The sequence below is a fragment of the Pinus tabuliformis genome, chromosome J, assembly GCF_031772625.1.
Source record: "Pinus tabuliformis cultivar Carrire ecotype Pingquan chromosome J, CPIR1, whole genome shotgun sequence".
NCBI lineage: Eukaryota > Viridiplantae > Streptophyta > Pinopsida > Pinales > Pinaceae > Pinus > Pinus tabuliformis.
Genome location: NC_142295.1, coordinates 1,309,134,192 through 1,309,278,370, shown reverse-complemented (window position 1 = coordinate 1,309,278,370; position 144,179 = coordinate 1,309,134,192).

The window sequence follows — 144,179 nt, the reverse complement described above, 5'->3', positions numbered from 1 at the left end:
TTCATCCTTCAGCATTACAACAACCATGGCAAGAGTTGGCAGTCATCATCCAAAGATATATCACTTGCGATGACTAGCATGACGTGGTAAAGCCTCGACAACTGAAACTCCTAGCCATTTTAAAGCAAAAAATTTCACTTAATTTATCATTTTATTTAAATTCCTTGTTACACGATGTTTCTTGACGGGTAAGGACAGCCACGTACCCACATAGTGCAGTCAACCATCATGGGGTCATTAAGTTAATCATCACAAATACATTGGCAGAGCAAAAATTAACATGGGACTGTATCATAAATCTTTCCTTAGCTCCGTCCCCAGAAAATGAGGAAACAGAGTAGCAAGGGCCAATAACCCTAGGCCCAAAGAAAATATTAAAACAAAAGAGCCCCACTACACCCCTAGAATCAAGTAAGAATAGGGGCTTGGGGAGAGTAAAAGCCCAAAGACGCATTCGAATCCAAGCAGAAGAAGTTGAACCATCTCGTACACCTCCTCTTAGTCCTCAAGACCCTCCTTTGCAAGACTATGAGGAGGAAGTGGTAAGGGTTTTCAGAAGCATTGAAATGTTTACTGAGGGCAGGGAACAATCATGGAAAACTGAAAGACAAAACTATACCCTTGACAATTCTGGCAATGAATGAACCCAACCATGCACTGATGCCATGGAGGAGTAGAGAGAGTTAATTCCTGATATGGAAACACCCCTTGAAGCTGAGGACCATGAAGAAATCCTAATAGAAAGAAACCCTGAAGGTGAAAACTTGGAGGATACCAATCAACCAAGTGATATTCTGTTTTAAAGGTCCCCCGAGGACGAGGCCTACCAAGAAGAATACCACGAGAATGATGAATTTAATGCAGACCCAGATGGGAGCCCTACAGTAGAAGAGCCCTACAAAGCTAAACTTAAAAAGGTGCTCAGAAAATACGTTGGATTTGAGCCTCAATTATTCATATATTTACTGTGGAGATGAAACAATATGCACACAAAGACTCGAAGCTAGCTTCCAACCAAAAAGAGAAGATACCAAAATGCGAGATATTGTTTATTCGGTGAGTACCGCCATTAAATGATTGGTGCCATCTATGGGAGTATAACCATTTATCTGCTGGGGCATAAAGGAAAAAAATGCCGAGAATGGTGGAAAAATAATTTGCAGCCTGACATCAAGCAATTGTGATGACTTATCAGAAGTGGATGGGGAAAATCCCTAAGTATCACTTAATGTCGGGTGTAGGGTTAAGATATATTAATGAGGCAGACATTATCACTGGTAGTTGGAGAATGTATGGAGTGCAGGTCTGGCAAGGGTAACATAAATGTCAGCATTGGTATTTCTTAAGTGAAAAGAGAGTAACCACAATGAAATTACCAACGTTAATATTGCAGAAACAAAGCAGAGGGGTAGAGAGGTAGACAGAGAATTTATAGACCTATCAGAACGGTGTATTTTCTGAACAAAGGGATGAAGCAGATTTTAGAACATTAGATCATGTGCATAGTGAGGAGGAGCGATTTACATGCCAAGCTGAGAATGACATCAAAATTATAGATGTTAGAACTAACCTGCACAAAAAGGTCATAAAACAAGTGGCTTAAATATGAGCAGGGAAGGATATCACCCGCTCTGATACCATGTCATATATGCATGGAATGTGAACAGAATCTAAATGATAAATATGAGTGTGTATCTATTATTGACAAGGATATGCAATTATAGTACATTTGTCTCACCGTTGGGTTCCACATCCCAAGGTCTCTTAGACTCTCATGGTCGTTCACTTTCTACACCAACCCATAGAGGATTAGGTGTCCAACACTTTTGAACCATAATGCAATCATAATGATTAGGACAAGTATGTAGGATGAAATGAAGTGAAATGCAATGAAGTGATATGGATGTGATAATAAATGGATTTCCCTTCCCGCCAACCAAAGTTGTTTACTATTTTTTTTTTTAATGAGAAAGGAAATATGGTGAAGTATTTTCCAAAAATTATAATTTTAGTATTCAAGGAATTCTATGATTAAAAGCTGGAAAATAATATACCTTTACTTACCTAGGAAATGGACAAACTATGCATATGTAGAGAAGTTGTAACTGCTTCTGGATCATGGAATAGAATGTAGAATTTCATCTGCTTCTTGGTTCAATAAATGGTGGATGAGCTGGTGAAAGAGGACTCTTTGTTGCTACTACCAAATCTATTGTATTTTCTACAAAATGATGAAATGATATAGTCTTCACCTACTATAAAACTTGATCGTACAATTCTAGTAATGTGACTAAATGTGTTGTTTTCGAGCATCAAGAGAATTCATTAGATTACCAGCCATTGATAAATGTCATTAACCCATGCGATGGAAAGTCGCCATTAATTTCAACAAGTGCCAAGGTATCTAAGTACGTCTTGTAAAGTGCGAATAAATGAGTTGATGTGGAGCCACTTGCAAGATCTAACAATCAAGGGACATTGATGTATTCCCATGAATATCAACGAGAGAACTTGTCCTTGATGCATACAAGCCTCAAGGTACTAATAATGACTCTAGACCTGAACCTAGATAATGTGTTGATGTCGACAGGCCAAGAATTGTTAGAAGGGAGGCATTATGAACCCCCCATCATCTAACACAAGTATGAAATGATGATTTTGGAAGGATGATGAATGAAATTTTTTGCATTGGATCAAGGTTTATTTAATGGAAAGTAAGATGAGAAGAGGGAAAACAAGCGAACAGAAAGCAAAAGGAAAAATCAACATGTAAGCGAGTTGAATGTCTCTATGAATGGAAATTATGAAAAATGTGAATGGAAAATGTGAAGGAGAGATGCAACTATATGCATGGAAAATGGTGATGACGATGCTTAGCGAGAATGCTTCAATATCTTGTGAGTTTGGAGAGGAAAAATGATGGAATTTATGTATAGTAGAAATGTATTTAATTCGTTCATGTTTCTTGAAATTGGCCGTAGAAAACCAATCATGCATAATTGGCTTCCTTCAATTTTCCAATTGCCCTGGAACCATAAAATAAACATGGCACTATCATTGCAATAAAATTTCAATGTGTTTAAAGAGAAGTGATCAATTTATTTTTGATACATATGAAAAAATTGCATAATTAACAGGTTCATGACGTGTCTTTGCTTAAAATTATCATGGTTAATCCAATTTCACAATTACGATAATAAGTCTGATTCCTTAAAAGCAATTTCCTCAGTTTATGTTCGAATCATAGCATTTCATAAAGAAAAAGAAATATTATTTTCAAATGCTTAATGATTCCTGCAAAAAAATCATTGAGAAAAAATTCATCAATCGATCCTCTAGATAAAGCACCTTCATAGTTCTTCTTGTTTCCTACATCATGCTTGAAAACATAATCATTAGACAAATATAATGAAAAATATTGAGCATGATTTTGACAATGTAAAAATTCAACCTTAACAAAATTCATTTTGTGATTAAGTTTAGTTAAGGTGAGCTATTGTGCTTTTATTCAATTGTTTTTGTGTCGTTTTATGATTTTTAATTTTAATTTTTATTGTTATTGTTATTTTTTTTTCTTGCTTCGATAGGTGTGTAAGTGCATCTCAAAAGTTCCTTTTTTTACTTTGCTCCAATTATGAATTGAATTTGACAAAAAAAGTGAAATTAGAACATCCTTTCATGGCAGTTTTCTTGAAAAACAAGAAATTAATGAAATATTTACAAAACTAAAAAAAAACATATATAGACATTATACATATAAAACATATGTATAAACTAAAATACATATAAAAATAAATTTAACAAAAATCATAAAAAAAATATGACATAAATGTACAAATGTTATAAAAAAAGCTTTATTAAAAGAATATATATATATATATATTATTCAAAACATATACATGGACTTTAAAAACAAAACATAACAAATACTATACATATAAAAAATATGTATAAAAAATAACACATAACCTATTTACAGTATTAAAAGATTAAACACAAAACATCATTCTATTAACAAAAATGTAACAAATCATAACATAAAAACACAAAGTAGTAAAACATAACAAAAAAATGACATAATAAATAAAAAACGAAATTTCCATGTAACTCGTTAATATTCTTAACAGATCAACGCTTCAACCTAATTGATCTTGAAATTCCTTCTTCGCCACTGTTGTGCGAATAGTCACTTGGAATGCCGCTTAGATTCTCATCTGATATAAAATTCCTGCAAAGAGAATGCTTGAAATGTTGTTGATCTCATATATCTGTGATATGGGTATAATTATACATAAAACTCCAGAGTCTGAAGACACTATTAGGAAAATTCCTGGCAGATGCAACCTCTAGGACCTTAACATGTATCATTTTAACATTGATTACCTTGAACTAAGCCATCTTGTTTTATGTGGGTTGTTATTTAAAATAAATTTCTCATCTAAGTACAAATATTCCCCCCCCAGGACCACACTAGCAACCTTATTGCTTTCAAAATATCATCAACGACTGATAATATTCAAAGTATTTTAAAATCATGGTGATTGAAGTGAGTCTACTAGCCAAAGCCATAGCCAAATGAAAATGAACTGCCACAATTGAATACAAAATAGGAGTGCAGCCTACAGTTGACAATTTTAATAATATTCTAATATATAGTTGCTTTCTGACATAACAATTCAACATAAGACGTTTTTGAAACTCGAGAGTAGTCCACCGTCAATATTAATGCCGGGCTAAAGATTTTCAGATTGTAGAATGCAACTTTGCAATGGCTACATCCAACATTTTTATTTCTTTCACAACCTAACATGGCCCTGATTTAAACATCTCTTTATTTTACCTTTAATCTCCACCTGCAAACTCTTAAATGTTGCAGACCATAGTAAATGATAAGCGACTCTCAATTTGATCACTAGGCTAGGATGCTTGCCGAGAGAAAATACCACGACATTTCACATAAAATCTCTGGTTAGAGCAGACACCACAACACTTCACATAAAATCTTCATGGCAGATCTACATCCTATAGATCAAGAAGATCAAATCATGGCCATAGGAAGAGATGGTAGTTTAGGCCAAGTAAGATAAAAAAAAGGAAAAATTTTCCTACCAAGCAATCCTACAGCTAAGTAAAAGCGTAGAATAGGGAAACCTTGTTGATGGATCCAGCGTTGACGTGGCATTTTATCTCAGTACATATTGGTGATAGATTACCAAGATTATCATATTGTGATGGGTCTCATGTGGGTGACATGGATCAAATCAAGCTGTGCACCAAATATGCAGCCTATTCAACCAAGATTTTTTATTTTTATATTTTTTATTATGATGTATTTTTGAATTTGGATTCCAAGCTAACGCAATTTTTTTATTTATTTTTTATACGTTGCATGAGAGCCTAAATTGTCAATTTCTCAATTCTCTTAAAACAAGAATTGATAATTTTTATTAAAAAATTACATTTCCCTTATTCAAAAACATGATTTTTTTTTAATTGAAAATCTAAGGTGACTTTTTTATTATTATTTAAAATCAAAACATGATTTTTATTGAAAATATTTTTGTGTGGTTAGTGAATATGTAAGAAAATAAATAAAAATCTAAATATTTTAGAGTCTAAAAGCTTAAAAAAAAATCAATAAATCTTGATTTTATTTTTCCTAATTTATCTACTTAAAAGAAATTTTATTTTTAATTTTCTTAAGTATATGAATGTTTCCAATGGAGCCATTTATGGATTAAACTTTCTAAAATGTTCATATCCAAATTTGTGAAATGTACCTGATTGTGTATGAGGACATGAGAAATCATTTTGAGCTTTATATTTTCCACAAAGAGCTCTCGAACAATGGATGAATGTTGTGGTGCAATCGCATTTGGACGCCATTCCTCAATGTAGTCCTTATGCTCCAAAGAATGTTCAATCTGCATTCTAGATCCTTTGTCCATAAATGGTTAGTATTGAAATTTTTTATATTTTGTATGGAAATGATATGCATGTACATGCTTTAATCATGCATCTAATTTTTTTTTGAAAAATGAACTTTAGACTGAAAGGCAGTTCCTATGCACACTTTTATGCTGACGACTCCAAAATGTTGAGGCAAATTAATTACCAATCATTTAATTTTCAACCCAGGGGTTTCATAAAACATGCAAAGCATGCGTGCGTTCTATATGCTAGAAATTATCTTTCAATTTAGGTGAATCTAACTACGAAACCAAATAACCACAAACCAAATTCACCTACTCTAATTCAAAAGAAATTATAGTACAAAACACAAAATTGAAATCTTAATATTTCAATCTTGGAGGAATTGAAAAGCACACCACTATTTTAGAAATGAAATTGCATGAAATGAAATCTACTTTAAGGGATCATGTGTGCATTATCAAATCAGGATCCTATGAAATGAATAATCAAAATCACGTGACATGAAATGAAAGCAAAAACAATCATTCTTAACTTCTCACACAGGAAAAGATATGAAAGTAAGTAAAAACACTCACTCTTAACCTCTAGATAGGAAAGAAAATAAAAACAATCCCTCTTAACCTCTAGATAGGAAAGTAAACAAAAACAACCACTCTTAACCTCTCACACAGGAAAAGATATGAAAGAAACAAAAATAATCACTCTTAACCTCTCACACAAGAAAATATATGAAAGAAATAAATCTTGATCAATGAAAGGAATAAATCTTAATCTATGAAAAATAATAAATCTCATCCATTATAGGTGGCCAATCCAAAAGTATGAGGCTTGGCAAGTGTTGAGGCTTCCAGTGCAAGAATTACCAATCAAGGTGAGCATCACTCATGAGCATGGCGATAAATCTAAATCCCATTCAAAACAGAAGAAATCTTAACTTTCCACCTGACTATCTCCAAATTTACACATGCCATTGAAAGGAGAAGGCTCTCCTATTTATAGAAAGACATAAGAACCTATCTCATTAATGGAGGTCCATTATTCTCTCCCTAGATCTCAAGAAAATATCATGGAGTTACAACTCAAATAGTTAATGATGAGACACATATCCTCTTTGACCTTTATCTAAATCTTCTTCCATATCTTGAAGGTAATTCGAATTTGAGCATTGGAGGCCACATAAGGGTGCCTTGGAAGCTTCCAAATTACCTACACGTGTCATGAAATCCATGCCAATTTTAAGTATTAACAAGAATATGTCATTTTTCTAAGTTTTAACCATTTAATTCACTATAATACTAGAAACCATTAAATTTTGGAAAACACAAATGGAACCCATATAATTATGAAAATGGAGGCTAATGAAACATTATATGGCTATGGAGTTATGATGGTCAGTGAAATGGTGGCAATAAAGGTGAAAGTGGATGATATTTTGAAGGCATTTTGGAGACTTTACAAGTGGTTTTTCATATTCCACTAATGACACTTGGAACTTCTCTTACAACATGTTTACAATAATACCATTTCCACATATACACATGTGGGAAAAAAATAACCTTGAGTCAGCTTGAGAAGACAAACTCGGTAAGCTCCTCGCGGTGATCTTTGATGATGAACTAATACCAAACTTGGTATTGTGCTATTATGTCCCTGTGTTGTTTGATGACATATTTGTCGAAGTGGACACTTGCCTCCATGGCTTTTGGGCATATGGTTCTGACACCTCTATCTCGCTCATCTTGAAAAATGTGCAGCATTATCTTGAGCATGGTTGGACTCCTGATGTACTTTTGCAATTTCTCATCGCCAAGCTCCAAGTCATCATTGGTGGCTATGCACATCAACTTATCTATGTACTCGTCGACATCCAGCATGACTTAGATCTTCCTAATGGCTTGGGTGAGGGTTTCGATGGAAGGGATCTTGTGCATTTGCACTATGACATCCAAACTTTTGAATAGCCATGCTTAGGAAGCCTCAATGATAGTGATGAGTGGAGGGAGTTGCCCATAGTTTTGGATGAACATCTGAATCCATGCTTTTCCTAGCTTAGCCTCTGGCTTCATCCTCTTGTGCAAGAAAAGCAAGGTTCCCTTCTACCTCATTGTCCATTCTTGCATGTCAAAAATAACAGTGTGAATGTCATTGAATGTTTGGGCCATCTGCATGCACTGCTGCTAAAAACCATATAAATGGATGACCACTTTATGCACAGTGACAAATATTTTATACATTTTCTGCATGGTGTCCTCTAAAGTTGATATCTCTGTTACTATTTCTTTCTTCACCTCTGTCATGGCAAATCCGACAGAGTGCTTTGTTCTCTACCTAGACTCTTGCAAGTCCTTCACCATTAGATCATTATCTATTATCAATAATTTTACCCTTCAACTCATGGCTTCTACATAATCCTTGAAAGCCTTAGCAATGGAAATTAGATGTCTTCTAACATTTGGTAAAATCACCCTTTCTTCTATGTTAGCAAGTGATGTATGACCATTTGGGAGTTTCTTTCTTCATGCATGTACGATCCTTTGATGTGCCCCGTAAAATGCTAGATTGTGAACATCTATCTTGATATCAACATCAAGGAGAAAAAATTCTCCATTCTCGCTCAGGACTGGTTGTTATTGTGGAGATGATAGATACTGTGGTGCAACCTCGGATGCCTTCAGCATGATATCAATGTTTTGGTCTTGTAGCTTTATTTCATCTGCATGTTTGTTTCCAAGACCAATTACTCAACCTAATAAGAAAGTTCATGAACCTACACCTGCTCACCCTATTCCTCAAATGTTGGCTACACTATTGTTTCAGCCTATATCTATGCATTTTTCTCTATCAGTGCACCTTTCCCTTCTTCCAATTCCTATTTCTGCCTTTCTTCCCTTTCTCTCCTCCTGAGCTCCTTTTCTACTTTTATCTTCTTCTCATCTCCTACAATTTCCTCTTACTTCTTCCAATCTTTTCTTCTCCCTCTTCCTCTATGCTACTCTCATTTTGCACTCACACCTCTTTTCAACTATCTCCAAAGCTACTCTCTCAGCAAGTGGATCTTCTTTGAAGTTGTAGCTTTGCTCAGCCTTTATGCTCTCGACAATCTTCTTGTTTCCTTTATCTTGCACTGGTTTGCTGCTCGTTGTTGTTGTTGTTGTTTCTTTCTGTGGTGCTGCTACCTGCAATGTTTCTTTCCACTCTACTTCCATGATGATTGGTTCATTGAGCCTGGCGAAATTGTAGCAATACCTCCAAGGATCTTCCTCTGGCCAATCACATGCCCTATGGACTGATGGGAAGTACACCTTCATGCAGTGGTTCTTACATCTGTAATGAGAATCATATGGATTGAAACTCTTGGTGCCAAATCTAAACTTCTTCAAGTCCTTGGTCTTGACATTTACATCTTCCAAGGTACGAATATCATACAACCTAATCCGCAAAGGAAGAGTAGACTAGGGTTCCTTTTTCCTCTTGTTTAGCATTATTGATAACCCTGTGGAGATGTGGTATGCAACATATTGCATGACTTCCTTATCCGTGGCAAACCTTGGTAGCTCACATAGAGGCTTCTCGATGCCAAACACCCTAATGAAGGTGCCACCACGTGAGGCATACCAATCTGCAGTGTTGAAAAATACCTACATCGCTTGCAGGGACATGCAAGCTAGGTCATGTTCAAATATCATCTTGTACAACATGGTGATGAAGGGGTAAGATAGCCTCATAATGAGTTCTCTATAGCTTCACTTAGAGAGCAACTTGCAATAAACATTCACATATTCTTGTGATCGTGCCCATTTCCAACCCATGCCGGGGAATTCTTGTTGAGCACAGATTTCATCAAGAAGGTATCCGGACATATGGAATCTTGCTTGTCCATCCTTAGGTGTATTCCAAGAACTTTAAATATGCACTTTAGCTAAAGAGCCAACATGTCTGACTAATTCAAAGGCCTTCCTTCATTTTCCAGCTAATCTAACATACCAACCCAACTCTGCAGGAGGGTCTTCCTGATATCTTGTCCATACAAGCGACACACGAATATGACCAAGAGATGTTAAGCCTTCTTCAGTGACTTTGTCTTGCAGACCCAGTTGAGTGTTGTCCTGAACTTCAATGAATCCTTTACCAAACGATTCATGATACCTCTAGAGTTTACATTGTTGTTGGGAGTGAAGAATAGGGCATCCATGTAGTTCACGAGCTGTGACAAGTGATACATATGATGATAGTTTTCTGACCTGAAGGTTGCAAGTTGTGTCCCAATGGTGTTGCTCAATTTCATCATCTGGGGATCAGTATGTGAGACAACCCAATGAATGATATCCACACACGAGAAGTCGGGGTACGTACATGCAACCCTATACAAGCCTATCTTGTGAATTTTGACATAGACTTGTCGATCTTCCAGGTCTTCCCTTAAAGAACCTACAAATATGTCCTATATTTATTTCCATGTGATCTTCACCTCCTTCTCTATGAACAACTATGTGTCTACATAGGTGGGAGAGTTTATTAACACCTGTTCAACCACATCTCCAGTGCTACTCTCTGTGTTGTCCTTTGATCCAGATCTCTTGAAAACCATGATGCGTATATTTTTCAGAGACTTCTCAACAACTGATGTACCTAGAGATATAGAAAACACTTATGGCAAGAAAATGCCACTCTAAAAAACACAATGCACTTCAAGGATCAAACATCTAACAAATCGAGTGACTGTTGGGCAAGATTGCATAGTAGTGACTCTCAAGACTTGGAGACTATGAGTTGGAGCTATGCATTGCATAGTCTCAATTTCCAGTGAGCCCTATTGCTAGCTGGAACATTGCAGAGTGCAATCAAGCTTGGAATGGAACTGGGGAATGCACAGCTATGTCTAGCTTGACTACTACATGGGAGTACGCATTGCAGAATCCCAGTCGGCAAGACTAGGCACTGTCTCCTAGAACTGCGCAGGGCACAATTGGAGGCTAGTGATATTCAACCTCCATGCAATTCCTTGAGATAATCTAGAGCCTTGACTTCAAGAATGCAGAGAGCATGTCGGGAAAATCAAGATATAAGCTAAGGAAGATCAGATCTTCCCAAGGGAAAGTTGAAAACATGTAGATTTGAATGCATGAACAAGGGATGGTGTAGACAGGAGTGAAAAATCATGCATGCAATCAAAACCAATGCAAGAATCATTTAAAGAGATGAACAATAATGTTGGTGGAAAGGGTCGCTGCAACGACGACCGTTATTGCAAAAACAATGTTATGCATGCAACACTTAAGAAAGACAATGGAAAAATTGAAACAAAACTTCTACAAGTTAAAAAAACTAAAACAACAGTGGTCATTCAATAAAACATGGAAAACAACACTCACACAAGCCTAAGAAATAAAAGCGATAGAAAAAGTAGCAAAAGACTTGAAAAGAAAAATTTACGTGGAAAAGTTGTGTCGATTATGCCGATGGTTCCTAGATGCCTTGGGAATTCCAAAACTCCAAGATTGAATGTGTAGAAGGATATTTGGTGCATCCATTAGATAGGTTAGATAGATTTATGGTTTATGATGCCCATGCCACAAATCTAGGAAAAATAGACAAGTGGAAGGATGTTTCTAAAAGCAACTTTGGTGTAATTTCCAGTGCTAAAAATAGATCCCTATTCTTTAGTGATGTTTTTTTCTTTTTCTTTTCACTTCTTCGAGAAAGGCTTCCATGCATGCATGGAGGAATGAAATAGTTTTGGTTGGAACCAGGAAACTTGCTTTTACATGCATCAGACAACAACACGAGGAATGCTCCAACGTAATTCTAGGGCTTAGTGGCTTTGGATGGCTTCATGCTCTGCACAATTTCCCAACTAAAGGTAAGTTTCCAACTAGGCTTGTACAATTCCTGATCCAAATCCTAGTGCATGTATGTTCTCCATAATTTCTCTAAGAAAGGTTGTTTGCAGGATTGCTCTATGCATTTATGGAGAGAAGGGATGACTTCTAGGCTACTCTGAGTGATTCCTAAGAGCAAGGATAGTTTCCCTCTAGGGTTGCACAGCTTTCGAAGATAGCACAAGAACCAGATGTCAACCGAGTCACAGGGTAAGCTTGTGGTTGGTTAGCAAACAAGTTAGCTAGAACAAGCTGAAAAGTGAAAGATAACTTGAAATAGAAACTCAAGTACATGAGCAGTGCAAGACATGCTACTAATATTTTGAGGAGGGAGGCTCCAAAAGAAAGTGAAGGAAAAATTTTGGAGGGTGGTTGCAGCCAATACAAGATAAAATTTATATGGTTGGTACATGCTACACCCACAGAATCTAATTCACATCCACAAGGAACAAAGTATCAACATAGCCCAAAATGTACAACCCCCTTTTCAACATATCATAGCAACAAGGCATTCATCTACCTCAAGTTTACCGCTTATCCTAGGAGATAACACATTTTGAATAGAGGGGAAATATGACTGATTCAATGAGTTTATTACATAGAACCTTAAATATCGATATTACTACACTAAAAATAGTTTGTGGTCATCTCCTTGTCATTGAGCAAGAGAAATACAGAGCAAGACAACATGCCTAGTTCTTGAAAATTGAGACAGAACCAAGGGAAAAGATCGTTGAGGTAGATGAGAAGATGGAAGTCTAAATTCGATTCACAGTGTGCAAAAGAGGAAATATATTCCATTCATAGAAAAAAGGAATCCTCAATAACATTGGTAGAGCGATCAAAACTACTATGTGCGTTGTCCACAATATACAACTTCTTATCTCATGGAACAACATTAAGATTATTGCCTCATCAGCTCAAATGGAAGCTTGGTTACAATTATCCACGTGGACGTTGGTGTCCATCCACCTATTCCACCTAGAAATACAGTTAGTTTCATATGTTTCCTTGTTTATTTGAGCATTTACTATTTTTAACAGTCTTTCAGGTCCTCAAATTTCAGATCAATTTTGACCCCTTAAACGACATTTTTTTGAGGTTCATAGTAGGCCCGTTTCTATAGGTAAGGTCTTGTTTTAAATATTATATTAATTAGAGAGACCTTTCCAACAAGCTATGGTACGTTCCAAGTGATGATAATATGATCAAGTTACAACCCTTGGAAGTTGGCTACCCAACTAACCCCAATTAGACCCGCAAACTCTTTCCATTACATCTCCTGGGGTTAGCATTTTGGTTGTTTAGGGTTTACCATTGTTGATCAATAATAACTAGGCCATTGAGCCTCATTGTAACACAGCTCAGAGGCATGTAGCCACCACATCTCTTTTGAGAGATAAGCTACCATCGGTTGAGCTATTTTATTTCCATTTTGTTTGTAAGCATATTTCATTGTTTTGCTATTAATGAAATGAAGTTTTATTTCTACTCCATCTCTTTATTTATGGTTCTATATGTAATTTTCTCATCCCCTTTTGAGTTTGGATCAGTGGTATGAGAGAGATATGCTATTTCTCTATTTTTCTTTGCATGTCCCCAACGAGGTAAGGTTATAAGGAGTTAGGGCTTGAACTAGTTGAACCTTTGCAAGACCATCCTCGTAAACTCCAATGACCTACAATGGTGGAAGAAAATAAATAAGAATGGATAAGATATCCTTTCATAATATTATTCGAGGAAGCTCTCGAGCAACAAAGGAACGTGATGATGGATAACTTTGCTAAAATCCTCTCACAGGTACCCACAGGTGACACATCCTCATCCAACAACCACTCTACAACCACAATCCTTTTAAGATAGAATTTATATTTGTGTTGATCAGGAAAAATGTCCTCCATCAAAATTACAGGAAACCACCCAGTAAGGAACCTAATGAAGCTCCTTTTCCATTGAATATGGTGGTTTCGACTAGTTATGGGTCCAGTTACAGTGTCATATAAGACTAACCTAAACCTAGTTTAATGGTAATATAACCTAAACTAAGAGTTAATATATGCACATCATAGTATGTTACATTTTGTTTATATCGATCTTTAAAGATGTAAAGTAAAGGAATAGATCAACACAAAGGTTTGAATGAATTAAAGGTTGATCAAACCAGAATCTAATGATCTATTTTCCTCCTTAAGAGAGTACTTAAGGAAAAACTAATATGAATATGTAAAACTAATCTAAAACATGTAATCCTATCTCGAACTAGAGTGGGATAGCCCTCTCCTAATCCAAGAGCAAGTTAACTAAAAAGGGGGAAAGACTTGTTTATGAACGATTTCATAATTAATATTCGATTATGAATTCCAATAGAGTTTTTAAACTCATAAAAAGTTAAAACAACTATGTAAATGAATGTAGTTTAATAAATCAATATTAAGTTAATTCCATCAGAAGCCTTAATTAATGTTAAACATAACTTGTTATAAAATTTGTATTAATCAAAAGAACTAGTTCATTTCAATTAACACAAATAAAAGAAAAATACACTTTTAAATTAATAATAAATGTTAACATTCACCACAAGTATAATCTAATGAAATAAGTATGATTTCAATCTCATTCTTCCCCTTGCATATAGCTCCTACAAGACTTCACCAACATATCACAATATGATTGAACAATAGTGTTAGAGATCAAAGAATCATACTACTCAGAATTTAGATCAAAACCAATTATAAAACTTTGACAAAAATATAAAAATTCAACATTCTAGTGGCAGTTCATAAGAATGAAAATTCATTAAACAGTTCCAAACTTACATTACAAATGCACAGTCTTGGAGCAGCTCTGAACCATAATATAATTGCATGCAATAATGCAAAGAAATTATAACAGATTCAAAAACCCTCTTTTAATTTGTACAATAACTCTCTATGTGCTAAACAATAGAGCATATGCACAAATTAAATCATAGAAGAGAACTCATGTGGTGGATCATGACCTCCACCTCTTTGCATCAAATTGAGGGGTATTTCTACCCTATTTACAAAGCTAACAACCCCCCTTATGTCTCTCAACAACCGAATCTGAAGTTTTTCTTCAACAAGAGGAAACAAATTGTTTTAGTTGAATACAAGCCAAATTTGGGAAATCATTACACCAGTCAAAACAACTGACTTAGGTTTTGGTTAAATGATCCATTAGCCATTATTGGTCATGGCCTATTATGGAGTTCGTTACAACAGTCAAGTTAACTTCACACAATATTTTTCACATGGAAAGGGGCCTTTAGAAGCATGGACCGAGCACGACATTATGTCCTTTTACACAAAATACATAGTAGATGATAGCTTTATTCTTAATATAACAAAAACATAGATTAAACTATAAAAATGAATTAAACTATAATTATGCCAATAGACCCTTTTAAAATAGTTAAGTGGATTTTACTTATATGTGGAAAGAGTTGATTAGTATTGGAGGTAAGCCCATTAGAACTTTTAAAATGAGATAAAACGAAATAGTTATGATATTGGGCAGCTCCAATATGGACTAGATGCGATATCTCTATAGACCATAATTAATACCATATAAGGTATGACATATTGGATCTTGGTAGATATAGGAGGTATTGTATTGGATATTTGATATCAGGAGCTAAAAACAGTTACAATTGATAGGAAGTTTTGATATGGAAGTTCTGATATGGATAGGATGGGTTTATTAGAGAATCGAAGGATTGGGAATATCAAAGATCAAAGACATGGGGATATCGGAATATTGGTGGATCTCATATATCGAAGCATGGGTGAAAATAGATATTGGAGGATGAGAGGATTAGGATATTAGAATATTGGCAGAGTGCCATATCGAAATAACGGAGACTAGAGGGATATGATTATCGTAGGTTGGAGGGATGTGGATAGCTGAGTATCAACGAAAAACCATATCAGAATTATGGATATGTGTCTTGAAAGGAAATCTATGATATGCATTACCTCAAATATGCGGGAGTGGAAACAATGATGTGGAATGTGGGTCCTTTACTTTGACAGTTGATTATCATATGTTCTATGGCCTAGCCACTTTATAATATACGTTTATTGAAAGGAGACACATTAATATGATGGATCAGACTTTGGGTATCGAAGATTTCCAGGATTCTTCTGATATGAAAGTCGCAAGGCCCAAAATATCTGATATATATTTAATCAATTTGCCACATTTTTTAATGATTAAGGCTTAAATCCTATGCACACATCTTGATCTCGAGGGATATTTTACTCATTAATCTAATTAATTAATATGTTTAAACTAAAAACTTATTTACAAATTTTATTAACAAACAAACTTAATCAAACTTAGGAAAAATATAAAAATAAAACTATTGTAAATAAAAATAGAGTTGTTCCTGAAATGAAGAAATCACACTCAAAGCCTACATGAAATGAAAAAAGGGGTCCCCATGTCTATTACGATAGAAGAAAATGGGGGTGTTTTTTTTTCACTACAACAATGGTGACACATAGGGGAGAAGAATTTATCTTTGTTGCAAATATAGAAAACCTAGTTTAAAAATGAAGGAATTATAATTAGACAATTTCAAATGCTCAAATTTATATATCCTAACCATTTTGTCCTTATTAGATGGTTTCAAATAAATAGATATACCATTATTGTCCATGAACTTGTAAAAAATTACCCCATGAATTCAATATTTTAGTAAAATTATATGTATAACAATCATCTTAGTTGGGCATCGTTTTTCGAGTAAATAAGCTAATCAAGAAAACGTAGTATTAATTTAACCTCCATACCATAGGCATGACCACAATTACCAGCAAGCATCTATAGCCTCGACATGATGCATTTTTACCCTTTTAAGTGCCAATGTCTCGTCTATTAGGAACAAATGCATAGTTGCAAAATATCACCTTCAAAGTATTTGAATGCCAACTAAACGTCACTATCTTGGCTTGGTAACTAGCTAGAAACAATTCCATTCATGATATCTAGCATGATGAACAAGCCGAATCGTGATGAAACCTCTTGTCTCTTAATCTTGTGACCAAAATCCATTAGCTTGGCTTGGTGGCCAATAATGGTAATGTCACAATGATAGAACTTATGATCATGGTATGTCGGCTTGTAATGAGACCTCCTATCCTTCAATTGACCCTTTTTATTAAATTTTAAGTATGGTTAATGTTAATCTCATAGAGATTACTTAATAGATGAGGTGGCATACTATTCCTTAAGAGAAAGGGATGGAATTAAAGGGTTTATGCTGACTACTATTCAATTGACTAAACTTGTTTGCGAAAACAACTCATGACCTTAAGTAACTACTGCTAAATGTGTTTTACATTATTTAAAGATAGTGGTTGAAGATAGTTCAGTAAAATGTAACATAAATATCTAGACTCAAAGACAAGAAAATCAGGGACTTTACTGGTTAGGAAATATGAAAATGAACATAAACAAAATCATCTTCATTAAAGTGATTCTTAGAGATTAGGTTCTGTTAATATAAATTAGAGCATAAAAATGACTCACCCAATGATTACGCAAGGCTGAAAGAGAAAAAATTACTCCATTTTATTGTGAAATAAAATGAAAATACAATCGAGCTAAGCCTGAAATGATTATCCAATAAAAAATAAGACAATCAAGAGAATGAACATTGAGATACATCTTACAAGATAATATAGAGAATTAACAAAAAATGGGATTATGTTAATTTTATCTTGTAGGATGATTTGTTAATTTAACACCCTCCTCCCACATCTACCCAAGTAATTAGCCAACCATGGTAAACATGCGATGGGAGGCTACTATGATTGAATTCGACCTCCTACGTGACCTTAAGGAAGTGGAATCGATGGAAACATCACATATAGTCATCTAACATCAATGTTGGGACCCACAAAAACAGATCCAATGCTTGAGACAGCTTGCCCTTGGGTCTTAATATAATTTTGACCATCTAAGGCCCTAGTCACTCTCATGATATAGGCTTGACAAAATCCAGAAACACAAAGTCATTCTCAGAGGCTTAGGCTCCAATGTCAAGGGACACATTTTCCCAATTTTGTGCCACTAACCTAGGCATTTAAGCCACTTTTTTTAGTCCCAAAGCCCTTGTCGCTGCCTAGAATTGAGTGACAGCTTAAGATGAGTAAAAGAATAGGAAAATAATGATGTAAAATAAATCATTTGAACAAGACCTTAACCAGACCCCTACTAGCCATTACAGGCATTTCATCAAACATATCATCGAAATGTAACCTACATGTGTAAACAATAGAATTAAGTGTAGGAATCTTGTACTTATAAGAGAATCACTATGAACCATTTTTATCTGATGTCATTTGCTACATTATCATCTATCTAGCCATATATACATTACCATTCATTTACAAGTAAAAATATCTAGAGATCCATACATAGCTGCTATCATAAAACATACAAATAACAATCATAATGGGGACAGAAATATCATAAACATATCAACCATAAAATCCACATATACATCAGTACATTTACACATGAAAATCAAGGCAATGAATTTCTCGTTAATGAATGCAATAAACCAACCAAACATGGGACTGCCTTGTTCCACCATAAGAAAATAAGAGAACACACATTAAACAAAACCACCGAGAAACATTTTATTGAAATAGAGAATAATTGTAAAGGCCAAATTGTTGTGGACAATATGTCCTTTTACAAAATGCGACTTGTTACATATAGTCTTTTTTTATTTATAATACCACAGGTAAGTTCCATGGGTGGGTAGATGACATGGGTGATTGAATACCATGGGTGGAACTCACTTACAATACCATGGGTAAATACTATAGGTGAATGAACACCACGGGTGGATAAATATCATGGGTGGATGCCACTTACAATATGATGGGTATGTTTTGTGACTGGATAAATACCACGGGTCGATGAATACCATGGTTGGATGCCAATTTCCATTCACATCATGAATGTGGGACTCATAGAACACACCAAAAACACAAAATAAGCATGGATTCCATCGGAGTTCTCTACTTACACCATGAGTAATTTGAGTTCCTCCTAGTCTCTTAGACTTTACCATAATACACAGTCTGATCCAGGAATCACTAGGCCCTACATCGAGACACACTGTCTAGGATTTACCATACATTCCATTTCGGGACTACTAGGTCGAACAGAGAGAGATCCACTTCTTGACTTTACCATATATCCCTCCATTCACCATTAAGGATTCCTAGGCCCACCGAGGCACACAATCATACCTTTCCTGCAACCCACAATCTAGTTCAAGGGTTACTAGGCCAGTGACTTTACCGTGGCGAACAGTCCAGTTCAGGGACCACTAGGCCATGTATTTATCAGTTCAAACATACATCGCACTCAGCTTCAAATCCATTCGACCATCCCACATTAAGTGAATATGAGAAACCCATCTCATCAAATCTATCAGGATATGGAAAGGCTAGGTTGAAGAACACTATCACACTTGGAAAAAGCCATGTCGTGTTAGAATACAAGCACATGAAATCCCATGCATGCCAAATATAGCAAGGAAAATACACATGTAGGTCAATACCTGCAATGAATCTTGTTGTACATGATTAATATTTCCTTTCCCTACTTGATCTTTGCTTCCTCTTAGCTTATTTTCCTTTCTTGCTCCAATACCAAAGTGCTCCAAGAAACTCCAAGTGTCCAAGACTGTGAGAGGGAGATAATAATGGGAGATTTCAAAAAATCAATTGAAGAAAGGTTACCAACTAATCCTAATAATTCCTTTTATGAATGAGATCTCTATTTTCTTCATTTTCCATTATTTTCCTCCTCACGTGCAACTCGTGACCTTTCACCTCCCTTTTCTCCCAATTTCCATTATTTTCATAAACAATTGTGCCAAAAATTCCATTTTTCCTTTCCAAATCCTTTTCCATTTCATTTTCCAATTTCCTTCACCATAAACACCAAATGAACACCCCCTAGAATGCCTTTCCCAACATTCATCTTGGAATTAGTGTCCCAACAACCGTGTTTATTGTTTTTAACTTTTATTACATGGAATTTTCACCAGGGATGTTACAAAACTGCCCCCCCCCTTAGGGATACCATCCTCTATGTTCAATCACACATTTACCTAAGAAACCTGCTGAAAGAAGACATACTTCTCATGGAGATTTATAAAATAGCTTAATTCAATATTTACAATGAAGGACCTGCTTGAAAGAAAAATATCAGGACAACATACCACATACTAGAGCTTTAAAACATAGCTCATTACACTATTTACAATGATCATCCTGCTAAGTTTCAACCCACATGACATCATAACATTGTGATAACATAGCCACATGACAGCATAGTGACATGACAACATAATCATAATGACACGATATCCATATTTCTTAGTGGAGCTTTATAACATAGCTCACAAAGGTATTTACGTCCATATACATATGTGCATATAACAATATCACCAAAATATATACCAAAAACATATACCAAAACATATACGAGAACATCATATCAAAACATATACCAAAACACCATATCAAAGCATATACCAGAACAAAATATCAATGCATATACCAAAACACCATATCAAAGCTACTTTCCCTCAAATGGCAAACAAGGAAGGATACATAGCTCACATCTAATCCTCCATCTCCCGGGTAGCTTAATTGGGCCCAAAGTGCTTCCATTCAACATTAACTTGCTCAATTGCTTGGTTCCAGAGCATGAGAATAGTTTTCTACAATATACATTGAGGTTTGGGCTGGAATTCTCCATTTGGTTTGACCTGCAATACATACCAGTTAATCACATGATCAACATCCTTAACATACTTCTTAAGCAAAGATACATGGAAATTTCTACAATATACATTGAGGCTCTAGATGGAATTCTCCATCTAGTTCCACCTGTAATACAGATGAGTCAATCACATGATCAACATGCTTAACATACTTCTTAAGAAAAGATACATGGAAAACATCATGGACTTGCACTGTTGGAAGAATTTCAAGTCGATAGGCTGTTTGCCCAATCTTCTCACTGATATTCAAGGGTCCACAAAATCATGATGACATCTTGCTACAAGATCCAACCCGCAAGGATCGATTCTTTGGCTTGATGTGCAAGTACACCTATTTCCCAACTTGAAATGCTTTGAACAACCTATTCCTATCTGCATAACTCTTTTGCCTATCTTGTGCTACCTTTAGATTCTTCTTGATCACATGCATTTCCTATTCCATGTCTCCCAACATATCCAATCCAATCAATACCCTACTAACCAGATCACTCCAACTTATAGGAGTGTTACAACTCTGCCAATACAATTCCTTAAAAGGACTCATCCTTAATGGCTCTTGATAACCGTAATTGTATGTGAACTCTACCAAAGGAATATATTCTTCCCACTCCTGCTACTGATGCATCACATACATTCTCAACATGTCCTCCAATATCCTATTGACCCTCTCTATCTATCCATCGTTGTGCAGATGATAAGTTGTATTGAAGGCCAACTTTGTGTTGAAACCTGCAAATAACTCCTTCCAGAATTTGGAAGTGAACTTCACATCCCTGTCTGACACAATATTATTTGGGACACCATGCAACCTCACCATGCCTCTGATGAATACTTATGCCACATCACTAGCTAAGAATTTAGACATCACTGGAATGAAGTGTACAACCTTCATTAAGATTTCCAGAATAACCATCATGTAATCATGTTGTCTCACTGTCTTAGGGAACCTTATAATGAAGTCCATGGAAATGACCTCCCATTTCCAATCTGGAATTGCGATCGGATGTAGAAGTCCATCTGGATGTTTGCACTTTGCCTTCACTCGCTAACAATCAAAACATCTTGCCACAACTCTACTACCTCCCTCTTCAGATTCAGTGAATAACAATATCTCTTTACTGTTGTCAGTGTCTTATGATAACCCAGGTGACCTGAATAAGGTTTCACATGAAACTCTCTCAATATCACCTTCTTAAGCTAGCTGCAATCTGGCACATATATCCTTTCTCTAAATCTAACCAATGGATCCATAGTAAAACAATAATCCATACCCTGTGTACCTACACCTATACCAATACATTTACCTATGCCTATACTTATATTGCCATTGATACCTTTACCACTACCTTTACCTGTACTTGCACCTATACCTATACCTGTACTTGTACTATCACTTGTACTTGTACTAGAATCTTGTTGCAACCCGTGAACAATCTCCATATACCTAACATCATGCTGACGTGCTTGCAAGACCCTATCCTATAGATCTATCCCATAGGAGCTCATAGCTGCCAAGTGGTTTACTTATATCAGTTAGTTGAGAGCATATGCCACCTTCTTCTCTTTACCTTTTAATGTACCTGATCTCTAAATCAAAATCGATAGTCGTGACCAACCATCTAGTCTACCTATCATTTAGATTCATTTGCTCAAACAATACCTCAAACCAATATGATCACTCATCAGTAAAAACCTGCTGCCAAGAAGATAGTGCCTCCACATCTTCAATTCCTTTATGATCACTGGTAACTCCAAATCATGTGTCAGGTATTTCTTGTTGAAGAATCTAGGGAAATTCATGGTTTAGTGATTCTTCTTAAACTTATTGATAACATTTGTGTTTTCTTTCTCTATTTATTTTCATTATGTTAGTGTGCTCTTCAAACAATTATAAAAATAGAAGATCAATAGTAGAGTAAGAACATAGTATGCTAGCTCTAAGACACAGAAAAACCTCTCCTCTTGAGTGTAAAACCATTGAATCTCTTCTCATATATGTTTAGTGGATGAATACCAAGACCCTTGACAAAACATTGACTAAATATTACCTCCAATATGTTTGTCACTATCCCTTGCACTATTCAGTCTTCGTTCCATAGTCTCTTGTCTTTATCACACTGCACTCATTAGATTTTGGCCTCCTTATACATTCCCCTTCTTATCGTAGTCCACTACTTCTCAGCTACCATAGTACTTCACTTTATCTTGAATGACACAGTATTTGAAATAGTGTGTTGAGCTCTTCGCTATACTAGCAATGATAGGACAATCTTATGCCATGAGAATATAGATCATTTGAGCTTCATCGAGAGACAAAATCCATTGAGAGATAGCTTATGTTCTGGGCTTCACTGATGGATGAATTCATAGAGGGATAAATGACTTCTTTTAGATATATATGGTGTTATGAGATTCACCGAGAGATAGACTAGTATATGAGCTCCACCATGAGGGAGGTATGTCATTCTGCTTCACTATGGATTTCTTCTTCACTTATTTATTTAGAGATGATCTGAAGTTCTGTCTTTGTGATGCCACTTCATGTGTTATATATAATGGTCAGTGTTGACATACATTAGGCTAACTTGTGAGCCATAGGATAGGCTAACTTATCAAGGAGATCATTGTCTTCATTTATCCAACTTCCAATCGATAGTGACACTTGTTTATTGAAGCGTAGATCTTTGAAAACATGACCTCAATAACACTTATGTTAAGAGAAAAATTCCTTAGAAAGACATTAAGATGTGTTTAACCTATTTTAAACACTGTTAGGTCCCTATACTACTAGTGTAACACCTTATTTTTATTAGTAAAATCCCCTTATTATATTATTCTACCCATGTAGTCCCCATATTGTTACTATTGTTCCCCATAGAAGCTCACTATTGTTATTATTGTGCCCTTACATTATTATTGTTATGCCAGCTCTGATTATATTATGACCCCTCAAACTCCTATATATATAAAGGAAGTCTTTTCATTTGTATCATCCAAGAACTTTCCATTTTTCTAATGTAAATAGGTTTCCCCCTTGAAGAGGCTTATTTCTAAGGCCTTCATCTATCTTTTCTATCTTTTTGTGAGCTGGTTTCATAACATTTGGTATCAGAGCTTTGGATTCCAGGGTTTCGCTACTCCCAATAGGTCATCTTGGCATTTTTGCTATACCTTTTTCTGAGACGTTTTAGAAGTGAAAAAACACCCCTTTTGAGATAAAAATTCGTTGAACCTTGAGTCCGAATTTTAGAGCTTGTCTCGCTATATTTTCGAAGATATGATATGAGGAAGTTAGGGTTTTTGCAAGCTCCAGAATTTAAGCTAAAACAGTTCATAGGGAGATTTTCACTATAACACTTTCACTATGAAGTTTCAGAAGCTAAAACAAAAGCCCATTTGAGAAGAAACTGGTCTGAACCTTGGCTCCAAATTTCAAATCCTATGTCACTATATTTTCAGAGATATAGTCTAAGGAAGTTAGGGTTTTGGCAAACCCCGAATTACATTCCAAACAAGTCATCATGGGAAAATATTCATAACTGTCTCTCTGAGCATTAGATTGAAATTTTGTAGGAAGTTTCGAAAAGAGGACTTCCTATAGTTTTACGTATATTAGTTTCAGGTACTAAGGTTGAAATAGTGAGACGTGGTACGTCGTACATTTTTTCTCTACTGAAATGGTCTATAATCAGGTCACCATGGGAGATTTGGAATAACTCTTCCTTGGATAATCAAATTCTGATCACACTTATGGGGTTAGAAAGAGAACTCAGAGAGCTACCACAAGAATAAATTTTAGAACTTGGAGATCTGCAATTATAGAGTTACAATCGTTTCAAGATCGGGCTCCTAAAATCAAGAAAAATAAAGATGAGGAAGTTTGATGGCAAGGATTTGGTAAATTGGATACTACAGATGGAGAAACATTTTGATTTACATGGTGTGCCACTGTTACGAAAGGTTTGTATTGCATCTTCATATTTAGAAGAAGATCAATTTTTATGGTATAAAGGGCTTTTTTCTCCTAAACCACTTGTTACGTGGTCAATTTTCACGGAGGAAATTATAGCACATTATGAGGATACAAAGAGCAACACCTTCTTTATAGCGACACCACAACAATTGGAAGAAAAAATAGAAAAAGAACTTTGTTACGAAGTGGAAAGAAAAATTATGGAAACAAGGAAGTCTACCCCTCACAACTATAAAGATGGAAGTGTTGTTTCTCCTAGCCTTCCACAACCTACAAGGGTTACACAACAACAATTGGTAGAAAAAAGAGAAAAAGGGCTTTGTTAAAATTGTGTTAAAAAATACATTAAAGGTCATAAGTGTGCTTAGAAGAAATTATTTTACATTGATTGTGGAGAGGAGGAAGAAAAGGATTAAGAAACTTCAAAAGAAGAGTATATACACCAACAACCAACCCCGGAGAAAGAAGAAATAAATCCAACCACATCTTGTAAAGCATTGGAAATAATTAGTACTCCTCAAACTCTTAAGATAGAAGGACATCTCAAGAAGCAAAAAGTTCAAGAAGTGAAAGACCACATCAAGAAAGAAGAAATGAATCTGACCATATCTTGTAATGCAATGGTCGAAATTACCACTCCTCAGACTATCGAGATAGAAGGACATATCAAGAAGAAAAATGTTCAAGAAGTGAAAGATCACATCGAGCATCAAGAAATGAATTTGATGATATCTTGTAAAGCATTGGAAGAAATTACCACTCCTCAAACTCTCAAGATAGAAGGACATATCAAGAAGAAAAAGGTTCAAGAAGTGAAATATCGCATCGAGCATCAACAACAAGTTCTCCAACTTTTAGAGGATAACGCTGCTTTGGTGCATAATCAAATGAAACAACAGGTAGATCAACATCGCAGTGAAAAAAGTTTTGATCTAGGTGATTGGGTATTTTTACGGCTACATCTCAAGCAAGCTATTTATGAGAAGGAAATGTTGGCAATACTACATGCACTTAATAAATGGCAACCTTACCCAATGGGAAGACACTTGAAGGTAAAAATGGATCATGATAGTCTTAAATACTTTTTAGAACAAATATTATCTTTAGAAGAATAGAAAAAATGGGTCACAAATATGCTGGGTTATGACTTTGACATCACCTATAGAAAAGGGAAGAAAATTTTTGTTGCAGATGCAATCTCAAGAAAGGATGAGGATGTGGAAGCATTGTTTTGTGTTATTTCTATTATCCAACAAGATTGGATAAATGAAGTAAGGGATGAATGGAAGAAGGACAAAGAAGTGTGGCCACTCATTCAAAAGTTGTAGAATATCCCATTTCAAAAATATTGCTAGAACTTGAAGAGGAAGGAAAAATCATATTAGAGCCTGAAGCAGTCACAGAAACAAGAACCTGATAGCTATGAAATCAATCAATTTTAGAGTATCTCATCAACTGGAAGAGCTTACTAGCTAAATATTCCACACGGGAGGACAAGAATTTTATACAAGAGCATCAAGAACTACTCAAGCATTGAGGACAACACTTTTTGAAGGAGAGGGGAATATTAGGTCCCTATACTACTAGTGCAACCCCTTATTGTTATCAGTACAACCCCCTTATTATATTGTTGTGCCCTTGTAGTCCCCATATTCTTACTATTGTGCCCCATAGAAGCCCACTATTGTTTTTATTGTGACCTTACATTATTATTGTCATGTCAGATCTGATTATATTATGACCCCTTATACTCCTATATATAGAAGGGAAGTCTTTTCATTTGTTTCATCAAAGAAATTTTCATTTGTGTAATGTAAAGGAGGTTTCCCCCTCGAAGAGGCTTATCTCTAAGGTGTTCATCTGTCTCTTCTGTCTTTTTGTGAGCTGGTTCCATAACAAACACATCTTGCTCACGAAACCCATGATGCAAGGAATAATGATAATTGTTTCTTTTCTCTACATAATATTATATTTACAAGTCATAATGAAAACTGAACCTAGTTACATTTTCTTCAACACAACCTCTTAACTAGGGAGGTATTCATTAAATGGTACATGGCTATTCTCAACACTAAATAGATCTCATAAGAAGAGTCGGACTAGTAATCCATCTGTATAGCATCATTATAATCGACATCGTCACATAGCAAGGCCTTGACTAACAACTCTATCTCTCAATATATCAGAGAATAATTTTGGCGAGACCAATGATTTGTAGACACCGTAGTCATTGTCTCTCAAGGAACATACCCACCTCGATGTTCATTGAGTATGACCTTCTAGGAATATTCTTGTCTTATGTTCCCAGTCCTCAAATAAAACTGGTCCTCTTGCCTGCCTTTATATTGGATGCCCTACACATCCTCAAAGAGTATCAGATGCCAAATTATTACTCAATCTCCCATTATTTATTCCCAATCGAAGACAAAAATGTTGTGTCTACCATATGTCTTCATTTCCATTCATGGCCTGTACCTAGACTTACAACTATTAGTCCTAGTCTAGTGGATGCCACATGAAATAGAAAAACACAACTGTCACTCCTTTGTAGTTGTGGGTGATCTAATCCAAGCTCCCTCTTGATTAGGGACATGTTAGATCTCCCTCTTAGCTAGGGCCTCTTCTATACATCAAAAACATCTTCTTCATGGGTCGTTCAACTACTAGATCAAATTTTTTCCTTAATGTCAAGAAATTCAGCGGAGCTTCTTCCCTGTAGGGCAACATTCATTGATCACTTTCCTCCTTAGTTTTTAATGTCATTCCTTTCTTCATGGAAAGTGGCTTTCTTCATATCTAGAACCTTCTTTCTCATCATTTTTCTTGCATTAATAAAATGAATGCTAGTTGTACTTTTAAGTAGCCATGCATGAACTTATCTACATATTATTTAATAAATCAAAATATATAATTAAATCAAATTGTACCTTACAGGTGGCTCCTTATCATGACATCTTTCTGTAGGTATCAACTTCCTACATTCATGTTGACACATCTTCAAAGACATTCACTGTCAAGGGTCTCCATCTTTTCCAGACTTTCATCAAAGTCTTCATTTATTTTTGCGAGATTTCTTTGTCAAATATTCTTGTTCCCTTTGGATGTTGATTTCCTTTATCATGCTTCCATATCTGATGGTCTCTTCGTTCCTAGAATATTCCTTTCCCATTAGCTTTCAATCAGAGTTTCTTAGTTTTAGTGAAAAACCCCATTATATGAGGACATATTATGTTGATTCCATCTAATGTGACTTATGCATTTCTGCATCCTTTCAAAGAAGGGGATCCTGTTCCCTTAATCATGATTCTTACAATAGAAGTGATGATCTAAAACCATAGGTCATGACATTATAAAAATTAAATACAAGCATACATACCTCATTTTATCTTTAGGTCATCTAGGCTTCTTCTAGTAGCTTCCCTAATTGAAGTGTCTTCAGTCCCTTGATCTACTTCATTTCTTATGGAAACATACCATCATCCAATAAATTCCATAAGTTGGAGTTCGATATGAAACACTTGCTTCCTCTCTTGATTACTAAATATTCTTACTCATCTTCTATCAGAGAATTTTGAGGACCTTGTATATCCTCATATGGCAGATGTTTCCCTTTTGACTTGATGTATGATGAGACTTGTCCTCGATGACTTATTCCTTTGCTTCAATGTCTAATGATGGTCCCAAGAGTTACATCCTTCATGTCTGACTGTCATGGATTTTGTTTTCTATGATTCCCATGTTGATGCCATGAGCTCTTGCTTCCAATGCTTTCATGATGCCATGTTGCATCTTAATATCATGGCCATATCTAAATATTTAGGAGCTTATTAGAGGACCCCTTTTGTGAGGGACGCCATCTAATCATAGTGGATATATGTTTCTCCCTCTTCCCTTTGCCCTTTCCTTAAGCTTCCTCCATCTTTCCGGTGATATGAACTTCTTTCCATATTATTTTCATAGCATTGAACCTTATAGTATTGTTTTAGGATCAAACCTTCCTTTCCTTTATGTACATGATTGAGTTCTTTGCCCTTTAATACTTTTTTCTGCACCTTATCTTTCTCTATTTAGCATATAGACCAAAAATTTCTAGATGAGGTAACCTTCTTATTCCTTGACATTTGTTGCCTTGCTTATCAATTATGACTAAGTTCTTTTCATCCTTCCCAGATCTCTCAATTGAGAAATCATGAAGATATTCCTTCATTCTTTAATACCTTTATTTTTGTGTAGGTCTAAGTGATGTCACCTTATTTACTAAAATTGCAGAGAGTATATCTTCTATGATTTCATATATCTCTCTTTATCTCTTCTGCTACATAGGCATGAGACAACCTTTGAGTGATTTCATACAAATCCTATGAGTCTCTTGTTTCCCTTAAATAATTTTTAACCCCAAGAGACTTATACATCAATGAATTTTATTCTGCGGACTATATCTATCCTTCTTTCTTATGCGATGAATTTTCATGACCTAACTAATGAAGTCACTCAACCAAAATTGTTTATAAAAGGAAAGATACTTACATGGCACATGAAGATAAAATCTTCACCTTGATGCTTTCTTGAATGATCTCCTTCAATGAGATTCTCACTTGAGCTTCCTAGTACACCTGAGTTCCAAGACTTCCTTTGAGACTTTCTCACATTGTTTAGCACCAAGAATTTCTGCTTTTATAATATGTTGATATATGATATCAAGATTAAGAAATTTGGGAGCACTGTTATGATGCTCGTCTGAGATGTGGCACTGTGTTCTTATTTTGAAGTGATATCACAGTATGATGTGGTCGTGTTGACACATCCTCGTGAAATTACATGGTATGTAATTTATAAAGGTATTCCTTCGAACTATGGGTGCAACTTAGATACAGATACCTTCCATTGATTATTAAATTGTGGTTCATGTGCATGACTATATATCATATTTGATCACCGATCTGCATCATGGAATTACCGATATTATATTGCAGAGATCCTTCTTCTAATCGAGACTTGTGTACTTCTTGGTTATATAAAAAAAAATCCTCTTATTGATGTATTTTGTTGTTGTAGACTGATTCATCAGTCTTTCATGTATGTCTTCAACTTGGTTTGATGCCCTTGAAGACTAATCCATGTATGTTTCTTTGTTTCCCATGATTATAGTTATGCATTCAAATTTCCCAGACAAGATAAGTTATGAGATCCTTTTATCATGACTGTGACTTAATTCTTATGTTTAGATCTTTGTTATGATAGATTTGTTGCATCTATTCAATATGTCAAAACAAATATTGTGTCTAGTATGCCTAAACTGATATCCTTATTATATTATCCATCGATGAACAAAGTCCTTCCAAGACTGCGAGATCTACTTATTTGATATCCTTCATATAATGAGACTAAATCTAGAATTCCTCAATTACTAGATTGAGGTAATAGTTCACCAATCCATGTAGACGAGATCAAGACTTGGGATATCCTTCAAACTAAATCATTGTTACTTAAATTCTAATGAGGAGTTCATCTCCTGTATGCCCTATCCTAACCATAACTATGACACCATGTTGAAGAATCTAGGGAAATTAATGGCTTAGTCATTCTTCTTAAACATATTCATAATATTTATGTTGTCTTTCTCTGTTTATCTTCGTTATGTTAGTGTGTTCTTGGAACAATTATCAAAAGAGAAGATCAACAATAGAACAAGTACACAGTATATTGGCTCCAAGACAGGGAAAAAAATCTCCTCTTGAGAGTACAACCCTTGAATCTCTTCTTATCAATATTTAGAGGATGAATACCAAGACCCTTGAAAAACATTTGACTAAATATTACGGGCAATATGTTTGTCATTGTCCTTTGCACTATTCAGTCTTCGTTTCACAGTCTCTTGTCTCTATGACACTACACTCATTCATATTTTAGCCTCCTTATACATTCACCTTCTTATCACAATCCACTACTTATCGGTTACCACATTTCTTCACTTTATCTTAAATGACACAAACTTTGAGACAATGTGTTGAGTTCTCCGCTATATTGGTAGTGATAGGATAGTCTTATACTGAGAGAAGAGAGATCATCCAAGCTTCATCGAGAGAAAGACTTCATCAAGAGATAGGTTATGTTGTCAGCTTCACTAAGCGATGACTTCATAAAGGGATAGATGAATTCTCCGACAGATAGACTATGTTCGGAGCTTCACCGAGAGATAGAATATTATGTGAGCCTCACCGAGAGGAAGGCATGTCACTGTGGTTCATTGTGTACTTCTTCTTTGATTACTTTTTTATAGATGATCTGAAATTCTCTCTTTATGATGTCACTTCCGCATTATATATAATTTTCAACATTAACATACATTAGGCTGAAATGTGAGCCATAAGTTGGGCTGACTTATCAAGGAGATCATTGTCTTCATTTAGCCTACTTGCAAGGGATGATGACACTTGTTTATTGTAGCATAGATCTTTGACAAAATGAATTCAATAATTCTTATGTTAAGTCACAAAATCCTAAATAAATCAAGAAGATGTCTTTGGCCTATGTTAAAAACATCTTGCTCATGAAAACCATGATGCAAGGACTAATAATAATTGTTTCTTTTCTTCACATAATATCATATTTACAAGTCATAATGAAAATCGAACCTAGTTACATTTTCTTCAACATTTCTACTTGTCCTCGTTTAGCTTCTAGGAATCATAAGATACTATCTGTCCATCCTGCATAATGACTCCAATAATTCCTATCTTATAAGAATTTGCGCATACTACAAAATCTTTCTCTAGATTTGCAATCTATAGCACTGATGCATCTGCCAGCAACTACTTAAGTTGCTCCAAAATAGCCTCACACTCCTCTATCCATTTGAACTTCTTACCTTTCCTTTGTATTCATGTGATAGGATAAGAAATATGTGAGAAGTTCTTGATGAACCTCCTGTAACACCCTGCCAAACTAATGAAATATCTCACCTCATCCACAGCCTTGGAGCTACCCACTCTAGGTGGCTCTTATTTTCTGTGGATCTATTGGAATTCCCTCCTTGGAAATAACATGTACCAAGTTGTGTAACTCACTCTGAAATACACTATACTTATTGAGCTTAACATAAAATTGATGCTCTCTCAACAACCTCAACGTAGCTGCTAAATGCCTGGAACGATCTTCCTCATTTTTAGAATATACCAATATATCATCAATGAATACAATAACAAACTTATCCAAATACAGATGCAACACACTATTCATCAAGCACATAAATGTAGCTAGAGAATTAGTCAACCCAAATGGAACAAAAATGAACTCATAACGCCCATACCTTCTTTGGAATGCAGTCTTATAAATATCATCCTCTTTGATGCATACATGATGGTGTTCAGATCTTAGATAAATATTCGAGAACATTTTTTCTCCTTTCAATTGATCAAACAAGTCATCAATCCTTGGAAAAGGATACTTGTTCTTGATGTTCTCTTTGTTCAACTTCCTGTAATCAATCCATAGTCTAAGAGTACCATATTTCTTCTTCATGAACAATACCGGTGTGCCCCAAGGTGATACACTTGACCTAATATATCCCATGTCCAACATTTCCATCAATTGCAACTTTAACTCAACCAACTCAGATGTGCTCACCCTCTAAGGTGCTTTTGATGTTGGAGCTACCCCTAGAACTAACTCAATAGAAAATTCGACCAACATGTGAGGTGGAAACTAAGTAATTTCCTCGTGAAATACATCCTGAAATTGCTGCAAAACTGGGTACCTAGTCAACACATCTAGATCCTCAACCTCCTTAACCTTATCACTAGAAATGTGTACTTCTTTCATAGCTGTCACCATCCTAACTAATGTGGCTTTCTCCTTACCCTGCAAAATTCTTGATTCCCCATTCTCATCATTACATTCAATAGCTTGTTGGGAATGTATTGGTTGTATATGGGAGAACTCAATGAGCTTGACGAAATAAGAAAAGAAGCCAGCTTGTAGAAGAATAGCCTAGTTTAGCAACAAAGATCCAGATGGAATGGCAAGTACATTAAAGAATGAAAATTTCATCTAGGAGATTTGGGATTACTTTGATTGAAATTTGAAAAACTTCCAAGGAAAATTCCAAACTCACTGGCTTGGACCTTATGAACTTGAAAATGTCTTTGCCAATGGTGCAATTAGAATCAAGACTATTGATGAAGACAAAATTCCTCTTTTAGTGAATGTACATTGACGTACACTTTATCAGAAGCCATTGGCAGAAGAAGAATTCGCCAAAATTTTCCAAGACAATTCATAATTGAAGATGGTTGACAAGAATTATTCTTCCTTTCCACCTTAGAAATTTTATTTTATTAATAAAAAAAATTAAATAAATGAATAAAAATACAAAAAATAACTATATATATATATATATATAGATAGATAGATAGATAGATAGATGAAATAATAATAATGTATAAACATGAAAACAAACAAGTTGTTGGCATGCTTATACATAAAATTTAAAGTGAAAACCAACTCTTTTTGGAACATTAAATTTTCTCTCTTTACCATTTCTTCCGAAAATAAAATTCCGATTTTCGAAGAATCCCTTTCTCTAAAAAAATCTCTCAGCTACAGAATTACTGACTTTCTGTAGCTCGAATAAGTTTTTGTAGCTCTAATAAGATTTCTACAGCCAATCTGATAGGGACAATTGGTGGCTCAAATTGAAGAAATAATTGACTCCTTTCAAGTACGAAGTACCTGCAAAAGACATCAAAGGGAATATAAAGGTTAGCAAATCAATCCAAGGTATGTGACACTTTAACCTTACAATAAGGATTAACATATTGCATATATGAACTATGTGGACATAACACTATCAAAATAAAATGAAATCATTGTAAATCGTGGGTGATAGTCTCTTGTCAAATCATTATAGTCCACCATTGTAACTCATATCTCGTCCTCATTTCTAATCCATCGGTTTGATAGCTGAATCATTGAATTGAATGCATACCAATAGTTAACTCATTTATGCAAACCTCTGATATATTCATTTGTTCTCTCATTCCTCCAATTCATACAACCTCTCCATCTCTCTCCATCACAAAAAGAAACCCTATGAAGACCATTTTCCCTACCAAGTAAATAGTTCTTGATACAAAACATCTCTCTCCATGGGCATTGTTATCTCAATAGAACCAACAAGAAAGAAGCTTTTGGAAGGATACCCTGAGACCAGCGAATTGTTACAGAAAGTTCAGTGATCAAAATTCATAGAAATTTTAATGGTCCCCATAGGGAGGTAACGAAATATTTTGCATGATATTTTGATGGAACAAAGGTTGAAATATGTGATATCAAGTTCACAGTAACAAAGGTATTGATTTCCGAAGCACCGAATTGCCTAGAGATGGAGAAAAGTGGTTTAAGAAAAAAGGAATCGAAGGGAAATATTAGAAAATCTTCTTGAAAAACCCAAGCATGGACACTACCATCTTCAATAAAGGTATTCCTAGTTCTACCGTCAAAATTAAAGGGAGAAATTTTCTCCCTATACTTCAGAAATTTATTACTTGCAAAGGTCGATCTGGGTGTATGCTTTTCTAACACATTACTATAATGAAGAATTTCCTTAAAAAGGATCAAATGATTCTTCCATACCTTCTCTTGCATAGACTTAATAAAATGTCAGTGAATGTTCAAAATAAAATCCAATCTATAGACAATACAATGTACCATCATTGATTGATAAAAATCTTGATTGAGTTTCATCTTCAAAGCATAGGTGGCAATTGGGAAAAAATTATAATGGCGAATCATATTGAAGAGGTAACCCTTGAACAACCAAGTGGTAGAAGAACCCTACGGGGGAGAAAGAGAAAAATAGAAATAGTAATAGAACATGAACCATAGTTCGAACAAGAATTATCACGGGATGATCTACCTATTGTAGAAATTTTGCAGAAAATGAACATAGGAAGTTTTAGAAGAAAGAAAGTCGGAAAGGAAATAGAGGTTTTACCCCAAACCAAAATCCTTCCTTATAAAGAAAATCCAACAGCTAAAGAGAAGAAAACTCGAGGATTTCCAACCACGGGTTTGAGAAGAATCACCAGATTGAACACAATGAAAGAAGCAGTCTATGGAGTTGTAGAACATATCAATCTTGAACTAAAAGAGCAATATGTAGTTCTTGAGGACTCTGAAAGAGAATCACTAAAACTGTCACCAAGGGTGTCACCGCCTCCCTTCATTTCACCTCTAAGGAGTCTAGTATAAAGTCTAGGCATTGATCTTATTTAGGAACAAATTTATTATTACATAAAATCATTAGAGAGAAAGGAAGCAATGACCAAAGGATCAATCCAAAGCCCATAAGGAAGTAACTAGCTTAATGAGCCACAAGAACCTCAAGCATCTGATATCTTGAAATAAGAAATACTTGAGCTCGAGACATTAAACATGTACCTCAAAACCAAAAAATCAAACACTAAAGGCACAAAATGGAATTCAAATTGTCAAGAGTGACAACCTCATTCTTCAATCAATTCTATGGGACAAAAAGAACAAGATATTAAAGAAAGAAAATAGGGAAATGTAAGGAGAAATCATTAAAATAAAATATAAGATCCTTATGAGGAAACCAAGGATGGTAGCGGTTTCCAGAAAGAAGAAGAAAATGAAATATGGATGTTATAGCAAGGATATACCGGAGAATGATAATGTTCTGTTGTATGAGGACATACAAAAACTCTAGTGTGGGGGGAATGTAGAGACCAAGAACTCCTTTATCTTGAAACCCATTATGCCCACATTACTTCCTTTTCCTATTTCTATCATCCAGATAAACGCAATAAATATAAGCTTTTGTTCATGTAAGCACTCATATGTCCTTTGCTTCATATTTTGTCAGTATGCCTTATTGTTTTGATAAATTTTGCATTCAGCTATAGAATTCACTTGATTCCCTAACCAATCCACAGTCTGCAGCTACTTCCATTGTTGACAGTGTTTGAGTGTGCCAGTTCAGCAAAGGAGTATATAGGTAGATAGGGAATTATCCTCTCATGGATTTCTACATGTCTACTCAAACCAATCTATCAAGATTATTGCACTACAACACAGTCAACCATGACAGTCAACCATAAGATAATGTGCTGGAACAGAGTCCAAGTTTCAAGAGATATTATCGATTTTCTTTCTCAATAGAAAATTAATGAATAAGTGATATGATTTGGTTTGATAAGGATTGTAGGGAAGATTCATAGGCTTGAATTTCATCACCATGTTTTGCAGTCGTGTCTAAAGAAATAAATCCAAGAGCTATGGCATTGGATTTTATATAGTTTAAAGGCATCCCTTTCTGTCTCCCACAAAAGGATTAGTAATTACGATAATACCTCATAACTCCATCCTAAACTCTTCATTTAAAATTCTAATGCACATAGAAATTCACAAAGTTAAGAAATTCATTGTGATATTTCTGCTGGAAACATCCCTTGCAATAGTCTTAGTCAACCCAATAACCCCTGCTTTGGCGACACAATAATTATATTCCCCTACTTCCATTCAAATGAACCACATGAGCTATATTGATGACTTTTCCCTACAAAATATCAAAAAATACATTGGAGGTAACAGAAACCAACCTAACATAAAAGATACATTGGAGTTAATTGTACTATATTTCTTAGGGTAGAAAATAGGGGTGAGTATTATTGTAATACATGTTTGGTACCCTCCTATTTTTTGCATGGACTACACTATCACATATCAAGTAAACAATTTCCTAGATGCCAAGTCATGAGGACATTATGAAAGACATAACAAATTATATGTTTGTACATATGAAGTAAATTGTAGGATATAGTAAAGCTTCTAGCGAGACATAATTAGCTCACTTAGCCTAATTTTATTTCCCCAAGACATGAAGCCACTATGTACATATGATGTACGGGCAATAGGCGAGCTAATAAAATAAAGAGAATGGATTCCATTAGAATGGGGGAGCTATGATATGAAAAGTGGTATGGATAAAAAGGAAGATATAGGCTAGGACATGTTGCATATACTTAATTCATTTACCTCTATTAGTGAAATGTCGCATAACATAGATAATGAAAAGTGGGATGTTGGACACCTCTCTCTCTAGTGTACCTATTGCACCACCAACCGATTACATTAATAATTTAATATTGTATTGCATTTTGAGATTATGCAAGGTTCTTTCTCTTTGATTCTTTTCATCTTTCTCAGTGAGTTTAGTTGTTTGTTCATAAGATGGTTCTATTGTTGGATTTTGGGATATTTGGCCATACTTCAATCTTGCCCATTATACCTTGGCTAGGTGATGTGCAAGATTGGGGAGCAAAACCTTTACGTTGTTAAATGGAGGCTATAATGGGAAACACTTGAGTATGGCCAAATATCCCAAAAAATGACAATAAAGCCATCTTAAGAACCAACCAAAATATTGAAAACAACACATTCATGATTAACAGTGAGAAAAAATGAAACACAATTTAAGAAAGAGGGTTTTGCAATATTTCTTCACATAGTTGCATTTTGTGAGTAGCTTATGTAGTATATGTGGTTTTTGTAGGTTTTTGGACCAATCACTCCTAAACCTGCACAGGGGTTGTGCGAGTCTTGCATGTTTAAACAAATTTTGTAGGTTTGTGCACTCTTTTATCTGTTGAAGAATGGATATTGTATAGTTTATGAATATTTCTTTTTTACTATTCAATGGAATCTTCACATTTGTTCATAGAAGAAATCTCAAAATGTTTAAGTGGGGTTGTGGTTAACAACCTATGCTTCCTCATAACATGTTACAGGTTCAAGAGGGAGATAGAGCATTTACACCTCCTTAGACTTTAGTAAGCAAATCAAAGAAGAGGGTTGGTTCTCCTATGTCAGTAGAATTACAATAATCTTTCCAAAGGCAACATCAACAATGTCAATAACATTAAAATTCTCTACCCAAAGGCAACATCAACAATGTCATAGATGGGAGGAGCATGATCTATTTTCAAAAGCTCCCACATGTATTTATGTGCGCATGCTTCTCAAATCATTAAAGGTAGTTTTTTTTTTAAATCATTGTTTTTAAAACTAAATCCATTACTCATTTTTGAGTGACTTAACATTGAATACGGAGTTAGGGTCAGATGCGTCAAGTTGTATATAGGGGAGTGTTGCAGAAGAGTAATTGGATGCTAGTGTAGGAGTAGGTGCAGACAAGGGCACAATCCTTTTAAATATTGTGGCACAACTAGAATTCATTTAAAAAGGGGAAATTTTTAGGATAGAAGAACACATGCTACTTCAAATTAGAATTAACCAATCCCAAGTCTCACTAGGTCCAAAAAAGACAACAATTCTAGCTAAGGTGGGTCATTAAAACTATGAGTTCAGGGATAAAAATCATAGATTGATTTGCTAGGGCTACGGAGAGGGTAGGAATATTTTGTTGAAATTGGATTATAAATAGTAATTCAATAGTTTTAACCAAATAATTTGCTCCACAACAAAGTTTTGTTGAACAACACTCCTCCTCAACCGAACCAGTCGTGGAACCGATTTATCACACATGTTAGTAATTTTAAAACCCAATAATCTAAACATTGATACAAAATCATACATACCTACATTGCGAGAAGATGTTGCGTCCTAATATCAAAATTACGGGGTTTCAACTCTAGAACTAGTGCATTGATTATTTAGTGGTATATCCTCCAAATCATCCACCTCGCCCTTAGCCTCAATTTCCATCATATTTTAATCTAAAGAAAGCCTATCTGGGCTTAAGAAACATATTTTCACATCGCCTCTAATACACTTTCGCTCTCCATATCCTCCTCCTTAGGATCAATGGAGATAATTAATCTTACAGGTGTAGGAAAATACATAACTAGCAAAGGTTTAAGTAGCAGGGTTTCTTTTATTTAAAAATTTCCATGGAACATTGCCATCTAAAATGTATTCCAATAGAAAACCCTAACAGTCAAACTTGAAATAAACCCCAGTAGATAGACCCATCATATAGATACACGCTTAATATACATCCATGGACAAAATAAACATTTCAATTCAATGTTTGGAGGCCAGATGATTATTTCTACACAAAATCCCAGCATTTACCTCATCATCTTTTTCTATCTACTCCTGCAAAACTAAAATTTGGGCATCCTTCTTAGCCTCACATTTTCATCCTCCCCAAGGCACTCAAAATCATTGTCATAGATGTACTCATTGTGAAAACTCTTTTCATCATTGTAAAGAATCATATGGTTGTGCCATTGCCATACATGGTAGCTAGAACATGTCTTCTCCATAGTGGCAATGAAGGTGTGATGTCCACCAACCTTAACCACATTGTAGGAATTATGCCTCAATTCATTCCATTTTCTAGTTAAAATCATGGAAGTGATATTTTTTTCAAGTTTTGTGACCTCCTTGACTAGCTTCACTCGTTTTCGATAAATTGATTGTATATGTCGACCATGAGAGCATCAATGCTTAAATATGGAGGTCGAATACCCAAACTCTCCATCATGCTTCTCAACCTGGATGCATCGAGGCTAGGTCCCAAGCTTTCCATCGCACTACTTAGCCTAGATAAATCAAGAGGAAATTTAGGGCTCAATTTCCACATATCTCCTCCTCCAGATGCAAAATTCACACAAAAATCCAAGTTGCACAGTGCATAAAGGTTTAGTTATGGGCACAAGACCATTTTACTTTAAAATAATTAAATACATCAAAATAAAATAATTCAATAGGAATAAATAGTTAACAAAAATGATAATTCTAAGACAAAATGATTATTTTGTCTTAAACAAATGTATTAAATAATTTGTTTGTGTAGTAGGGACATTTGTGTTCCCACGGGGAAATATGATACCCACATTAGAGGATGTAGAGTAGATCATGGGCATCCCTATAGATGGTGCCATCGTAGAGGATGAAGTGCTTGACCGAGAAAAATAGATTTCATGCAAGTTGGAGGTAATAAATTCGCTCTCTCCACCCAGAAAAAATGATAGCTCTTCTCATTTTTTAGCTTTCCTTGAAACCCTAGGGTGACTAGGTCAAGACTTGGACAAGCCTCTAGTGGAGGTGATGTATATGATCTTCATTCATTTGTTGGTATGGATGTTTCTTATGATTGTGAACTAAATTTGTCTACATCGTTTCAACTAAATTCCTTCAAAGAAGTTGCTTCTCATGATGAATGAAAATAAGTGATGTAGAAAGAATATGATTCTTTGATCAAGAGTGACACTTAGAAGCTGGTTGATCCTCCATTGGGAACCAAACCAATAGGCTACAAGTGGGCCATCAAGAACAAGTATAAAGAAAATGGCTCACTTGAAAAACATAATGTTAGGCTTGTGATAATAGGTTTTGCATAGAAATAAGAGGTCAATTATGAGGAGACCTTTTCCCCGACAACAAAATGGGATTCCATCCAGATACTCTTTTCCTTGGTAGCTCAGAACGGTTGGAAGTTCCATCAAATGGATGTAAAAATTGCTTTGTTGAATGACAACACTTTAACTGCTCTTTTGATTGAAAAAACTTCTACAATAAACTTGGCCAAGAACACAAAGTTGTATGTTCAAACGAAGCACATCAATTAAAAATACCATATGTTTCGACATGATTTTGAGGCCAAAACAATCCACCTATGGAATTGGTCCACAAATGAGAATATTTAAAACATCTTCGACTAAGCCCCTAGAAGGGAAATTTTTGAAATATTCATACCGCCACCTTTTTTTGGCATCCAATTTGTGCAGGATTTGGGTAAAAAAAAAGTTGCATTACATAAAAAAGTTTCTTAACATGATTTTTTAACTTTTATGCAAACTTTTCATACCAAAATTTTACATAGTCCTATAGTTAAACCCACTTTTCTTGTAGTAAAACTCTTAACTGATTTTCAAAACATTTTGAACCTTTTTTGAAAGCATAAACATAGTGCTAATAAATGGATCCAATGGGTATATTCTCTCCCCAAGAGTTAATAAAGAACATGCTCACCATGTTTCTGATCCATTGGGTGGATCTAGATCAGTAACCCTTAAACCTATAAACTACACCACCTGAAGTCCATACTGAAACTGCAAGCTGAAAATGCAGTGCTGAAAATCAAAAGCTAAAACTGAAAAGTTAAGATCCACAAGTTCTAGTAGAATAAATGTAAAATATATACAACATATCAAAGTTTAATTTACAAAACATAATTAAAAACCTATCCTTCTAGGTATTTAGATCTCTATTTGTGATTTCAAAATTACTCAAATCATTTTAAAATTGTTGTATAAATCCTCTGTTATTATTCTGCGAAAGGAACGGGTCATAATTGAAGTATAGGACAAAAATTTTCACACCCTTGTATGAATCGTATCTAGAACTGCAACTCATATTCCTCCTTTATAGAAAAACTAAAACATGAGCCTTTGAAATCTATTGAAACTATGAAATTGTAATGTGTAACTGTTTACACTCTTTAAGGCCCTTATTTCATGTGTTGACTTGCATTTTCTTATCTCATTTAGCTACAAATCCTTTATGAAATATTACCATAACATATCGAAAATAAACAAACTATAAAAAAGTATACAATGGAGCATGCCAAAACGTTGAGGTAAAATTAGGGTCTTTTCAACAAAATTAGGGTTTCGTATATTTCCTTGTCAATGAGATAACTTGATCATTCTTCCATAACTTTTGTATCCTCAGCAAGGAGGTTTAACTTGTCTTGGATTCTTTTCATCCTTCTATTACCCTTTTGTATAGTTCTACTAGCTTTTAGAGATCCTTTTCCTTTCCTGTCTACATACTATGCTTTCCCATATTCTCTAACCTTTTTATTTCCGTTTGAAGACTTCATATTCTCTTCTTCATCAATTATCAATGGTTCCTTTAGCTAAGTATTAATATTTTCCTTAAAACTCAATATTAATTAATTTGTAGGACAAGTATGGGGTTTCCTATGGAAAACTCTAGGCTTTGTTTCTGTGTCTTCATCCCCTATTTCCATACTCTACTTTCCTTTAACACTTTTTTTATGCTTGATGCTTTACTTCCTTTTTTTATAACATTTGTGTCTTTTCTCTTCTTGTTCTCTTTTCATAGACCTTAATCTTTGGTTCCTTTACAAGGTTTTTCTCAACAGGCACATGACTACATTCAACCTCTATTTCAAGGGCTAGGGTTTCAACAAGAATTTTAGCCTTACCCGTTCTTGGTATTTTGGGTGCAAGCTTTCTCCATGTCCTCTTCCTTATGGTTTTTATTTTCTTATATAGCTCATGTATATATAATATCTTAATCAGGTCATGGTGACATATATCATGAGGTAATAGTTCTTGTTTTGTTCTCGCCTTGCGCTTGCAGACATTTTAAATAGATTTTTATGCAAGAAATAAGGCAAGATGATCTTTCCAAAACCAAATAAATGACATAAAGAAATCTTTTGGTAAATATATATTTTGGAATACCTACCTTGACATGTAAAAAAAAGTTACACAATATTTATTACATTAGATCATTAAAAATTCAACATGTTCTGAGGGATGCCCATGCTCCAATTAGGGCTCTAATGTTCTCCTGTTAGGAATAAGTTGAGATCCACAGTTTGCATCATTCATTTATTGAACTAATTCTCACCCTTGCTAGGCAACTTTGTAGCTTCTGCTAGAGAATCTTTAGGGAGTGCAAACTTAATTCCTCTTTTCTAAGCTCCATCTCCATCAAAAGAGAATAAAATCATAACACCAACTCAGATTTTAACCATCAAACCGTTGGAAAATTGGCTCCCATCGTGCATTTCTAAATAAAGGTAGAACTTCATCACAGACCTCAAACCATACTCCATCTAGTTCAAATTGTCTAACATGACCTAAATTTCCCATTTCTTAACTGAGAAAAAGTTGAACACTCTGCCACGCATTGTCAAAAATTTCTACGAATTTCATTGTCTGTTGCGAGCTAGTTGACCAAGTTTGATCGAAATGGTTGATTTATGCACAATTCTTTTTTTAACTGTTCTTCTCTCCAAACCATTTTTAACATTTTGAAACCGCTTAAAATCATCACATAAATTCATATCATAGGTTAAATTTCATAAAAAGGTTCCAAATCATTTAAAATGACCCAAGTGACAGTTATAAAAAAATGTTGAAAATTTTGCAAGTGCTACAAAAATATTCCGTAGTCCACTAAGAAAATATTTCATAGCACTACCTATTTTTATCATCCTATTAGTGAAATACTTAGGAAATAATAAATGGCATGACATAAACAACTTTATTAACATGATTTTTAAACTCAAGCCACCTTTTCACACCAAAATTTTACCTAGTGTTGCACTTAAACCCACTTTGCTTGTAATAAAACTCTTAATTGAGTTTCAAAACATTTTGACCCTTTTTTGAAAGTATAAACTTAGTGCTCGAAAAATATTTGTGCACACTTTTTGAATGAAATTATAGACGAGTTATCTCTAATCATGTCAATAGAGGTCGAAGGGACAAAAGATGAGTTGATGTCTAAGAAATCTTGTCAGGAAAGGTTGTCGCGTACTTCAGAGTTGGCTACTCCCACAAAACAAAGAGCTCAACAAGTTGTTGTCTCTATATAATATAACATGAATGGTAAGTGAAATAACATCCTCAATATAGCATGAGACAGTAGTAGCCTACAAGTTGGTGGAATTAGCGTGCACTCTCAGATTCAATTTTGCAGGTGTTAGATAATATTTTGTTAAATTGATATGGTTTGGTCTTAATTTTTAAATGTCTTATATAAGTTTCATCTTAGTTTTCATTGCCTTAAGTGGAAATTTTCTTAAATGTAAAGTTTTGTTGTAAAATATTTTTGTCTCAAACTACTTTTGTCTTAAATATAAATTTTTGTCTGAAAATATTCTAGTCTCAAATCTCAAATATAAAGTTTTTTCTTAAAATATTTTTTTCTCAAACTGTTTTGGTCTTAAATATAAACTTTTGTCTTAAAATATTTTTGTCTCAAACATAAATTTTTGTCTTAAAATATTTTTGTGTCAAAGAGTTTTGTCTCAAATATAAATTTTTCTTAAAATATTTTTGTCTCTAATTATTTTTCTCTTAAATATAAAGTTTTGTCTTCAAATGTTTTTTTTCTCAAATTGCTTTTGTCTTAAAAAATGTCTTAAAAATGCCCTTAATGTAATAGTGAATATCTCTACTAATTCCAAGCCATTATGATTTATTTTATATAAATATTACTTGAATATCCAAAAATTATATATAAATATTACTTATAATAACCTAGCTACGTAATTCATTATGAATCATATGAACTATTGCACTATAGTAGGTGATGGAGTTGTGGATTTTGATCCTAGGCACACCAATTATTAAAAACTAATTTAACTAATTTTGTGAGAGTGAAGGAGAACATCAAAAGATAAAATCCTAGTCCAATGCTAAAACATGCCCTAGTAGATGTTTTAAGACCCTAAAATACTAGGATATAATGGAGCATAGGTTCAAACACCCTAGTGCATTCATTGGATAAAGAAATTGTGATATAATGGGCATTTGAAAACCTTACCTCAATAGTCTAATTTACATGATTCACTAATGATATCCATTCAACATTATATAGGTTGTGATATATGGCTTTTGTAGTATTCTATTTGATCATGTTCAACACACCATTAGATATAAGATTATAATCAGTGAAGACAAAATAGGGTTTTTGAAAAGAAGAACATACTTTTTTTTTTTTGTGTGTTACATGATAATTTAAATAAAATATATAGAATGATCAATGATCAACCATATTAATAGGGTTAAGGGATTGATTATATATGGCGGTATAAACAAGGAAGTGATCTTTATTTAAATTTTCTAAATTACTAGATACTTAGTCCATCATACATTGTCAACAATCTTCTATTTCCTCAAATTGTATAATTCACGTCTTAAGTTTTATGTCTCTCCATTTAGTTTAAGTTGGTTTAATTAAAATCATTCATGTTAAAACAATTTTTTACTTATAAATAAAAATTACAAATTATAAATTATATTTCATTTTATTTAATATCATATGTTTTCAACCATATTTCATATTATACCATTCTAAATATAAAAGAATTCTAAATATAAAAGAATTCTAAATATAATAGAATGAAGCAACAAAGTCTAATTCAATATCAAGAAATAAAAGATTAAAATGATTCATGGTACTCAAACTTGAATTAGGTGAAAATGTCTATGAGGTTCTATTGCATGGTTGAATTTACTGCTTCATATTTCATTGTTGTGTTTTCTTTAAATTAAATTACAAAAAACTTATGGAGAAGAAAATCACATGATTTTCATTATAGTATAGGCCTTGCCTTGCTTTACTTACTCCAGTTGAGGAAAAAATACATATTTATAGATGATGTATAAAAGTCTATAATTCTCCTTATGTTTTCTACATGAGTTACACTAATATTTGTAGAAGTCAAGGTTGGTGGTTGTCAAAGAGTCGGCCCAGTTGGTGATTGTTAGAAGGTCAGTGTAGGCATTGGAGTTGGTTGAGAGAAGACAGCTTGTGGCAGTCAACATCAATTTATTTTTTATTTTTCTTGACACCTAACATTCTCCGATTCAAGCCAAATGAAGAATCCTCATCTTATGCCTCTACATAAATCATACTTATTTCTTAGCAAAATCTTAGTAAGCATATCAACACAATTTTTATCTGCATGGATTTTTTTTCGAGGATAAATTCCCTTCCTCAAACACATGTCAGATGTAATGGTACCTTAAGTTAATGTGCTTCATTTTTTAGTGAAATTTGACGGTTTTCTCCAAGTGAATGGAACTTTGACTATCACAATATATCACATAATTGTCTTGTTATATTCATTTCTCTCCTAGTAATTGCTCCATTCACAACATCTCTTTGTGAGATTTGGTTGTAGCTGCATAATAGGCCCTTATTGTATAAAGAGCTACTATTATTTGTAGTCTTGATACCCATGATATTGTTGGGCCTGTAAATGTATACAAAACAACTTCTAGTGGAATTTATGGTGTCCATATCTACATCCATATATGGATCTGTAAATCCTCTAATCACAGTATCATCATGACCAAAACATAACTAATAATGACTAGTACCCTTGAGATACCTAAAAATCCATTTTACTACTTGCCAATATTATTTTCCTAGATAGGCAAGGAAACTACTCATGACTTCCATTCAAAATGTAATGTTTGGTCATGTCCACACCATGAAATACATCAAACTGCCAACTATTCAAGAATAAGGAATATTTTTCATTTCTTCCCTCTCCTTTTCATCGCAAGGAAATAACTCAGTATTCATCTTGAAGTGAGCTGCAAGGGGTGTACCAATTATCTTGGCATCCTTCATATTAAACCTATCAAGCACCTCCTTGATATATTTTTCTTGTGACAATAAAAACACTTTATTTTCCTTATGCATCATAATTATCAAGCCTAATATATGTTGTTATTGACCCAAAACTTTCATTGCGAATTTTCTCCCTAAATGTTTCTTCAAGCTATTGGTCATATTCTTATCATGCCCAACAATCAACATGTCATCCACATATAATACTAATATGATATAATTTCCTTGATCATACCTATTAATATAAACACAATGGTCAGCTTCCAGCCTATGAAAACAATGTTCCAACATGAATGAATCAAATTTCTTATATCATTCTTGAGGTGCCCATTTTAGCCCATAGAGCCTTTTGTTCAACTTGCAAACTAGGTCTTCTTTTTCTTTACTATCAAGCCTTATGGTTGCTCCATATAAATTTCTTCCTCCAACCCACCATGAAGGAAATAAATTTTTACATCTAACTATTCACATTCTAAGTCTAAAACAACAGCAAGACCAGGAATGACTCTCATGGATGACATTTTGACAACAAGTGAAAAAAATTCAGTAAAGTCAATACCTTTTTTTGGGAAAATCCTTTTACCGCTAGCCTTTCTTTATACCTCTCCGACTTTTCATCAACTTCCTGCTTAATAATTTATACCCACTTATTTTGTGTGGCCTTTATACCTTTTGGGAGATTTACAAACTCCCGAGTTTTACTTTCCAGCAAAGTGTTCATTTTTCCTCTGCTCCTTTCTTCCATTATTTATTGTGTTGAACATTAAAAGCCTCTTGAAAACAAGCAAGCTCACCTTCATCAGTCAATAAAATATAATTTTAAGGAGGATACCACTGCGAAGGTTAGTGAGGGCTCGAAGATTTTCAAACTAGCTATGGTGTTGTGTTATCATGTTGAATATCCTATAAAGGTTCCTGCAAGGTTCCTTCCTCTTGGTGTTCATCAATTTCCACTTGCTCTCCTTCCTTCTCTTGAATTTGTTTTCAATAACATTCTTGACCTCCAACTCATCTTGACAACTTTTAAACATATCTAACACATTAAATATAAAGTCCTTTCTTCTAATAACTTTATTTTTTACTAGAACGCATAGGTGATAACCAAATTCTCCATCTGTATATCCCAAAAAAAATGCTTTTTGTATATTTATCATCTAGCTTAGTTTTGTTTTCTTTGGAAATATATACAAAAGTTTCACATCCAAATATTTTCAAATGAGATCAAGCCAACTTCTTACCAGTCCAAACTTCTTCAAGAATGTCACCATTGAAGGTTGTAGTAGGAGATGGATTTATAATATAACAAGTTGTCCTTACTCCTTCTCCCTAGAAATGCTTCTCCAAACTAGAATTTGACAACATAGTCCTCACTTTCTCCATAATAGTGTGATTCATCATTTCCACAACACCATTTTGTTGAGAGGTACCAATCATAGCCTTCTAATGCTTTATGCCAAACCTATTATAGTATTCTTGAATGCATTTTAACAATATTCTCCACCATTATCGTTTCTCAACTACTTGAGCAATTTCTTAGTTTCTATTTCAACAACAACATGGAATTTTTGAAATATTTCAAACACCTCATTTTTTTCATAGGGTAGGCCCAAACCTTTCTGTATGCATCATCTACTCTCCACAATTATTTGTCCTTAGACACTTGAGCAATTTCTTAGTTTCTCCTTCAACAACAACATGTAATTTTTGAAATATTTCAAACACTTCAATTCTATTTTTCAAATGGCATGCCCAAACCTTTCTAGATGCATCATCTATAAATGTTACAAAATATAACTCTCCTCCTAAAAATTTAATGTGTATAAGCGCAAACACACATGAGTTTATTAATTTTAACATTTTTTCTTTTTTTCATGGCTACCTTTAAGGAATGACACCATTCTTTGTCTACCATTCATAAAATGCTCACTAAGATAAATACCATATTATTTCAAATGTGGTAGTAAATTGTTACCAATGAGGATTTCTAAGCCCTTTTCGCTCATGTGACCTATGCGCTTATGCCATAGATTTGTTGAATTTCCTTCTTTCGTGACAATGACCAAACTTTATTTTCATATCATTGCTATCAATGTATATAATGTTCATGTCTTGGGTCCTCTTGCCACAACCAATGCTCCTTTGCTAATTTTCCAGCCTTCTTTTCCAAATCTTATGAAATAGCCTTCATCATCCATTCATCCCACAAAGATCAAGCTCATGTGCTTTTCTAGTACATGCCTGACCTATTTCAATAATATATATTATCCATCCTTCATCTTGAATAGATACATCTCCCACCCCAATAATACTGCAAAAATGATTATTCCCCAAATTCACTCTACCATAATCACTAGGATTATATGCAACAAAACTATCTTTGCATGGGGTTACATGTTGAGATGCTCCAAAGTCAAGGATCCATTCAAAGCTACTGGTAGATTTATATAAACATGCATCTTCTACCAAAACAATAAATAACACATCACGATTTGTGACTACAAAAATATTCTCACCTTCATTTTTGTTGGATGATTTGTGATCTGTATGTGCCAGTTTCTCATCCTTTTTTCCTTTCATGTCGACTTGACACTATTTCTTCATGTGTCGTAGTTTACCACAGTAAAAACAAATGAGTCTTCCCTTCATTTATTTCGATTGGCCTCTTGATCTTGAGCACGCTTGTTGGCCTCAATCAATTATCCTACCACAAACAGTTAAAGCTAATGCTTCTCCTCACTTTTGTTAAAACTCCTAATTCATTAAAATATTTCTCACATCATCAAACATCAGAGTCTATGCAAGTTCTAAAGTTCTCATAAATACAATTAAATTTTCTCAGCTGTCTCACATAGAACACATTAACAAAATAGCTCTAATTTCATCATCTAGAATGATTATAATAGAGGCAATCTGACTAGTAAAATTATTGAATTCATTCAAGTTCTCAACAACTAAAGCACCCTCCTTCAACTTGAGATTATAAATATTTTTCATCAATAACACTTCATTTGATTTCGTGTTATTTTCATATAGATCATGGAGCTTCTTTGATAACCCTCCTACTGTCTTTGCTCCGTACACATTGAAATATAGATTCTTTGCTAGATATTAATGAATTGTTGCAATCATCTTTCTATCTAGCTTAATCCATTCTCCATCTATCATCAATGAGCATTTCTTTGCTACACTCAATCGGAAAATATTTTTATTTTAAAATTAGTGTATCATCCATCTGTGTTTTCCATAGGGAAAAAATAGTCATGTTCAATTGTGCCACGTCAGTTAATGTTGTTGTTTCAATTCTCAATAAAATTCACGCCCAAAAAATCAAATTCCACTTACAAAATAAGACTTTAATGGTTAAACCTTACTAGCTTTTGAAAGAAAGGCCAAAACAAATCTATGTCCTTCAAAAAATATTAGGGCTTTTATGTGCACTTTTACTTAAAGAATTTGTGTGTTAATTAAAATCTAGTGTAATTTTTCTTTTGAGCCCTAGTTTTCATCGGCATTCAATTTCAATGGCCAATTTATTTGTTGTTGCAATAACTTGAGTTCTAAAATATACTATCTTGATTTCAATTTTTGTAACAACCATATTTTTTCTTCATTTGTAGTGTTTGTGGTTTACTATTTGGCTAATGCTAATTTCATAAACATCCCAAAATTGTCTTAGAATGTTCATATGCCAAACTTTGCAAAATCCCCTCACAAACCATTTGATTCATTACCTTGAATGTTATGTTTAAGTGGAAGTAATACATTGTTAGTATAGAAGACCCTACACTTGATTTTTTCTTTCATAAGTATTCCTTGGGGCTCCTATGGAGGCCTCCATTATTGGATTTATATTTCACTAAAACAAGGAGGTGATTACTTATTTGATAGTGGTAATATTACCATGTTACATGTGGTTATGTCCCAACATCCGATCTCCCACAGTGCATTTCGGCCCCCCTCACAATCCGAACTTTGTCGTCATGGGGTGGGGGGGGTACGAAATGGGTGGTATTCAAAACTGCGGCCACTGCAACATGTCAACACCATATGATTTTGCACCCTCCATGACTAAAACTATTAACCACCTTCCCCCCCCCCCCCCCCCTCGTCCAAAAAGTTGTTTTTCCTCCTTACGGCATCACTGCTCTATCCATTGCGCTCCCGCCTCTCACCCTTCACCACGTCGTCCACCTGTTGGCCCCGCCAATCACATCCGGTCCCTCGAAAATTAATTCGTTAGCTAATTAAATTCTTAACCATTAATTCAATGTACTTGTGCCACCATCAACTTGAAATCCCATAATGTTATCCAATCCTTCCTTTCACTCATTCATCAGTTACTGATTTTCACGCTACCATTGTCATTATATTGTTACAGGTTTGCTAGGCCGAACTCCAATAACTTCACCTATCTGGGGACATTGATTGCTCACTTAATTTCGAGCTAGTACCTTGTCTTCCTGTCTATAAAACCCAAATCCTCTTTGCACACTCTAAGCTTGTACCATCCAAATTTCACCAGTAGTTCTCAATTTAGCCAATCACACCCCCTAAAGACAAGGGACTAGAAGAACAAGGAAAATTTTAGGGGCTAATATTCGCAGGCAGGCTATTATTGCATGATTTTTACAAAAAAAAGGTTCACAAATTTCCATTTTTATAAAATGAATTCACCCAAATTTTATAGTATAAAATTACTCTACCTTAAAAATCGCCAATATTATATATTTTTCTAATATAAAATAATTAGAAATCTAAACAATCTTACAAAATTATGATTAAACAGTTTAGGATTTGGATATTAGGGACTAGTATGATTCAAAAAGGTTGTTAAGCTTTAAGGTAAACTTCCATCCTTAAAATTTTCGCTGTAGAGGAACCTGTGAGTCCTCTGATCCACCCTCCCATTGATTTTCACCACATATCTTTGGCAGATAGAGACTATCAGATCCATGAAACTCATTGTGAATTTGATATTTTTGAGATGTATTGCTAGCTTGAGGACAAATATATAGATAAGTATGATGATATTCAACTGTAGGAATCTAATTTCCCCCACTATATCTTTTTCTATACCCATAACACCCTAAATTCATCAGAAAGTGTCATGCTTTCTATCTACCTATCCAAACAACTATTGATGCCCCAAATGGAGAAACTTTGTTTACCATCACTCCCCAAGCTATAGATTAAATGATACAAGCTCCTATAGCAGAGAATTCCACCCCTTTTTCCCATGAAGCACTTGTTGAATTGTATTAGAAACTAGACTTTGCTAAAATAGCCAAAACCCTTAAGCTTTTCTTGACAGAAGATGCCCCACTACCAAAAAAAATGATCCCTATCCATCCTCTATTTTCCATGAGACAACCAAGCAAATTATTACAATCATATCCTACCTCCTTGTCTACTCCTCAGATCAGTGGGTGGATGAGGCAATTATAGGATTTCTTTCCATTTTCTCTACTGATTCCAAGCCTTCAACCTTGTTCAACTTTAGCCAATTTCTTGCAGATTCTATCCATGAATAGTTTATCAAATTCTAGGCTGAGGAAATATTTAAATACACTTCTGTGTTAGTATATATATTTCTATATCTTAAGGGAGACATTATCAAGAGTGCCTTACAAAAGTTGCATGAAGAAGGAAATCAGCAATCAATCATCTTCTGGACTACGCTAGTAACGAAGGAACAAAACGAATACACATAAAAAAACTTCATAGAGATTTTTTTACATCCAACACTTAGTCTCCTAGGTAGCAAGTTAGAGCCAAGGATCAATGAATAAATTAGAAAGTTTTGCAACTACCATACCAAGTCTAGATAGGGGATTGGTACTACTATCAGAATTATATAGAACTGAGGATATTTGGGTGTGAGCTTGCCCTTAACAAGCTATCAAAATTCCTCCCAATGAGAAATTTTCCTCTAGAATACACCATGCAAATGCTTATTATGGATGAGATCCAATTTGTAGCTTCCAAGAAGAAGTCCAAATTCAAAAACAAAACAAAAATAGGGCCTTTCATTTTCAATAGTAGGGTAACAGGGGAGGAAGTAGATAAGTTACTTAAAGAGTTGCAGTTCATCCTTAGTTTCACATGATGATATGATCCATTAGGAGTCATTTCTAAGTTAAGAGTAGAAGATAAATCTACTACTTATTTTCACACAACCAAACTAGAGATACAAAAGTATGAGAACTAGCTAGAATGGACTGAGAACACCCTACAAGAGGTCGAGGAGCAGCTGGTGTCATATTCCACAGTACAGACTGCGATCATAGAGGAGAAAACAACAAAGAGAAGAAGATAAGAAGAGACACCCTTAGGGATTGATATTTTCACTAAAGGCTTCAAAATCATGTACATGAAGAAGGTAAAGCTTAGTTCTAAACTAAGCCTAAGCAAGGATTCAAAGAAACAGAAAATTATTACCACTGAAAAGCTACTTCTTTCCTCATTGATAGGTGATCACACTACAATTTCTCCCACTACCTCCACAACTTCATAGGATCAACAACAACTTACATATACCAACACATCTACTACAGGGGAGACAAACAAAAATGTATTTTATATTTTTAATGAAATTGAAGTGAGGAATGAGGCCTTGAAGATCAACACCTACAATCAGTTCTAGAGGCAGACTTCCAGCTCTCAAAGCACATTGTTGTCAGTCTATGATTCAGAGAAGGGTGAAATGCAGATGGAATTCCTCCAAGCAGAGATTCCCTAGCCCAAGGCAGCATCACACTATAAGAAGATATAATTTGAATTTGATGTGAAAGGCTGACATCCCATTTACCAAATGGATATGCACAAGCAGACTGGGAAAATGATTTTTTCCACTATCACTAACACTACTATGAGTTTATCTAAATTGCAAGTTACATTAGCCAATGTTCAATCACAGTTGAAGATGGATAAGGTCTTTGCACTTGCTAAAGACACAAGGATGAAAGATTTGGAGTACTTGGTGATCAAAGTAGGTTATGATCTCGCAAATATCAATGTTGTGGAAGAGCTTGTAAGGAAAACGAATACAGATATAGAAACATTAAAGAAGTAGTTAAAATTACCACCCACAAAAGATCCTCTCTCCAAGGATATTGAAGAAACAAAGTCACAAAAGGCATACATGATGAAGCTCATCATGGAGCAGAGTACACAGTTGAAATAAATGGAGACAAATATGGAGAAGATAATCAAAGAAATGGAGTAGGCTGCCAAAATGGCTATTGTCCCTTTAGAAGCACTACATATCACTCCCATTCCTATAGCTACATCTTCTACAACAAACACAAGGGTTGTTGCAAATTAGTTGGAAACTGCAATGAAAAACATATCTCTCCAAACTGAAGAAATCAAAATATTGCAGGCTCAAGTCAATATAGTATAGGATCAGAAGACAAAGATGGAAAATTTCCATACAACAAAGCTACAGAGAGCCCAAAATGAGATAGAAGTATGGTGGAAATAAAAAATTGAGTGCTCTATTGGCCATACACTAGCCCAAGTTAAAGAAATTATATGGAACAATATCATTGAAGAAATGGATGAAATCTAGCCATTTATCCAGATTATATTTGAACCAGAAGAGTTGATGGGGAAAGCTAAGCAAACCGTTTTCACTACCAGTGTTTAATTGGGAAAAATGTCTACCACAGCGAACACCATCATAAAGTTTCTAAATTCCAAAAACAGATATGGGCTAGATGATTTGGGAGTAGATGAGAGAACAAAAATGATCTTAGAAGTAAAGAAAGTTATAACAAAGAAGAACTTGGTTGTGTAGCTGACAAAGAAATGTCACACTTTGGAGGTAGCAGTTAGCATGTTTTTCACTAGAGTAGAAGCATTAAACAAGAAATGTCTTCCTTCTTTATTTGTGATCAATGACAAATTGATGACCAGTGAATATTAAAAAAAGAAGCTTCAAGACATTGCAAAGGATACAACAAAGTATTCCCATGTCAATGGTGCTATGACAGAGAGAGATTTTTATGAAGCTATCAACAACATGAGTTTCATCCAACATGAGATAAAATAATTTTTTGTGGTGAAACCTACTTTCACTTGCTATACTGAGGTAGATGAGATATACCTAAAGTTAACAAAAATTTCCATTTCGAATGAGGAGCGGTGGGATAAGTTGTGTGAATTCTAGGATTAAAGAATAGGTCAGCTTCACCAGCGCGACACCCAAATAGTTGCCACTCAACAACTGCTCTCGACTAAAACAGTGCCATATGTCCAAATCACTTTGCTAGATTCACCTCTTTTGGTCAGATTATTTCATTTCTATTAGTTTGAAGTTAATAATAGAATGACATGTCAATGAGGCATTAATTTTAATCTTTTTGTAACTTATGTTTAAATATTTAACTCGTTCGAAGTATTGAGGGTTGGTTCCAGAACATTGTTACTCTTTCTATCAAGCATTGTACTTTTTCCACGTTGCTCAAGCACCATTAATAAAAATACTCTTCACGAGATACTTATGTTACGATATACTGGTGATGTTTTTCTTACTGTAATTGTGTTTTTTTTGTTATTCTCTTTATGTTATGGATCTGGAATCTAATTGTAAAACAAGAGATATGAAGAACAAGATCTGTTTTTGAACACCTTATTTCGACTGCGTTAACAATCTATATGTTTTCTTCTGAAGTTTGATTGAGAAATTCTTAAATGTTTTTAATCCATGTTGAAGCACACCTTTTCTCCATTCCATAATTTAATTTAAAGATCCAGTAAATGTAGCTATCTTTCCATGCCATTAATCCTTTGAACTTTTGGTGCAGCATCAAGTTTTATTTGACTCCATACCCCAATGGAAAGAAAGTAATTTTATCAAATAAACCAACCAAACCAATCAACCAAATTTAAGAAAACAACCAAGCGTAATCATAACTAGCCTAAAATAAATCTAAAAAGAAAGTTAAATCATAAAGAGAGAGCCCTCTCTGAAGCTGGCAGGTCTATATCCCAGCGTTCAAAAGTGGTTTGATGTTTCCCAATGTATTTACTCCCAAAACCTAAAAAACACAGAATGATAACATAGTGGTGACCATACTGGGGAAGAACACATTTTAATCCAAAACATTAGTATCCCCTAGCTCAAAATCAGTATTTCAAAAACCAATTGTTGTATCATTATGAAATACTTGATCTCAGGTTGATATTTTGAATATATCTGCTCTACCATTGATTTGGATTTTGATTTTTGTGTAATGATTTTTCATAGCCCTAGATCCTAAAATGATTTATACTAGATCTTTCCCTTATCCCAACCCTTCTAAAATTACAGATGACCTTGAGAAACTAGCAAGAAAAAGAAGCTTTATCGAGAGTCAAGGTAGTAATAGTCCCTTGTCAAGATTCAATTCTCTCCCTGCGAATTTCCATTGTCAAGGTCTAATTCTCTCCCAGAGAAATTTGAAACTTTACAAAATATAGAATTTGATTTACCTTTCCACTAAAGTTTGTTTAGATCAAAGTTTGAGGATTTTGTAGATCAAACTGTCATAGACAAAGCCATACTACAACCATATATTTCCTAGACCCAACTCCTTGAAATAGACCCTGCTCTTGAATCTTTACAATCGTTTGAAAAATTACAAGGTCCACTTTCAATGTTCGACCAAGCTATTGAAGAAGCCTTTATTCAATAGTCAGTTCAATTCTCTGTTTTAATTGTTGCAACAACTTCTTTGTCTAGTCAGTCTTCCCAATATATACATTTATAGCCTCCTAGTCCTACTCACTCTATATTTTCAAATTCCCAACCTATGATCTCTCAAGATAATATACCTATTGTCCTTGTAGTAATCAAAGCCACAACTCCATTAGGTTTTTCCTCAAGTCAATCTACCAGGATAGTTATGGAAGGAAGGTATGCACCGTTGGTGCTATCAGTCCAACTAAATTATATTCCTACAGATTATCCTTTCAAAATTGTAATCTTTGATAATGCTGGTGCTTATACCACTCAACAACATATAGATAGGATGAGCGATGTGTTTGATCTCGAAGAGGTTTATGAAGCTGATGTTAAAATCAGAATTTTTACCCAAAGCCTAGGAGGTGATGTTCAGAAATGGTTTAGGGGTTTAGCTGTAGGAAGTTTAGCCAATCTTGATGCTTTCCATCAAGCTTTTTTGGCTACATGGAAGATCATGAAGAATTCAATACAACTCCTAAATGAGTATAAAAGACTAAAAATAAAACCAAATGAAAGTGTAGAAGAGTGTTGTGAAAGATCTAATAATGTTTACAATGCCATTCCACAACACATCAAGCCCTCCCTTGGCCTATCCCTGATTGATATTCTAGATGGTTTCAATGTAGACATGGAATATCAACTTAGAGAAAGGGACCCGACAACTTTGGAGGAAATGCAAGAAAATGAAATTAAATTTTAAGCAAACATCCTCACCAAAAAATCCAAACAAAATTCTGAACTTAGAGTAACCATAAAAGAAGAAACTTCTACTTCTGTTGCTGACCATAAGATTGATAACTTAGTCAGAGTAGTGACTCAAATGATGAAAAGGGTGAACCTTAATGAACAAAATCAAAATAGAGAAAAAAAAAATATTCCTAAAACCATAAACCAAAACTTTAGGAGAAATGTTCCCCAAATTATACAAAGAGAACAAAAGGTGCGAGATCAGAAGATCCATCCTCCTTTTCAAGAAAATTACACTGATGATCAGGGGAATATTGCGGAAGATTTGGAAGATAATCAAATAAATTTGTTAGGGGTAAATTAAGATGAAATAGTGTTCCTCACTCAAGAGGAGCAAGAACATTTTCTGATATCCCAAACTGAAATGGATTCTCAAGAGTGAGAAGAATACAAACAAGGGTTTGAAAATGCTATAATGGAAGTACGTAGGCAGTACAATCTTACAAGTAAGAAAAATCAAGATACTACAAATAGAAAGAATGAAGAAAATATTGCCAAAAAGGTCTTTGATTCTCATCCCAAGAAAATAACAGAAAATCCCCCTAAGAAAAACATTGAAAATTTAGGAAAAAAGCTAGCAAAAGCTAGTATGAAAAACCCAATTGATACTTCTTCTAGAAATACTCAAACTAATCTACCTTCTACCAGCCAACAAACTGTACTATCCACAAAAATAGTTGCTGAAAAATCTGACTTTTCAAATCTTACTAAGAATCAAACACCATTTAGTATAGAAAATGAACTTGTCAAGCTGAAAATTTCTATCCCCTTCACTGAATTTAACAACAAGAATGTATACAATACTTAGGTCTTGAAGGCATTAAACATTGGGGAGAAAACTTGTGATGTGAATTTGAGTGATGATCAACCTAAACTCCTATTTGGGCCAAAAGTAGAAGGTAAACCACAAAATGGATGGGTTCCTCCATTCTATGTAAGTTTGAATATTCATGATAAAATCCTCCACAATGCTATGCTAGATTCAGGTGCATCCCAAAAGTTAATTGCCAAGGCTATCGTGGAAAGATTATGACTTGACATTACTACACAATACAAAGATTTTGTATTCCTTTAATTCTAGCAAAGTTAAATGCCTAGGCCTTATCAAAGACCTGTGGGATACTTTAGCCCAAATCCTTGCTAAAAGTTTGGTGATGGATATAGTGGTTGCTCACATTCACCCTAAGTATGGGATGTTGTTGTCATGCTCATGGGGATAAGAATTACAAGGAACCCTGCAAAACGACATGACTTATGCCACTATACCAATGTTTGGTCAACAAAGAAGACTATATAGGGAAACATTAATGAAGTATATGTTGAGTAGTAAAGACAAACCACATAACTATCCTCTCTACTCTATTCATTCTTACCGAGAATTTTTCATTCTTAACAATGATGGATATATTGATGCATAGGTTACTCAAGAAAAAATGGCATTGATGAAAAACATGAAAATCAAACACTAATTGTGCAGAAAAACACTCAAACTGAACCTTTTTGAAACATGAGCTTTGATGGCTCTTGTGGCAAAGCAGGTCCAGGGGTAGGTATTTGGGTGTCTAATTCAAGGGACAATTATGTAGAAGGTCATTCATATAAACTCAATTTTCATTGCACCAATAATATAGCAGAATATGGAGCACTTCTCTTGGGATTTCAATTATTGAAGAAGTTAGGCGTGTTAGGATATTCCAACACATACGAAATAGTTAAGTATAACTTTGCCTAGTGTAGAGTTAGGTAAAGTGTGTTGCTTTACTATGTACTTTTGTAGCTTACCATCTAATGGTCACAATATGTTCTAGACATGAAGTGATCTGATGGCTCATTCTCTCCTTGGTATTATCGACACTTGATCTGTTGCTTAACACCTGATTGGTCCATGATCTCTATTTACAGATCATGGAGGGTCATTTGTAGGGTAATAGTTCATGAGAGAAACTTGTGTAAATTTTGTTTATTTTATTAATAAACTGCCTAAAGTGGATGTGTTGGCTCAGGCTATGGACTGTTTCCCACTTTGAGGGTTTTAGCCACATCAAGGATACTGGTGTCTTGATCTATGATCTGTTTGTGAGTAGTGTCCTTTGGTGTTCTATCTAAGGAACTTACCATGTATATTCCTACATGGTATCAGAGCTATTTGAGGGCCACATCTTTTGGTGATCCTAATCTGAAGCCAGTACAACTGTATTCATCTTTCATTCCTAGATCTACTATTTCTGACTGCTTTTAGGCCTAGAGGAATCCTCTATTATGTTAGGAGCATCTGTTCCAATGAGGAACCCCTTTATTTTCACATGAAAAGGTTTCTTGTAGCTCTAGCTACATCATTTTAAAGATACAAAGGTATATAGTCTTTATTTGTAGGTCTACCTATTTATCTTTGTGTTTATTTTGGTTTATTTGGATCTTTGTTTTTCATTGCTAGATCTATACCTTTCATTTTTGTGTATGCTCTTTTCCCTGTGACTCTGTGCAATTTGTACAAATTAGACACAGAAGGGGAGGATTTTTCTCATGCGTATGCCATTTTCCGCCATGCCTTAGTGTGATCTTGGAAAATCAAAAACTTTGAGGAAAATATTTAGTTTCTGACTAAAGCTAACTTCAAGCCGTAAGGTTTGTTTTTTCTTGTATGTCTGTGTTGGGTTTTGCTGTTTTTGTTTTGTAGCAAAACAATAGTTTTTTCGAGTAAGCACGAACCTCAAAGATTCAATGACTAAACACCCCCCCCCCCCCCCCCCCTCCACTTCCTATTTTCCAAAAATTACTAACCTTTTAAACTAGCGCACTTGGTCCAAAGTTACCTTATGAAAATAAAGGTCTTGAGTTCAAGTCTTTCTTTTTGTTGAGATTTTTTTTCAAAAAGCGCATGTAACTTATGTTTTAAAGTTACTTTATGTAAAAGTGTTCTCACCCATTATAAAAAGTGAGTCACCTGTAATCTTAAAGTCTCTTTATCTTTTATTTAAGTTACAATTTAGTGGGTAGCTCGTAAAGTACCATTGTAAAAGTGACTTTCACTTAATTATAAAAGTGAGTCACATAATTTTTTTTTTTAAAGTGAGCTAACTAGATTAAGTTTGGAAAAGGGAAGGATTTTTTTTAAGTATAACATTATCATTCATTTCCGCACATTCAAACACTTCATCAGTATCTTCAACAAATTTTGTTCAAAAAGCCATAACTTCTTCATCTAGAAGTCACTTTCAGAGTCATTTTTATAATCAGCCTAATTTTTCGAGATCTTTCCGTTGCAACCTTTAGTTTCAGCATCTATAGCTTTAGCTTTTGTTAAAATTGAAATTCCATGCCAAGTTATTCTTGACAACACCAACTACTTCCAATTGTGGTCCTACATTGTGGATTTACTTAGAAGTAAAGGTCTTTACAGAATAGCCTCAGGCCAAGAAACCAAGCGTCAACCTGAAGATAAGGCAGCCAAATGGAAAAATAGGTGAGATCAAGCACATGGGTTGATAGGGATGTGTATATCTCCATACGTTAGATTCCATATGGCAGAACTTGATACCGCTAATGAAGAAATGAAAAATCTCAATAAACATTTTTGAATTAAAAATGAAATTAGAGCCCATCAACTCGAAAATGAGTTGCTTACATTGGACCCCAATAACTTTTCTTCCATTGAAGATTTTTTGTTCAAGTACAAGACCCTTAGACTTCTCTTGGAAGGTGTTTAGGTTAGGAAGTAATATGGTAGCCTTAGCTATTCCATTCTTACTAAGTTGAGACCCGCCTACTCTGTGTTTGTTTCAACCTTCCATTCTACTAGAGAAGCCTTTATTTCTCAAAGACAAGACTGCAAGTTCCCCTCTTTTGATGCCTTTTGTGATTCTTTAATAAGAGAAGAAGAAAACCTATTATATCTTGGTCTTCTTAATCTTGAAAACTCTTCCAAGAAATCTTTAGCCGCCCAACAACAACCAAATTGAAAGAATCCTGAGAAGCAGTATCCTAGAAAGAATGGTGCTAAACCAAACAAGGGTCCTAAGCAATTTCAGTCTCAAAATAAAAAATCATTTCAACGAAATGATAACGCAAATAAAAACAAAGGGTAGAAGACTAATAGACATTGCCACTTTTGTAATCAAGATGGCCACTTAGAATCCAAATGCTTTAAGAAGATGGAAGCCTTAGAAGCAGCAATGAAGAATCATAACATCCATTTGGAGCACTCTTCAACTTCAACTTCATCATCAAGAATAGCACTTTCTGCATGTTGTTGTCAAGCATCTCAGTCTAGTTATGCACTAAAGGTACCTTCTTCTTCTCATTCTCATGAGTGGCTCATTCATTTTGGAGCTTCTTATCACATGGCCAAAAACAAATCCATGTTTTCTTCTTTAAATGATTGTAACACCAAAAATATATATGTTGGTGATGATAGATCTCTTAGTGTTGTAGGGACAAGAACTGTTCATCTAGGCAATGGTCAATTTATGATGTATTATGTGTTCCAACCTTATCCTGCAACCTTCTATCTGTATATTAGATAACTCATTTAGGAGAAGGTAAAATTGTTGAATTTTCACATCATGATGTTGTAATTAAGGACTTAAGAGATCCTAGACAGATTTTAGCTACTGGAATTGTTGATTATTCTGCAAGGCTATATAAGTTTAACAACTTTGGGTCATAAAATCTTCCCTCGGTATTTGTTTCTCATAATGATGAAATTATCAAACTTTGGCATGATAGATTTGGTCACTTAAACTATCACTCCCTTCAGAATCTATGTAAAGAAAATATGGTGACAGGTCTTCCAATGGTATCTTTTAGAGATGGTGTTTGTTCCAGATGTGTACTTGGAAATCATCATCGGGATAGTTTTTACAAATGTGCATTTTGGCATGCGTCAGCCACTTTATAGCTTGCGCATAGTGATTTATGTGGTCCACTTCCAGTTGTTTCATTCTCTCGCTACAAGTATTTCTTAACATTCATTGATGATTTCTTCAGATGAAGTTGGGTATACTTATTAAAACTCAAGAGCGAAGTATTTAACATGTTCTTGGCTTTTAAGGCCCTTGTTGAGAAGGAATTTGGACATCAAATTCTTAAGCTGAGATCAGATAATGGTGGAGAATATGTTAACAACAAATTCATCAACTTTTGCATTGGACATGGAATTCAAATGCAACATACTATTCCATATACTCCACAACAAAATGGTGTAGCTAAAAGGAAGAATTGGACCTTAAAGGAAATGGCTAATTGTATGCTTCAATCTAAAGGACTTAGTCTTAATTTTTGGGCAGAAGCAATTAACTCTGCAAATTACATAGTAAATCACACTCCTACTAAGGTTTTAAAGAATATCACTCTAGAAGAAGCATGGAGCTCAATTAAACCAGATGTAAGTCACTTACGTGTTTTTGGAAGTGAAGCAAGGGCTCATACTCCAGATGAGAAATATAAAGCTTTAGATCTTAAGAGTGAAAGTGGTATTTTTTTTGGATATTTTTAAGATGTTAAAGGATATATACTTATTCCACTTAAGTCCAAAAATGTTATCATTAGAAGAGATGTAAAGTTTTCTGAAAATATATCGGCCTACGAGCCTAATACGGCGAATGTGCCACATCCCTTATCCCTTCTACTTCTGAAAATATTTCTTCTTTAGATGATGACAGTAAGGATGAAAATCCTCCCCCACCTTGTTAGGATCCTCCTTTAGCTCCTCAGCTTCCAAAATGGGCCCATGCTACTCGGGATGCAACAGGTGCTCCTGTCAGTGATCCTACAGATCATCGATGTACACGTTCTCAATTTGATAGTGACTCTTCTTTACTGGCTCAAGCTTAAGCGAATTATGATCCTCACACCTTTGCAGAAGCTTCAAACCATCCAGATTGGGACATAGCTAGGAATGAATAATATCATTCATTATTGGTAAATGATACATGGGATCTTGTTCCTCTTCCAAAGGGACAAAAACTTGTTAGATTCAAATGGGTTTACAGAACCATGTTTGGACCAGATGGAAAAATTGATAAACATAAAGCTTGTCTTGTTGCTAAGGGTTTTTCACAAGTTGAAGGCATTGACTATACTAAAACCTTCTCCCCTATTTCCAAAATGAACTCTATCTACCTTGTTATTTCCCTTGCTTCCTCTTTCAAAATGGAAGTCCATGAGATGGATGTTAAATCTGCCTTCTTGCATGGGGACTTGCATGAAGAAATCTGTATGGAACAAACTCCTGGATTTATAAAAATAGACTCCAGCCTTGTATGTCATCTTAAGAAATCCCTCTACAATCTCAAGCAAGCCCCTTGGGCTTGGTATGCAAAAATGGATAGCTTTCTTTTAGATATTGGCTTTCCTAGGTGTCATTCTGACAATATTGTCTACGGCAAGAAAGTGGGTAAGTGAATTATCATTCTTATTATTTATGTTGATGATCTTATCCTTACTGGTAGTGATCCCAACCTTATAAACCATGTGAAGTCCAAACATAAAAAGAAGTTTGAAATGACAGACTTAAGACACTTGCATTATTTTCTTGGTCTTCAAGTCTTTCAAACCAAGGAAGGTATTTCCCTTTCCCAATCCAAGTATGCATGTGATCTTCTACCTCACGTTCACATGGAAGTCTGTAAGCCAACCCGTTCTCCATTTAAGTATGGAGCTGAAATTTTAGTCACCTGTACTTCCCCTGAAGTTGATGCTACCATATACCGTCAGCTTGTAGGAAAACTTTTGTATCTGACCCAAGCTCATCCTGACCTTTCCTTTGATGATGGCCTTATTGCTTGGTTCATGCAAAACCCACATGAAAGTCATTGGAAAGAAGCTAAAAGAATACTTCATTATGTTCAAGTTATAATTTAGTTTGGGATTCATTACATTACATCAGCATCTCCTCTATTGGTTGGTTTCACTGATTCTGATTGGGTTGGTGACCCTGATGATCAGAAGTCTACTATAGGTTATGTGTTCACTCTTGGTTCAGGACCTATTACATGGGCTTGCAAGAAAAAAAGTGCCATTTCTCTTTCTTCAGTAGAAGAAGAGTATCGTGGTTCCATAGAAGCTAGTAAGGAAGCCTTGTGGCTTCGCCAGATCCTGTCAAAGTTTGGCTTTCAGCAGCAACATCTGACTACACTTTGGTGTCATCATCAAAGTGCCATTCAACTATGCAAAGATCCAGTGAAGCATCACCATAGAAAATAGACTGAACGACACATGCACTTTATCATAAATCTCATTCATGACCATGTTCTTGAAGTGCAATATTGTTCAAAAGATGATCAAGTTAGAGATATATTTACAAAGGCTCTCACGGAGGTGAAGTTTACTAAAATTCGATTTATGGTTAGAGTTCAGGAAGTTGTCACTAAGCGGCGATAGACTCTAATGCCTCCTTCCTTCTCCTATTGTATCATATTTGTACATTTTTCAATCCTATCCCAGGTTGTTCTTAAGGGGGGATGTTAGGATGTTCCGACGGATAGGAAATAATTAAGTATAACATGGTCTAGTATAGGGTTAGGTAAAGTGTGTTTCTTTACTATGTACTTTTGTAACTTACAATCCGATGGTCATGATATGTTCCAGACATGAAGTAATTTGATGGTTCTCTCTCCTTCGTATTACCAACACTTGATCCATGGCTTAACACCCAATTGGTCAATGGTCTCTATTTAAAGAGCATGGAGGGTCATTTGTAGGGTAACTGTTCATGAGAGAAACTTATGTAATTTTTATTTCTTTTATTAATAAATTTCTTGAAGTGGCCATGTTGGCTCAGGCCATTGACTGTTTCCCTCTTTGAGGGTTTTAATCACGTCAAGAATACTGGTGTATTGATCTATGATCTGTTTGTGAGCGATGTCCTTTAGTTTTCTATTTGAGGAACTTACCCTGTATATTCCTACAAGGTGCTAAAAGAATTGATGTTCAGGGAGATTCTAAATTAATTATTAAATAGATCAAGGGAGAATATGCTGCAAAAAATCCTAAGTTAAGAAACTATAAGAATCTTGTGCCTAACTTTTTAAGAAATTTTGAAGAATATGATATTTCTATAATTCCAATGAATCAGAATGTATTGGCTAATGTTTTATCTTTTTCAGCTAGTAGATGCCAAAGGCCTCATCCAAATAAACAATATACAATGGAGGTTAAACACCATCTTGTTGTACTTGATAATATGAGACAATGGTAGGTATTTGGAAGTGTTGGTTGCAGGAATTACAATTAAGCAAGCTCCTTCAACATTTAATTGTCAACACGGGGGTTTCGTAAACTTAGAGACAAAGCACAACTAATTCCAGAAATGGTATGAACTTTCCCTATTCCTATTCTTAATTCTCAATTGAAACTTTACAAAATTAAATAGAAGAATATCAAAGGCAATTAACACCAAAGTAATTATATTGTTGGAATGCAAAAGAATGAATTTGCAAAGAAACCAAATAAAGGAATTTTCAAATTGCTATAAACTATCTTCATCACTGAAGTGAAACTCTATGTCTATCCTCAAAACAGGTGTTGGTAGTTTAACAAGTGGGCCTTTGAAGAGATCTACCTTCTCAATGATTTTTCTTCTTGTTGGCATTATGACACAGGTTTGGCACTATGGCACAAGTGTTTTCCTTGATGGAAACTCACTCAGCAATTCGCTCAACTGACAATTTAGGCTCACAGACTCACATAATAAAGGAAAAGGAAATATACATAGGTTCCCTTTGACCAAGCCACGTATACATGCGGATTCATAGACCAAAAGGCATGTATGTGTATACACGCACTTTCATGCACAGAAAAGTGTGTAGAGTTTTGAAAACTGGGTTTTAGTCCTTGGTATTTGGAACTATGGTATTGGTCAACCGTGTCTTATCCAAAGTGTTGAACCCATGTATTTGGACCCAGGTATTGATTCTAAGTGGTTTTGTACCATGGTATTTAGTATGGCCTAAGACTATGAAAAGGGAAGGAGATCATTAGGCAAAGGCACTCAAGTGTTGAATATCTAATGAAGAGCAAGATCTAAAATACTAGTGATTGGGTTATGGTGCATAGCTAGATCTGAATCAAGGAGGAACCTGAGCCCTAGAAGAAGGATAAGTTCTATTGATGGGTCAAGATGTTAAGGCTTGAAGAGAAGTATCTTTGTGTGATTTTGATATTTTATATTTGGTGCATGTCTTGATCTGTAGATCTAATGATTTGGGTATAATTGATGTTTGAATAGTTGAAAAGGGTAAATTATATTTTACAGATCTTCACGTAGGTTTAGTATAGAAAAGGCGCGTATACACGATGTTTTGGTAATTCAAAACATCGTATATGTAGGTTTTCCTTAATATAGCAGCGTATGCACATAGGTTCTTCATATTGAAGTAGCGTACATCTCATAAAATATGTTTTAGCTACTTCAATTTATTGTTGCAGTGTTTTGGGTTTAGGATTGGTTTTTGGTTATTGTTACTGTATTCTGGTTACAACATTAAGAGAAGTGATTGTTTGATTCATTTTTTGGTTGGTGCAAGAGAGATTGGCTGATGCATAAATATTTGATGTTTTATTGATGTTATTGATGGATCTAGTCTAAAAAATTGTGAAACGTGGTCCCTGGAAGAAAAGAGAAGGTTGTAACCTTCTGTAGGTCAGCACCTACGTACTAGTACATCAGCTAGTACAGGAGCTAAGGGGTTTGTAGCTCCCTTCCAGGAGAAGCTAGAGAATGAGAGAAGGTTGTAGCCTTCTGCAGGTAGAAGCCTGCGTACTGGTATAAGACTGCACCAATTCAAAAATATTGTAAAAAGAAGTTTCTTATTAAAATAAGATAGAGACGAATTGGAGCAGGTGTTTTTCACCCACATTGGGTTTCCACCTTATATCTTGTGTTCATGTGTGTGATTGCATGTACTGTTTACTGGACTGGATTACTATTTTATGGTTCTGATACAGAGATTAAGATCAGCTAAGTAAATTATAAGTCTATAAAATATACATAGTTTTCTCTTAAAACAGTTACGTATATATGCAGTTTGAATTAACAGAAGTAGCATATATCAATCTATTTATGGAAATGAAAAATTGTTAAATTCCTAATACTGATTCACCACCCCCCAATATTATTTCCAACAATTGGAATTAGAGCAGGTCCATCAAAATAAGCTTGATTGCTTGAAGGAAGATCTGTCTTCATGAGCAACTATGAGAAGAGGCATCCAGCAGGCCACCAATCTTTGATGGGAGAAACTTCATCTATTGGAAGGTAAGAACCACAACCTATCTTCAATTCCTTGGAACAGAAGTTTGGGATATCATGGAAGGAGGATACACATTTCCATCAACAACTCCTACTGATATGGTAAGTAAGAAACAGTATGAAACAAATGCAAAGTCGGTAAATACTCTATCGGGGAGTCTATCACAATCAGAATTCATCAAGGTTATGTAGCTCAAAACCACCAAATAAATATGGGACAAGATCATTCTAAGCTATGAAGGAGAAGAACAGGTAAAACGTGGAAAACTACAATCTCTCAGAATTCAATACGAAACACTCAGAATGCACAATGATGGAGGTGTAGCTAATTATTTCTTACATATAGATGAGATTGTTAATCACATGAAAAACTTGGGTTAAGAGATACAAGAAGTTACTTTAGTTGAAAACGTTCTAAGATCCTTGTCTTCTAAGTTTGAATCAAAAGTTTCTGCCATAGAAGAAAAGCAAGATCTTCAGAGTATTACTATGTCACAGCTACATGGAATCCTAACATTTTTCAAAATGAGAAAAGGGGGTCCATCAGACATGAGAGAAGCCACATTCAAAGCTTCAAGAAAATGAGAATACAATGAGTTAGGACATACGTCAGAAGGAGAGGAAGAATCAAATTTTGTGAATAACCTCCAACAGGGTTTTGTAAGATTCAGAGGTAAGTTACCATTCAAATGCTTTGCTTGTGGAAGAGTCGGTCACTATGCAGCCAAATGTCCTCATAAAGATAAGCTTGATAAAGGTAAGGAACTGGTTAAATGGAATAGAAAACAGAGCGTAAGTAAGAAGAGCTATTATACACATGAAGACAATGATGGATTTTCAAATAGTGATGAAGATGAACATGGTAATTATTATAGACTTTTGATGGATTTTGAAGATGATGATTTCTTGGATGGTATAGATGAAGATGGTCTCTATGAAGAAATTTCTAAACTTAAAATCTGTTTAGAAGAAAAGAGTATGATTATAGATACTCTGACATTCCAACTTATTGAAAGGGAAAAACATAATGAAAAGTTAGAATGTGAGATTGTGGGACTTAGAAAAGATATTGAGAAAACAAAAGCTCTTAATCTTAGATTTGCTAAACGATCTGAAACTTTATATGAGATTATCAAAGCGCAGCCTTCTCCTCTAATAAAGACAGGTCTTGGATATACTGAAGAAGCATCTCAAGCACAAAAGCCATCCACCTCCAAAAGTTATCTTGCTGCAGCAAGGGGAAGTGAACAGGTTGACAATCGTCAACAAAGGCATAAAGTGGATCACCAGGTAAATCAGGGTCAATCGAATTCAAGGATGAATAGAACCTACAACCAAACACAGGTAAATCATTCCCAATTTGCTTCAAGAATGAATGTCAATGGAAACTACAATCACCTCGTTAGTAGATTTGATAATCACGAGAATTTCTTTAATGGCCAATGTCTCTCATGTCATAACTTTGGACACAAAGCTACTCAATGTGTTTCCTAAAAGAGCATCATGACTAGAGAAGCGCAAAATCAAAGGAGTGTGACTAGGATCATGAAGAGGACCTACAATAAATTTTCTGCTCTTGAAAATGAAATAGAATTCTCTGTTTGTAACAACTTCAGTCATGAATATTCTGAATGCAGGGGTAATTTTTGGCAAACATATCAGAAGGAGCAAGCCTCATTGGGTCCCAAAACATGGAGAAAGAAAGAATCGCAAATAGAAAGATGTGGTATAGCCTTATATACAGAAGGACAGGAAAAAATCAGTGGTACATCGACAGTGGATGCTCGAAACATATGACAGGTGATAAAGAAAAACTTTAGTCATTTAGTGCCTTAGAAAAGGAAAGGAAAGTCTCATTTGGAAATGACACCCCTGCAGTCATAAAAGGTAAAGGGTTTGTTCTCTTAAAAGAAATGGTCAAAGATGGGAATGTTATGTATGCTGATGGCTTAAATCATAATCTATTGAGTGTTAGTCAAATGTGTGATCAAGGAAATGAGGTAGTGTTTCGATCAAATGGATGTATTGTTCGTGAGCTTGATACAGGAGAAACAGTGATCAAGGGCATAAGAACTCCAAATAATTTATACATACTCAAGGGAGGACATCAACAATGCTATCTAAGCAGAAATGATGAACATTGGCTATGTAACAGAAGGTTGGGGTAGCTAAGCTTCCCTCAGATAAGGAAAGCATGCAAATATTAGGTTGTTCACGATCTTCCTAAGATTAGAATTCCAGATAATACAATATACAAATCATGTCAGTTTGGTAAGCAAACTAGAACACATTTCCCTAAGAAGGAAGGATCAGCTAGTAAGCCACTTGAACTTGTCCATACTCATTTATGTGTTCCATCAAGAAAAAAGTCACCTTTTGGAGAAGAATACTTTATATTTTTCATTGACAACTTTTCTAGAATGTGTTGGATAGGACTTCTGAAACATAAAGATGAAGCTTTTGAAAAGTTCAAAGCCTTGGTTGAAAATGAATCAGATCACAAAATCAAATGCCTCAGGTCTGATTGAGGAGGGGAATTTACCTCGGATGGATTTTTCAACTTTTGTGAAGAACATGGAATAAGAAGGGAATTCTCTACTGCAAGGACTCCCCAACAAAATGGAGTGGTAGAAAGGATGAACAGAACAGTTCAACAGATGGCTCGTGCTATGCTTGATGATTTTGGAACGTTTTCAACCTTCTGAGGTGAAGTTCCATTTGCTGTCGTTACTATTCTGAACAAAAAAATGTCTAGGTAAACAACACTCAAACTCCTCATGAACTTTGGTATGGTAAGGCTCCTACTATAAAATACTTCAAAGTCTTTGGAAGCAAATGTTACATCAAAAGGATTGATGAAAATATTGGAAAGTTTGAACCTATAACAGATGAAGGCATTCTCTTTGGTTACTCTTCTCGAACTAAAGGATATAAGTGTTACAATAACATACTTGGAATTTTTTTTGGAAGTATTGATGTGGTGGTTGATGAAGCAGGCAACAATCCAAAGCAGGTAAAATCTGAATATTTTGAAGATGATAATGACTATCCTTAAACATCAAATCAGACTAATGTTGAAGAAGAAACCTATGAGGAACAAGAAGAACAGATAAGGGTAGAAGAAAAGACTCCATCCAGGTACGTCCAGAAGAATCATCCAGAGACTCAAATTTTGTGGTAGAAAGAGGCAGGTGTACAAACAAGAAGAACTATTACAGAAGCCTCAAGCTATCTAGCATTGCTCTCCTCCGTCGAACGATGAAATATAAGTGAAGCATGCAAAGATGAATGTTGGGTCAAGGCCATGAATGAAGAACTTGAGCAAATTGAAAATAACAACACTTGGGAATTGGTTCCTATACCTAATGGTAAAAATGTCATAGGGACCAAATGGATATTCAAAAACAAGCTGAATGAAAATGGAGATGTTTTTAGAAATAAGGCCAGACTTGTTTGTAAAGGGTATGCTTAGCAAGAAGGTATGCACATTGAAGAAAATTTTGCACTGGTTGCGATACTTGAAGCCATAAGAATGTTCCTTGCTCTTTCTAGATTTCAAAATTTCAAAGTATATCAAATGGATGTGAAATGTGCCTTTCTAAATGGATACTTAGAAGAGGAAGTGTATATTGAGCAACTAGATGGATTCATCCTTGGAAATGATCCAAAACTTGTATGCAGACTTAGAAAGGCTCTTTATGGTCTTGAATAGGCTCCAAGGACCTGGTATTATTGTTTGGACAAATACCTCCATCAACGAGGTTTTTTAAAAGGATCGGTAGATAGCAATATATATATAAAAATTGACAATGATAAATTGCTAATACTTGTTGTGTATGTTGATGATATCATCTTTGGTAGCAATGAAGAAGCCATGTGTCAAAACTTTGCTTTGGTGATGCATAAAGAATTTCAAATGTTCCTGCTTGGTGAGCTCACATATTTTCTTGGTATACATCTCCAACAAAACAAAGATGGTATCTTTCTATCACAAACTGAGTAACTCAAGAAAACATTCAAGAAATATGGCAAGGAAGATTCCAAACCAGTATGTACCCCTATGGAAACAGGATGCAGCTTCAGCATTTAAAGGATGAATCAGCAGCAGTACATCAAACAACCTATAGATCCATGATTGGTAGTTTGCTCTATCTAACAGGCACCCAACCAGACATCATGCATGTAGTGGGAATAGTTGGAAGATTTGAGGCAAATCCAAAGGAAGTACACCTTCAGGCAGTTAAAAGGATTTTCAAATATCTTCAAGGCACTCAAAACTATGGCTTATGGTATCTTAGAGATACATATCTCACACTTCATGCATATACAGATGTAGATTGGGCAGGAAGCATGGATGACAGAAAAAGCACTAGTGGTGGTGCATTCTTTATGGGTTCTAGATTAGTGTCTTGGTTCAACAAAAAAGAAAGTTCAATTGCATTATCTACAGCTGAAGTAGAATATGTGGTTGTTGCATCTTGTTGCACACAACTCCTTTGGATGATGTTACAACTCCTTATGGCACAACTCCTTGGTCCCTATAATATTAGTGATTACCCCATTAATATTGTAGTTGCATCCCTTATTAATATTGTTGTATCCCTGTTGTCCCCATATTGTTATTACTGTGCCCCATAGAATCCCTCTATTGTTATTTTTGTGCCTTTGTATTATTATTGTTATGTCAGTTGGGTTATATTGTGATTCCTTATACTCTTATATATAGAAAGGAGGCTTTTTCATTTCAATCATCGAAGAATCATTCATTTGTGTAATGTAAAGGAGGTTTCCCCCTCGAAGAGGCTAAATTCTAAGGTGTTGATCTATCTTTTCTATCTTTTTTGAGATAGTTTCATAAAATTTGGTATCAGAGCTCTGGATTCTAGGGTTTCGTTGCTCCAAATAGGTTGTTGTGGAATTTTCCCTATAACTTGTTTTCTGTGGCATTTCAGAAGTGAAAAGAAAAACCCATTTGAGATGAAATCGTAGTGAACTTCGGATCTGAATTTCAGAGCTTTTCGCACTTTATTGGCAGAGATATGATCTAAGTAAGTCGTAACTTTTGTAGATTCCTGAATTACATTACAAACAGGTGACCTGGGGAAAATCGTCATAACTTTATCTCTGAGCATCGGATTGAAATTTCATAAGAATGTAAAGAAAGAGGACGGACTGTAGTTTCTTGTATATATTTTTCAGAACCAAAGGTCGAAACAGGGACACGTGGCACATCGTACAAGTTCGCTCTACAGAATTATTATATAATCAAGTTACTGTGGGAGATTTGGCATAACTCTTCCTTCGAGAATCCAATTTGGATTAGACTGGTGGCATTGGAAAGAGGAAAAGCGCTACTATAGGGCATAATTTTAGAACAGATAATATGAAATTACAGAGATACATCAGAGTAATATCGAGCTCCTACAAAGTGAAAAAAGGTGTGTAGATTTTTTTAAATTTTTGCTTAAGATTGGTTTGGAAATTTTTTTTGAAGGAATTCAAAGGGCATAGTAGAGCATTATTATCAGTAACTGATCCCCCAAGGAAAGAAAATTCAAACACCTAGTAAGCAACCTGAAAGCTCTAGCATGACTCATGAAGAAGAGGAAGAAATGCTACATGATATATCAAAATTACAAGACCAAGTGCAACAAATGTCACTCTCACAAAAGCTAACAGAAGCTAAGATAAATGGCGTCGAATCTAAGATAAACGGTGTGGAAGATAAGATGGATGATTTCAAGATAGATTTGAAGACAGGCAAGGTAGATTGGAAGGCAGATTTGACAAATTTTCTACAAGAAATACTTACTAATGGTGAAAGGGTAGTAAAGGAAACTCATGATGCGAACAAAAAAAATGGTAATCATGATCTCATAGACTCTAATGTTGGATCGAAGACCCACCATATTCAAAAAATCAATATGAGGAAGTTTGATGGCAAGGATCCATGTTGCTTTTCAATCTCAATAATGTGCAAAACACACAAAAGGTACGTATTGCAACTTTATATTTGGAACCAAATCAGTTTGTATGGTATCAATGGCTTTGCTCTCATAAACAAATTATCACTTGGGCAATTTTTATGGAAAAATTGACAACACATTATGAGGATACAAAAAGCAACACTTTTTTTAGCCAATTGATAAGTCTCAAACAAAAGGGTTCAATAATGGAGCACATTGAGGAGTTCCAAAAATTGAATATAAGGGTAAAAAATATTCCAGAGGAGCATAGGATTGATGTGTTCATAGGGAATTTAAAGGATAATATCCAACATGATGTTCGCTTTTGGGAACATGATTCATTAGAGAAGGCATTCAGGTTAGCAAGAAAAATGGAAAGAAAAATTTTGGCAACCAGGAAGCATACTACTCATAACTATAAAGATGGAAGTGTTGTTGCTCCTAGTCTTCCACAACCTATAAGGTTGACGTCGCAAAAATTGGAAGAAAAAAGAGCAAAAGGGCTTTGTTACAGTTGTGATAACAAATACACTAAAGGTCATAAGTGTGCTGAGAAGAAATTATTCTACATAGATTGTGAAGAGGAAGATGAAAAGGAGCAAGAAAGGTCAAAAGGAGAGGATATACTCTAGGAACAAAGCCTAGATAAAGAAGAAATGAATCTAACCATATCTCGTAATACATTAGCTGGAATTATCACTCCTCAAACCATCAAGATAGAAGCACAAATCAAGAAGAAAAAGGTAATAGTGTTGATTGATTTAGGAAGTACCCACAATTTTATTCATTGTAAGATAGGAAAAGAATTGAATTGCTTCCTATATCCAGCACCAGAGTGTTAAGTGATGACTGCAAATGGGGGAACAATAAATTGCTCTAGAAAGTGCCATAATATCAAGCTATCTATGGGAGAATATGTATTGACTATCCCAATGCTTTCCATTCCAATGGGAGGTGCCGATATCGTACTAGGAGTCCAATGGGTGCAATCCTTGGGTACAATAGCTTTTAATTTCCAAGAACTTTTCATGAAATTTTCTATGGAAGGAAAGGAAGTTGAATTAAGGGGTATTGCAGGGAAACCAAGAAAGATAATCAACTGTAATAGTATGACAAAGCTTCTAAAAAAGGAAAAAAGAGGTGTAATTGCACAATTGTGTTCGCTAGATGTTTCCACATCGAAATCATCTATTTCTCCAGATCTCCAAAAATTCTTGGACAATCATTCCAAGGTATTTGAGACTCCCAAAAGTTCATACCTATTCGTGATCATGATCATGCTATTCATTTGATTCCAGGAAGTGTGCCTCCAAACATCAGACTTTACAGATATCTGTATTCCCAAAAGAGCGAAATTGAACGTATGATTGCAAAAATGATAGAGGCTGGTATAATTCAACCTAGTCAAAGTTCTTTCTCTGCCCTAGTAGTATTGGTGCACAAGAAGGATGGATCATGCCGAATGTGTCTAGCTTATAGGGAGCTCAACAATCTCACTATTAAAGATTAGTTTCCCGTTCTTGTCACTGATGAATTATTGGATGAATTGCATGGATCAATTTACTTCACCAAGTTGGATCTTCATTTAGGATATCATCAAATCAGAATGAAGACTGAAGACATTCCGAAAATAGCATTTAGAACTCATGACAGTCATTATGAATTTTTGGTCATGCCTTTTGGCCTTACCAATGCACCTTCTACATTTCAAGGTTTGATGAATTCCATTTTTAAACTCTTCCTTAGAAAAATTGTGTTAGTATTCTTTTATGATATACTAATCTATAGCAAGTCTTGGAAGGATCATGTGAACATGTTGACAGGGTGCTACAACTATTGGAGGAGAAACAATTATATGCAAAAAGATCCAAATGCTTCTTTGGAGTACAAGAGGTGGAATATCTGGGTCATATTGTATCTCACGAAGGAGTTAAGGTAGACCCTAGAAAAATTGAAGCCATTAAGGAATCGAAAATTCCCACATCCATAAAGCAACTACGAGGATTTCTCGGGTTGACAGGGTATTATCACAAGTTTGTTAAGAATTATGGGAGAATAGTAGCACCTCTAACAATGTTATGGAAGAAATATGCATTTTCATGGACTCCAGAAGCAACAAAGGCCTTCGAACGTCTTAAAGAGTCAATGTGCCAAGCACCGGTCTTAGCTACACCAGACTTCACAAAATCTTTTATTGTGGAATGTGATGCTTTAGAAAATGGAATTGGTGTTGTTTTAATGCAAGATGAAAGACCCATTTATTTTGAAAGTCGTCCAATCAAGGGAAAGTCTTTACAAAAATCTATTTATGACAAGGAAATGTTGGCAATGTACATGCACTAAAGAAATGGCGACCCTACCTAATGGGAAGAAACTTCAAGGTAAAAATGGATCATGATAGCCTTAAATACTTTTTAGAAAAAAGATTATCCTCTGAAGAGCAACAAAAGTGGGTCTCAAAGATGTTGGGTTATGACTTTGAAATCATCTACAAAAAATGAAAGAAAAAAGTGGTGGCGGATGCACTCTCAAGAAAGGATGAGGATGTGGAAGCATTTTTGTGCGCCATTTCTATTATCCAACCAGATTGGATACACGAAGCAAGGGAGGAATGGAAGAATGATGAAGAAGTGTGGGCACTTTTTTGAAAGTTACAACAAGATTCTAGTACATCTGATACATTTAGCTGGCAAAATGATTTGTTATGGTACAAAGATCGCTTATACCTCTGTAAGAATTCCAAACTCAAACAAAAGATTCTTATGGAATTGCACACTTCTCCCTTAGCAGGGCAATCAAGATTTTTAAAAACTTACCACATGGTTAAGAAGGAATTTTTTTGGGATGGCCTTAAATATGTTATTCGAAAGCTTGTGGCAGAATGTTTGGTTTACCAACAAAATAAACTTGAAACAATTAAGACCCCAGATTCTATTACAACCTTTATCCATTCCAAGCCAACGTTGGGAGCAGGTTTCAATGGATTTTATCACAGGTGTACCCAAGTCTCAGGAAAAGAGTGTCATCACGGTGGTAGTTGACAGACTTACCAAGTATGCACACTTTTATGCATTATCACATCCATTTAAAGCCTGTATAGTTTCTACTGCATTTATGGAAACAATTCAAAAGCTACATGGAACCCCAAAGATTATTGTAAGTGACAGAGATCCCATTTTCACTTGAAATTTCTAGACATAATTATTTTCTTGTCTCGGTACTCAGTTAGCTCATACCTCATCTTATCATCGTCAATCTGATGGGAGAACTGAGATAGTAAACAAATGTTTGGAAGGATATCTTTGTTGCTTTGTATCTGGTAAATAGACAGAATGGGTCAAATGGTTACCCCTAGCTGAATGGTGGTATAAAACTTCCTTCCATACAACAACAAAAATGACCCCATTTATGGCACTTTATGGATATCAACCACCATCCATCACATCATATTTAAGAGAAGATTCTAAGGTTCAAGCAGTGGAACATCACATCAAGCATCAACAATAATTCCTCCAACTCTTAAAGGATAACCTCGTGTTGGCACAAAATAGAATGAAACAACAGGAAAATCAACATCGCAGCGAAATAATTTTTGATGTAGGTGATTGGGTTTTCCTATGGCTACAACCATATAAACAAGTGTCCCTCAAGCAAGCTAAGAAGGATAATAAATTATCACCAAAGTATTATGGTCTGTACAAGGTGTTGCAAAAGATTGGTACTTTGGCATAAAAATTAGAGCTTCCCGTGGCTTCTCGAGTGCACCCAGTTTTCCATGTTTCGTGTTTAAAGAAGGTTATAGGTGACAAGCTACCAGTTCAAACAATATTGCCAGAACTTGACGAGGAAGGAAAAATTATATTGGAACCGGAAGCAGTCATAGAAACAAGAACTCAACAGCTACGAAATCGATCAATTTCAGAGTATCTCATCAAGTGGAAGAACTTATCTGCTGAAGATTCCACATGGAAGGATGAGAATTTTATACAGAAGCATCTAGAACTACTCAAGCTTTGAGGACAACACTTTTTTGAAGGAGAGGGGCATGTTAGGTCCCTATAATACTAGTGATTACCACATTACTATTGTAGTTGTATCCCTTATTAATGTTATTGTGCCCCTATTGTCCCCATATTGTTATTATTGTACCTCATAGAATCCCTCTATTGTTATTTTTGTTCCTTTATATTATTATTGTTAGGTCGGTTGGGTTATATTGTGACTCCTTAGACTCTTATATAGAAAGGAGGTTTCGTCATTTGAATCATGGAAGAATCATTCATTTGTGCAATGTAAAGGAGGTTTCCCCCTCTAAGAGGCTGAATTCTAAGGCATTGATCTATCTTTTATATCTTTTTGTGAGTTGGTTTCATAACAGATGCAAACATTGCAAGACGTTCAAATCACTTATACTCCACCCATCTCCATTCTATGTGATAACATGAGTGCAATCAATATTTCAAAGAATCATGTCATGCATTCCAAGACCAAGCACTTACCTATCAAATATCATTTTCTTTGGGAACAAGTGCTTGAAAAAAAAGTCAAATTCGAGTATGTTCCCTCTAGGGAACAGATTGCTGATATATTTAGCAAACCACTGCTTAGAGAGATATTTGAATACCTCAGACAGAAGCTAGAAATAGTTGATGCATGATCTTGCTGTTGACACTTATCTGTTTTAGAGAACAGTGGTTGTACGTGAGTTTCATGAAGCGTATCCGCGTACATACACCTATTTCTATGGATACAGTGGCGTATATGTTGGTTTCAGGAATATTAGTGGGCCTGACTCAGGATGAAAAGAGTCTAATATGGATCTGAGCATCTGGCATAGGTTCACGGGGAGCATATACTTCTAATAGTGCATTGTTGGAATTATCTTAGAAGATCTTGGTATAATTTCACAGTTGTTTTTGATTCAGGTGGAACAGGTGCAGAGGGAGATCATGGTTGCTGGTATGGATAGTGATTGACAGATGCTACTGATGATAGTTGATGATGACTATCATAGTCTTGTCTTAGATATTTGGTCTCCATGTCATGTATTTCTTTTATTATCAAGGTCATGTAATGACCTATTTTGTTTCCCCACTATGCCTTGTATGGATTATGTAATATTCTTGTTTTATCATGTATAAGTTTTTGGTATATCCCCACGTGGTTGGGTGGATGAGTAAATTTTGGTATATTCTCACTTGGTTGGGAGATGGATGTATGTATGAGTCTTTGGTGATAGGAAGGTCATTTATGATGTATAGAGTCATGTTCTTTCTTGTAGAACATCTTTTTGGAAACCTTTCCTACAGTCAGGGGGAGCATGGATAGCACAACAGAGCCGAGATTTCAACATGTACTCAGGGGGAGCATAACCCTTTTGCCCTTGATGACAAAGGGGGAGAATGACTTGGGGTTGCCATCAAGTCCAAAGGGGGAGATTGTTGGCATTATGACATAGGTTTGGCACTATGGCACAAGTGTTGTCCTTGATGGCAACTCACTTAGATGATAGTTTAGGCTCACAGACTCACAAAAAAAATGTAAAGAAGGTATACGCAGGTTCCATTTGACCAAGCCACATATACACATGGATTCACAGAACAAAATGCACATATGCGTATACACACACTTTCATGCACATAAAATCACGTACAGTTTTGAAAACTTGGTTTTGGTCCTTGGTATTTGGACCTGTGGTATTTGTCCATGGTACCTTGTCCGAAGTGTTGAACCCAGGTATTTGGACCTAGGTATTGTTTCGAAGTGGTTTTGGACCATGGTATTGAGGAAGGCCTAAGACTACAAAAGGGGAAGGAGATCATTAGGCAAAGGCACTCAAGTATTGAATATCTAATGAAGAGAAAGATCTAGAATACTAGTGATTTGGCTATGGTGTATAGCTAGATCTGAATCAGGGAGGAACCTGAGTGCTAGATGAACGATAAGTTCTATTGATGGGTCAAGATCTTAAGGCTTGAAGAGAAGTATCTTTGTGTTATTTTGAACTTTTATATTTGGCGCATATCTTGATCTATAAATCTGATGATCCGGGTATAACTGATGTTTGAATAGTTGAAAGGGTTAAATTATCTTTTACAGATCTGTGCGGAGGTTCAGTATAGAAAAGGCACGTATACACGTTGTTTCAGTAATTCAAAACAATGTATACGCATGTTTGCCTTAATATAGTAGTGTATGCACATAGGTTCTTCATATTGAAGTAGCGTACGTCTCATAAAATATGTTTTAGCTGCCTCTGTTTATTGATGTAGTGTTTTGGGTTTAGGATTGGTTTCTGGTTACTGTTACTATATTCTGGTTACAACATTCAGAGAAGTGATTGCTTGATTCAGTTTTTGCTTGGTCTAAAGGAGATTGGTTGATGTAGAAATATTTGATTTTTGATTGATGTTATTGATGGATCCAGTTTGAAAATTTATGAAACGTGGTCCTTGGAAGAAAAGAGAAGGTTATAGCCTTTTGTAGGTCAGCACCTATGTACTAGTACATCAGCTAGTACAAAAGCTAAGGGGATTGTAGCTCCCTTCTAGGAGACACTGGAGAGAAGGTTGTAGCCTTCTGCAGGTAGAAGCCTATGTACTAGTATAAGACTGCACCAGTACAAAAATATTGTAAAAAGAAGTTTCTTATTAAAAGAAGATAGAGATGAATTGCAGCAGGTGGTTTTCACCCACATTGGGTTTCCACCTTATATCTTGTGTTCATGTGTGTGATTTCCTGTACTTTTTACTACACTTGATTATTATTTTATGGTTCTGATACACAGATTAAGATCAACTAACTAAATTATAAGTTTGTACGATATACGCGGTTTTCTCTAAACACAGTTGTGTATATACGTAGGTTGAATTAACAGAAGTAGCATATATCAATCTGTTTATGGAAATGAAAAATTGTTAAATTCCTAATACTGATTCACTCCCCAATATTATTTCCAACACTTCTCACACTAAGTGGCCATTCTTGTACTTTCGCAATCTGCTTGCGCCAGTGTAGCTACATAACTTATGTGAGAAGTATAACTTGTACTTATACTAAAGACTTATATTTTCTGTAGGGGCTATAAGTATCAAAACTTGGAGCACTTTTTTTCTTGTAGCAAGACACTAGACCTTGTACCAGAATAGAGTTCCTACACCAAATATTCCAAGTTGCTTTTGGGAAGATAAAACATCATGTTAACTATGAAAAAAATTGCAAGTGCGAGAAGAATCTGAAATAATCTTGAACATGAAAAGAATGCTTTAAGCGACTGAATCTTACAAATAGAAAGAAACTGTTAAGATAAAAAAAATCTTCGAAAGTAAAGCAAAATTTCTTTAGTCAAAAGAGTTTTGCATGTAAACAAATATAACTGAAAAAGTTTCATTGTAATATTCCAGATTAATTATAGTCTTTTTCCTTAAATTGTGAAGTGCAAATACAAATCGAGATACGCAACAATGTTCTCTTCTATTTCCTAAAGTTATCTTTAATCTTTAAGAATTTAACTTTCAGTATTATAGACAAACACTTTCTTTGAAGATATAGATTAAATCATGTGAAAGGAAAAGAATGAAACATTCTTTGTAGACGAACGAGCGAACCAGAGTGCAAGATCCTGCATGCATTACTACAGTATGGATCTCATCTGAAACCAACAAAGAAATTATATGAAACGATCTAATTTAAATTCAACACAACGGATCTCTTCACACTTGACTATTTAATGGAATAAATAAAAACTCATAGGCAAGAACAAAATTCGATATTCAAATCACACTACTGTAAATGAATAAAGTTAACACACTTTTTAAGATAACAAGAAAGAGGGTAAACAAGCTTGGTTGGCTGGGCCCTAGCCAACCATCTCATTTCCTGTTTCAGGAAACAAAAAATTTCACCATGTTATCGATACATCAATGAAGAATTACACACATAATGAAAAATTCATGGCACAACTCTTTGTATTAATTTCGATTAGCAAATTAACATGATAGTTCAAGTCCAGCCCAAAATGAGGGCAACAACGAAATTACAAATAAACAAGAAATTACAACGATATGCTATCACTATTGCTTGCTAGCTAGTTCTATTTGAATTCTACGTTTTATACAACCCTTTAGTTTGTGGTCGTCACCAAACATTACAGACATTCCAAATCAAGCCTTTCAGTTGAAACAAAAATTAAAAACAAAATTACAACTTAAGCTGATGGCTATAATAAAGTGTGAGATATTAATCGTTGTAGACTAATCTTCGACCATATCCCTGATATTCCTCCACTTTAATTTCAACTCCAGATAACCACAACTGAACTGGACAACATGGACCAATATGCCCACATGGAGTGATTGACTTTTATGGAGATCAAGGAATGGATAGTTGCTAGTGGTGCAGGAATCTTTCTGCACTAGATCAAGCTAGCATAACGATTAATACTTTAGTTTTATCACTTTAGCAAAGTAATTATAAGTTACAAGAAATATTTAAAGGCATGAAATCTACTTAAAATTATTAATTAAGCACTTTAAAAACCTTAAATATCAAATATGAAGTTTATGAAGGAATAGACAGTATTGTTGGACTAGTGCAAGAATGAGGAGGTTTATGTAGAAAAACAAAGGTTAATGGTTATGGTTTTGTCATAGCAAGGGGATAAATATGGGGAATTTTTGCCTACTAACATCCTCACATCCCTAAGCTATTTTGTGTCCTCACACAACCTTTACCTGTTGCAAAAATCTTCAATGTAGGAAGTCTTCTTTCAATCCTGCACCTAGAAATTTATTTTTCCCTTCAGTGCCTTCATATTGTTTCCACAGGTTGTATTAAGTTGTTTAGCCACCTTCTTGACACACTTGTAGCATTTAGAAGCCCAAAGCTTCCATATCTTCACTTGTCATTTCTTCTCTTTGACTTCTGCTGCTAACTCTATCTCGCCTTGCTTCTCCCATGTCTCCTCCTTCATGACGGGTTTAGTGCTTCAAAGTCATGAATTTGTTGCTCCAGCTCTACTATCCAGTTATTCAGATAAAGGATAGAGGTCCCTATTTCTAGCTCATTTGGTGTTTAATCACTTTTTCTGAATCTGATTCGAAACATGTACCATCGTTTCCAACATTAAAGTCATATTGGCCATCTAGCGTCTACATCATAATATCACCAAGGGTTTCAGTGTCAAGGGCTTCTATGTCACTGAGGCTTTCATCCTCCTGTGCATTTAACTCATTAGGAGTTTTAATGCCCTGTACATCCAACTCAGCAGGGGCTTCAGTACCCTGTTCATTCACCTTGTCAGGGGTTTCAGTACCCTGTTCCTTCAATTCATCAGGGGCTTTAGTACCCTGTTCCTTCAATTCGTCAGGGGCTTCAGTACCCTGTTCATCAAAATTATCGAGGGCTTCAATACCTTGTTCATCAAAATTGTCGAGGGCTTCTTGGTGCTACGCCTCGTCATCTAACTGACCTTCTACTGGGTCTTTACTTGCACTTGTTTCATTCTTTTCTTCTTCAATTTATGAATGAAGGCTGACAAGAGTATGTCTTCTTCCTTTTCAACATATTCTTCGTTCCCCACTTTATGGGCTACTACATCTACGAGAACTGAAAGGTTATGATCTCAAGGTTAAGCCTGGGGTGTCTCATCAATCAAGATCATGGAGCTCAACTAAGTGTGCCTTGTCCTAGAAGAGACAGTCCTTCTCCTTGTCAAGGTCCTAGTCATTCTTCTTTTCACTAAGGATCGGGTTTCTTCAACAATTTTCTTTCCTACTTGCACCGTTTTATCTTTACTTTTCGTCTCAACTTTCCTCTTCTTGCATGCATTCTTTCCAGTTGACTCTCCTACACTTCTCTCCTGAAATTCATTCAAGAATGCCTCCCATGTTATTCCCTTAGCTTCCATATCTTTCTTCACCAGGATTGTAATGAACCCGTGATGGTATAGTTTATCTGCAACCTGACTGGTACTCCCGTTCTGCACTCCTTTTATCATTTTCTTTCGACTTTGGAGTAGGTAATAAGGGAAAATGATTTGTTTCCCTAATTAAAAATGCAGCGACAACTTGATATGATACATGAACCTTAATGTATAATGTCCCTCACAGGTCAAAATTTAATGTAATATGTACATGAGGTCTCACCATTTTCTAAGCATGGTGCTCTGTGGAAGACCCTTCTTCCAATCGACCTTGAGCTTTCGATCGAACACAAATTGGTGCCATCTTTTCCTTTCGATCCTCTCCTTCTTGAAACATTTTTCACCCAAGGTTGAAAAGACTATAGCTAGCGCTATAGATTCCTTCGTGACTTCAAATTCTAGTGAGCCTACTTTAGCTTGGCCGTCCTTGAACTTCCTTGGAAATTCCAAAGCAACAAGCATATCGAACCCATCAAATTTATGCAAAAATGGGAGAAATACCAATTTTTGCAATAGTGCAAGACTCCCTCAATACTCGGCTATTTGCTCCATCTCCTTCATAGATGATGGTTCATGTCTCACGAGTGTCATCTCTGTGTTGAATTCACCTCAATTCTCTGTCATAGCTTTGGAAAGATTTCACACTACAGAGTGCAAGGGAGCTATCGAGAATTTTATGGTGGAGATTTAGCCATTCCATCGTCTTGTTAATTGCTCCCATCCAATCACATTCAATCATTATTATTTCCTCTTTGGGACAGATACACACACGTATCAACCTGCTACAGTAGACAATGATAATTGCAGGAGGCTCAAATTTCTGCGTGTAACGGTCATGGGGGATCAGATTATGAGGTGAGGTGAGCAAGTGGGTGATGGAGGATATTTTCAATGGAGGTAAATGTAGGATTTCAGGTGGGTTTGTACTATCCATGGATGCCTCATAACTCACATAAGGTGTACTTCGTTACTCATTAAAAAGATTAGACTTAAGAACCTAAAATATATTGCACTTTTAAATGGTTTATCCCCAAGTTAGTAAATGATAAAACAAAGTTTTAACCAAAATTTAAATAATACAATGCTTTGATCTATAATTATGGTAAATATTCATCTGCGGAAAAAATGTAAATTTCTCAATAACGTCATGCTTCTGTACTGTGTCCAAACAATTTTCTGCACTATGTTTGTGTGCTTTCATTGGTCATGCTTGGACTGACCTTACTTGCACTACAATGTGCCTACACTGAGCCTGCTTACAATGCAGCGTGCTGGCATTAAACCTAGCTACACTAGTCATCTGTGTTCCTGCACTAGGGATTTTTGTAGCACCGAAGAAAGAGGGGATAATAAAAAATATGATAGAACTCGGTTCTTTGGCTGGACTTTGAAAATTTCCTAAACATACAAGAGAAGTTTTATTCGCCATTGTTTGGTGCTTCATGCGCATGCCTTCTAATTTGACTGTATCAGATTTTGCAATAAATCAATGAGGGAACAAAGAAGTGGGAAGATGTAATTTTCAGAATGGGAAGGAATGTCATAACAAGGATTCCAAGAATAATACTACCAATGGGGAGAAACGATAATGGGATGTGGGAAAAAATTCAAGGGATAAAAGATGGATTTTACAAAATTAGGTAGGGATAAAAAATGTAGAAGAAAAAGGAGGGTGATTCATTATGGGATTCAAAAAATAAAAATAGTGGGAATTATGAAATGGGAAAATATAAGAAAGGCAAAATTTTATGTTCAAGGTTTGCCTACAATGGTGCTGAAAAAGTAATTGCAGCGGGAATTAAGCATTTACGTGGATAACAATTTCCATGCTAGTTACCTGAACTTGGGTAAGGGCTGGGTTCCTTGAACCTGCTTCTTCTTGGTGGCAGCCAACATATCTAAAAATCAACATTCCCCTTTTTTGAAATTTCGATCTCCCTGCCAGCATGCTCGTTTTCAGGTTGATCCTTCTGCTGTCATGTTAGTCAACTAATTTTCATAATTACAGGAAAAAAATTTATACTTTTCAATCTTTTTTATTTTCCTTTTTTCTTTTGTTATTAATTTTTTTAATGTGGAAAAGAAAGAATCAAATCTTCAACAGGTTTGTGTTACCACCTACCAACTCCTTTTCAGATTGTTTTTTGACTTTCTGCATAAAATCTCCTTTAGTAAGGGGCTGAAAATACACCTTCAATCTATGCCCATTTACCAGGAACACAAATTCTTTCCATCAATAGTTTTAATTTCTACTGCTCCATTTTCACATACTTTGACCACCTCATAAGGTCCCATCTAGTGGCTATAGAATTTCCCTTTAAAATATTTGAATCTAGAATCGTAAAGGAGTACCCAATCACTTGGTTGGAATTGCTTCTTCTAGATTGTCTTGTCATCCCACTTCTTGCGCTGATGTTGAACCAAGATGTTCAGCAGAACAAAATCCCTTCAAAATTAATATAGCTAATTCAAACATAAAATACATTGTTGTTGTGCTTCAAAGAGATCTAGCCCCAATTGGACTATAGTCCTGAAGGTCATGATTTGGAATTCTATCAGCAAGAGGACTTGTTTCCCGTACACTAGCTCATATGTTGTGTGTCTTGCATTGTTGCTCCAAGTGGTTCGGTATGCCCACAAGGCTTCCGGTAATTTGTTATCCCAATTCTTTCTGTGAATATTTACTATATTTGTGAGGATGGACTCAATTACCTTTTTTGTGGACTTCAACTGACCATTCGCTTGTGGGTGATACGATGTATATTTCCTGTGTTGACTTTTGTACTACTCCATCACACCCTATACCAGATTAGAAATAAATTGCGGTCCATTGTGAGAAACAATTTCTCTAGACACACCAAATCTAGTCAAGATTTTAGTAAAAAGAAAATCAACAACAACTCTTTCAGTAGCAAAAGAAATAGCTTTAGCTTCTACCCATTTTGTAACGAAATATGTACAGACCACAATATTATTTTTATTTAATGATGTCGGGTTAATTGGCCCTGCAAAATGAATGGCCCATTTTTCAAAAGGTTCAATTATAACCTGAGGAAATAAAGGAATTTCATTCATTTGATTAGGTTTTCCAATTCATTGATAGTCATCACAATGCTTGAAATATTGTTTGGCATCCTTAAACAAGGAGGGAAAAAATATCCAACTTGTAACACTTTGTATGCAGTCCGCTTAACACCGAAGTGACCCCTGCAAGGTTCATCATTGATAGATTTTAAAATATCAAACACCTCTCGTCTCTTACACATCTACAGATAATAAGATCTGCTCCAGTGTAAAATAGGTCTCCTTGGATCCAAGAATATGCAGCGCTTTTATGTCTGATATTCCTATTTTCACGAGCAAATAAGTGAGGTGGAAATTTTATAGTGACTAAATAGTTAGTTATGTCAACAAACCACGGGGATTTTGTCGACACAAAAAAATATGTTCGTCAAGAAAATAATCATCAACAGGAATTGCTTCACCCGGATTATTTAATGTTGAAAGATAATCTGCTACTACGTTAGATTTTCCTGGTCTATCACTAATGGTAATATTAAATTCCTGCAACGATAATAACCACCTAGTCACTCTACCGCTACTTAATGGTTTAATTATCGAATATCTTATTGTAGAATGGTCAGTATGCTAAAAGACTTCGTACCCTATAATATAATGTCTAAATTTATTAATGGATAAAATTGCAGCTAAAAACTCTTTCTCAGTAACCATATAATTTAGTTTAGTGGGTCACAAGCTTTTACTAATGAAATAAATAGCATAAGATTTTTTGCCTTCTTCCTGTCCTAAAGCTATGCCAATAGCAGTATCTAAGGCATCAGAGGAAATATGAAATGGCAGGGACTAGTTTGGTCCTCTCAAAACTAGTGCCTGAACTAGTTTTGACTTCAATGTCAAAAAGAAATGTTGGCAAGTTGTGGACCAAGAAAACTCACCATATTTAGCCAAAAGTCAGAAAAGGGGGGTAGCTATGCTTGAGAAACTCTCAATGAATCTCCTATAGTTGTCCACATGTCCTAGAAAACTTCTCACTTCCCTTCAAGTTTCGGTATAGGAAGACTCAAAATAATTTCTATTTTTGCAGGGTCAACCTGGATACCTTTGTCAGATATAATATGGCCAAGAACAACTCTTGCCTTGCACATTAATCTACATTTTTTGTCACTCAAGGTGATATGAGCTTCTTGGTAGAGAAGAAGCACTTTCTCTAGATTTTTGAGGGCTTCATGAAATGAATCACCAAACACAGAAAAGTCATCCATGTAGATTTCCACACACTCAAGATCAACAAAAATGGCCAAGACTTCCATTTGAAAGGTAGCTAGGACATTAAATAGCCCAAATGGAAGAACTTAGTAGGAAAATGTACCCCATGGACATGTAAAAGTGGTTTTGTCTTGATCCTCAGGTTCAATCTATATATGGTTATAACCACTAAATCCATGTAGAAAAGAAAATTACTTCTTACTAGCAAGGGTATCGAGTACCTGGTTGATCAAAGCAAGGGGGAAGTAATCTTTCAGAGTGGCTATCGTCAATTCTCTGTAGTCAATACAAATGTGCCATGTCCCATATTTTTCTGGGACTACTTCCAATGGAGAGGCCTACTCACTATCAGAAATGGGATAGATAAAATCAACATCTAAGAGTTTTTGTAATTCTTCCTTTACAACATCTCTTAAAGCTAGGTTCATACGCCTCTGGGGTTGTTGGACAAGTCGGGCTCCACCCTGAATATAGATATGGTGGGTAAAGGTTTTAGGAGGTATTACTTTCATATCTTCATAGCCCCATGAAAAGGCATCAAGTTGGTTTCGCAACAAATTCACAAGCTGCTCTTGCCAAGATGAATCCAAGTCTGAACTGATATGCAAGGATTTATGTGGACTAATCTCAACAAGAGTGGTTTCAGGCTCAAGAGTAGATAGAGGTCTCACTGTAGATGGTTACGAGGGAGGTAGAGAGTCATAACTCTCATAAGTTTCCTAAGAATCTAGACTAAAAATCTGACTCAATGACTCAAAATTGGGCATGGTATCTAGATTGTTCAAGAAGTCTTGAATCTCACCCTCCTACAAGAACTCAGCACTCTGATGTATCAAGGAAACAAGTTGAGTCTCCTCATCACTACTGTAGTCTGACCATAAAGCATCTCAGATCTCTTGAATGGATCTAATGGGTGGATACGAGGCGACCTTCTTCCTAGAATCCCCATGGGAAATATACATGTCACCAGAAAGACATCTGATATAAGCATCGACCATAGCAAGCCATGGTCATCCCAAGATCAAGGGATGTCCTCCCACAGCATTCCATGGCTGAAGCATAATGAAGTCTATGGGGTGTTCCCAAGATTCTAAAGAAATGACCACATCATCCAACACCCCTTCTTCCTTGATTTTAGATATGTACGCTAGTTCAATGACAATGGAAGTAGGTTGAATATGGACCAATCCAAGTTGATCCATCTTTTTCTTGGTAATAACATTAATGGCTGCCCCCAGGTCTATAACTATATTTGAGACAAGGACATCACCTATCTAAATAGAGACAACAGGGTTTCTGGGGTCGGTATATTTCTCCATGTGCATACACCCTGTCATTAACTCTATTTTCTACCAACAAATTGAATGGTTTTGACATTCTAATATTCTCCTTCTTGGCTTCTTGAGAAAAAGTTCCCTAATGATTTTTGTGAAAGTGGGGATCTATTTAATAGCTTGGAGCAAAGGTACCTTTATGAAAAGGTTCCTAAGGTCAGAAGCCAAGCTAGACTCAGGAATGGGGTCATTCTTCTCGAAAACTAACCTCTCTAGATAGGGAGGTTGGTTGGAAGAAGATGGAAAAGGCTCAAAATGTACGGGGATAGGTTGGATAGTGTCATATTTTTCAGAATGGTTGGGAGTTTCCTCCTCACCTTTCTCATTGATAATCACCATAGGCTGCTTTTGACTTTCAGAGGTTACTATCTTCCCTAATCTCAATTGGAGGTCATTGACTCCAACTGGAATGGACTAATATCTCAATGAGGAAAGCGGGTTCATAGAATGGATCATTTGTACTGCTTTGTTATTAGGGTTGGGTAAAAGTTGGGCAGGCAGCTGAGGAGGTCGAAACAGTGGAGGTAAAGGAAATGGTCACCTTGGCTGACTTAGCTGAGGTAATGATGATTGTGGCATTGGGTAAGGTGCATATGTTGGAGGATATGACTGCATAGGTGTAGGATAGGAATGGTGTGAATGGTTTGGCCCTCTCCATCCTTGTTGCCAAGATTGGGAGGGTTTTACATAATGATATTGGTTCCCATGCTGCCAATGTTGAGAGTGACTAGTGTTAGGATAGGAATATGAATGTGCATTATAATCGAAAAAATTGGTGGAGGTTCAGGAGCCATACCTGCACTTACCTGAGGCCAGTTTCTTCATGCTCCCATAGCATGCAATGATTTGGCTCCAAGTTGTCCTCATTAAAGTACAAATTTCAGCCCAAGTATGGAGGGACATTTTTCCGTGGCATGGTTCTCTGTACAAATTGCACATTTATTAGTTCCTTTCATATCGAGATGGAAATTCTCTTAAAAGATGTTTCTTCGACATTTTGTATAGAAAATAGACAATGACTCTTGTTCCTCTACAAGTTTTTGCTTAAAGTTCAAAGATTCTAATTTTTTACTAATTGTATTCATTATTTCAATTTTCATATTTTCGATTTTGTTTCCTAATCCAATAATCATAGCATTAGTAGATTCAGTTTTCTTATTTCTATTCAAATTCCTTTACCGGATCTATATTGGTTCCTCGAGAATTTCCTGCACAAGTCATAGATTTGATCAAAAGATTTCTAAGCAATATCCCCTTGTCCTAATAGATTTATATTATTACTAGCATCATGAGTAAGCCCTCGTAAGAACAAGGTTATAATGGTACTTAAATCAAACTTGTGCTTTGAGCTTTGGAGGATGTACATGAATCTCTCCATGTAGTTCTCTAGAGTCTCATCATCATTTTTCACAATAGTAAATATTTCACCTTGAATATCTCTAGTTTTACAATATTCCTGATATTTTGACAAGAACACTCTCTTCATTTGTTCCCAAGAAGATATAGTGTTTCTTTCTACTCCCATGAACTGGTGGAGTGTTGTGTCCTTAAGAGTTGCGTGAAACAAATTTAACTTTTGGGCATCAGATGAATAATCATAACTTCTACACAAAATAACGAACTCAAATAAGAAATATTTGGGATCTTCATGTACCTTACCATATAAATGAGGAAGAGCTGATGGTGACATATTTTTCATTTGTACTTGTGTATGAGGATCCACAATTGGGAATCCAAAAGTGGATTGTTCCTCATTTACTTGATTTTCACCAGTTCCTTCTACATGGTCTTCCTAATCTGCCATGGTTATTATTCCATGTGAATCGCTCTCAACAGGCTGAGAAGGCTGAATATGGATTCCAATAGTCCCCCCCCTTTGTGGGTTGTGTCACACTTGGACCATTGCTACCAAAGCCAAAGTAGAATGTTCCTGTGTGATGAGTCTGGTTTGTTTGGACTTTCTGCCTGCAAAAGAGGACCGAATATGAGATTTGATTTCAGATTTCTTAGTATTTAGTTGGCCCCTAGTGGGCTTCGGAACCCTACCTCTTTTAGGCATTTATTTCAAAAAATGACAAAACAAAATTCCAATAAAAATGTTGCAACTCAAGAATAACTGGACACCTATAAATTCCTTCAAGTAAAGAGAAGCACATTGCATGAAAAAATAAGAGCAGACTTACACCTATTGCAAAAATGAAAATTCTTACCAATTCAAATTACCTCCCTGACAATGGCACCAAAATGTTGGGTGTAGGAATTTCAACTAAGCAAGCTCCTTCAATACGTAATTGTCAACCCGGGGGTTTTGTAAACTTAGAGACGAAGCACAGGTAATGCCAGAAGTGGTGTGAACTTTTCCTCTTCATATTCTTACTTCTCAATTGAAACTTTGAGGAATTAAATAGAAAAATCTTAAAGGAAATTAACACCAAAACAATTCTAGTGTTAGAATGTAAATGAATGCATTTGCGAAGAAACAAAATAAAGGAACTTTCACACTGTTGTAAACTATCTTAATCGCTGAAGTGAAACTCTATGTCTATCCTCAATATAGGTGTTGGAAATTTAACAAGTGGGCCCTTGGAAAGATCTTCCTTCTCAATGATTTTCCTTCTCATAGTAAGTGATCGTTCCTATACTATTTCAATCTGATTGCACTAGTGCAGGTACAGAACTTATGTGAGAAGTATAGCTTGTTCTTATATTGAATACTTATATTTTCTGTAGGGGCTCTAAGCCTCAAGACTTGGAGCACTTTTGTTCCTATAGCAAGACACCAGTCCTTGTAGCAGAACAAAGTTTCCTATAAATATTCCAAGTTGCTTTTGGGAAGATAAAAGAGCATGTTAACTATGAAAGGAATTGTAAGTGCAAGCAGAACCTAAAATAATATTGCACACAAAAAGAATTCTTTGATCGATTGAATCTTACAAATAGAAAGAAACTCTTAAGATAAAAACAATCTTTGAAAGTAAAGAAAAATTTCTTCAGTCAAAGGAGTTTTGCATGTAAACAAATATAGCTCGGAATGATTCACTATAATATTCCATACTAGTTATCGTGCTTTTCCTTAAATTGTGAAGTACAAATACAAACCAAGATATGCAACAACGTTCTCCTATATTTCCTGAAGTTATCTTTAATCTTTAAGAATTCAACTTTCATTATTAGAGACAAACACTTCCTTTGCATAAATAGATTAAATCATGTGAAAGGAAAAGAATGATACATTCACTGTAGACGAACTAGCGAACTAGAGTGCAAGATACTGCATGCATTAGTGCAAGAAGGATCCCATCTACATGATCCACATGAAAGAAAACCAACAAATAATTATATGAAACGATTTAATTTAACATCCACACAACGAATCTATTCACGCATGACTCTTTAATGGAATAAATCAGAATTCATAGGCAAGAACAAAATTCGAGATTCAAATCACACTATTGTAAATGAATAAAGTTAACACACCTTTTAATATAACAAGAAAGATGGTAAATGACTTGGGTTGGCTAGGCCCTAGCCAACCAGCTCATTTCCTGTTTTAGGAAATGAAAACCTTCAACACGTTATCGATATATCAATGACGAATTACACACAGAATGAAAAATCCATGCCGCAACTCCTTGTATTAATTTCGATTAGAAAATTTACATGAAAGTTCAAGTCCAACCTAGAACGAGGCGATAATGAAATTACAAATAAAACCCGAAATTAAAATGATCTGTTATAACTATCTCTTGCCAGTTAGTTTTATCTGAAATATACATTTTATACAATCCTTCAGTTTGTGGTCGTCACCAAAAATTATAGTCGCTCCAAATTAAGCCTTTCAGCTGAAACAAAAATAACAAACAAAATTACAACTTAAGCTGATGGCTATAATAAAGTGTGAACTATTCGTGGTCGTAGACTGATCTTCGACCATATCCCTGATTGTCCTTTGCTTTAATTTCAACTCGAGATAAAAACAATTGAACTTGACATCGTGGATCAAGATGCTCACGTGGAGAGATCGACTGTTACGGAGATCATGAAATGGATAGTTGATGTTAGTGCAGGAATCTTCCTGCACTAGATCAACCTATCATAACAATTAATACTTTAGCTTTATCAAATACTTTAGGAAAGTAAATATAAGTTACAAGAAATATTTAAAGGTAGGAAATTTACTTAAAATGATTAATTAAGCGCTTAATAAAACTTAAACATGAAATATGAAGTTTATGTAGGAATAGATAGTACTCTTGGACTAGTGCAGGAATGAGGAGGTTTATGTAGAAAAACAAACGTTCATGGTTGTGGTTTTGTGAGAGGAAGGGGATAAAAATGGTGCATTTTGGCCTACCAACAGGAAGTGATAAGCAGATTAAAAAAAAATTGCAATGGAAGGAGGAGTATGAAGAAAATACCATAGATTCAAACTGTGAAGTAGAACATCAAATTATTAAAGATTCAGACTATGAAGAAGAAAATCAGATTGTTGAATATGTTAGTGTAAATAAACAGCTTGATGATTATGATGTAAATATTTCAGTTAATAAAGATGTTCATAAATTAGAATTACATGAGATTGATTCGTAAAAAGAAGAATTTGAAGTACTTCAGCTTAAATATAATGTTGTATAAAGGGGTCTAGCTCCGTTAGAAGAGTTTTTTTATTTTAATGATGTAGAAAAAAAATCCAAAAATGGAACCCATAGGGGCAGACATAGAAGAATGAAATATAGGTAGTGAACATAATCTCAAAATGATAAAACTCTCAAAATCATTGTCTATTTTCACAAAACAACAATATATAACTCTTTTCAAAGAATTCATATATGTCTTTGCCTGGAGTTATGAGGATTTAAAAGCATATGACACCAGTATCATACAACATAAAATCCCACTCAAGGAAGATCAAAAACCATTCAAAGAAAAGCTTTGTAGGATAAATCTTGTCCTAATTCCTTTGTTTGAGAAAGAAGTAAAAATGATGTATCACGCAAAAATTATACATCCTATTAGATACTCTAAATGGGTGCCTAACATTGTGCCTAGTAGAAAGAAACCTGGAGAAATCAGATTGTGTATTGATTTCAGAAATTTTAATAAGGTATCCCTTAAAGACAACTACCGCTTACCCAAGATGGATCATATATTGCAAAAGGTAGTAGGGTCTAGTATAATTTCCTTATTAGATCATTTCTGAGGTTATAACTAAGTCTTAGTGCATCCTGATGATCAAGATAAAACTGCCTTCACTACACCATGGGGCACTTTCATGTATCTAAAAATGCCCTATGGGTTAATGAATGTTGGAGCCACTTTGCAAAGAGAAATGTATATTTCCTTTGTTGAAGTAATTGGCAATTTTATTGTGATTTATGTAGATGACATTACTGTCTATTCTAAAACTGATGAGGCACATTTAGCACACCTAAGAAGAGTGATTGGAAATGTATAAGGTTTGGCATCTCACTCAATCCTAATAAGACATTGTTTGGGCTTGAGGAAGGAAAGTTTCTTGGTCACATTATTTCGAAGGATGGAACTAGGATTGATCCCAGTAGAATTGGAGCAATTTTAAAAATCACTCATCTAAGAAACATCAGAGAGCTTCAGTATTTTATTGGTAAAATCAATTTCCTAAGGAGATTCATTCCTAACCTAGCAAAACTTCTTAGAAACCTAACAAACATGCTTAGAAAGGAATTTGATATCAAGTGGGGTATTGAGGCTAAACAATCCTTCGACTTATGTATTTAGGCATTGACCAAAGCACTAGTGTTAATCAACCCAGATTTTACAAAAGATTTCACAATATTCTCTTTTGCTTTTAAGCATACTATTGCAAAAGTCTTACTACAAAAAAATAATGAAGGTTTCAAACAACCTATTGCATTGTTTAGTAAATATTTAAGAGATGTATCTTTGAAATACAATATGATGGAAAAACAGTCTTTTCCATTGGTTAAAGCATTAAAATATTTTAGAGTGTATATTTTGCATTCCCATATTATTTCTTATGTACCTAATGCAATGGTTAAGGACATTTTGACACATAATGGACCTAAGGGAAAGCAAGACAAATGGATTGTTGTCATTCTTGAATATGACCTAGAAATCAAGCCCACCAAGTTAATTAAATGTCAGGGACTATCCAAATTGATGTCTGAGTCAAATTTCCTTGCATTAGAAATTAACTTGGTTGAATCATTAGATAATTAAGAGGAACAGGAGACTCCACAAATTGATGAGGCATTTCTGAACTCACCTTGGTATGCAGACTTGCTATATGTTTTATTTAATTTAAATTTTCCTCTTGGTATGACAAAAACAAGGGCAATATTTCTTAAGATAAAAGCAGATAAATTTTGCATTATAGATAATGTGTTGTATTGGGGAATTTTACTTAAATTTTTGTTTAAAGAGGATGCTGAAAAAGTCATGCAGGAATTTCATGGAGGAGATCGTGGCGGACATCTTTATTGGAAAACCACTGCCAATAAAATTCTTAGACTTGGTTTCCACTGGCCTACACTTTTCCATGAAATTCACCAAAAAGTCACCTGATGCTATAAATGCCAGATTTTTGAGGGAAAGAGGAAATTTTTGCCCCTACCATTAGATCCTATCTCTATTGAAAGCCCCTTCCAACAGTGGGGATTGGATTTCATTGGTGAAATTCTTCCCTATTCCTCTTCCCAACATAAGTGGATTCTTACAGCCACTAACTACTTTACTAAGTGGATAGAGGCCACCCTTTCCAGAACTGCCACTTAAGTTTGTCTTTATTAAATTCCTTGAGACTAATATCCTTGACAGATTTGGCTATCCTAGAAAACTCATCACTGATAGTGCTACAACCTTCAAATCTGAAAATATGGTTGTCTTTTGCGATAAATACCACATTACTTTGGGAAACTCAACATATTATTACCGTCAAGGTAATGGGTTGGCTGAATCCTCAAATAAGAGTTTGGTAAACATCATAAAAAAGCTACTAGAAGACAAAAACAATTATTGGCATAACAAGTTGATTAATGCACTTTGGACTGACAGATTTACTACAAAAAAATAAATTGGCATGTCACCATACCAATTGGTCTATGGGATGGATGCAGTTTTTCCATCCTCCATAGGAGTTCTAGTCATGAAGAGCATTGGAGAAGTGCAAGCTGAACCCAATGATTTATAGAGAAGGATTAGTTAAGATATCCAGATGTAGCAGTCTAGGGAGGATGTATACAATAGAAACCAAATTATTTAAGAAAATGTTAAAAAGATCTTTGACAGAAGAATAAAAGTTGAAGACTTTAATATTGGGGACCAAGTTTTAAGATGGAATTCAAGGAGAGAAGACAAAGGAAAACATGGAAAGTTTGATGATATTTGGAATAGGCCATATATTGTTCATGCTTTCAGGGGAAATACTACATTCACTACAAGGAAAAAGGTCATTGGTGAGGGTCATGCCGGTGACGAACCTTTAAGGTCTATCACCAATGTCACATATGGTGACTGTCTTTTGAAAAGCATTTTTGTAAGTGTATATAGTGGTGGTCCTTCAAGCTTTGTCACCAAAGGCATTTTCAATGACACTTTTGGTGAGGGTTAGTACAGGCGCATCACTAATTCTCTCTTTGGTGACACATCTAGTGACGATCTTTGATTGACCCTCACTAATGCCCTTTTTGGTTACTTTTGGTGATGGTAAAAAAGTGTTGGTCATCATTGACCATTCCAATGAGTTTTTTATGATGCTTCATGCTTGTGACGGCCCTTTAAGGTCTATCACCAATGTCACATATGGTTTCAGTGTTTAAAAAAACATTGTTGTAAGTGTATATAGTGATGGTCCTTTAATGTTTGTCACCAAATCCATTTTCAATGACACTTTTGGTGAGGGTCGTTAAAGGCCTGTCACTAATTCTCTCTTTGGTGACACTTTTGGTGAGGGTCATTAAAGGTCCACCACTAATTCTCTCTTTGGTCATACTTCTAGTGACAATCTTTTATTGACCTTCACCAATGCTCTTTTATGGTTACATTTTGTGACGATGAAAAATGTTCATCATCATTGATCATTCCAATGAGTTTTTGAGATGCTATGTACCTATTACTATATTTTTTGTCAAAAGATAACGATTTAAGACCACTGTTGTGGAGTCTTTTTCATTATGTGTCCAAGGTCATAGTGGTTATAGTCAGTCAATTTGTTAAGAAGTAATTAGTGTGTATCACTTCTCTCAAGTCATAAGAATATAGTTTTCCTATGAGTCAACACATGATTCACCTCTATTAGGTTTATTATCTAGAAAATTTCCTTTAAATAAAGTTCCACTAGTGTGTGTTGAACTATATTATTTAATACATAATCAAGCTTTGTCAATTCTATTAATGAGAGAGACCTAACACTCCTCAACACTCATGGCACACCTTAACATGCTTTAGAATAGTACACTAACATTCCTTGGAACCTCGCATGTTTTGGAACTTCTTTGTACCCGAAACATCTTTGTACTTAGAACATCTTTCCATGAGGAGGACGTCCAAGCATGCGTTGGCATGCCCTAGCATAGCATAGCACTCCAATATCATGTGTTGGCATGCCCTAGAACACCTTGGAATAATATTGCATTGGAAAACATTAGCACTTGGCATACATTGGCACTTGACATGTATTAGATTAAGATATTATTAGTGTGAACAACATACCCCTTTTGAAAAATATAAATTCTTGACTTATTAACCCTATTATGTGTTCATTTCCTTACATTTTATCTTCGTTATTCATTTTGTTTCCTTGAAACTCCTTAATGCATATTGGCATACTCTGGCACTCTGCACATCCTATCATGTATTAGCACCTGACATGCCTTGGCACTATTTCACACATGATACCACACCCCGGAACTACCTAGCACAGTCTAGAACTTCTTGCCCATGCCCTGATATTCTTATCATGCCTTACCCGTGCTTAGCATAACTTGTCATTCCCTCCTTGGCATGAAAATTAGCACTCATTGACACTCCTTGACACACCCTCATATTCATTCACTTCCATGCATTTTTACCTAGTGCTCCCTTGTGTTTTCCTAGTACTGTCTAACATTCCTCAGCATGCATTAGCACTCTCTAGGACACCTTATCACTCATCAATATGATATGCCACTTCATAGCATGCATCACAGTCATTGACGCACATCGGAAGTTGGTAAGTCTTACATGTTTGGCATGCGTTGAGATGACTTGGTATGCTTTGGCATGGTTTAATATTAAACTTTTTTGAGATCAATTATTGGAAACTAGATGAGAAAAAACAAAGGAAGATTTGGCACTTAGAATGCATTGACACTTGGCACTTGGCACCTAGTGTTGGTGTGCCTAGCATGCCCCTCATGGAAAAGGTAAATTGATGACTTATTAACCCTATTATGCACTCATTTCCTTGTAGTTTAACTTGTTCCTCCCTTGTTTTGACTTGAGAGTCCCTGGCATGCATTTTCACACCCTTGTACATCTTGGCATGCCTTGACACTTGGCACATCTTATCTTGTTTCACATGTCTTTGTAATATATAGCACATGTTATCATGCCCTAGCATTCCCTAATGCATCTTGGCAGTCATTACTGTTATAGAGATTTTTGTGCCTTACAACATGGAGCATGAAATGTCGATAATCTGAGGGATCCAAAGTCCCTAAACATGTTGTTCTTACCCTTAAGGGAACAAGGTCAGCAAACCACAGCACTGAAAATCAGTTCCCCACCTGAAAACACTCAAAAAAAAGCAGTTTCTGGATCATGTCAGCTGCTCCACTGAGCATCTGTGCTGAATGTCAACTGCTCCACTCTGTACCTGCGCTGAATGTCAAATCTAATGAAGGCTACCTGCACTGGGCGAGATTGGCCAAGTGGCACAGTCATTCTGCAAGGTGTCAATTGCCCAGGAAGCTTCCAAACTGACACTTGGGTCAAGGAATTCGCCTTGTGATGAGTAAGAGGGTCTTGATCTCCAAGTGGAAGCAAGAATCTCCAAGTGGACTCAAGAACTGAAGATTAACTAAAGTGGGAGAGGACACTAGTCAGCTTCATGCCAGCCTCAAGCTGACTCATCCTTTCTCCAAATCTCCTATATATAGAGCTCTCTCATGAGGTCTAAGGAGGTTGGAATTTTGTGCAAGTAAGGAAGTTCTGTTGGTTTGTGTATAGAACTATTGGGTGATTGCTTTGAAGGAGGTGAAGAGGAGATTTCTTTCTGCTGGGAGGTGTTGCTGGATTGGGCCTATTATGGTTGTAACACTCTCAGAACTTTACTTCTTCCATTAATAAAGTATTTGAGGTTCTTATATATGCATGTGTCTCTATGGTGAATTGATGCTTGTATATTTGATTTATTCTAATCCTTGAATCAGTTATGGATGTATGCTTCTTGTAGTATCCTTTTCTTGTGCTTTTACAGGATCTTTGTGTAGCTGGGCCGGTGAAAGAGCAAGGAGCTAGGAGCAAGCAGTACGGAGTGAGGATTGGATCGACTATTAGCGCAAGATAACGGTTAGTAGATCATCCTTCTTTTCTCTCTCTCATCTCATAAAGAAGTAATCTTGAATAGCTTTGCTTTGATTGTTGCTGAGGTACTATCACCCTTAGAGTGGGATAGGGTCATTCCGTATTGGATACTTTTCCCAACAACAATTACCTCACAACTAGCATTACATTTTTGGATGACTTGGGAACCTTACATTCACTAGAACACCTTGGCACTCCCTAGTTGTCATGTCCTCTGTTATCCTCTACAATGTCCCAGGCTGATGAGGAGATCAATGGAGGTAACCACATACCAAGCTTTTAGTTTGGTAGCTAGCCCTACCGAACTACAGAGGGCTCTCTATGAAATAACAGCAAAGATATGATTGGAATGTAAAGGATTTTAGGCTAGATAGCTAAGCCCGGGTTGGTTTTGGAAAATTTAGGGTTTTGTTGCTGGATAAGGCATAAAAACTAGGTAGCTAGGTCAGAGGATCAAAGAGTTATAGGGACAAAGATATAAAGGAGCAAGGTAGCATTACTTTTGTGATGGATCTTAGGGTTTGTCAGTGTAGTGTAGTGTTGAGAAGAAGAAAAAGGTCTTAATGAGCATGAAACATGAATTCATAAAGCAAGAAAGAAAGTAAGACATAATGATTTTTCCATCAAAATAGACTTTTATGCAAATAATAATGTTTATAAAATTGTTGCATCCTTAGAATTCTGCTGCCAAAACATGGGTGATAACCACCCGATTTGGACCTTAAGACAACTCCTTTTCCATTTAAATTGGTGGCTTTGACTAGGGATAATGCGACCAGTTTCCCAGTGCGGGTTTTAAGATGAGAGTGGGTGGTTTGTGAGTTCTTTGCAATAGAATAATGATAATCTAAGTGACCTATTCTACAACCCAATTTCTCTAACTAACTTATTATAATATAAACCCGGGTTTTCTTGTGTGATATACGATCTACAAGGATATCTATTTAGCATGTGATAATAAAAATTGAACACAAATAAACAAAGATGATAACATAAAAGATAATTCCTTTGACTAAATAGTTAGTCAAAGGAATTTATAAATATATCACATATACAATGAGTTATTTATGAAAATTACAATATCAGCTAGGCATCATATAAAAGTGCAATTAACGCTTAACAAAAATAACAAATCTCGCATATAATCCATGAAAGTAAAGTTTTGCCACTAATTAAATGTAAACAAAATCAATCATACATTTTAATAATACCATATGTGTGATGTCCCACTCATATGACAAATGACATAGACCAACTTTTTTCTTCAAATCAAATTGTCTGCCAAGAATACAAAGTGCATCAACAAAGGAAACTAGCTTGATTTCTAAAAGAAACGATCATGTTCCATCATTTCACCAAACCATTCAAAAAATTACAATAGTGCATTCTTTACAAGTGTTTTTGAAAAAATTATGGACCCTTCTCTAAGTGCATGAGAAGGATATAAATACTACTCTAACTAAATGTGCAAAAATAGATTATACAAAACTTGAGGAGGTTTCAAAAAACGTTCCTCCTAACTAGGTAACTAACTCCAAAAATAAATAGAGGCTAAATAAACAAAACTAAGAGGATGACTTGTTGTCTGCCAGCTTGTCCTTTAAATCACAAATACAAGACATCGGTTGAATTTGAGGAGGTGGCCGGAAATGAGTCTTGAGTTGTCCTGTGAAGATCGCATCAGTGAGTGGTGGCAACATCCTTTGAGTTGTGTGAAGGGAACAATTAAGAGTCATAATCTGGCTATGTGCCTTAACCATATACTGCCAATATGAATCCTAATTGGTCGTAGTCAGTTTCGTAATTGCCTCTCTCTGACTCCCTGCCTTTTCTCGCCAGACCTTATGCAGAGCAGTTAAATCAGGCGTTTCTTTTGTATTGCCTTCCTTGATGAGATTGGTTATGAACAGGATGTGATTCACTACTTTGACAATGTTCTTTGATACTCTAGTTGACCTTGCGACTGCTAATGCAACCTGTTTGATTCTGGCATCCCAATATGTAAAGAGAATGTCTTTATGAGTTTCTTCAATTTCAGGTAGATTGGCCTTATTTCCATCTTCTATTTCCTGCCACTCAATGAACTCGGAGATTCTAGTGTTCAAATTGTTAAAATTCATTCTCTAGTCAATTACCTTATATGTTAGTTAGTCACTATTAGTCAGATAGGGAGTAATGTGTGACAGCTTCTAATAGAAATATTCTTGCTATCTCACCAAAATGGAATTTAATTCCAGGGCCTCTTTGATGAACTCCTCAGTAGTGGGAACGTCCTTGTATCTTACCGTGGATTGTTGCATTTCGTGGAGTTGCATGTTTTTGGCCGATATATCAGCTTCATGTCTTATTTCCAGAACCTCCATGTCTTGCTACAATTGCTTTAGTTGCTTCAACACCTGCCTATTTGCGATTTCTTTCTCTGCCTCGAGCTCTACTTCGAGCTACACAATTCTCTCCTCTTTCTCCCTTAGTAGAGTAGAGACCTCAGTAGCCTTATCCATAGTGGATAGTGCATATGTTCCCATGAACCGTGATAGTCTAGTGAAGTTCTCAGATGGATTGAAAGGACTGTCCTTCCAGAAAATGTTCATGGGATCGTTTCCAAGTGCGAATTCATGTGCATCTACCCTTCTCCTTTCTCTCTGCCTTCTAACTATAGCCTTCTGGAGAGGGCTATAGAACACATCAAGTGGAGGTATTTTAGTCACTTTGAGAACAATCTCTAATGTGGGCAGAGCAGGGATAATTTTAGTATGTTGGGAAGTTGTTGCTTGTTCCTCCATAGGTGTACATTGTTCATCGACAGACTTGGGCTTTCAATCTTTATGAATATGTGGAGGTGTTTTTCATTCCTCTGTTTCTTGGGCATTTAAGGCTTTGGGAGTACCTTCCCATTTCTGTTTAAATTGATCCCACTCTTGCTCCAAACTACCACCTTTGGTCCTTGAACCAATTTCTCTAGCGAGGGTTCTCATCACTGGCTTCTCAATTAACTTCCTATTGGACTCAGCTGTGTTGTCGGTGTCTTGAGGCTTCCATGTGTCTGGTGTCTTCTTAGTGTTTGCCTGAGAGTCTATTTAAGAGCTAAGACCTCCACTATCAATAGTGATGCTTGGAGTAGTATTGTCCTTGGGTTTTAATAGATACATGGGATGACCCAGAGTCTCTCATCTCTGAATTCCTGAAATCTTTGAAAATCTTCAGGTTTCAGATTCTCTTTTTCCCATTCGAATTTTTGTTTGAAGGATACAGCTGACTCTAACAAACCCTCGAAATAATTGTCATCATGATTGTATGGCTTGAGATTTACTCCAGTAGTGACATTATATGCCACCTTGATTGGATCAAATTACCTCTTGGGCAATGTATGAAGCCTGAGGGCTTCCATATGTGCTAATTCCTTAGTCGCATGAACAAAATTGTCTAAAGCAAAAGAACCACATTTGACAGGGAAAATGTGCCATAATGACTTCTTACCATCTTTGAGAACTTTAGTCAGGAACTTTCCCACAGTCTGGTAGGCAATATCTCTTGCTAATAACTTATCAGAAACATATAAAGGAAGGATGTGTGGATCAGCCATGCTACCAAAAATTGTAATATAGGTGAACCACTCTTCAATTAAATACTTGTCGACAGTAAGAAAGTCTGCTGCAGCTTCTTGGGAAAACCTAGGGGCTTTCTTATTGAAAATCATTTAATGTAGGGGTGACACAACAACATGTCATATCTTATAGAAGTGAGGTATGTAATGTGACTCCCATGTTTTCTTTGACTGAGATGGATTGGGTAAGAATCTTGTAAGGTCCTCTTCCAACCCATGGTTGGAAATGTCATGCAAAAATAGATAACATCCATAGTGTATGCACTAAAATATAAGGGAGGGAGGTGTTGTGGTCACCAACAACCCCCCTCTTTGTTTGATATTAGTAATAACATCAAGCAAAGGGGGACCCTTAACTAAAAAATCCAAAAAAAAAAAAATTGAAGAAACCTTTTGTATTAACTCCCTAAGAGCTATATCGCGTCGCAAAGGAAAAAGGAGCGCTTTCCCAAAGCGCATAAACACCTGAGGAAGAGCGACACGAGAACTCATCGCATCGCATGCATTAAAAGGCGCTCAAAAGGGGAAAACCTAAAGAACCGCCGACGTCCGATATGCGACGTCGCACGTCGCAATGTCGCATAAGCAGCACAAAGTGACAAAGCAAGAAACCTTGTGACCTTGTGATATTGCGATATGCGATCTGTGACCATGCAAAGCTGCGACCTGCGATCTATGGTGTGCGACAAATGAGACCATCAATTGTTGCGATACCACTTATTTTACATCGCAATCTTCGATGCTGCGATGCAAATCGCAGAAGCCATTCGTCGCAGGCATTCCTCGGCATGATCTGTGAGCCTAAAATTGGGCGTGCACCTTACGGGAAATTAATGATTATACGCCTGTGTATCCAAAGACGATTATGTTGCGTTTTTCGAAGAGTCAAGTCATAATGGGTGACATGATTATGCATTCATTAGAACTTAATTGCTTTCATGTCAATCTTTTCTTCTGTCTCTTTTCATTTACGTGAACTATAAGTCAGCAACTGATATAAATCTATATGGAGGAAACATCCAAGGAAAAGCGCCAGAACTAGAAGAACAGAGAGGAGATGACTTCGCAGATGGATACCGCATACAGTAGGACCGCGGATCCCAGAGTATCACTTAACAAATGCTGATGAAAATAGGCTATCTACGACTCAGAGTCAAAGGCGCACAAAAGCAAAGCGTTTATGAAAGATCCTGAGTCCCAAATTGGGTAAAGCAAAAAGAAAAACGCTTAAGGGGAAAGACATCTCAGAAAAGCCTGGAACAAAGAATGGAAACAAGTTTCAATTGAGAAAATCATTCAGGCAACAAAATCCCTAGCTCATTGAGTCATTCGCATGGCCGGAAACCAAAATAGCAACAACACAATCAGTTTGAAGGAAATCTGAGTTGTGCTAAGTATACACGCCGTGAAGACACTCCTCCAGAAGAACACTTTCAAAAATATCTTCTAGTTTGTCAGAAAGAGGTGCCAGCTCTTGTTATTTCTAATTTTCAAGCTTGAACAAAAGGAAACGACAAGCAGCCAACTCTTTCACGGTGAACAGCGCATCGCTTATAGCACTAAGGAGCAGATACAGAAATGGTTAGAAATTAGATTCAGTTTTTAGAAATAAATTTGTTTTAGTAAAAGGGAGGTCATTTGAAGCCGTTCCCTAAATTTGTGTAATTAAAATTAGCCGGTTAGTAGTATTTAACCCTTCTCGTTGCATTGGGGAAGGGTCCGGAAATTTGTCAAAAAACTTGTCCTCAGAACATGCACTTTTGCACCCTCGGAGGGGGTTTTTGATGAATGGACGGATCAAGATTTATTTATGTTTGCATTTTAATACCTGCTACTGATGTTGCACTTCTGTACTCTTAGTAGGCATTAGAAGTAAGTAGAAATAGATCATTATTGCTTCAGGTCTGTGAGTATAAAGTCAGTCATAAATGGTACTTTTATCTCTTGACGAGTTTCTTCTTGCATTCTTAGAGTAATATACAGCTGATGTTGTTTATATGTTGACGTATGAATGAGTGGACTACCATTTCGCACTTTTGTACGGTGGAGTCATTGATTTATGCTTAATACATGAATAACTGATTATGCGATATGTTGTTCACAACCGTTTTGCTTAACTTTTTATGCAGGATGGTTCATCTTAATTGATTTATATTCTCATAATAGCTGAATAATCTTCATTACCAGTTATTGTGTGAAATCTTTCTAGATCGCATAATGGAAAAAGTTCTATCCTGGGTTAGCGTAGATTAGATGTGTTTTTCTTGATAGATTAAAGTAGTATAAAATTCAGTCCCAGAGTTTAGAACTAGATTAGCTTAGAAATAATTCCATATTTTCATTATCAGATTCTACACACACACACATCACCAAACTCTACACACACACACCCCCTTAGAACGGGAAGCTGGTCCCGTTATCCCCAGTCAGACCCGCTACACCAAACGGACACGGAGCCGCCAACCAGGTTCCCGACCGGGTGGGTATCCCCCTTGTTGTTGACCCGATTTCAGTGCCCTCAACATATTTGGTGCTAGAAGGAGGGCACAAACTATGAATGGCACCTAAAGAAACATCTAAATACCATTCTGAGAGTAATACACCCTCATCAACTCCCTCGACTTCTCCAACACTGTTAAAACCGGAATTTGAAGTCGCTCGAGTATCTACCGCTGCTACATATTCGAATATATCAGACCAATCTATCATTGAACCCCCTGAAATTCGAACTTTGATTCGTAAACTCCAGGGATTCTCTATTTTTAACCAGAATTCTGATAAATCTAAAAGCAGCGTGACTTCGCAGTACAACCCTGCTCATCCCCTTACCAGATCAAAGAGTGAAAAATTTGGCATACAACCAAGTGAACTCCCTCTCCCTACCAGGAAAAGAGCAAGGAAAACACCACCAGAGTCTGACAGTCAGACTCCTTCATCCACTTCGTCCATATCAACTCCCTCACCGTGAAGTCAACCACCCACTCTTTCATTCCAACTCACTCACCCATCTTCTACAAACCTTCCTCTTCAAACATCAAAGATCTTAATATCTTCATCTTCTCAGCATCAGGGATCGTCTTCTGCACTTCCATTAACTAGCAGCTCAATGATGGCCCAGTCTCCATGGAACAATCATGGGGCGGTTTTAATGCCTCCACCCCTGAGCCCTATACCGGCCCATCCTAAGAAATGGCTGCCTAAATTCAATCCGGAAGCAGTAATGCTAGCCGAGGAACATATCAATAATTTCATGCTTTCTGTTAATCTCAACGGAGTCACTAACGAAGACGCTGTTGTCCGGCTTTTCCCTTATACAATGCAGGGAACAACTGGGTCATGGTACTTTTTGTTACCTTCCGGATCCATCACAAGCTGGGACATTTTTCAAAGTCAGTTCCTCACCAAGTTTGGTGATGACAGATCCACGGAGACATTGATCAATGACCTATCTAATCTTAACGCTGAGGCTAGAGAACCCATTAAAGATTTTAACTTACGGTTCAATAAGATCCTCAACAAAATTCCCGCTGCCTCACAACCCAGCGAGGAAGTAAGATGTGAATGGTACATGACGACTTTACCTCCAAACTTGGCTATCTTTGTAGATAGGGCAAACAAGACCACCTTAGTCGACAACTTGACAGAAGCGTTAGCAGTGGAAAAATGCGTGGTAGCCCTAGAAAAGAGATCCTCTATAGAAGAACGCAAATCTAAGAAGATCTCTTTCAAAGAAGACACCAAGAAGAAGCAAACGAAAGATCCTTTCGATTTGGAAGGATTACAAAAAGTGTTGAAAGCCATGTCAAACGAGATGATTGATATTAAGAAACAAGTAGCAGAGACTTCTTCGAAAAAGCCCTTTAGGACTTTTAAAAGAAATCCTCCTATGGAGGTAAGACCACCTAATGTTGTCTCAAACGTTGAATCTGAAGAAGACGAAGAAGAAGAGAATACCACTGAAGGGCAGGCCGACAAGGAAGAGGTCGTAGAACTACAAGGAATGTGGGACTTCATCCTCCCACAAGAAGAGGATCAGGAAGCATTTCCTGTTAGCACGAGAAGCAGAAATCAACTTGATCCTCCCCTAACTACCCCAAAACAAAAGGTCGCAACCAAAAAGACAACTGCTAAAGCGACCCAGATTAGCCCAGTCCAATCTGATCAAACGCCTCCATTGAGAACACTAATAGTGTCGGATGAAATGGAGTATAACATCATTGACGACATGAAGAAGACTAGGGCTAATATCACTCTGTATGAATTGAGTAAATTGAAACACCAGCAGAAAATAATGATGAAAGAATTACACGTTGTACCTACTACATCTTTACCTACAACTGTAGCTTCCCACAATCTGGGAAGGCCTCCAACCAACACGATCAATAAAATTGATCCAAATGACATCGCCTTGATTGGAGGAAGATCAAGATCTCATACTCCTCCTTTTCTTCTCACATATGAAATCTTCAACAAAAACGTGCACAATTGCTTGGTTGATTTTGGTGCTTCAACGAATATTTTACCCAGATCAATATGTGCCAAATTGAATGTGCAACCTCAAAAATCCACGGTACGTATAGTTCAACTTGATTGATCCCAAGTCGAAGTGATTGGTGAACTTAATCAGGTGACCATAAGATTTTCGTCTAACCCAAAAGTGTGTCAGGTTATCAACATTCTAGTAGCTGATATCCCTGAGTTCTATGGTTTGATTCTTAGCAGGGATTGGTCAGAAAAGCTCCACGGATCTTTTTCAACCGATTGGTCGCACATGTGGTTACCATACAATGGTAAACCAAATCAGATAAAGGTTGAACGAGAATTGCACCAAAAATACATAGTGACAGAACTAGAAGGAGAAAATGAGGCCATAACGTACAATAGCAGCATTGTAGGCAATTACGCAATATATTCTTTCCTAGGTAATTTCAATGCTCATATTTCACCATACTTAGAGAATTCATTTTTATCCCAAGTTGAAAATTTCTCCCAAACTGATGACTCAAAATCTTTTAGTTTTTTAGATAATTCTGTAAATACATCTTTATTTTGGAAGTTATATTTTGACGGATCTAAATCAAATGAAGGAGCAGGAGCAGGATGCGTTCTGATCAACCCAGACGGGAACAAGACTATGCTTACATGTAGACTTGAGTTCGATTGCACGAACAACACAGCGGAGTACGAAGCCTTCGTTCAAGGCCTATACAAAGCAATCGGATTAAACGTTAAGTATCTTCAAGTCTTTGGAGATTCGGAGATCGTCGTAAAACAGGTACGTAACACCATACATTGCCTGTCAAGTCATTTAAAGCATTATCAATCATTAGTTCAAGATCTCACTGCACATTTTGTAGCATTCAACATCTCGTCAATTCCAAGAATTCAAAACGCGAGCGCAGACCTGTTAGCTAACGTAGCCTCTAGACTTATCCCTTCTGAAGATTTTAGTCCTGATAGGTTTTCAATAGAATTAACATTTTGACCATCCATCCCTGACAATATCACCAATTGGAGAGTGTTCAATGACGATCCTGACATCGTAAATTTCCTTACTTCTGAAGGATCCTACTCAAATTAGATAATCGACGAAGACCATCATGATCATCAAATACAACAAAATGGCTCCGACAATGCTATACCGAAATCGGTGGTCAAGTTAGAAGATTTATATGATTTGAAAAGTCGGTTTAAAAGGTCCGCCAATGCTAAACTCTGCAGTTCTACCCTGAACTATGAATTAGTAAACCTAGGGACCGATCAGAAGCCACAAAACGTTAACCTAGGTCACGGCCTAGCCCCTGAAGAGAAATCAGCATATATCCGTCTTCTGAGACAATACAAAAACGTTTTTGCCTGGAATTACGATGAGCTAAAAACATACAACACTTCTATCATTCAACATGTTATCCCTATGATCGACAATGAAAAACCTGTCCAGCAGAAGCTCAGAAAAATACACCCTAACCTAGAAAATCAGATAAAAACTGAGCTTAATAAGTTGTTGAGAGCCAGAATAATCTTCCCCGTCAGGCATTCTAAATGGGTATCCAATATGGTGCCCGTTAGGAAGAAAAACGGAGACATTAGAATCTATATCGATTTCCGAAATCTCAACAAAGCCTGTCAGAAAGATAACTTTCCCCTCCCACCTATGGAGCAAATATTACAGGCAGTAGCAGGCTCAGAATTAATGTCATTCCTGGATGGATTTTCAGGATACAATCAAGTACTGGTGCATCCCGATGATCAGTTAAAGACTACGTTCAGAACCAAATGGGGCACTTATGCATATCGGAAGATGCCATTTGGGCTGATCAATGCCAGAGCTACCTTTCAGAGAGCCATGGACATCGCGTTTAAAGGGTTAGTCAATAAATCAGTGGTGATTTACTTGGATGATATAACGGTGTACTCCAAAAAAAGAAAAAACCATCTCAAAGATTTGAAGCAAATCTTTCAAAGATGCTTGAGGTATGGGATTTCGCTCAACCTAAAGAAATCTTTCTTTGCGTTAAGCGAAGGGAAATTGCTCGGATTCATAGTGTTGAAATCTGGTATTCATATAGAACCCGACAGAATCAAGGAAATTTCCTAAATATCCATACCCCATAACGAGAAAGCCATGCAATCCTTCCTTGGACAGATCAATTTTGTCAAAAGATTTGTCCCGGATTTTTCACGTATTATTTCTCCCTTACAAAATATGATAAAAAAGAATTCAAATTTCAAATGGAGTCTAGATGAGCACGAAGCGTTCAACTTAATCAAAGAAGCTATCATCAATGCTCCATCTTTGGCCACCCCAAATTTTTCGGAATCTTTTATCTTGTACACTTTTGCCTCAGAGAAATCCTATGCCGCGATTTTGACCCAAGCAAATCAAGAGAAAGCGGAGGCTCCAATTGCATTCTTTAGCTCAAACTTACAAGGTGCTGAAATTAATTACTCAAACGTAGAGAAACAAGCATATGCTGTTTTCAAAGCGATCAAATATTTCAGACCTTTCTTGCTTAAAGCCCACACTAAAGTCGTAGTACCGTTTCCGGCGGTAAGAAACCTTTTAGTGCAGAAAGAAGTGGGCGAAAAGAGAGCTAATTGGATTACCGCTTTACAAGAATATGATCTTGAGATCAAACCAGCAAATATCGTAAGAGGTCAAGGCTTCTGCAAGATGTTAGCCGGAGCATCGCAAATCCTGGAGAACTCATCTGAAGAGGTACAAGCGTATGAGGTAAGCCTAAATGATGCAGAATCATTATATGCTGACACCATTTATTTTCTTAAGAACGGGTATGCTCCATCACGTCTGGATCATACCAAGAAAAGAGCTCTGAGATTAAAAGCTAAACAATACCAGCTCGTAAATGATGTCCTGTTTAAAAGGAATTACGATTCTGTGCTTCTTAGGTGTCTTGAGAAAACTGAAGCCGAAAAGGTTTTGCAGGAACTCCACGATGGACCAGCGGGCGGACACTATACCGGAGATGCGACTGCACATAAAATCTTGCGTGCAGGATATTATTAGCCGACGCTATTCAAAGACTCATACAATCACGTAAGGAAATGCCAAGTCTGCCAGACTGCTGCAGGAAAACAAAGATAACCGTCCATGCCGCTACAACCAGTCATCATCGACCAACCATTCAGTCAATGGGGCTTGGACATAATAGGTGAGATCGTTCCTCACTCTTCTAAGCAGCATAAGTATCTCCTTACAACAACTGATTATTTTACCAAATGGGTAGAAGCAGTTCCTCTCAAGACAGTTCATTCTGAAAAATATTATTGAATTCATAGATCAATTTAGCATCACTAGGTTTGGATTGCCAACAGCATTAATGTTTGATAACGCTTCATATTTTTCTGGAAATATTATGACTGAGTTTGCGCTTAAAAGAGGGTTCAAACTAAAATACTCTGCCAACTACTACCCGCAAGGTAATGGATTGGCTGAATCAACAAACAAGAACCTAATCAGAATTATCAAAAGAACAGTTGACCAAAACCAAAGAAATTGGCATAAAGCGCTGGTAAATGCTTTATGGGCTGATAGAATCACGAAGAAAGCTTCAATTGGCACTTCCCCCTTTAATTTAGTTTATGGGAGAGAAGTGGTTCTTCCGACTCACCTAGTCATTCCCTCTTTGTCTTTAGTGCAATACATCAATGAAGTATCTACTTCCTCTTTACAATTAAGACAAATGGAAATAATCAAACTAGAAGAACAAAGAGAACAAGCTAGGAAAACCCATGCTCATCACCAAGCGCTAATAAAATCTTCTTTTGACTCAAGCATCATAACCAGAAAAAACTTTCAGATGGGTGATTTAGTTTTGAAATGGGATAAGGCTCATGAAGAAAAGGGCAAACATACGAAATTTCAGAAGCTGTGGCTTCGACCTTTTCAGATTGTAGAAGTCGTAGGCCCGTCTACATTCGTGTTGCAAGATATGGCAGGAAGGAGAGATTCTTTACCTGTCAATGTACTGATTCTTAAATTATACTTTCCATAGAAGAGAAATCTTCTATTTTTGTAGGATGGATTTAGTTTTTAGTTTTTACTTTATTCTGTTTTTTTTCTTTTTTATGAATAAAACCCGTTGTAAATGATCATTTAAAAAGGATTCATGAAAGAGCACACCAATTCTCTATCAGATTTTGGTTTCGCTTGTACAAATAGCAAAATTTTTGAAAATCTGAATTTTATTATTGACAAATAGAGTTAACTTCACTTTGATTACGATACTCGTTTCAACCTCTAAAAAACTTTGACAAAAGCAACCTCTGGTAAAAGAGTTGTTTTGTGTCAGCACCATGAAAAGTATCATCAATAATAAAATAAGAATTCTCTGCAAAGCTGTTGTTTTCAAAAACTCTATTATTGTTGTCCAGAGCTTTCTTAAGGAAAAACAATGACTTCCTCCCTGCTAAAAGGAAATTACAGCATCGAGAGAAACAATCCAAACAAAACACTATATCTCAAAGAATAAGAGGTCTCATCACGAGCCGGCTTATCATGATCACAGATATTATAACTTGCTGACTTTGCCAATACTGTCTATCAAAACAGGGCAACGACTTAAGATTGTTGCAATCAAAAGACAAGAGGTCTCATCACGAGCCGGCTTGTTCAGCAAAAGTGTAAATCAGGTGAATGACTGTATCATAATTTGGCCACCAAACCAAGACATTGTTCTTTAGAGAATTAAAAAAGGAAAAGTGTGTCAAAAAGGATTTTTCTCTGGAATGTTGCGAGTAACTTCAAGCAGGAAAAAGGATCATTGCTGGATAACATGGTAACCCTGTCGAGGCTATGGACGCTTGCGGGCAGCAGAGGCTCTACCTACGACAAATGAGCATACTTTTAATCCAGTACGCAGAGAAGACCTTATTTTATCTTTTATCAAGACCAAGTAAAGTCTGATGCGAATGCAAGAAAAAACCTGAGGAAGCAAAAAATTGGGATATAAAAAGGGTTGAGACAAAATATCGTAGACAAGGTGAGAGGCAATCTACTCTATCTGTCCATAACAAAATTTAGATATATAAAAAATTTGTTGTTTCAGAAGTGAACGGTCAATAGAAATGCAGAGATAACTGGTTCTTCACAGTGAATCGCCATTGTTGTGGTCACCAACAACCCCCCTCTTTGTTTGATATTAGTAATAACATCAAGCAAAGGGGGACCCTTAACTAAAAAATCCAAAAAATATTTTTGTTTGAAGAAACCTTTTGTATTAACTCCCTAAGAGCTATATCGCGTCGCAAAGGAAAAAGGAGCGCTTTCCCAAAGCGCATAAACACCTGAGGAAGAGCAACGGGAGAACTCATCGCATCGCGTGCATTAAAAGGCGCTCAAAAGGGGAAAACCTAAAGAACCGCCGATGTCCGATATGCGACGTCGCACGTCGCAATGTCGCATAAGCAGCACAAAGTGACAAAGCAAGAAACCTTGCGACCTTGCGATATTGCGATATGCGATCTGCGACCATGCAAAGCTGCGACCTGCGATCTATGGTGTGCGACAAATGAGACCATCAATTGTTGCGATACCACTTATTTTACATCACAATCTTCGATGCTGCGATGCAAATCGCAAAAGCCATTCGTCGCAGGCATTCCTCGGCATGATCTGTGAGCCTAAAATTGGGCACGCACCTTACGGGAAATTAATGATTGTACGCCTGTGTATCCAAAGACGATTATGTTGCGTTTTTCGAAGAGTCAAGTCATAATGGGTGACATGATTATGCATTCATTAGAACTTAATTGCTTTCATGTCAATCTTTTCTTCTGTCTCTTTTCATTTACGTGAACTATAAGTCAGCAACTGATATAAATCTATATGCAGGAAACATCCAAGGAAAAGCGCCAGAACTAGAAGAACAGAGAGGAGATGACTTCGCAGATGGATACCGCATACAGCAGGACCGCGGATCCCAGAGTATCACTTAACAAATGCTGATGAAAATAGGCTATCTACGACTCAGAGTCAAAGGCCCACAAAAGCAAAGCGTTTATGAAAGATCCTGAGTCCCAAATTGGGTAAAGCAAAAAGAAAAACGCTTAAGGGGAAAGACATCTTAGAAAAGCCTGGAACAAAGAATGGAAACAAGTTTCAATTGAGAAAATCGTTCAGGCAACAAAATCCCCAGCTCATTGAGTCATTCGCACGACCGGAAACCGAAATAGCAACAGCACAATCAGTTTGAAAGAAATCTGAGTTGTGCCAAGTATACACGCCGTGAAGACACTCCTCCAGAAGAACACTTTCAAAAATATCTTCTAGTTTGTCAGAAAGAGGTGCTAGCTCTTGTTATTTCTAATTTTCAAGCTTCAACAAAAGGAAACGACAAGCAGCCGACTCTTTCACGGCGAACAGCGCGTCGCTTACAGCACTAAGGAGCAGATACAGAAATGGTTAGAAATTAGATTCAGTTTTTAGAAATAAATTTGTTTTAGTAAAAGGGCGGTCATTTGAAGCCGTTCCCTAAATTTGTGTAATTAAAATTAGCCGGTTAGTAGTATTTAACCCTTCTCGTTGCATTGGGGAAGGGTCCGGAAATTTGTCAAAAAACTTGTCCTCAGAACATGCACTTTTGCACCCTCGGAGGGGGATTTTGATGAATGGACGGATCAAGATTTATTTATGTTTGCATTTTAATACCTGCTACTGATGTTGCACTTTTGTACTCTTAGTAGGCATTAGAAGTAAGTAGAAATAGATCATTATTGCTTCAGGTCTGTGAGTATAAAGTCAGTCATAAATGGTACTTTTATCTCTTGACGTGTTTCTGCTTGCATTCTTAGAGTAATATACAGCTGATGTTGTTTATATGTTGATGTATGAATGAGTGGACTACCATTTGGCACTTTTGTACGATGGAGTCATTGATTTATGCTTAATACATGAATAACTGATTATGCGATATGCTGTTCACAACCGTTTTGCTTAACTTTTTATGCAGGATGGTTCATCTTAATTGATTTATATTCTCATAATAGCTGAATAATCTTCATTACCAGTTATTGTGTGAAATCTTTCTAGATCGCATAATGGAAAAAGTTCTATCCCGGGTTAGCGTAGATTAGATGTGTTGTTCTTGATAGATTAAAGTAGTATAAAATTTAGTCCCAGAGTTTAGAACTAGATTAGCTTAGAAATAATTCCATATTTTCATTATCAAATTCTACACACACACACATCACCAAACTCTACACACACGCACCCCCTTAGAACGGGAAGCTGGTCCCGTTATCCCTAGTCAGACCCGCTACACCAAACGGGCACGGAGCCGCCAACCAGGTTCCCGACCGGGTGGGTATCCCCCTCGTTGTTGACCCGATTTCAGGGCCCTCAACAGGAGGTTATCTGAAAAGGAGGCTTTCTTCTGTCGATATTAGGTAATGGTGGTGACTAGGTTGTTAGATAGGATGGAATGCCAATTCATGATATGGGAATTAACACAGACATCAATCAAAGGAATCCATTCAATTGAAAACTTAGTATTATTGGGTAGCCGATACAATCTACATAACATGGTTGTTGCATGTAGGTTTTAACCCCATACACAAATTACATGCATATGAATTCTAAATCACAGAAAATAAACAATGCGAGAGGATAACACATAGAACACATATACACAGAGATTTTCCCCTGGATCCCAAAACCGAGACTACCAGCTTTATTTTTCATTATGTTCCTTTCAATGTTACAATACATATTTATACATGCCAAAGCATCCAATACCATGGACCGAAAACCATCGCGTCCAAAACCATGGACTGAAAACCATCGCGTCCAAAAACATATGCGAAAATCATGCTCAAAACCATAGAGTGGTGTTACCTACACCCTCATACCCCCTGTGACCCTGCCACTATGCAATCGACGCAATGAAGGGGGGAGGGCTCCGCCCCCCCTCTAACCCCCCGGTTAACTACGTGGGCTAGTCGTGGAAAGAATATAAGACAACCCAACATTCTCCCACTTGTTGTTTTCTTTCCACGGGGGGCCACAAGAGAGCTTAGTCATTTATCCATCCCTGCAATGCCCATTGTTTCTCTACACCAAGAGAACTTCTTAGAGCTCATAGATTTTGTCAATGCATCTACAGTATTCTACAAAGTGCCCACCTTTACCAGCAACACCTTTTTGTCTTATATCACATCCCTCACAAAGTGATACTAAACATCAATGTGCTTTGTCTTTGAATGATATGCAGGGTTCTTTGCCAAGAAAATTTCACTTTGGCTATCACAATCTATCCTTATAGCTCAATATACTAACCCCATACTTGAACATAATCATTGCAACCAAATTGCTTCCTTGCTTGTGTTATCACTGAAGAAATTCCTAAATTTTGAACATCAGTTTGATTCCAAAGGATTGGTGTTAGTCTTGGTCTAGTATTTCCATGGTTTGTTTTAGAGTCTAGGACCTAGAAGGGAGTCTTGTTGGCATTGTCAAATAGGGTCAACACTCTAGTTTTATCTATCACTGATCCCACATCACACCTAAATTTCCATGTGTCAAACTTGTGTCAAGGTTTTCATGCACTATGAAACTACCTAGGATTTTTCGTAGGGCAAAACCCGAAATTTCCACTAGTTGCGCTATGAAATCGGTGATTCGTGTAGATTCGTGCCAAATCTCACCTAGCTATCCAATCCATCAGAATCCGTTAATCTTACATCATCAACTATCAGTCCATGAACCATGCCTATCACATGCAACCACTCACTTTCATCATTAGATTCGTTAGGTGTCTTGGTACACATGATTTTCAAATTTCAAAAAAGGGTCCAAGTGTTTTCAGTCACGATCATGTTCTTTCCGTGCATAGGAGGCAAATTGATAGGAATTTGATCAGAATTCCTTAAATTCTAAGTGAGGCAACACCCCTTTCCATATCAAGCGAGGCAGGATATATCAGAAGGGTAAATGCAAAATTGAGAACTAGAATCTGAATGATGAAAAGAAAAACTGAAGATCTAAAGATACAGTTGAACTAGCCTTAAGGACATCCTTAGCTAAGAAGAACTACATAGCAAGTAAGGCTAATCCTAAAATTTTGATGTGGATCACCTTTTTGAAGTTTACTTTGATGAAGCGTATCAATTTAATCAAATTTGAACAACCCCATGATATATGGAAAAGCCATTTCAAAAGAAAGAAATCTCAAGGAAGTCAAATTTTTGCATAAAACTATGTTTTTGAAATCACACAGCAGTTTCGTAGCGTGCTACAAAAGTATTGTAGCTCATGCCTAATGCACAACAATTTCCTAGCGCACTACGAAACTACTGTAGCTGCATATAATGATTTTGTGGGCCAATTTTGAGAAGGAAAGGAAATCTTGTTGAAGATGGGCATCTGAAAAGGATTACTTGCAAGGTTTAAACATTAAACAAGGGCAAAACAAGGAAAGGAAAAACATTTATGAAGTCCAAGATTTATGATTATGAAAATGGTCATTATTTCATAGCTAGAACTGTTCATGATGCTTTAGACAGCATTAAAGGAGTTTTTTTTCTTACCATGTGTATAAGAGCAAGGTCTACAAAATATAGAAAACAAGCTAATCCAATGCATTTTATGTAATTAAGAGGAACATCAAGGATAATAAATTTCGAAGATCCTTTTGGAGACAAAAGGCAGAAAAACAGGAACAACTTCCTAATATCCATGAACAGTCAAAGGATAAGGCATCAAGGGTCAACAGGGAGTTTAAAGCCACCACCAAAGCCAACTGAAGAAGGCCACTTGTTAGAGAACAAGTTTGTATTGTAATCAATGCTACTACCAACATAATGAGGAGTTACACTTCTAATTGTTTTAAGTCTTTAGAATTGCCAGTTAACAGTCAGTTATATTAAATAGTTGGTTTTAAGTGTCAATAGGTGTCAAATTAGTAATAATTCAAATTCACCCTATGTTGGAGGAAGGAAACTAAGTCATGTAAGGAACTCTATATATGGGAGAAAATATAATGTATCGAGGGTTGGAAAATGTTATAGAAAAATACTACTTTTGTAAATACTATGTAGGGACTAATATATACAGAAGCAGTTGGACTTTTCTGAAGCTTAGATTCTTAGTGTACTTTACTGAGCTTTATCTTCTGTCTTTGATATATTTTACTTCCATAGTCTTATCCTTATTACTCAGAATTCATGGAGGAACATCCTCTGACTTCGTTTAGTGTTAAACTACGGTGAATTGAGTTCTTGGGTCCTATCTTTGGATGTTTTTCTTCAATGTTTTAATACTTATTACTCAGAATTCATGGTTACTCATGCTCTGACTTCCGTTAGGTATTAAAATATGATCAATCACTTTAAATTATTTCCTTTTGAATACCTTGATGTATCATTACTCAGAATTCATCTCCACATGCTCTTACTCCTATGAACTTCAAGATATTGAGACTTTCTTGAATGTGTCACTCTTTCATTGAAGTATATACAAGCCTCAGTTTTATAAGAAGAGCTATTTGTTATACTTATCTCTGTCACTGACTCCATAGCCCAATGGTAGCAAGTCTCCATCTTTCAACCTATAAACATATAAAATCAAAAACCATAGAGTTAGCCATCTATCTAATCTTTATCAAATTCTTTAACCTAGTGAGAGAGCCCTCTCAGGTTGAGGAGGCTAAGCATCAGCCAAAAGTTGGTTTGAAAGAGTTACATAAGGTCTTCCTGGTCAGCAGCCTATCAGGGTCCTATTTTGGTGATAACATTTTGGTGCATCTGCCAAGAGTCTGAAGATTATTCATTTCGAAAATCTATAAGCTGAACTTCTGAAGGCAGTAGGAGCTCAGGTAACTATTTGAGGCTACAAAACTACCTTGGCGACTTCAGACATCAAATAAAAAATTGGAAGGTGACTCCACTGCTAGAAGATCAGTAGCTTGATGAATTTTCAAGATGAGTTCCATTGCAAGAATAAATGCCAAGTATGCCCCTATGAATCGGTCTCAGATCCCTGGTTTTCCAAATCATATGCCAAAGGTTGATTAGTTAGATGATCTTTTAATATTTAGTGATGAAAAGAAAGACAATGCTACTATTCATTTGGTTAGGTTCCATATGCATGTAAGCAATCTTAGGTTTGGTTCCCTGAAGATTGTCTCATGAAGATGTTTATGACCACTTTAGAAGGAAAAGCATGGTCTTGGTATAAAAGCTTGGAAAATTGTTCATTATATTCTCTTGTTGATTTTCATGATGTATTCTATGACATGTATAAAGAGTATCACCCCTCCTTATTGATGCTCAAAGATTGTTGTAAACATTCTATGAGTTTTATTCAATATTTGGAGGATTGTTATAAAGATGATGAATTTATGGATGAAGAAATTTTAGAGGCTCTTCATAACAATACATTTCAACAACTAGAAGAAAGGATAACATCCCATGAAATGCAGCATGAAAATCAGTAGGGATTTACTTATGAAAACCATGTTAAATCCTCTGAGATTAATGTGAAGATGCAACAAACTTGCCAATCTTTTGATCATAAAGAGTATGAAAATGATTACAAACACCAAGAAGAAATACTGGAAGAAATTGTTTATAACCCTCAAGCAGAGGAAAAGGTTGTTCAATTTTGTAATTCCTTGCAGTAGCTTACATCAAAGAATGATCATAATAATGAGGAAAATAACACTGTTTGTGGGAATCATTTAGAAAAGCAATTGGATAGCATATCAAAGGAATTTTGTGTGGCTAAGAATCAGTTGTCTGAAGATGTAGAATGTTATGATGATCATCAAAATAACCATGTCCTATTTGACCCTATAAATGAATACATGGTGATTCTTTGCACACCAGTATTTCATTTTCATTTGCATTGTGAAGATCAGGTACATTACAAGTTGATTTGGTCATCTCATTATGATGGTTATTTTGAGGTCGAATACAGTCAAGAGCCTCAAATATCAGAAAAGACAATTGATTGACTTTATTGGAAATATCATGTTGCCTAACCTAAAGTGGAAATTGAAACTAATAGGGTAGGTAGGAATATGCAAATAAGCTCAAGGTAGGTTGACTAAGCATTTTTTTCAGTAGGTGCAGATTGAGTCCCTCTTGCAGAAATCATTAAAGCTTGGAAAGCAGATTGGGCAGCGTTTCAAAATTCTATTCTAAAAGATGGATAGCAGCACTGGAACTATAGGTTCTTAGTGTACCACAAGGGCGCACTATCCCAAGTAGAGCCACTATTATCACTGAAAAATTCCTAAATTTGAACATCAGTTTGATTCCAAAGGATTGGTGTTAGTCTTGGTATAGCCTTTCGATGGTTTGTTTTAGAGTCTAGGACCTAGAAGGGAGTCTTGTTGGCATTGTCAAATAGGGTCAATGCTCTGGTTTTGTCAAACTTGTGTCAAGGTTTCCATGCGCTACGAAAATTCCTAGGAGTTTTCGTAGCGCAAAACCTAGAATCTGCACTGGTTTCACTTCGAAATTGGGCATTCGTGTAGATTCGTGCCAAATCTCACCTATCTGTCCAATCCATCACAATCTGTTAATCTTACATCATCAACTGTCAGTCCATGCACCATGCCTATCACATGAAACCACTCATTTTCATCATTAGATTCGTTAGGTGTCTTGGTACGCGTGATTTTCAAATTTCAAAAAAGGGTCCAAGTGTTTTTAGTCATGATCATGTTCTTTTTATGCATAAGAGGCAAATTGATAGGCATTTGAAAAGAATTCTTTAAAGTCTAAGCGAGGTAGCACCCCTTTCCATTTCAAGCGAGGCAGGATATATCATAAGGGTCAATGCAAAATTTAGAACTCGAATCCGAATGATGAAAAGATAAAATGAATATCTGAAGATACAGCTGAACTAGCCTAAAGGACATCCTCATCTAAGAAGAACTACATAGCAAGTAAGGCTAATCCTGAAATTTTGATGTGGATCACCTTTTTGAAGTTTACTTTTAATAATGGTATCAATTTATTCAGATTTGAACAACCGCATGATATATGGAAAAGCCATTTCAAAAGAAAGAAATCTCAAGGAAGTCAAATTCTGGCATAAAATTGTGTTTTTGAAATCACACAACGTTTTCATAGCGCGCTACGAAACTACTGCAGGTGATGCTTAATGCACAACAGTTTCATAGTGGGCTACGAAACTGTTGTAGCTGCATATAATGATTTTGTGGGCCAATTTTGAGAATGAAAAGGAAATCTTGTTGAGGTTGGGCATCTGAAAAGGATTACTTACAGGGTTTAAACATCAAGTAAGGGAAAATCAAGGAAAGGAAAAACATTTATGAAGTCCAAGCTTTATGATTATGAAAATGGTCATTATTTCGTAGCTAGAACTATTCATGATGCTTCAGGCAACATTAAAGGAGTTTTTTGTCTTACCACGTGTATAGGAGCAAGGTCTACAACGTATAGAAAAGAAGCTAATCCAATGCATTTTATGAATTAAGAGGAAAAACAGGGATAATAAATTTTGAAGATCATTTTGGAGACCAAAAGCAGAAAAACAAGAATAGCTTCCCAATAACCACGAACAGTCAAAGGATAAGGCATCAAGGGTCAGCAGTTAGTTTAAAGCCACCACCAAAGCTAAATTGAAGAAGGCCACTTGTTAGAGAATGAGTTTGTATTGTAATCAATGCTACTACCAACATAATGAGGAGTTACACTCCTAATTGTTTTAGGTCTCTTGAACTACCACTGAACAATCAGTTATATTAAATAGCTAGTTTTAACTGTCAATAGGTGTCAAATTAGGAAGAATTTGAATTCCCCTCATGCTGGAGGAAGGAATCTAAGTCATGTAATGAACTCTATATATGGGAGAAAATCTAATGTTTCAAGGGTTGGAAAATTTTATAGAAAAAGACTACTTTTGTAAATTTTGTGCAAGGACTGATATATATATAGAAGCAGTTGGACTTTTCTGAAGCTGAGATTCTTAGTGTACTTCAGTGAGCTTTATGTTCTATCTTTGATATGTTTTACTTCCATAGTCTTAATTCTTATTACTCAAAATTCATGGAGGAACATGCTCTGACTTCGTTTAAGTGTTAAACTACGGTGAATTGAGTTCTTGGGTCATATCTTTAGATGTTGTTATTCAATGTTTTAATACTTATTACTCAGAATTCATGGTTACTCGGGCTCTGACTTCCATTAGGTATTAAAATCTGATTAATCACTTTAAATTCTTTCCCTTTGAATACCTTGATGTATCATTACTCAGAATTCATGTCAACATGCTCTGACTCCCATGAACTTCAAGATATTGAGACTTTCCTCAATGTGTCACTCTTTCGTTGAAGTGTATACAAGCCTCAGTTTTATAAGAAGAGCTATTTGTTATCCTTATCTTAGTCACTAGCTCCATAGCCCAGTGGTAGCAAGTCTAGATCTTTCAACCTATAAACATATAAAATCAGAAACCATAGAGTTAGCCATCTATTTAATCTTGATCAAATTTTTTAACCTAGTGAGAGATCCCTATCAGGTTGAGGAGGCTAAGCCTCATCCCAAAGTTGGTTTGGAAGAGTTACACAAGTCTTCCTAGTTAGCAGCCTATCAAGGTCCTATTTTAGTGATAACATCTTGCATGAGTGGCTGCCATGTATTCTACCTTTGTACTTGATAGTGCCACTACAGATTGTTTCTTACTCATGCAGTTGACTGCACCTCCAAATAGGTTAAACACATACCCACTTGTAGATCTTCTTTGATCTAGATCTCCAGCCTAGTCTGCATCAATAAAGCCACGAATATCCAATACTTTGTCTGATGTTGGTCTTCCTTGGTAGCATAAACCATAATCACTAGTGCCATGTAAATACCTAAAAACCCGCTTCACTACTGTCAAATGCTCCTTTCCTGGTTTTGACATAAACCTACTCAATACTCCAACTGCATGTGCAATTTCTAGTCTAGTACATACCATTGCATACATCAAGCTACCTATTGCACTTGCATATGGAACACGGGATATGTACTCTTCCTCTTCTTGCGTCTTCGGACACTATTCAAGAAATAAATTTACACTTACAGGAGTAGGAACCTTCACCGGTTTACTATCCTACATAGTAAATCTCTGCAATATTGTCTCGACATACTTCCTCTGGTTTAACCAGAGCTTCATCTTTGCCAGATCCCTTTTAATTTCCATGCCCAGAACATAGTTTGCAGCACCAAGATATTTCATGTCAAATTTGGAGGACAATTGGGTCTTCAAATCCTAGATAATTTCTTTGTCATTTCCAACTAGCAACATATCATCCACATACAAGACCAAATAAATAACACGGTCACCAATTAATTTAAAATACACACATTGATTTTCTTTGCTTTTGCTGAAGCCAAGTCCCCGTATAAATGTATCAAATTCCTGATACCACATCCTTGGTGACTGTTTTAACCCATACAGAGACTTCTTTAACTTGCATGCCAGTTCTTTCTTACCCTTCACCACAAAGCCTTCAAGTTGCTTCATGTAGATTTCCTCTTTCAGATCCCCGTGAAGAAATTATGTCTTAACATCCATCTGTTCTACCTCAAAATCAAAAGTAGCAGCTACATATAAAAGTAATCTAATAGAAGTTACCTTGGCAACAGGAGAAAAAATATCACAGAAACCAATTCCCGACACCTGGGAATAACCTTTTGCTACCAACCTTTCTTTGTATTTCTCCACCTTTCCTTCTGCATTTCTCTTCTTCTTGAACACCCATTTGCTACCAATGGGTTTCCTTCCAGCCAGCAACTCCACTAGATCCCAAGTCTCATTTTTCTGCAAATATTCCATTTCATCAACCATGGCCTCTTTCCAAAGTCTTCCATCCTCTGAATCTACTTCTTCCTTCACATTTCAGGGATCATCATTAGTAATAGATAAAGAAAAATTTTAATAGAAAGTAGATGGACTATACCTTTCTGGCTACCTTCTTTCTTGAACTGAACTTCTCATACCCGGAGTTTGTGGCTCTTCATCTTCTGATTCCTCCTCTGTTGTAGAGTCTGATTCTTCCTCCTTTAGCTCAAACTCTATCTTCTTAGGTTCCTTTGGCTGGAATTCATGTTTAATAACATCTTTCACCTCTCTGAACACCACATCTCAGTTGTACACAACCTTATTTGTTACTGCGTTCCAAAGCTTATAACCCTTTAAACCACCCTTATACCCAATAAAGATGCACTTTTTATATTTACTATCCAACTTGGTTCATTTCTCCTTTGGAACATGTACATATGCATCACATCCAAATACCCTCACATGTGAAAGAGAGGGTTTCTTTCCAGTGCATACATCTTGTGGATTCTTATCCTCCAACGCTGATGAAGGTGATCGGTTGACCAGGTAACATGCTGTCTCCACCGCCTCTGCCCAGAATTCTTGTCCTAACGCAACACCACTGAGCATGCTTCTTTCCCTTTCTATGAACATCTTGTTCATTCTTTCTGCAACTCAATTTTGTTGAGGTGTATATGGAGTAGTCCTCTGTCGCGCTATACCACACTTCTTACAAAATTCTTCAAATTCCTAACTGCAAAACTCTCCACCATTATCTGTCCTCAACACCTTTATCTTCTTCTCTGTCTGGTTTTCCACCAGAGCCTTAAATTCTTTAAACATGTCAAAGACTCCAGACTTCTTCTTAAGGAAATATATCCATGTATTCATTGAGAAGTCATTTATAAATGATACATAGTACATAGACTTACCTAGTGATGGAACCTTCACAGGTCCAAACACATCACTCTTCACAAGCTCTAATATATGTTTCTCCCTCTTACCACCAAAGGAGAAACTCACCCTATTCTGCTTCGCATATACACAATTTTCACAAAAATTAAAATCCAGAGAACTATTACTCATACCTTCTACCATACCTTTACCATCAAGTATTCAAAGGCCCTTCTCTCCAATATCTCCAAGACTTTGATGCCAAACCATGGTCTTCTCTCCAGAGACCACTAGATTTGCTGCTCCACTTTCACGAACGACAAAATTGTTGCACCCATAAACAACCATGCTACCTTGCAACTTGTATAGAGTTCCAATCCGAACTCCTCACATCAATACGAGTGCTCCCCAAACCATCTTGCAGGTATCCTTCTCGAACACTGTTTTTACGCCTATATCATCCAACTTGCTTACAGAAATCAGATTTCTAGCCAATGCAAGAATATGCATAACACCCGGAAGTGTTCTAACCCTTCCACGTTGCAACTTCAGCTTTACATTTCCACGACCAACGATTCTAGCCTTCCTATCATCCCCTAAGAAGGCATCACCACCATCATATTTTTGATACTCTTACAACCACTCTCTATGGGGAGTGAAGTGAAAGGATGAACCGGATTCAATCAACCATGCCTCATGATCTACATGTGTACTTGAAGAAGCCAAGAACACATCCCCACCTTCATCTGAGGTGGTTTTTTCCTCTGCAAAAGGAGAATCATCAGATCCCTTTCCTTTATCAGGAGCTTTAGATTTATAGTCCCCTTTATAGTGCCCTTCCTTTCCACATTTCCAGCACACCTCCTTTACAGCTTTTCCTGGAGATTTAGATCTCCCACTCAATGAGTTATTTTTGTTTTTTGTTCTGGGACCGTCCTTGTACAGACAAGGCATCACCATTCTGGCTCTCCATATTTTTCTTTCTCACCACCCCCATCAACAAGGATGAGACTATTTCATCAAACTACAAGGCAGTTACATTGCTACCTATTGCAATAACCAGTCTATCCCATGAATCTGGTAGAGAACACAAAAAATTGATGCACTTATCCTTATCTGAAATTTTAATATTAACAGATGCTAACTGACTTACCACAATATTAAATGCATTCAAATGCTCTGTCACTAAGTCTCCATTTTACATCCTCAGGTTATACAACTTTTTCCATAGGAAGAGTTTATTCACCAGAGACTTAGATTGGTAAAAAGTCCCTAACTTGTCCCACGAAGCCTTTGTCGTAGCCTCCCCTGATACATTCGACAATATTGAATCTGAGACACATAATTGTATTGTGCTCTTTGCCTTCTGATCCAACTTCTTCCATTCTTCATCGAGCACTCCTGTTGGTTTAGTACCCGGATCTACCATGATCCATTAATATTTATCCACCAATAGATCCTACATCTTGAGTTTCCACAACTCAAAACTCTGACCATTGGATTTCTCGATCTCTATCTTTCTACTACTCGCCGTCTTCTTTCACCACCAAAATCGATCTCGTAGATCTCCCATTGAACAGGGTCTACTAGAGGCCTAAACAAAACCCCTCAGCAAGAAAGGCGTCCCCTTGAAGCCAAAACATCTATGATACCAAATGTAGGTTTTAACCCTGTACAGAAATTACGTGCATATACATTCTAAAACACCGAAAATAAACAATGCGAGAGCATAACACATAAAACACATATACATAGAGATTTTCCCATGGATCCCAAAACTGGGACTACCAGCTTGATTTTTCATTATGTTCCTTTCAATGTTAGAATAAATATTTATACATGTCGAAGCATCCAATACCATGGACTGAAAGCCATCACGTCCAAAACCATGGACCAAAAACCATCGCATTTAAAAACATGTGCCAAAATCATGCACAAAATGATAGGTCGGTCTGCCCAACCTAACAAAGGTTCCCGGACCCCATAGAGTGGGGTTACCTACACCCCTAAAACCCCCTGTGACCCCACCACTATGCAATCGGCACAATGAAGGGGTGCTCTGCTGCCCCTCTAATCCCCTGTTAACTACATGGGCTAGTCATGGAAAGAATATAACACAACCCAACACTGCATAGTTGTAGCGGTTTGCAAAAGAGGCTATAGCATACATACCTGATTTTTCATACTTGAAATTGTTGTTCAACACCCTCTAACCCTGAATTATCTTGAAGGGGTCTGGATTCTTCTTTGCAAAGTTAGCCACAAATGCATTGTCGTAGATATCCTAGGGATCAGGTATGTGGTACATATTCTTCAGATCCTCTGCATTGAACAGTCCTATTAGCTCCATCCTTGAATTCTTGAGTTTCTTATCTTCAATGATAAGGTTTTCAATCACCCACCTAATCATATCTGTATAGGGTAGAATTTTAGCCTTTGCTCATATCCTATGAAGGAATGAATAGGAAGCATCTCTACATTGAAGTTTTGAAGGCCTTTTTGAGTCAGTTGTTGCTCTCGTAATAGTGATTTTAGGATGCTCATCCTCCCGTCTATTGTAAATTACTTCCCAAGCTATTGCGCCTCCAACAACATCACAAACTATATCAGCAAAGATATGAGCCATCTCTGTAAACTCAACTTCAACAATGGTCTGCTCGCTTTGTTTTTGCATCACCTTTCTTAGTGACATGTCTTTTGTCACTCATTTGAAATAGACAAGAAAATTCAATGTGGATGATATCTTGTAATTAAGATTGAAAGCTCTTGTGAAATGACTTTGGATTGTGAGAAAGGTTTTAATGAGATACTTGATTATAACTACCCATAACCAGGAAAATGATTATCCTTCCTCAGACCGCTAAATATTTAATAGCCTGTCAACTCGTTTATTTTTGTATTTAAAATGTAATTATTCCACACATTTTATTGGACTTAATCACGCATTGTAGTCTTAAAAAGGATACAACATGGGGCTACCGGATGTATTAAGCGAAACGCGATTGTGGGGATCGCAATATCAAATTTCACAAATCGTCTATGGTTGTTCTAATGGAATGTTCAAGTTTCTCGTGAACTATGCAAAGTGCAAAATGTGAATGCAAAATGACAAGGTGATGTTATTGCAGTGGGAGACTTAATCGCATATGACAATTTTGTAAAGGTTTTTTAACATTGTCATGTGGAAAACTGTGATTTGTGATTTGCAATATGGATTTCATCCTTAGTTAGTTTTGCAAGGTTTTTCTAGGAATTTTCTTAGAGTTGGGGTTTTATTATCTTAAGCCTAAAAATTTAAAAAGCCCCCCATTTACAACTCTAAGCCTAGCTATTGTTCGTTATAAATGGGGGGGTTGTTTCATAGTACGGGGTTAAATACAGAAATTACCTGCATACGAATTCTAAAACATATAAAATAAACAATGCAAGAGCATAACACATAAAACACATATAAATAGAGATTTTCCCCTGGATCCTAAAATCGAGACTACCAACTTGATTTTTCATTATGTTCTTTTCAATGTTACAATACATATTTATACATCCTGAAGCATCTAATGCCATGGACTGAAAAACCATCACGTAGAAAACCATGGACTAAAAACCATCGCATCCAAAACCATGTGCGAAAATCATGCACAAAACCATAGGTAGGTCCGCCCAACCTAACATAGGGTCCAAAACCAAAAATTTTCTGCGGTGCTGCCCCAAACCCCATAAAGTGGGGTTACCTGCACCCCTCAAACCCCATGTGACTCCCCTCGCTACGTAATCAACACAGTGAAGTGGGGGCTCTGCCCCCCTTCTAACCCCCTAGTTAACTACATGGGCTAGTCGTGGAAAGAATATAACACAACCCAACATTCTCCCACTTGTTGTTTTCTTTCCACAAGGGGCCACAAGAGAGCTTAGTCATTTATCTAGCCCTACAACACCCATTGTTTCTCTACACCAAGAGAAATTCTCAAAGCTCATAGATTTTGTCAGTGCATCTATAGTATTCTTCAAAGTGTCCACCTTTACCAACAACACCTTTCTGTCTTCTATCATATCCCTCACAAAGTGATACTGAAAATCAATGTGCTTTGTCTTTGAATGATATGCAGTGTTCTTTGACAAGAAAATTTCACTTTGGCTGTTAGAATCTATCCTTATAGCTCCCTGTACTAACCCCATATTTGAGCACAATCTCTGCAACCAAACCTCTTCCTTTCTTGCATTAGTCGCTGCCATGTATTCTGCCTCTGTAGTTGATAGTGCCACTACAGATTGTTTCTTACTCATCCAACTGACTGCACCTCCAAATAGGTTAAACACATACCCACTTGTAGATATTCTATGATCTAGATCTCCAGCCCAATCTGCATCAACAAAGCCACGAATATCCAACACTCTGTCCAATCCTGGTCTTCCTTGGTAGCAAAAACCATAATCACTGGTGCCATGCAAATACCTGAAAACCTGCTTCACTGTTGTCCAATGCTCCTTCCCTGGTTTTGACATAAAGCTGCTAAATACTCCCACTGCATGTGCAATGTCTATTCTAGTACAGACCATTGCATACATCAGGCTACCGAATCCTCTTCCTCTTCTTGTGTCTTGGGACACTATTCAGCAAATAATTTTACACCTACAGGAATAGGAACCTTCACCGGTTTACAATCCTGCATATTAAACCTCTGCAATATTGTCTCAACATACTTCCTCTAGTTTAACCAAAGCTTCCTCTTTGTCTGATCTCTTTTAATTTCCATGCCTAAAATATATTTTGCAACACGAAGATCTTCCATGTCGAATTTGGAGGACAAATGGGTCTTCAAATCCTAGATATTCCATTGTCATTTCCAATCAGGAACATATCATCCACATACAAGACCAGATAAATAACACGATCACCAATTAATTTAAAATACACATAGTGATCTTCTTTGCTTCTGGTGAAGCCAAGTCCCCATATAAATGTACCAAATTTTTGATACCTCATCCTTGGTGACTATTTTAACCCATAGAGAGACTTCTTTAACTTCCATACGAGTTCTTTCTTACCATTCACTACAAAGCCTTCAGGTTGCTTCATGTAGATCTCCTCTTCTAGATCCCCATGAGGAAATGTTGTCTTCACATCCATTTGTTCTACCTCAAAATCAAAAGAAGCAGCAACAGATAAAAGTAATCTAATAGAAGTTACCTTGGCAACAAGAGAAAAAATATCACCAAAATCAATTCCTGACACCTGGGAATAACCTTTTGCTACCAACCAAGATTTGTATTTCTCCACCTTTCCTTCTACATTTTTCTTCTTCTTGAACACCCATTTACTGCCAATGGGTTCCATTCCAGCTGGCAACTCCACCAGATCCCAAGCCTCATTTCGGTGCAAAGATGCCATTTCATCAACCACGACCTCTTTCTAGATTTTTCCATCCTCTGGATCTATTGTTTCCTTCATAGTTCAGGGATTATCATCAATAATAGATAAAGAAAAACTTGAGCAGAAAGTAGATGGACTATACCTTTTTGGCTTCCTTCTTTCTCAAACTGATCTTCTCATACCCGGAGTTTGTGGCTCTTCATCTTCTGATTCCTCATCTACTGTAGACTTTGATTCTTCCTCTTTTAGCTCAAACTCTATCTTCTCAGTTTCCTTTAGTTGGACTTCATGTTTAATAACATCTTTCACCTCTCTGAACACCACATCTCGGTTGTACACAACCTTCCCTGTTACTGGGTTCCAAAGCTTATAACCCTTTAAACCATCCTTATACCCAATAAAGATGAACTTTTCAGATTCACTATCCAACTTGGTTCATTTCTCCTTTCGAGCATGTACATATTCATCACATCCAAATACCCTCAGATGTGAAAGAGAGGTTTCTTACCAGTTCTTACCTCTTGTCAACTCTTATCCTCCAACGCTGATGAACGTGATCTACGGACCAGGTAACATCTTGTCTCCACTACCTCTGCCCAGAATTCCTGTCCTAACTCAGCACCACTAAGCATGCTTCTTGCCCTTTCCATCAACGTCTTGTTCATTCTTTCTACAACTCCATTTTGTTGAGGTTTATATGGAGTAGCCTTATTTCATGCTATACCACACTTCTTACAAAATTCTTCCAATTCTTTACTGCAAAAATATCCACCGTTATCTGTCCTCAGCACCTTTATCTTCTTCTCTATCTGGTTTTCCACCAGAGCCTCAAATTCTTTAAACCTGTCAAAGACTTCAGATTTCTTCTTAAGGAAATATATCCATGTATTCCTTGAGAATTCATCTATAAGTGATACATAGTACATAGACTTACCTAGTGATGGAACCTTCACAGGTCCAAATACATCACTGTGTACAAGCTTTAATATCTATTTCGCCCTTTTACCACAAGAGAGGAAACTCACCCGATTCTGCTTCACATATACACAATTTTCACAGAAATCAAAATCTAGAGAGTTATTACTCATAACTTCTACCATACCTTTACCATGAAGTATTCAAAGGCCCTTATCTCCAATATCTCCAAGCCTTTGATGCCAAACCATGGTCTTCTCTCCAGAGACCACTAGATTTTCTACTCCACTTTCAGGAACCACAAAACTATTGCACCCATCAACAACCGTGCTACCTTGCAACTTGTACAGAGTTCCAATCCGAACTCTCCACATCAATACGATTGCTCCCCGAACCTTCTTGCAGGTATCCTTCTCGAACACTGTTTTTACACCTACAGCATCCAACTTGCTTACAGAAATCAGATTTATAGCCAATGCAGGAATATGCATAGCATCTGGAAGTGTTCTAAGACTCCCACCTTGCAACTTCAACTTTACTTTTCCGTGACCAATTATTCTAGCCTTCCTGTCATCCCCCAAGAAGACATCACCTCCATCATATTTCTCATACTTGCAAAACCACTCTTTATGGGGAGTGAAGTGAAAGGATAAACCTGAGCCAATCAACCATGCCTCATGATCTACATGTGTACTTGAAGAAGCCAAGTACACATCCCCACCTTCATCTTAAGTGGTTTTCACCTCTACAAAAGGAGCATCATTAGATACCTTTCCTTTATCAGGAGTTTTAGATTTACAGTCCCTTTTGTAGTGCCCTTCCTTTCTACATTTCCAGCACACCACCTTTACAGGTTTTCCTAGATATTTAGATCTCCCTCTAGATTTAGATCTCCCACTCGATGACTTATTTTTTTTTCTGTTCTGGGACAATCCTCATATAGACAAGGCATCACCATTCTAGCTCTCCATATTTTTCTGTATCATCTTCTCCATTAGAAAGGATGAGACTATTTCATCAAACTCCAAGGCAATTGTATTGCTACCTATTGCAATAACCAGACTATCCCATGAATCTAGTAGAGAACACAACAAACTGATGCACTTATCCTATTCTAAAATTTTAATATCAACAAATAATAATTGTCTTACCACATTATTAAATGCATTTAGAAGCTCTGTTACCAAGAATCCATCTTTCATCCTTAGGTTATACAGATTTTTCCATAGGAACAGTTTATTCACCAGAGACTTAGATTGGTACAAAGTCCCTAACTTGTTCCACAAAGCCTTAGCCATAACTTCCCCTGATACATTCAGAAATACTGAATCTAAGACACACAATCATATTGTGCTCTTTGCCTTCTGATCTAACTTCTTCCATTCTTTATCGGACATTGTCGTTGGTTTAGTACCCAGATCTACCATGATCCACTGATCTTTATCCACTAATAGGTCCTCCATCTTGAGTTTCCACAACTCAAAACAATGACCATTAAATTTCTCGATCCCTATCTTTCCACTACTCTCCATCTTCTTTCACCACTGGAATCGATCTCGTAGATCTCCTACTGAACAGGATCTACCACAAGCCCAAGTGAAAACCCTCAACAACAAAGGCATCCCCTTAAAGCCAAAATAGCTCTGATGACAAATTTATGTTTTAACCCCGTACAGAAATTACTTGCATACGAATTCTAAGGCATAGAAAATAAACAATGCAAGAGCATAACACATAAATCACATATACATAGAGATTTTCTCCTGGATCCGAAAACTAAGACTACCAGCTTGATTTTTCATTATGTTCTTTCAATGTTACAATACATATTTATACATGTTGAAGCATCCAGTACCATGGACCGAAAAACCATCGCATCCAAAACCATGGACCAAAAACCATCGCATCCAAAACCATGTGCAAAAATCATGCGCAAAACCATAGGTAGGTTTTCCCAACCTAACATAGGGTCCAAAACCAAAATTTTCTGGGGCGCTGCCCCAAACCCCATAAAGTGGGTTCAAAAAACCTGCACCCCTCAAACCCTCTGTGATGCCCTCTCTACACACTCAGTGCAATGAAGGGGGGGCTCCACCCCCCTTCTAACCACCCAGTTAACTATGTTGGCTAGTTGTGGAAAGAATATAACACAACCCAATAGGTTTTAATGACATACTCGATTATAACTACCCATAACTAGGAAAATGATTATCCTTCCTCAGTCCGCTAAATATTTAATAACCTATAAACTCATTTATTTTGGTATTTAAAATGTAATTATTCCACATGTTTTACGAGACTTAATCGTGCATCGCGGTCTTAAAAAGGATACAGTATAGTGCTACCAGATGTATTAAGTGAAATGTGGTTATGGGGATTGCAATGTCACATTCCACAAATCATTTGTGGTTGTTCTAATGGCATGGTCAAGTTTCTCGTGAACTATGCAAAGTGAAAAATGCAATTGTTAAATAACAAGGTTATGTTATCAGAGATGGAGACTTGATCGCATATCGCAATTTTGTGAAGGTCTTTTAACATGGTCATGTGCAAAAGTGTGATTTGTGATTTGCAATATGGATTTCATCCTTAGTTAGTTTTGCAAGTTTTTCCTAGGAATTTTCTTAGAGTTAGTGTTTTATTATCCTAAGCCTAAAAACTTTAAAAGGGTCCTCGTTTATGACTCTAAGCCTAGCTATTGTTTGTTATAAATGGCGGGGTTGTTTCGTAGTATAACAAAACTGTAATGAAAACCATTGAAGAATTGATCAATGGAGGGAGAAGATGAATGTATTTCATATAAAGCTATAACAAAGAAAAAACAGCATCACAAACTTACTGCACATGAATTCCTAGATAATAGCTGCAAACTATGTTCTTTGATTTCCAAAAAATGTCCAAGTACAAGCTAGAATAGTTCTCTCCTTTGAAATCCAACCCATTCTATCACTGAGAAACTAATATGTAAAGACCAAAAGAACATCTCCCCACTCTCATGGGTTGAATCCATGAGTCTAGGAACTATTCCATGAGGTGTTCTTACCAAACCCTAATGTCTAGGGAAGTTAAAAACAACTTCTACAATTAACTTTGACTCCAACCTCTCTCGTAAATGAGGTCACATTTACATTAAAACAACTTACAACGACTAACCACCCATTACTTACATTTACCTTTACCCCTCACATTCATCTACTTCACCCTTTTGACTTTTACCAAAGTCAAACTAGGAATTACAAAACATTACATAGTGAAAAAATCATAAATTTCCAGGTGCGCAGCAAGCTGTTGGAGGCCATTCTTGAGTGCCTTTCTGAAGTACAAATCCAAATCTAGAGCTTGCACTACAAGAAAAAAGTCATTGCAGCGTTCTTCCTGGACACTTCTAGCTCCTTTGGGTCAATTGGCTTCTTGATGGCTTTCTCGGTGAACTCCCAGATCTTGTTGACCTAGAAGACCAAATTGATCCTTTCCTTCCATTGACTATAGTCGGACAATCCCTCCAACTTGTCCTCATACTGGAGACCAACCTGCAATTTTGACATTGTTATTTACAATGTGACAGATTGGAATGAAATAATTTCCAAATCTATATATATTTATTAAACATATTATAAAATGTTAATCTTACTGCAACTATCATGCATGATGTCCGTGATGAAATTCCAGGTGATTTTATTTTTTTCCTTGTGTGATAACTGGTATGAAAGGGATGTTTTTGTTGCTTGGAATGCATCAATTAGATTGAAATCACTTTGATGCTAATACTAAAGATGCCTGAGTTAATCTATTCTATATATGTTCAACCCTTGATGGGCATGTTATTTCTCCTCTTCCTAACTCATTTTGTAATGATTAATTTGGTTGTTTGCTTTGAAGTTTCTACATCCTCGTTTCTCCCTCTGTTTTGTTTTAGTGTTATGAAATTTTTGAGTCTCTTAGTTATTCTCTTATCTGATTGCTAACATAATCAGTCATATTGTAATAGAGGGCATCCAACAGAACAAATCTCACACCATTTTGGAACATTTGAGTGAAGCATGGCATTGTTGGAAGGAAAACATCCCCTAGAAGGTACATGTTGTAATAGAGATTTTAATCAAGCATGACAAATTTGATTGTTTTCTTTATTTATGTTCTTTGTTATATCTCAAGTTTATAAATAAGATAACTGCTTTGGTACTCCAGGTGCCTAGCCTATCAGTGCCAATTGAGAATATGATTCTTCGTTATGTAAAATAAAAACATACTAGTGGAATAATGTTGCTCATTACAATTGTGAACATATAAGGCGTAGTGCAATTATGGAAAAGATAGTCTATCAAAAAAATATAGGAAAGTTCACATATCTTTGGATGATCTCTGTCTTGGGCCCCTTGCCATTAATGACTTCTATCTACCTAGCTTGTGTCTATCACCTCTCCTAACCTTCTCCCTACATGGAAAATCACTGTCTTGCAATGGCTTGATCTATGTTATTATTAGTCTCATATTTATAAGAGATTTGTTTCACACTCCAAAAAATTCCATCATTAAGTAGATGAGGGTGAACTTAAGGTCCTTCACTTCCTTAATGACTTTATTAATCTTAATAAACTCAAGGTTCAAGTCTCCAACAATGGCTTGGTTGGCTAGCTAATACACCAACTTAGTCTATGACTTCCTTGTGTGTGAGAACTTGGAACTTAGAAGGAAACCTTAATTCATTATATCCTCAGAAGCCAAAACATGTTTCCATCAGTGAACCAATTATTGACTCTATCCATTCTGTTCAAGATGAAACCTCGTGGTCGTGGAGATGCTTTGAGATGGGTGCTATGTATCTTTCCTTGTGATGAGTTTGAAAGTGAGAAACTTGGATTATGTTCTTTTCCTTAGGTTGTGGGTTGTGAGACCTATGGATTGGTCAGGAAGAATAATTTTGATAGAGAGTGAAAAAAACCTCCCTATCTAAGAGGGAGTGTTAAAAAATTAAATAGTTATGGTTGACATTTTTCATTGGAAACATGAAGAAGAAATGCATTTTTGACATCTCAAGTCAGTCCACATTAGCTCAAATACAAGTTGACTCCAAGGAGACACCATGTTTTCCCTACTAAGGCTAATTATCCCTCACATATGCCTATAAATTAGTGCTCGTTGATCCTCATTTCACCATCTATCCAACACAATAGTGAGGTATGCAATTACAAACAAGTTCGTTCTTCTATTACAAAGATATCCACACATGTAGATAGTTTAATGAAGTTTCTTTTTTACTTTAGTTTGGATCTCCTTCAAGGGTTCGTTGACTATAGTGACTTTGCAAGCTTTGGGATCATCTTAATCTCTGTTTTATTGATTATTTTTAGGTTGAATCTACAAAGAAACTCGCTCTTTTATGTGACATACTCCAGAAGATTGAAAAAGGGTTTTAGGGCCAAATTCTTGATAGTTCATTGGCAGAATTTTGTGGTAACTACAGTGAGGATCTCAACCTACTTTCACAGTGATTACAGGCCCATATTTCATCCTCCTTATGCAAACCCTCTCATTGGATAGAAGTGGAATCTCTCCCTTTCATTGTGAAGACTTTGATTGGGTATCTCATTGTTGATTATTTCTAAACAATGCGAAGTATTTCTGAAGCATAGAAGCAATGCAATACTTATTTGTGGATAGCTTAAGGCATCTTATCTTGGGTTACCTATTCTACATGTGCAATTCAAGAAGCATCATAAACTCAACATCAATAAAATCATGATAAAAATATGTCATGTTTAGCTTTCCCTGAAAGGTTGTGAGAAAAAAATGACTACAACTACCCAACAATCACTATATTCAAACATGGCCAAAAGATGATTTATATAAGATGATTAGGAAAGGCTCATTTCCCTCTCCTATGGTTTTGAAGGTAATTTTTCTTGGATATTCAAATCATCAATGAAACTTGTATCATGATTCTCATACACCTTCCCCTATCCTAAATATACCTTCTTAAACACTTCTGATCACTGATATCCCTCAAATTCATCATTTTCCCACAAACCCTAGCCTATAGCTACAATTTGACACTTTTCTAGGTTAGGCTTGTGTTTTGCCATTTTCGACCCATTCCCCTCACTCAATCTTTTAAATTCCACTTTCCCCTGCTTCCTAACATCCTTCCCTACTTCCCAAAATCTTCTCAAGAAATTAGAAGCCCCTCAACCCCCTCATTTCCCTTCATTTCTACAAATCCCCTGTTCCACACATTGGGATAGGTTTTATTCAAATGATGTTTCTGAGCAAGAAAAGATGAGTTTGAAAAAAGTGAGAGAGGTTTTTGTCCATCATAGGATGAAGAAGAAAAGTTCCTTCTGTTTTTACACTAGTTTGATGGTTTGGGAGAAATGTCCAAAACACCATTTGCCTCAAGAGAGTTGCTGCACTTCTGGAGTGACTTTGGGAAAATCAAGATTTCTCCTAGCTGGAGTGACCAAATGACTTGCTTGATGCATCAAATGATAATGAGACACAGGGAGATTTCCAATGAGCCATCATGATCTCAATTTGGAGTTGAGGAAGACCTTCAAAATTTGACTACGACATCACTCTGCATTTTGGCAGCCTCATTCTATAGATTTTGACCAGTCTTGGGAGATTGAGCTTTTGATAGGGAAAATGAACTCCAAATTGAAACATTAAGATGTTCTGGAAAGAAGACTCAACAAGCTTTCCAACTAGCTATCCCTCGACTAATGCGGACACTAGGAAGGTAGCCAAATGTAGGAATGAAGTGGAATTTCACTTTTGGAGACCAGTGCTGCTCTTTTGGCCTGGCGCTACGCTTTTGGAAGATTTTCCCAGTGTAAATTAACACAAGCACTGTGCTTTTCCCAGAAGTGTTAAAATAACCTCCAAAATTTCCAAAAGACAGCAAATTTTCTTTTCTCTCCTTTATACAAGTAAGTACAGGTCCTTCATCTTGGTTTTGGGTTGCTAAATCTAGTTTGCAAGCATTATTGGTCATTTGTAGTCTTAAAACCCTAGAATTCTCCCCAATTCTACCTAAAACTATAAATCCTTCCTACTCCTCTCAACACCTAGCCCTACAGTCTTGAAATCACTATCCCTTTCCCTCTTTCCCACTTTTCCCTCACATTCCTTTTGTCTCTCCTTCCCAAGAGCTCAAGACACAAAACCCTCCTTCTCATTTCCATTCATTTCCCATTTTCCATCCCCTCATTTCTCCCTTGCAAACATGGACCTAGAAGACTAGGATTATGAGGAGGAGAAAACAACTACTGATACCTCAGCTAATGGAGCCATGCAACCAGGAAAACCACATAAGCGAGGTAGGATAATCAGAGAAGAGCCATCAAACCTTAGGGAATTGCAGACCTCATAGATGGTTGTTACATGCTTCAGGTACCTTGGTTGCTATGAATTCTGTGAATAGGTTGAGAGAGTGCAATATCACCGAGAGCTCTTTAGACTTTTTGCAGCACATGTTCAGGATAACAGGGTGACTCTCGCTAGGGTAAGTTTCACCATTTCATCCTCTATTATTGCAGATGCTACAAGGATTCCTAATGTCGGAGGAAAATGGTTCAAGCGCCAAGATTTAGATGAGTACTATTATGAACCATATATCAAACCCCAATACAGAAATCAAGTGAAGATACTCTTTCCTTTCAAGTTTCTTGAGAACAAGTACATCCCCAGGATGAAAATCATCATGAAGTATTTCACTTGTGAGGGTCAGTTCTCTAGGCTGTATACTTATCACATTAGGCTCCTCATGCATTTCACCTGGGTGAGGATGTTAAACATCCCTTATTACTTGTTCAGGAGTATTAATAAGATGGATTTTTATTGTCTGAAGGAAGCCTTACCCTCAGCAGATGAGCAACCCTTATCATTACTCACTGACCAAGATCATTGTGCTTCATCATCTCTATCTCCTTAACATTCCCTGGGAGACCTTTATTTCTCATGAGATCTTCAGGGGTCCTCAAATTCCCCCATCAGTGCCTCAACAAGCAGGAGGACCTTCTAGCCTAGTGAAAACAGATGAGGAGGCCAAGGAGACGATAACTACTGAGGTGCCCATTTACATGACATATTAGAGGGGAACTAGGAGATTATTTATAGCATATAGGCAAGTGTTTTCTCCACGGGATGGAAGGGGCCTTGCCTTCTTCGTCAGCTCATAGGCAAATGCTAGCTCCACAAGATGTGAAAGGGCTTTGCCTTCTTCATTGACACAACAGGTACAGGTATAGCAGATGCATAAAGGGAAGGAAAAGGTGTAGGAGGAAGACCTTGATGATGAGGAGGAAAGAGACTTTGAACTAGCAGAGTATGATGAGTTTGAGTAGTATGATACTACAATCATTGATTTAGAGACTCGGGATGAAAAAACAATCAAAGTCATCTTCATCCAAGAAAAGGAGGCTCAAGTCCTAGCATTGATGGACAATTTAGATAGAGCCAAGTATGTCATCACATACATCGAGAAAGAAAACAAATAGTTGAGTGACAGACAAGTCCTAACGGATTTAGAAATTCTCAAGGCAAAAAGCCAAAGTGGCAAAGAGACACAAGTCACGTTGACTCCTATTGAGCAGGAGACTGAAAATGATAGGGAGACTTGGCTTGAGAGAGTCAACCTACATCTTGAGAAGCTGCTATGGAAGGCTAATAGAGATAAAAAGATGATCAAACACATGGCTTATCATTACAAGACCCGCAGTAAGATTTGCAACATGAGAATCAAGAAAATGAAAGCTAGGCTAAGACGGGCCTTGAAAGGTAAGAAAGAGGAGGATAGACTAAGAATGTTGGCTAAAGCCTCCTTCGCTCATCAAAGCACATGATGGTGGAGCTTCACACAAATTTTGGGTAAGTTTTGAGAAAATTTTGTCATTTTCAATTTTGAAATTCATTACACAAAAAAACTACCTATAAGTGCAGCACCACCATCGTTGCACTTTTCCTAGGGGCACCCAATGAGGAAATGGCTTCAATTTTTAGATTCAGGGCCATGAGGAAATGCACCCTAGCAAGTTTCAAAAGTTTTTGGGTAGAAATGGTCCACCAAAAAGTCCAAAAACACCCTAATAATGACCTTTCTGCCACTTTTTGGACACACAGAAGAAACCTTGGGAGAATCAAGTTTTGAGTGGTCAAATGAGCTCTAAATGTAGAAAGTCTAAGTGTGCTAGAAAGTAGACTTGAAGACCTTTCCAATGACCTATCATGGGCACAATTTTGCGTTATAAATAATACTGAGACCCGGAGGGGTGAATCAGTATTAGCAAATCAATTTCATTTCCTTTATCAAATTCATATACGCTACTTCAGTTAATGATAACCACATGTATACACAATTGTGTTTAATGCAATTAACGTGTATCTAGTAAACTTATGATTCAGTTAGTTGATCTTCAATGAGTCCATCAGCACATTATTAATAATATGAAGAGTAAACAGGTGCAGTAAAATAGAACATATCATCACACATAAGAAGCACACATGAACACCATGATATAAGGTGGAAACCCAATGTGGGTGAAAACCACCTGTTTTAATTCGTCTCTATATTCTTTTAATAATTACAATATTTTTGTACTAGTGCAGTCTTATACCAGTACGCAGGCTTCTACCTGTAGAAGGCTACAACCTTGTCTTTTCTTCCATGGACCATGTTTCATAAATTTTTAGACTGGATCCATAAATATAAAACAATCACTACTACAATACAATCATTAACTCTGAATCACCCAACAACTGAATCACTAAAACTCTCTCATCAAAACACAGTCACCAGAACATAGAGTAGAGCCTAGAACTCTACGATAACCATTAGAACCAATAGAAACCTAAAATATCAAATCTCATCATGTATATGCTACTTGAATGTGTCAGATCTGCGTGTATATGAACTTTCACCAGAGAGAACCTGCGTACAGATCTGAAAATAATTACTTATACCTTCGCTGCAATTTTCAACTTCAGATATACCTAGACCATAAGATATAAAGGATAAACATGCGTCAATATTCAGAGCTATTCATGATCAAACCATATAATGATAATACATGTTAATCTTCATGATCCTAGTCCATCAACCTTTATCAACCGCATAGGTGCCTCCTTGGTTTAGATCAAGCAAAGCATCACAAACCCATAACTAGCATACTAGATCTCATACTTCATAAGATATTCATCAATTTCACACTTTCTACTCTTGGCCTAATGACCTAATTATATAGGTTTAGGCCTCTCTCAATACCGTGGTTGAAAAACACGTAGAACCAATACCTTGGACCCAATACCTGGGGTCAACACTTCGGACCAAAACCATGGACCAATACCAAAATACCTTGGACCAAATACCATGGACCAATACCAAAATAACATGGACCAAATACCACGGACCAAAACCTAGATTCCCAACATGTATGTGCCTTTCCTTCTGTAAACGTGCATGTGTATGTATACGTGACTTGGTATATGGTGCACCCGCATGTATAAGCTTCTTTGTCATAGCACATCTGCATATACCTCTCTGGTCATTAATTCTTTGCTATTTACTAGTTGTACTATGATCTATCATCTGAGTGATTTGTCATCGAGGACAACACCTATATCATTTTTGTATCATAATCCCAATAATCTCCCCCTTTCGACTTGATGGGAACCACCACACCAAGTCACTCTCCCCCTTTGAAATTAAGTGAAAAGGGCAAACCAAGATGTTCTCTCCCTTGGTATACCTTCTGTTGTCCATACTTCCCCTAAATACCTACTGAAATATATGTTTGAGATCCCCCTTTATACATGCCAAGATGTAGCAATCCGTCCATGCTCCCTCTGGGAACATGCCGAATCTAAACAAGACAATGATAGTCATTAGTAACTGCCATACACCATATGATCTGAACTATAAGCATCTGTCACTAGCATCCAGACCTGTAACCTCCAATCCATTCTCTTGGCGAATCAACAATCAGTGTTAAGATGTGTCAATAAGCATCATCACCAAAGACTTCTAACCATAATGCCAACAATGCATTATTCGGAGCATATTCTCCCCCTAAGCCTATTCCAACCATCATATACCATGACCAAACCATTTCGTGAGTCTGTTCTGCTGCTTTTTCTTTAGAGATCCATATACATGACTATACAGCCTCTAACTCGCATACATATGTGGCTTATCTTCATAATATCTGCATATGCAAATTGGAATACTGAAGGTCTACACTTTTAGTTTCCCCTGTGTCTGTAATGTTAGGTAACTGAATTATGCCACATCTTTCTGTCTCTAATTATGTCTTCTTTAATACTTGGAATTGTGATGATGTATGATCCTCTTGGTTTGGAGTTCGAATTTTGCTCCTGCATTCCCTTACTTTATGTCCAAACTTGTTACAAGCATAATATCTTACATGTTTCATCTTATAATTTACCTTTTAAGATATTTACCTCAACTTAATGTTGTTCTTCCTTTTCCAGATATTGCTTCCTTATGTTTTCTTCAGCTTTTCTTCTATCTTCCACTTGTTGCCTTAATTTGAGCACTTCATATTCTTGTTCTTCAAGAGCTTCTTTATTCTACTTCTTTGATTCTTTAAGATCTTCCTTTAGAGAGAGGATCTTAGATTCAAGTCTCTGAATTGTTGTGCTCTAATCTTTTACTACATCCTACAACTACACCCTTACTCTGGTTATTTTCTCCAGCTGTTCTTTTAATTCAGAAACTTCTTCTGTTACTATGTCCTTATTTTCATATCCCATGAGAAGTCTAATGTATTCATCACTATTGGATGAGTCATTACTTTTATCATGAGTATAATAACTTCTATTACCTTCTTCAGACATCTTTTCTTTGTTATGAGAGCATCTAGTAGCGTAGTGACCAACTCTAGCACAAGAAAAGCATTTGAAAGGTAGCTTACCTTTGAACCTTCTAGATCCTCGTTCAAGATTTTTCACAAAATTTACCTCATATTCTTCTTCTGAAATGTATCCTGGTTCATTGAGTTTTTCCTTTCCATATGCTGATACTTTAAATGCGGCTTCTCTCATATCTGATGGTCCTCCTTGTCTCATCTCAAAAGCAGTTACGATTCCGTAAAGTTGCATCATAGTGATTTTCTGCAGATCCTCCTTTTCTTCTATGGCAGACACTTTGGATTAAAATTTATTAGACAAGGATCTCAAAACTTTCTCAACTAAGACAACATCCTTAATTTCTTCACCCTGATTCCTCATACAATTGAAAATCTCATCTATACGTAGGAAGTAATTAGATATGCTTTCATTACTATACATATTTATAGTTTCATACCGTATTCTGAGAGTTTAAAGCTTAGCTCGTTTTACTTGATCATCTCCTTCATAGCTAAGAATGATATTATCCCATATTTCTTTGGCTGATTTGAACTACATGACCTTGACAAATTCTAATTGTGACAAACTTCCCAATAAAATAGTAACAACTTTGGCATTGAGTTCATATTGCTTTCTACCTGCTGTATCTATAGGAGTTGCTAATGGATATGTATATCTTCCTTCCATGATTCCCCAAACATTTGTTCCAAGTGATTGTAGATATGTTGTGGTTCTTATCTTCCAGTAGACAAAATTACTCCCATCGAAGATTGGTGGTCTGATGGATCCCTTTCTTTCTTGATTAATCATCCTAATGGATCTTCCTTCAAGTGATCAAGCTTCTTCTAAAGGACCTTCTCTGATACCAATTGTTATGAATAATACTGAGAGGGGGGGTGAATCAGGATTAGCAAATCAATAATATTTTCATTTCCTTTTTCATATTCATATATGCCACTTCAGTTAAGGATACCCACGTGTGTACCCAACTCTGTGTAATGCAACCAGCGTATATCTTGTAAACTTATGATTTAGTTAGTTGATCTTCAATGGGTGCATCACAACATTATGAATCATATGAACAGTAAACAAGTGTAGTAAAATAGAACAGATCATCACACATAAGAAGCACACATGAACAACATGATATAAGGTGGAAACCCAATCTGGGTGAAAACCACCTACTGCAATTCGTCTCTATCTTCTTTTAATAAAAAACTTATTTTTACAATATTTCTGTACTGGTGCAGTCTTACACAAGTATGCAAGCTTCTACCTGCAGAAGGCCACAACCTTCTCTCATTCTCCAGCTTCTCCTGGAAGGGAGCTACAACCCCTTTAGCTCTTGTACTAGTTGATGTACTAGTACATAGGTACTATCCTACAGAAGGCTACAACCTTCTCTTTTCTTGCAGGGACCACGTTTCATAAATTTTCAGACTGGATCCATAAATATAAAACAATCACTACTGCAATACAATCATTAACTTTGAACCACCCAACAACTGAATCACTGAAACCCTGTCATGAAAAACAGTCACCAGAACACAGAGAAGAGCCCAGAACTCTGCAATAGCCACTAGAACCAACGACAACCTAAAATATCAAATCTCATAAGGTATATGCTACTTGACTATGTCAAACCAACATGTATACGTACTTTCACCAGAGACAACCAACATACAGATCTGAAAATAATTGCTTATACCTTCGCTACAATTTCCAACTTCAGATATACACAAACCATAAGATATAAAGGACAAAACATGCGTCAGTATTTATATTTATTCATGATCATACCATATAATGATAATACAATTTAGCCTTCATGATCCCAGTCCATCAACCTTTATCAATCGCATAGGTGCCTCCTTGGTTCAGATCAAGCAAAGCATCACAAACCCATAACCATCATAATAGATCTCATACTTCATTAGATATTCATCAATTTCACACTTTCTACTCTTGGCCTAATGATCTTCTCCTTATATAGGTTTAGGCCTCTCTCAATACCATGGTCCAAAACCACGTAGAACCAATACCTTGGACCCAATACCTGGGGTCAACACTTTGGACCAAATACCATGGACGAATACCAAAATACCATGGACCAAAATTTAGATTCCCAACATGTACGTGGCTTTCCTTCTCTAAACGTGTGTGTGTACGTATATGCGACTTGGTATATGGTGCACCTACGTGTATACTCTTCTTTGTCACAGCACACCTTCGTATACCCCGCTGATCATTAATTCTTTGCTATTTACTAGTTGTACTATGATCTGTCATCTGAATGAGTTGCCATCAACGATAACACATGTATCATATCTGTATCATAATGCCAACATTTTGATGTTGGGAAGGCCTCCAAAAGGGACCTGAAAGTGGCGTTGTGCTTTTGCCTAGTGGCGCTACACTTTTCAC